The sequence below is a fragment of the Eptesicus fuscus genome, chromosome 20, assembly GCF_027574615.1.
Source record: "Eptesicus fuscus isolate TK198812 chromosome 20, DD_ASM_mEF_20220401, whole genome shotgun sequence".
In the NCBI taxonomy this organism is placed as follows: Eukaryota; Metazoa; Chordata; class Mammalia; order Chiroptera; family Vespertilionidae; genus Eptesicus; species Eptesicus fuscus.
Window position 1 is genome coordinate 44,032,830 of NC_072492.1, and position 136,684 is coordinate 44,169,513.

At 53.9% G+C, this 136,684-nt stretch overlaps 10 protein-coding genes across 10 annotated transcripts; all 10 read right to left on the minus strand.

Annotated features, from left to right (window-relative positions):
* Nucleotides 1-6,613: 6,613 nt before the first annotated feature.
* Nucleotides 6,614-10,924, minus strand: LOC103291059 (keratin, type I cuticular Ha7-like). The gene is made up of 7 exons (XM_028153422.2): nt 10,496-10,924; nt 9,407-9,489; nt 8,251-8,407; nt 7,790-7,951; nt 7,557-7,682; nt 6,960-7,180; nt 6,614-6,749 (listed from the first exon to the last, which is right to left on the minus strand). The coding sequence occupies exons 1-7, from the start codon at nt 10,922-10,924 to the stop codon at nt 6,614-6,616; spliced, it is 1,314 nt and encodes a 437-aa protein (XP_028009223.2).
* A 6,091-nt stretch (nt 10,925-17,015) lies between these two features.
* Nucleotides 17,016-20,663, minus strand: LOC129147346 (keratin, type I cuticular Ha7-like). The gene is made up of 7 exons (XM_054709142.1): nt 20,172-20,663; nt 19,911-19,993; nt 18,950-19,106; nt 18,407-18,568; nt 18,193-18,318; nt 17,486-17,706; nt 17,016-17,097 (listed from the first exon to the last, which is right to left on the minus strand). Exons 1-7 carry the CDS (start codon nt 20,661-20,663, stop codon nt 17,016-17,018), a joined length of 1,323 nt encoding a protein of 440 aa, XP_054565117.1.
* A 9,493-nt stretch (nt 20,664-30,156) lies between these two features.
* LOC103289300 (keratin, type I cuticular Ha8-like) lies at nt 30,157-33,959 on the minus strand. Its single transcript, XM_008145152.3, has 7 exons — nt 33,468-33,959; nt 33,198-33,280; nt 32,265-32,421; nt 31,723-31,884; nt 31,509-31,634; nt 30,812-31,032; nt 30,157-30,289 (listed from the first exon to the last, which is right to left on the minus strand). Exons 1-7 carry the CDS (start codon nt 33,957-33,959, stop codon nt 30,157-30,159), a joined length of 1,374 nt encoding a protein of 457 aa, XP_008143374.2.
* Nucleotides 33,960-43,653: 9,694 nt separating this feature from the next.
* KRT32 (keratin 32) lies at nt 43,654-50,894 on the minus strand. The gene is made up of 8 exons (XM_028153412.2): nt 50,874-50,894; nt 49,363-49,860; nt 48,630-48,712; nt 48,318-48,474; nt 46,897-47,058; nt 46,690-46,815; nt 45,733-45,953; nt 43,654-43,801 (listed from the first exon to the last, which is right to left on the minus strand). Exons 1-8 carry the CDS (start codon nt 50,892-50,894, stop codon nt 43,654-43,656), a joined length of 1,416 nt encoding a protein of 471 aa, XP_028009213.2.
* A 3,645-nt stretch (nt 50,895-54,539) lies between these two features.
* Nucleotides 54,540-58,685, minus strand: KRT35 (keratin 35). Its single transcript, XM_028153402.2, has 7 exons — nt 58,236-58,685; nt 57,273-57,355; nt 56,922-57,078; nt 56,350-56,511; nt 55,945-56,070; nt 54,962-55,182; nt 54,540-54,687 (listed from the first exon to the last, which is right to left on the minus strand). Exons 1-7 carry the CDS (start codon nt 58,683-58,685, stop codon nt 54,540-54,542), a joined length of 1,347 nt encoding a protein of 448 aa, XP_028009203.2.
* A 5,044-nt stretch (nt 58,686-63,729) lies between these two features.
* KRT36 (keratin 36) lies at nt 63,730-67,349 on the minus strand. The gene is made up of 7 exons (XM_028153407.2): nt 66,897-67,349; nt 66,120-66,202; nt 65,717-65,873; nt 65,048-65,209; nt 64,821-64,946; nt 64,431-64,651; nt 63,730-64,067 (listed from the first exon to the last, which is right to left on the minus strand). Exons 1-7 carry the CDS (start codon nt 67,347-67,349, stop codon nt 63,968-63,970), a joined length of 1,302 nt encoding a protein of 433 aa, XP_028009208.2. The 3' UTR covers nt 63,730-63,967.
* Nucleotides 67,350-75,312: 7,963 nt separating this feature from the next.
* KRT13 (keratin 13) lies at nt 75,313-79,183 on the minus strand. Its single transcript, XM_028153413.2, has 8 exons — nt 78,692-79,183; nt 77,584-77,666; nt 77,250-77,406; nt 76,906-77,067; nt 76,692-76,817; nt 76,382-76,602; nt 75,711-75,737; nt 75,313-75,391 (listed from the first exon to the last, which is right to left on the minus strand). The coding sequence occupies exons 1-8, from the start codon at nt 79,181-79,183 to the stop codon at nt 75,313-75,315; spliced, it is 1,347 nt and encodes a 448-aa protein (XP_028009214.2).
* A 6,183-nt stretch (nt 79,184-85,366) lies between these two features.
* Nucleotides 85,367-89,755, minus strand: KRT15 (keratin 15). Its single transcript, XM_008145176.3, has 8 exons — nt 89,148-89,755; nt 88,143-88,225; nt 87,865-88,021; nt 87,259-87,420; nt 87,049-87,174; nt 86,655-86,875; nt 86,245-86,270; nt 85,367-85,727 (listed from the first exon to the last, which is right to left on the minus strand). Exons 1-8 carry the CDS (start codon nt 89,634-89,636, stop codon nt 85,624-85,626), a joined length of 1,368 nt encoding a protein of 455 aa, XP_008143398.2. The 5' UTR covers nt 89,637-89,755; the 3' UTR covers nt 85,367-85,623.
* Nucleotides 89,756-96,897: 7,142 nt separating this feature from the next.
* KRT19 (keratin 19) lies at nt 96,898-100,977 on the minus strand. Its single transcript, XM_008145187.3, has 6 exons — nt 100,486-100,977; nt 98,428-98,510; nt 98,057-98,213; nt 97,611-97,772; nt 97,362-97,487; nt 96,898-97,253 (listed from the first exon to the last, which is right to left on the minus strand). Exons 1-6 carry the CDS (start codon nt 100,903-100,905, stop codon nt 96,999-97,001), a joined length of 1,203 nt encoding a protein of 400 aa, XP_008143409.2. The 5' UTR covers nt 100,906-100,977; the 3' UTR covers nt 96,898-96,998.
* Nucleotides 100,978-130,384: 29,407 nt separating this feature from the next.
* Nucleotides 130,385-134,818, minus strand: LOC103289339 (keratin, type I cytoskeletal 14). Its single transcript, XM_008145198.3, has 8 exons — nt 134,189-134,818; nt 132,967-133,049; nt 132,245-132,401; nt 131,919-132,080; nt 131,711-131,836; nt 131,395-131,615; nt 131,252-131,298; nt 130,385-130,696 (listed from the first exon to the last, which is right to left on the minus strand). Exons 1-8 carry the CDS (start codon nt 134,729-134,731, stop codon nt 130,599-130,601), a joined length of 1,437 nt encoding a protein of 478 aa, XP_008143420.2. The 5' UTR covers nt 134,732-134,818; the 3' UTR covers nt 130,385-130,598.
* Nucleotides 134,819-136,684: the final 1,866 nt, after the last annotated feature.

Genomic DNA, 136,684 nt, shown 5'->3' on the forward strand with positions numbered 1-136,684 from the left:
TCCACTGTGGCTTTGGCTGCCAGCCAGAGTGGCAGCTTTATTGACAACTTATTGGAGTCCTCTTCCCCATCAAGCTTTCATGCTGTATTCTTATGGCTCTCTGCTTGAGTTTCAGATAAAAGGTCCTTCATCTACCTTCTCCAAGGTCATTATCGCCACTTACTATAATGCCATTAAGATGCCCCACTGCACTACAAAGAAGCCCCAGGCTTATAATAAAATCAAATTTTCTTTGTTTTCCTCCAAGGCAATTAAAGGAGAAGAAATAGATGGGTGCTGGGGCAGGCATCACCGAGACTCTCCAGAGCAGAGGCACACGGCTGGGCAGCTCAGTCAGTAGGAAGCTCCTGTCTCACTTCATCTGGGCTCGGGACGAATGGAAAGGCCTGTGAATCAGCCTCGTGAGCATTTGCTTGTAGAGAACAGCACGGAGCCTCCTGCTTCCCACCTTGTCAGCCTGCAAGGAGCTGTTTCCTCAATCCCGCCTTCCTCGCCACCCAGGGAGGGCTCCCCTGAGCACAGACTCAATGCCAGCAGCATCCTTCAAGCTCTTTGGCCTGATCTACTGACTGGCCAGTGTAGCATTGTGGAGGCCTTAGTCAAAGGAGAATGTGCCGGTTGTAAATACGAAAAGATTGGAGGATTGGATTGACAAGTGATGGCACCGAATTTGTGCACAACGCAGAGACCGGAGAAACGGAGGGAGATGGAACAGGGAGAGGTGTGTTTAATAAGAGAGGTAAGAATGCGAAGAAGAGGGAAGGAGGAGACCTAGAAGGAATCCCCAGAATCACATGGGGCCACGCATATCAGACAGAGATACCCTGTCTTCACAAGAGTGAACCTGGAGGATGCAACACTGAGAAGTAACCAAGACAACCTGCGTTGGTGGATGGAAGAGTGGCACACCTGCTGAGTGTCCTGTGAGATGTCAGTGGCGATGACTCAGGAAAGATCTATAGACACGAGACCACAGCTTCTGAGGCCTCTGAAAGAAGCGGCAGTCTTCCAAGGCGTCCATCACCTCCCTGATCCACACCGAGATGTGTCTGTGGCTGAGAAGGACACCACTGTCTGCATGCAGGCAGCGCAAGTCAAAAGGGGGACAAGGCTACCTGTTCCTGAACGAATAAGGAGTGTGCAGAGGAGTATGGAGCAGAGGGAGTCAGACCTGCATGGGCTTCAGTTCACGGCTAACCAACAGCCACGTAGAGGATGGAGAAGGAACAGGCTACCCGTGTTACCTGGAGATTCCTTTTTCCCTGCAGAAGGAGAAATGGCACAAGAATTCTGGATGGAGCAGCAGATGGGCTGGCTGGTGAGTGAACATAATGCTGCCATCCCTTGTAAATCTAGCCTCTTTCTTGTGGTGTTTCCAAAATATCGATAGGCTTGTGGGAATGTGTTGCTCGGATTCATAGGGGAAGTGGGACTCCGGTGCTGTGAGGTCTCCACGACCTCCCACAGGTGAGGCTCAGACTTCATGTACGCTCTCATTTCCTAATTAGAATAGCTGCAGATTTTATTCATTCAGAGAGAAACTGAGCAGTCAATGGACTATCAGAGCCACTTTCTTCATTTAGTTCAATTTTACTCCAAATGCATTTATTGAGCAGCTCTGCGGTGCTGGGCATGGGACCGCAGTGAGTCAGAAGACTCCTAGTTCTGGTAGGGGCTTATCTTTTCATGAGCAATTCAGGCTACTATGGGTCCCAAAATATTTGACAAATAACAAAAATGTAAGGAGGTGAGAAATTTTAAAGGTGTGAGATGGACATTTGGAGATAGATCTGTGTTCAATGTAATTAGAAGGCTGTATGTGCGACATTAAGGAAAGCAGGCATTTGTTGAATGTCTACATAGCACGTGGCATAGTCCCAGGGCTGGGGAATGGGAGGACAGGGGGACAGGAGGGAGATGGCATGCCCTTGCCCTCTGTGAGCTCTCAGTCCTGTTGGGCAGACAGACAGGTCCACAACTAACTCTAATATGAGGTAATATAATTGGGCCCTTCACCCCAGCCCCCTCAAAAAAGAGTTTCTTCCTTCCCACTTCTTCTCACACCTATTCCTGCCCCAAACCTCAGTCAGGGCTTTTCACCCAGTTCATGGTTCTCAGCCCGGGGCTGAGGGATGAGGCCATTTCAGATGATGCACCTATATTCCGAAGGTGTATTGGTGACCCACTCTCTAGGTGGCATCAGGTAGAATTCAAACAACTGATCTCATTAGAATCCATATCTTTTTAAGAGTCTTTGTTTCAACCAGGCCTGGTAATTTGTGTTTTGTTTTTTTAAGTATATTTTTATTGATTTCAGAGAGGAAGGAAGAAGGAGAGAGAGAAACATCAATGATGAGCGAGAATCATTGATTGGCTGCCTCATGCATGCCCTACCCTGGGGATCGAGCCCACAACTTGGGCATGTACCCTGACCAGGAATGGAACCATGACCTCCTGGTTCATAGGTTGCTGCTCAATCACTGAGCCATGTTGGCCGGGCATAATTTATTATTTTGATATTTGGTTCTTGTTGTTTTGGAGACCACAAATGGTTCAGCCCTGCAGCATCCCCCTAGGCACTGAGATAAGTTTCAAAGCAGGTGAAGGAGGCAGGTACAGGGCAGAAGAAAGAAAAAGTGCTAAACCAAACAAGTGAATCAGGAAATAGAAAGGGGAATTCAATCAGTGGAGAGAAATGGAGGTGACACTTACTAGTGAGCAGACACAGCTGTGCCACCCTCAGGACCAGAGCCCTCCCGCGGGTGCAGACGTGTGGTGGAGGGCCGGGGAGCCCAGCGTGAATGGCTGGACACATGCGGAGGTTGTCTGACAACCAGGGAGGAAGAAGGGAGAAGGGAGCCGGAGGAGATTTGGGTACAAAAACCAGGTAAAGGGGGATCCTCCGCTAAGAGAGGCCAGGAGATGACTGAAGGCCAGGAGCTCAGTCTGAATGTGGCTGGGTGAGGAGGACCGTGCAGTGTAGGAGAAAGCACAGGAAGACTATCCTTGGGGAGAACCCCAGGCCCTGCAATACCCTTGCTGTGCAAATCCATCTCAGCCACCCCTCCCAGCACTGAGAGTGGGTCTGAATGTGAAGTGTTGTCCAGACGTGCTTCCAGCAAAGCCCTTAGAGGTTCAGTGCAGGGAAAGGGCGATGGCCTGGGAATGAGAAGGCCTGGGCTTGAGTGAGACCAGCCGTGAGAACTTAGGCCCTAAGTTCTTAGGGGGTCACTTCCCCTCCCTGACCCTGAACTTGTCCCACTGCAAATGGGCATGGTGACGCCTGTTCTGTCTCTCTCGGGGTTCGGCAAACTGAATAACACATATGAAAGTGCTTTGTAAATGGTAAAATGATGGACATATATATGGGAATCTGTTTTTCTTCTTCTCCTCTTCCTCAATAGGCAGAGTGGTTTTAGTAGCGGCAAGGGGTGGGATGACCTTCTTTGGTGATTCCCAGGCATTAAAATGGCCAAGGTCCTCAAGCTATTTTGAGATGCTATAGGAATTTCATTCCTTGTATCCCCTTTTGTGACATAAAGCCTCAGAAATGGTTCCTCTGGCATAAACACGCTCTCATTTCCTTCAAGGAAAAGCATTGTGGGTAGTTAAGGTTCTGCTGACACAATCTGAGACTTAGGCCGAAACCGGTTTGGCTCAGTGGATAGAGCGTCAGCCTGCGGACTCAAGGGTCCCAGGTTCGATTCCGGTTAAGGGCATGTACCTTGGTTGCGGGCACATACCCAGTAGGGGGTGTGCAAGAGGCAGCTCATCGATGTTTCTCTCTCATCGATGTTTCTAACTCTCTATCCCTCTCTCTTCCTCTCTGTAAAAAATCAATAATATATATATATATATATATATATATATATATATATATATATATATAAAATCTGAGACTTAGCCTCTGTAAAGCACAGAGGTTAAGAGCAGTTGCTGGAGGCAGACTTCCTGAATCTAAATTCTGGCTTCACTACCTAGTAGCTGTGTGATCTTGGGTGTGTTACTTAACCTCTCTGTGCCTCAATTCCTCATCTGTAAAATGAGGATAGCAAAAGCGTTGGCTTCATAGAATTGCTGTAAGGGCTTCATAGAATTGTTGGCTTCATAGAATTGCTGTAAATGAGTTTATATATATAAACTTATCTGTAATTTACTGCCTGGCTTATAGTAAGAGCTCAATGAATGTGATCTTTGAATACAATGTGATGATGATGATGAAGAAGATGATGATGAAGAAGAAGAAAATGAATACTGGGGTGGTGGTGATGACAGTGATGATGGTAATGATGGGCTGCTTGGTTTCCAGGGAAGCTCTGTACACCTCCCCAAGTATAATAGACCCATCTACCCAGCAATTCTTCCCAGGAACCCAAACCATTTCACACGCGCACACATACACAAACAATGTCTCATCAAAACTAACCTTATAATTATAAATGACAGGGCATTGGATGTGAACTTAAGAAATACAGGTCAATCACCCTGGGGCCCCATTGACTCATTTCATGTCACCAGAAGAATCCCTCAACCACTAAATGACTCACCTTCTCTCCCTCCCCTTAAATGGGAAGAATAATGCTTGCCTACTCTGTCATGTGCACGAATAAGTGGGTTTATTTTGTTAGGCAGCTTTGAACTTGTTGGATGAAAGGAGCTATTTAAGTACAAAGGAGGAGGTGAAGGTGTTTGAGCCAGGTGCTAAAATAAGACTAATCAAAATTGCTCTTCCTTATTGGGACCCACTCTTGGGTAGTGCCTCAGGGGTGTGTCACCTGTGCCCAAACACCTCCACCACTTGGGAAAAAGCAGAGACACAGTGGGGTGGGAGAGGAGGGCGTGACAGCCTCTGACCCTCCCAAAGCTTCCTAGGATCGGAGTCCTGACGCCTCCCAAGCAAATCAGTCTACACAGACAGTGGCCGACAGATAAGAGTCTGGACTTAAGAGCGGTTGAAGGCAGAGCCCCAGAGCTCTCTCTGCCTCTGGATCTGGAGACTGTGGCCACTCCTGCACAGAACGGGCTGGATTCAACAGCCACCCGCTGGGCTTTGTACATGTCTCAGCAAGTGACTTCGATTCAGAGGGATCACAGAGCAGAGAGGGCTCCACTTTAGCACTTAAGTCAAATAAGACCTCGAAGGCAGAGTCATAGAATCCTGGGGACTAGAAGACCCTCTGCATTCATCTCCTCTAGCCCCATCAGATACCCGAGTCCCCGCCTCAGCATCCCCACCAGGTGGCTGCAAAGGCCCTGCTTGAATATCTCCTGTGATGGGGACGCCCTGCCTCCCGCCTTTGGCCAGGTGCAATGCTGCTTTCTGGAGATGTGCTGTTCTCAGCCTAAATATGGAGCCTCCGGTCATGTGTCTATTTCCTGCAAGTTTCAAGCCCAGCAGCTGCTGGAAGGACTTGCCAGTGGAGTCTGATGAGGAGCGTGGGTGGGTCAGTTTGATGGATAGACTGATAGTCTGACAGGCTCAGCAGTCACCAGGGTTAAATATGTTCAGACTTTCGTAATGTGCAGGGGAAATGCTCTAGCTCAGCGGTCTGAGGGATTCCTCCCCCATGGGACTGGCCAGGAGAGCAAGGCCAACCCCTTCTGCAGTCTGGCCAGGCCGGGGCTCACTCCCCAAATAAAGCCCCTAACCCACTGGTTCTCGAACATGAGAGTGCATAGAATCATCCGGAAGTCTTGGTAAACCAGACTTCTGATTCAGAAAGTCTCGGGTGGGGCTCAAGAATGTGAATTTTCCACAAGTTTCCAGGTAGTGCCGGTGCTACCGGTTGGAGGACCACACTTCACCACCACCCTGAACCTTCTCATGTTGGATTGTTTTCCCCTTCAAAGCTCCCAGAGGATGGGCTTTGGATCTAGTTCAAAGGGACTGCGGGTCAAGCCTTGACTCAGCCACCAGCTGAGAATCATGACAGCCGCTCCCCGCTTGCGGGTTTCGGTGGGACCCTGGTCACAATGTCTGTAACGCCCAGCATGGGGCCTTGCTGGTCAGGAGCATGAGGTCCCGAAAGCTGACTTTATACAGAGACCCGACAGGACCTCTGGATGGAGCTTTTCCTCCGCATAAAAACCGCGATGCTTCAGCCAGATAAAGGGGCAGCGTTTTTGTTTTTTTTAGTGTCTGTATCTTAAAAGCTCTGTGAGTCCGGGTCTAAATAGGCTTGGTCAGGTCCAGAGCCAGGCATCTCTCGTCTGTGCCGTTTTGCTGCAGTCCCAGTTCAATCCCAGTCGTCTGCCATCTCCCAGAGCCACAAGCCCTGCTTCTGCGGGAACGGCTGGTTCAAGAAGCTCCCAGCATCGCTCTCGCCATGGGATGGAGACACTGAGACCAGCGGGCTCTGGCCTCCTTATGCTGCAGAAGGTGAAGCTTATTAGTAAAATAAAAACAAGGTTGCCTGCCACATCTCAGAGAAACCAGGAGGCAATGGAAGAGAGAAAAGGAAGCACAAGTCCAGGGCCCGGTGCTGAGCTGCAGGACTGGAATCCCCCCAAGGAGAAGCACCGACCGCCTGGCTCCAGTCTCCGGGGCTGGCTGAGGCTCGATGGAGCCGAAGGATCGTGTTCTGTTTTCTGGCTCCTCGGGCTGAGGAATATGTCAGCACTGAGGCGACGAGCAGGGTCCACGGGAGGCCTGAAGAGGCCTGGAAGGGCAGGGAGGGCAGCGGGTGCAGGCTGCAGGGCCTGGACAGGGGGTGCTGGAGGCTGGGGTTGTGCATGGGTTGCAGGGAAGCCTGCAAAGAGAAAAATGCTATTTGTAACATTGGCACCGGAAGCATGAAAGACAAAAGTATACCGCTCTTTAGAATCGGAGGAGCAAACAGGGTTTTAGACCATGAGTAACAAGTTTGTCTTCAAAGATTGCGTCTGCAATGCCACCTCTAGGGCATTGCCAATAAGAGGACTCTTACACGTGACATTGACACAGACATCAGAGGACCTACGTGCAGTCCTCGCTCTCCAGAAGGTTCCGGTATGTGGCGATCTCGCCTTCCAGCCGGGCTTTGACGTCCAGCAGCACCTGGTACTCCTGGTTCTGCCGCTCCAGGTCAGCCCGGATCTCGGCCAGCTGCTCTTCCACGGTGCTGATCAGGCACTGCACCTGGGCCAGCTCGGTGCCGAAGCGGGCCTCGGCCTCACACAGGGAGTTCTGCAGACAGTCCTTCTGTGATGCCAAAGAAAATGAGAAGCAGGTTAAAAAGCATGGATTCCTGCCCGAGGGCTCTGCAGCCAGACGATGACATCCCCAAGAGGTTGCCAGAGACCAGCCCGGCTCCTGTTATCAGTCTCCAGCTGGAGGAACGGACAAGGTGCTATGGCTCTTCATCGTAGACCTTAGGATGGGTTTGCAGGACCTCCCTCATCTGGGTTAATGTTCATTCCCTCAGCATTCACATCACGAGAATGTTCAGTGCTAAGGAGAGGAGGCCAAGGTTCAGGCTGTGCCCTGGGCTCTATATAAGGGAGGCATGCACTGAACCGGGAACTGCTCCTGGGAGTGGGAGCCAAGCCCAGTCATCCATGCACGCACAGGAGCTCACCAGGTTGTGCTGAGCCTGAAGCTCCACCTCCAGGGCGTTCACTGTGCGTCTCAGCTCCAGGATCTCCGACTGGCAGCTCTGCAGCTCCTCGGAGCAGGACGTGGCCTGCAGGCTGATGCCTTCAGACTGGAGTACAGTGGATCCAACAACAGAGGTCAGCTCGCTGGCCCACATGGAAGCCGGGCTGCCCCTGCCCCCTGCCCCCTGCCCCCTGCTCCACAGCACCGCCTCACCTGAGCTTGGAACCACTGCTCCACATCCCGGCGGTTGGTCTCCACCATGGTCTCGTACTGGCCCCGCATCTCCTCCAGCACCCTGCTCAGGTCCACGGTGGGCTCCGTGTCCAGCTCAATCCGGAGCCTGTCTCCCAGCTGGCACGTCAGAGTGTGGACTTCCTGTGGGCACAGGAGGAGGACGTCCTATTCACTGAGCCCCCACTGCCCTCCACCCAAAGCCTCAATGATCTCCCACTGCCCATCATCCCAATGATGTTCCTTCACCCTCTGCGGAGGAAGAACATGCTCCCACTGAATACCAGAGCTCCTCTTCATGGCTTCTGAGGCTTAACCACAGGCAGGGCCTGCAGAGCTTCCATCCTGAGCCAGAGGAAGAACCTCATTTCTTCAACTGAGCCTGAATTCACTCCCCTCCCCCACACCCCAGACGTCTACACGGATCACCCAAAGGACCCCACCTGTTCATGGTTCTTCTTGAGGCAGAGCAGCTCCTCCTTCAGGGATTCCACCTGGGCCTCCAGGTCGCACTTGGCAAGTGTGAGGTCATCCAGCGCCCTGCGCAGGCCGCAAATGTCGGCCTCCACCAGCTGGTGGAGTGAGTGCTCCATCTGGTACCTTTACCAGGTCAGGTATAGGAGTTGGGGTTCAAGGGTAGAAGGGACCCCAATACCCAATTTACAGCCATAACATCACTGGCTTCTCTCTGCAGTCTCATAGTGAGTTGGCATTTGCTGTGTAGTGTGCTCATAGAAAGCCATAGGGTGTTCCCCACTCATTCACCACTAAGCACCTAAGATGAACCAGCAAAGTGGCCAGTACTAAGGATACCGGGATGGACAGGTGGCTGACAGCCAGAGGGGAGGCAGCAGAGTAATGAGGTAATTACAATGCAGTGTGATCACTGCAGAACCCCCTCTTCCATTTTCCCCGCTGAGATGGACCCTGGAATCTCTCTCAGATTAAAAGGCAACAGTGAGAATGGAAGGAAGGAAATGGCTTTTTTTTTTAGCTCTAGAGGAGTGAGGCTTCCATGTGCCCTGAAGAAAGACGACAAAACTTAAGGCCCCTTCCTGCTCCCAGGCGGGACCTTCTCAGGTGGTATGAACCCTTTGACCTCCACATGCCTCCACGGCATCATGACTTACTAGTGCTCACAAAGTAGTCAGGCTGCAGTGTGGAATCATGTCCTCACGGAGGCAGCAAAGTTCATAGGAAATGGCCTCAGGGTAGGAAATCAGGGGCCAAGTTCCAGTTCTACCTCTCAGTAGCCACGTGACTTCTGGCAAGTCACATGAGCACTCAGCCTCCGCATCCTCATGAAGGAGAGACCATCACTGCCCTGCATGCTTCACAAGGTTCTTCTTACGATGGAATCAAGTGGCCAGTGGTTCTAAACTGTCATGTTGTAAACTCTAAAGGCTAAACAATTATGGGGGGAGAGGGGGCGGCGGTTGTTCTTCCAAGATCTTGGGCTTAATTGCCCTTTGTTTTCTCTTGCTGGAACTGTTGGTTTGGTCCTGGTCGATTACATCTCTGATGCCAACTGCATCACAGGAGAGAAGAAGCCAGGAGATGCATCTGGCTCTGCCCCCTCCCCATCTGACCCCAACTCACTTGGTCCTGAAGTCATCTGCAGCCAGCTTGGCATTGTCAACTTGGATGACCAGCCTGTTGTTCTCAGATTTGATGCTCAGGATCTGAGGAAGGAAAGTAGGCTCAGTGATTCACTGGTCTCAGACCAGCTGTGGCCTCGGGTCAGAAGAAGTCCTGTTGGCTGGGTTCAAACTGCAGCATCCCCTTGGACAAACACAAACTCCCAAACATGTAAGGGATGCTTGTGTGGTGCAGGGCCAGAGGTAGGGGTGCAAACTGAACATATAAAAAAGATCATTTTATTTTGCCAGATGCGATGCTTAGCCAGATCTAAGCAAAAAGATCTGGAGTCTAAACCAGAGAACAATGACTGGTTATGAAAGTTTTAAGGTGGGATCCATTCCTAATAAGAAGTCCTTTGTGCTGGTTGGTCAACCTCCCCAAAGATCTTCTCTGAATCTAGCCAGACTTCTGTGAGGGGCCATTCTGACATTCCTTGTCTTCCTGTCTTCAGAACTAAGATGTAGGCTCTTAAGCAGCGTTGACTTGATCATCAGAGGGGACAGCTGATGTGCATAAGAGGCGAGTGCTACTGAATGGATATACTCTGGCTCATGCAGGACATTGGAGCATACTCCTCTGACCCCTTTTACTGCACCCGAAGTTAGTTGCAGTTTTGCAACTATAGTATAGGAATTGTAAGTACTGAACCTAAGGAAGCATAAACTCAGAATCCTGGAGAGTCAAATCCTACGTCTCATCCTTTATACGTCCCCATTCACCTCCACTCAAGAGTTTATCTTCCCACATCTAAAAAACACTTCAGCTATTGCTGCTTCCACTTCCAGTCCAGGCCCTGGACATTAAGTGCAAGGGTCAGTAATCTTTGTAAAGGGCCAGATAGTAAATATTTTAGGCTTTGCAGACCATGAGTCTCAGTCATGACTACTCAACTCTGTTACTGTAGCACAAAGACAGCCAAAGACCATTCCTCAATGAAATGGCACAGCTGTACCAATAAAACTTTATTTACAAAATCAGACAGCAGGCCAGATTTGGCCCACGGGCCACAGTTTGCCAACCCATGACCTGAAGAACCTTAAAGCTCACCTTCTGCTGGAGCTCCTCAAGGGTCCGGAAGTAGCCCTGGTAGTTGGGGCACATGGTGGTCTCATGGCATTTGCTCCACTCTCGGATCTTGGTCTCCAGCTCCGCGTTCTCCTGCTCCAGCTGCCGCACCTTCTGCAAGTAGTTGGCCAGGCGGTCATTCAGGAACTGCATGGTCTCCTTCTCATGGCCGTTCAGGATGCCTTCACCATAGGCCCCACAGCTTCCGATGTTGCCGGGAATGTTGCGGGTTCCTGGCAAAGGGCAAGCATTGTGGCAGCTGTTGGGCAGACAGAGATTGGGTCGGCCCAGAGGGGTGGTCCCCACTTGAACTCGATTGGCATGTGCCCGGCTGTCCAGGAGGCCCTGGCAGGCAGCCTTGGCCTCTGAAACCTGCCCCCTGAGGGGAGAACTCCGGTGGTCAGAAGTCATGGCGCTCGAAGGCTGGCCTCCGGCTTTGTCCACAGTTGCATTTGCTGGAGCCTAAAACCTTCCTTCTCTAGATCTTATATAAGCCTGTAGTGGGAGTTGGTGCAAGAAAACTGGCATTTTGCTCATTAATATGTATATCGAATGTTATACGATCACTCGGTTACTCAGTGATTTTGTCTCCTGTAAAGAGTTAATGAGTTCATGAAAGAGGCCTACCCCACACAGGATGCTGCTCATCCGTGCGGAGACCTCGCACATGGGGGAAGAGCCGCCCACACTCTGGGGCTATGAATTCTTTCCCCGCTGTCAGCTTGTGTCTGTGAGACAATCAAGACCCTGGGACTCCTAAAATGTCCTCAAAAGCTCTGTCCCTCCTGTAGTCTTTTCCTACCTTAGAATGTTGTCATGTTGTCATCATGGCAAAGTCTAAGATGCTAGTCCATCAGGCACATTGAGGAAAGAGAAAAATCACCATTTCCCCGCCCCCCCCCCCAGCAGATATGGATGGAGTGCTGGGGGAGCGGGGGGGGGGCACTGCTTGGCCTGCTTGGAGGGAGCGGTGTTCGATTTTAATAAGAGAGAGAAGAAAGGTAATGGCCTTGATATTATAAAGGCAGTAGGAGGAGTGTTAAACCTATTTTTAAATAAAAGAGCTGTGAAGATTTTAAGAAGAGAGCATCTGGAGAGACCAGAAAAAGACTTCACAGAATAGGGAGTGTCTAAAACGTGTTTTGAATGATGGTTTCCATGAGGGATTGGGGAAGAAAGTAGCTCTCATAGAGAACAGAATGAACAGAATCAAACATGCTTGGGAAGTGGGAAAGAATCTAACTGTGTGGGCACTTACTATGAAGACATACATGCCCCTCCTGGAAAGTCGTGTTTAGTCCAGATTGTGGGAGCCTCGAATGCCAGGACCATTCCCATGTATAGTCTTCAGGTAGAGGCAAATCAAAGATAAGATCTGCCCCTGGTAGCTGACTTTCCTCAGCTCTGAGGAAAAATAGCCAACATCCTTGTGAAGGAAAGTAACAGAAAGGAGAAGGAAGTTTCCTTCTGTGGACCAGTGAAAGAAGAACCTAAATTCTAAGTTGATTTTGGTGTTTGAAAACTATATAACACACTTTAATAACCCGAGGGACATAGGCAAAACCAAATGAGAAAAGAAAGTATTTTGAGCTGAATTAAAATGAAAATACAACATATCAAACTGATTTTGGCAATTAAGACTTTCCGTGTGCAAGTGTGAAGCCGATGAGCAGTTTTGGAAGTGGGGAGAACACTTGGGAATGAAACTGAGTAATTTGTGATTCCCAGGGAATAAAATTATGCTCCTGTGTTTTAGAGTCTGCCGTCTAATTAAGGCAGGCAATGATTTCTACTTTAGGGTGTCTGTTCTCAGGCACCTCCCTATACTTTCTGGGCATTTTTCCTCATCAGACACTCTCACCCACTGCCTCCCTCCTCGCCTTATTTTAAAAGATACCCACTCAAGAACTTTGATGTTTCACCTTTTGAAACTTCTTGCATTTCTTTGAAACGCACCTACCTTGATTGCCCATTACTTAGGAGACTCTAGAACAAAATTTAAATTTCCTTAATCTTCAGACACATTCAGTGCATCAGAAGTTTGTGGCCAGTCGTTTAATAAGCCCTGGAAAAGGGCAGCCAGCCAGCTTCAAGAATATGCTAACGAAGACGCTACTTTGACCCTATTCTTAAGATGAATGAATGCACCTGCCCTGGGAGTGCCCTTGAGGCAGCAGTACACGTCATAGCTGGCTCAAAAACATCGAATATCCAGCCAAAAGGGATCTCAAAGTCCACTAGTCTTGGACCCTTTGGCATTGAATCCCTTCTGATAACCCCCCTCTAACTAGTTGCCCAGACCACCATTTTCCAAGATGACTCATCCCTGGACCACCATTTTCCAAGATGACTCATTCCTGGCCAACTTGGCCCCTGTGGCTCCCAGTATCCCAGGCTTTGTACAAGACACTGGAATCAAGAGATATATAACAGCTAGCTTTGCCTTAGAAAATTTTCCACATCAGGATTATTAGAAAGTTCTTTATGCAGAGACAGAGCTACCTCCCTGCTAGTTCTACCTAGTGTTTCCATTTGTTCTTTTATTCATGCATTCAACAAATACTTATTGAGTTCCTACCTGTGCAAGCAGGCACAGACGTTGGGTGCGGGTGATACATTAGCAAGTAAGCCAGAGTTTGCTCTTTAGTTCATTTCCATTCTCATTCTACCCATGGGGTCCCAGAGAGGAATAATCCAGTCATTCTGCCCTATAGCAGACCTTCAGCTCTTTAAGGCTGCTATGTGATTTCTCATTCTTGGTCCTTTATTTAGCATGGTTCTAAGTCCCCTTGCCTGCCATCCTGAGTATATTCCTCTGAATACATTCCCCATAGTTCCTATCACCCTGAAGTGGGGACCTTAGAAGTGAATTTCTGATGAGTTTGGATTAAGAGGCTGCCGGTAGATGTGGGCAATATTACCAAGGCAGGGTTTACCACCATCAGTGACCTTGTCCCAGTGACCCACTCCAATATTCATGAGCTCCTGCCATAGCAATGCCCTCTCAAAGCACTATGGGGCCTACAGAGATGAATCAGAGAAACCCCATTTCTCAAAAAACTGAGAGCAGTAGAGCTAGACCATGTAACTCAAAGGAAGGAGAGGCCACAGAGCCTTAGAGATGTAGAATTATCAAAGAGACTATCTGGGGCTTAAAAGATGGGCAGGAGGAGGCTCTTATCAGAGTCCAGGTAGCGCATGATGGAAACCCACTCCAGCCACTAGCAGTGCCAATAGTAAGGGAGGGATGGAGGACAGAGATGTCCCAAAAGGACTCTCTAAGGCTGAGCGATTGGCTGTATATGTGGGGATGGGGAGACACCAAAATGTTCTTGAGGTCACCCTGGAAGTATAATGCGATGGGAAGGGAAGCTGGGAAGTCAAGGCAAAGAGCTGGCTAAAGGGAGAGAAGTGGAATTAAGTGTGGAGAGTGTGACATGTAGTGAGTGGGACTGGCCACCAGGGGGTCAGAGATAAGTGTCTGGAGCCTGGGTTGTTTGGACCTATTGAGAAGCCCTCCTGAGCTGCTAAGGTTTCTTACGCCTGAAGGCAGTTAGGGAGATTGAGGCAGCCCAGGGCTCAGACCTGACCGGGAGCCCTGCTTCTCAATGGGAGAATGATCCTAGAGGGGAGTGGCATTTGGAATCTCTAAAACAGTGGCGAGGGAAAATATTTTGGATAGAGGGAGTGTTGTCTGAAAGCAAGCAAAACCTGGATTCTAAATGAGCTGTCTTTCGGTCATAAAATGACTTTGGTATTTATATTTTTGAAAGTTAAAACAACATTAAATGAGAAGGTGAGGTTTTATTTAAAAACATATTCATTCAATGAAAAGCCATGGATGAGGAAAAGGTCGGGGAACACTGAATTGATGAAAAAAGACAAAAATGATTCAACAAGATGCGCTCGTGAAGGTGAGTGTAAGTGGTCATGAGAAGGGACACATTGATTCCGTTCTTGGGAAGAGCAAAGGAAGATGGGGAGAGGACGAGGCAGGGCCTTGGGTCACACAGGGTGGACCACAGAAAACCTAGCATCTACATTTCAAATGCTCTTGTTCTGGCGAGCCCAGAATTCCACCTTGATTTCCTTGGCTTCCCAGTGTGGGTAGTGGGCGCAGAAGTGTGGGTCCCTTCCCAAAGTTCCTTGATCCACAGCCAGCCACCACCTCCTTCCCACTCTGCTGGGACTTGAGGAAAATAGCATTTGGAGTTGGAAAAAAGATGGTGGGTGCAAGGGCGTGAAAAGACCCGACCGGAAAGAAATATTACCAACCAGCACATCAGGAGTGCAGGGCTGGTTGACTGAAGACTAATGGGGTTAGTGATAGGTGGCTCCAAACTGGCTCTGGTCTCAAGCCAAGGCAGCCAGAGTCTCAGGGGAGACGAAAATAGTTAATCGGGCTGAAATTATTGTGACCAAAGCAAAAGCAGATACCATATCCAGGGCCAATCAGTGAGGGGATCATGATGCAGTCAGGCCACGGAGGGGAAGATGACATGCAGACGGGAGAATCACCCTGAGGAAGAGGAGTGCTTGGGTTTGGTACCAGAGGGAGCCCCGAGCCCTCAGACTGCAGTAATGACTGAGCAAGACCTTTGTCCAAGTGCCCAGAGCCAGCCACCTGCCGGCCTCCCTAACCTGCAGTCCCTTCCAGGTCTGAGTAGCCTTTCCTGCAGGCCTAGTAGCCATGGGGGTCCCACAATTAGAGTGCATTCAGGGTGTGACCTGGCCAGGGAATGGGGGACAGACCAGATGCCCATGGCCCTGGCACAGGAAGCGGTCCTGGCCACTGTTTAAAACATATGACTCTTGGGGGTCACTTAATAGAAGGAAGCCCAAAAGAGCCCAATGGAATTCTTGTCCTCTGACAGCCCAAAGAATGCTTTTTAAAAACTTTTGGTTAGGCCACTTGGAGTGGGAAATTGAGCTCCAATAACAACAGTCAATGGTTTTTGTGATTGTTTATAAGTGGATGGGAGTATGGACAAACCTTTGGGAAACCAGCATGGGAAGACGTGGTTCCTGGTGCCGCTGACAGGTTCTGCTACCACCTCATTACCTCCTCTTTCTCTCAATGAAGAAAAGACTGTCCCTGCTGGTTCCCAGGAAGCCCCATAAGCCAGTATTCATTGAGTGCCTTCTCCTAGTATATGCTGGAAACATTACCTGGATTATCCCTTAACAGTGGTGAGAGGGAAGTACATTATTCTAATTTTATGAATAGGTCTCAAGAGAGTGTAGTGACCTGGCCAACTTCACTCAGCTGGTGTTGCGGAGGTGGGATTTGAGCCCAGGTCTGCCCGAATCTGGAACATGTGCTCTAGCCACCATACTATGCTGCCATGAAGAAGGACCAACTTTGCACTGGTCTATGGACTAGGGTACAGGGGTGAGCTGAGATCTGCGCACACTCGGCGCCTGCCGAAAGCGAAATTGACTCCTCAGCATGAAAGGGGCACAGCCTCTCCACTGCTGGTGCCCAAATGCTCTTCCACCAGGTCTGGCTGGGGACCACCTGGGCCAATATCAGAGTCCCAGCTAGGAGGCCGGCAGGCATTTGGAGCATCTGTGGCAACCATAGTCCCCACACCAGCACTTGGAAGGTGGCAGCAGAGGAGACAAGCACATGGGTGGCAGCGTCTCTCTAGAGAAAACCATGTCCCAGAAGTGGGCCAGGACCGAGACAACTGTCCCCAGGGGCCAAGCTGGGCCTCCATCTCTAACAGCAGGAGGAAATGCCATGCCTCCAGGAAGAGGCCAGTTTGTATGAGAGAAAAACTTGGCAACTTGGCCAGGGCAGTTCTCAACATGACCTCCCTTTGACTGGGTTGGAACTCGAATTTGTGTGATTTTGCTCTGGAACAAAATACCAAGAGGCCGAAGATGCCAAAAAGCACAGTAGGGACATGTTAGTTCTGAGCTGTTCTGAAGGAATTCAAACTTGGCAACCAATACTGCTTCCTTTCACCAATCTGTAGGGATCTGCGGGCAAGGTAAAGACATGTCCAGTGTCAGCCGAGGACCTTCATCCCGAGGCTCAGACCCCAGTGCCCCAGAGAGGTCCGGGAAGCGACATGTCAGGGCCAGTGACCACCCAAGGGCTTGAGGGCCCGGGCTTTCTAGCACACCACATATACTGCCAAACCCAGGAAGGAGACCACGTGATACAGGAAGGATGTTTATTGACCATTTAATAAAGGAGCCCAATTACATTTTAGAAGATTCTGAACCACTGGAGTAGAATGAAAATCCCAGAAGAGAGAATGGGGGGGAAAACAATAGTTTCAGTGGAAGGCAATGCAATATTTTTAAAAATCAGCCTAAGGCACAAATAGGAAGCCACTACTTAGAAGTTGTCTGCTGCCCTTTGATTCAGTGAAAATGCCTCCAGTGGGTTTGGTATTTCTAGAGGAAGACTAAGCAAGGTGAGGGCGATCCTAGCCCCAGGACGGGCGGCCGTGACCTCCAGCATTGGAACTCAGGCCTTCAGAGTCGGCTCTCATGAAGACCCACAGGCCGGCGGGGCACAGCTTGGACGAAGGGTACAGGAGGCAGGTGTAGAGCAGGGATTGCAGGGGAGTCTGCAGGGAGAGAGAGAAGGGAGAGTTAGACATGGGAAATAAAAACATATCTCAGTGCTGGAGACAGAAAAGATCAGACCAAAATGGTGTAGGGAGGGTTTGCCACACACAAATCACACAACCCAACAGAACCTCTTCCATCAGACCCACGTCCACACTCAGCTGTGTCTTTTCGTATCCAGGTATCCCTGGGGCTCGGCTTAGGGACCCGGCTACCATTTGTGATCCATTCTATCAACAGCACAATCTGTACACACTAGCAATGGTAAACGAGTCACTAAGTGAGGCGGGTTCTTTAGGATGAGATCTCCTTCACCAGTACGTGAGTTATCTCAGCAGAATCTGACAGGTATGTGGCCTGGCCAGGAATTGCCTAGATGACACGTACTTGCAGTCCTCGCTCTCCAGAAGGTTCCGGTACGTGGCGATCTCACACTCCAGCCGGGCCTTGACGTCCAGCAGCACCTGGTACTCCTGGTTCTGCCGCTCCAGGTCAGCCCGGATCTCGGCCAGCTGCTCCTCCACGGTGCTGATCAGGCACTGCATCTGGGCCAGCTCGGTGCCGAAGCGGGCCTCAGCCTCACACAGGGAGTTCTGCAGACAGTCTTTCTATAACGGGAAACAATGGGGGGAAAGTCCCAGAGGATGAAAAATTCAACAGTGAATTATCTGAATTCACCAGGCAGGTGGCAAATTCCAAGAAGTCATAGGGCATTTCTAGAGCTCTGAAGAAATTACCATCAATGTGACCATGACTTTTTACACACACACACAAAAATCTAACTTGAACTGTGTCATGTTCCCCCTAATGCCTCCAGTACATGACATGAAGGAGACACCCCACAAAATCTTGTGAAATGAGTGCCTGAACCTCCACACCTCATTCTGAAGGAAGTGGAGTTAACTTGTAATAGGAATCATTTTTCTGGGTCAAACTAGCCTTAAAAGCAAGCCTTCTCCACCCAGGAGAGAGGAACCCAGCTCAGGCTCAAACTTAATGTGTATAGAACTGAGTAGGGAGACTTCTCAGATAGGCTGCGACCAGGCCGTGGCAGTGGCATTCGCAGGGCCGTGAGGGTGAGGGAGGACCCGTACCAGGTGGTGCTGGGCTTGGCGCTCCACCTCCAGGGCGTTCACCGTGCATCTCAGCTCCAGGATCTCCGACTGGCAGCACTGCAGCTCCTCGGAGCAGGACGAGGCCTGCAGGCTGATGCCTTCAGACTGAAGCACAGTGCACAGAGACGTGATCAGCGCCTGCCCAGATGGCAGCCAGGCTCCCCCTGCCCCCTGCTGCGCAGCATCGCCTCACCTGAGCTTCGAACCACTGCTCCACATCACGCCGGTTGGTCTCCACCATGGTCTCGTACTGGCACCGCATCTCCTCCAGCACCCTGCTCAGGTCCACGGTGGGCTCCGTGTCCAGCTCAATCCGGAGCCTGTCTCCCAGCTGGCACTTCAGAATGTTCACTTCCTGCAGGGACAGAAGAACCAACGGAAGAACCCCAAGTGAGAAAAGGGCTTTTGACAGCGCAGACAGCACCTGAACCCCACTCCTGACAAGCAGTATGAGAGGTGACTCCACATACACACTGATGTGAAAGGTCTTGTTGCCAGGGCCAATGGGAAGAACCCATCTGGAGACCTTCCTAATCTCATGAGGCAAATCTTTAGAAAAGAAACTCCCATCTGCCACATCCCACAGGGTCAGTTGGACTCAGACCCTGATCAGCCCATTATCTTGATGCCACTGAACCCAGGTTCCAATCCTTGAGCCACAGGGTGGGAGTGCTCCCTTTCCAGCCCCAACACCCACTACCACCACCACCATGAGTCTGCAGCCACAGGGCCAGACCTTCTCGTGGTTGCTCTTGAGGCAGAGCTGCTCCTCCTTCAGGGACTCCTGCTGGGCCTCCAGGTCGGCCTTGGCCAGGCTCAGGTCATCCAGGAGCTTGTGCATCCCACACATGTCCGCCTCCACCAGCAGGCGCAGGGAGTGCTCACTCTCATGCCTTCCATCACAGGAGATGCAAGGTCAACAAGATGTCAAGGAGAGCCCCTCTCACCTGACCCCTGTTCCCACCTTGGATTCCCATTTGCTCACCTGATCAACTATCACTGTGTTAGACTCTGTAGCTATAGAGCCCATGGTCACTGACTAGATGGAACCTGAGTCTCAGAAAGAATAGTAGATGTCTATGATTATATACCTTGAATAATAGTAAATAATGGGCTCAATCTAAGTATTCAACCTTCAAATGCAGTATTCATTCTGCCATAGGAAAAAGAATGGATTAAATATAAGCCTTCTGGACCTACAGTTTGCTACTTCACCCATTGGATTAATTATTTCTCATTGTTTTTCTCGTTCATTCAATTGCAACTCTTAATAAAAGGAGCTACAATGACAGTTATTCCCACTAATGGATTAGGCCAAGGGTCAGTGAGTCTGTCGATGATCTATGCACTCAAAGTTTATTCTTGGAATGGCTTGATTTTGCTTCAGGTTGTAACACAAAACCCTCTTTTCTTCTAGATATGAAGAGAATATGACATAGGATCTAACTAATCTAGACCCTACCTCCTTTCTTGTTTTAATGTTTTTGTTCTCTTTCATCCCACATAATGACCATTTCTAGTAACAGATCAAATTATGGTTTGGAGAGGAAGAGAGAGGACACTTATTCATTGATTCATTCATTATTCTCATCAACAACTATTTCTGAACACCTACTCTGGACCAAGTACTCTGGTGGCCACTTAGAAATAAAACAGAAGAGAGGAGTCACTCTTAGCCTGCTTCTGGCCTTACTTACTTGATCCTAAAGTCATCGGCAGCCAGTTTGGCATTGTCAATTTGGCTAACCAGCCTGGCATTCTCGGCTTTGCTGCACAGGATCTAAGAAAAAAACAGGAAGACCATTCACACACTAACATCACATTGGGCTCCAGCCCTTTGTGTGGTGTCTACACTCCTATTCAAAGAAACCTAAGTTCTTTCAGCCTTCAGTGGTTTTGCCTGCCATGCCCTCTGCCTCCCTCACACCCAGCACACCCCAGGCTACTCCAGACCCCACCTTCTGCTGGAGCTCCTCGATGGTCTGGAAGTAGCCCTGGTAGTTGGGGCACATGGTCATCTCATGGCATTTGCTCCACTCTCGGATCTTGGTCTCCAGCTCCGCGTTCTCCTGCTCCAGCTGCCGCACCTTCTGCAAGTAGTTGGCCAGGCGGTCATTCAGGAACTGCATGGTCACCTTCTCATGGCCGTTCAGGGTGCCTTCACCATAGGCCCCACAGCTTCCGATGTTGGCGGGAATGTTGCGGGTTCCTGGCAAAGGGCAAGCATTGTGGCAGGTGTTGGGCAGACAGAGATTGGGTCGGCCCAGAGGAGTGGTCCCCACACGAACTCTGTTGACATGTGCCAGGCTGGCCAGGAGGCCTTGGCAGGCAGCCTTTTCCTCTAAGCCAGGGTGGTACCCAACATCAATGGAGGAGGGGCAGACAGTTCTTTCTCCAGGATTCTGGGTGCTGCCCAGAGGCTGGCTTGAGGTCATGTAGAAGGAAGTCATGGTGAGAGCTGATGCTACACAGGAGGTTCAGAGCAGCTGGAAAGGCCAAGACGCGAGTCTGAGAACCCCCTTCCTTCCTGGGCCTTTTATACTGTATCCCAGGTGGGTGTTGGCTCAGTGCTTTGACCTCACTGCCTTGATTCTCGACCTGTTGTTGTACCGCCATCCTGTTACTCAGCTGTTGAGTTTACCACCACGAGTTCCTCAACTCATTAAAGGAATGCTGATGATCCGAGGTGCCTCTTGCCTCTTTGATATCAGATTGTCGTTCATGGGAGATCAGAGTTTTATATTCCTACTCAACCACCACCAACAGTTAATGCAGCCTCAGATGTCCTCACTCTGGGCTGGACGGTCTCCCTGTGGATGCGGTCACACTGAAGGATCAAATCTTTCAGTCAATGATTTTTGTAGCAGGAGAGACAGCAAATCTATAAGATCCAGTGTCTCTCCCACCTGTGGTTGGACTCAACTGAGCTTTTCTTTCAAGAGAAATGCCAGTTTATAAAACTAGCAAGTCTACTGATACTTGAACATTGAGTGGTTCCCATTTCTTCTTTTTTTCTTTTCTCTTTTAAATTGCATACTCCTCTAGAGGAGCAACAAAGCATCAATGCACTTCAAAACATTGCTGCTCTTTCAGTTTGGGTTGACTAGTCCACATCAGCATTCATTCATTCACTTGTTCAGCATGTTTCCTGAACACCCCCATAACTCAGGTGGTGTGCTGGGACCAGGACACACAGTGGTCCCTGTTCTTCAGGAGAAAACAGTGTCACTAAAATCATAGGTTCTTAAACTTGAATAAGAACCATAAATCAGTGAGAATTAGTGAAAGACAGAAAATTCATCATCCTGACCACAGGTGTATCTAGAGAGAAACTATTAACAAAAAAAACAACAACCTTATTTAATCCAGAAAATGGAAATTGGGCCACAGAGCTCAAAGGATGTTGTGACAAAAGTTCCAGAACTAACATTTATAGAGGATACAGGTAAGCTAGCTATGCTACTGTGTTCTTTCCTATTGAGTCCTTCCCACCTGTGAGGCAGCTGTTCTTAGCCTCCATGTACAGATGAGGAAACTAGAATAAAGTTCATTTTCTGATTCACAGAGCTGATAAGCTGGCAAGGGCTAGATTCCGTCTCATATCTGTAGAGACCACTCTCTCTCCACCTCACCACAACCTCTAGGGGGAACAATCTATACTGCTTCCCAGGTCATTGCTCGGGAAAGTGTACAAGGATTAGTTATTGGACAGGAAGTTGGAGTGAAAAAGAATATTATTGAGGGTCCTTGTATTCCGGCACAGAGATACTGAGGCAGGGAGGACAATAAAATGCACATAGAAAAGGTTATGCTTAAATATGAGAATCAGTAGCATATCTCGGATCCCAGTTTCATTAGAGTTTCATCAGGGCCATTGCGACCAACTTCTGTGGGGCCAGGCATTGCCCCTCCAAAGTGGCCGAGGCAAAGTAGAGGGACCTAATGACTGAGGAAGATCCAATGGGATAAGACCCTAAAAGAGTATAAATAGGTCTCTTCTCTGAGCAAAGTTCAGGAACAAGGATCCCCATGGGACCCAAATGGGAGGCAGTGGGTGTGAGGATGGGTGAGACCTAGGTTCTTGGAATTCTCTCAAGAAGAAATAAAATAAAGAGAACTGGAATTCTTCCCCAGAGGAAAACTGCTCTGTGTCAGCTGTGCCTCTCCCAGCTACCCTGAGGTCATCGATGAATAATTCTTTGCTGAGGCAATCCTTAGAAGACCTCTCCCAGCCAGGTTGTCCTTCAGAGGCCTCTGAGCACAATCTGCATATGTTCATCTTCAAACACCTTTTTGTTTCTCTCTTCCGTCTCATCATAGCATCACTGTAATCCAGAGAATTGGACCATTAAAATGGTTTCCTTTGATTTGCTAAATAGGCTCCATCTTTTGACCCTGTCCCCAGGCAGGATTTGTCCCATTGATGAACATCATGGTTCCTTCCATCTCGAAACACACTTCTAGGCATCAGAGCTGAAGTTTGCATCCCTGGCTGACACCCCTCTCTAAAGCTGGACTTTGTGTCCACCTTCCCCCCCGTGTGGGCTCTGTGAGGTCTGTGTTACTTGGTGGCATTGATGCTGCCTGCTCCTCTGTAGAGCAGTGGATTCTGCTGCTTCTCTTTTGTCTCAAAGGAACTGGCAGTAAGTGGACAGCATGAGGCAGGTGTTTGAGATACACTCGGCTGTGTAGGTGAGGAGGATCCCGCCCTGGACACCGTAGACTGCCCCCTTTCACTCCCCTGTGAAAACGGGCCCCGGTCCCTGAGAACAACATATGAGCCGGGTAACATGAAGGGAGGTGCTGGCAATGAAGAGCCAAGAGAAAGGTAATCCTGAGGCCCTCCTTCATCCACAGGGGCCACCTCTGTCTTCTCTCTTCAGGGGTAAAGTTTTTTGAGCTACCATCTATCTTCACGGGGCGGTGGGCCACTGGGTACAGAATAGCATCATTCAATGGCGTGGCAAATGTTGGGGCAATTCTGATGCATCTCTGAGTGAGAGCAAAAGCAGTGGAGTTGGAGCAGCCCACGGGGCTTGGGTCTAACCTGCAGCCACCTTGTCTATTGCAGGGGGAGATTCTGAAGATACCTAAGCAAACGCAGGCAGCACCCACTGTGTGTTACACCAGAAAGAAGTTTGCTTCTGGTAAAGATCAGAGTTTGAGGGAGGACACCTGAGGGATCTCTGACTTCAAAACTCTATCTTGAGAGGCTTTGAAACAGAGGAAAAGTCACCATTTTCTTTTCTCTTCCATGGGATTTTTTTTTAATGGACATGCCTGTGTTTTTATTGCAGCTAGTGTCATAGTTCGTGACTTTGTTTTCTTTATTTTTTCTTTATTGATTAAGGTATTGCATATGTGTCCTTATACCCCATTATCTCCTCCCCCCAGCTCGTGCCCTCATCCCCCTAGTGTCTGTGTCTATTGGTTATGCTTATATGCATGCATACAAGTCCTTTGGTTGATCTCTCCCCCTTCCCTCCACCCTCCCCTTCTTTCTCTCTGAGGTTTGATGGTCTGATCGATGCTTCTCTGTCTCTGGATGGGATTTCATACCCGTGTTACTTGGGCATCCTTAATTTGATTTTAAGGGGTTTTAACATTAGTATTCTGCTTTATTCTTGTCCCAGGTCTTCAGTTCATTAGAGACCGATCAGTATGAAAATAATTCACTTCCCCTTTCCGCCCCCCCCTGTTCCTTTATCTACATTCTAGCACAGGACACTTGCTTTAATATTTATCTGCTACTAGAACCCATTACACAGAATTTTAAGGCAGCAGAGCAGAGTGGTTAAAGCCAGGAACTCTGGAGCCAGCCTGCTTGGATTCAAATTCTGGTTCTTCCATGTACTAGCTGTATGAACGTGGCCTGGTGACTTGACCTCTCTATGCCATGGTTTCTGCATGTGAAAAATGGAAGTGGCAATAGCACCCAGGTCATCGATCTGTTTAAGTATTAAAGAAGTTGATATCTATAAATCATTTAAAATAATGTCTGCAGGAAGCACTAAACAAGTGTTAGCTGTTGCTTTTTTCAGATGGCCTTTAATCATGGTTTAGGTGTTCACATCATTTATAATTCAAAAATGCTTATTAAATTTCCATTTTGTACCTATTTAAGTTAGCAAAGATCAAAAAAGGGGGAAATAGGGGACATCTATAATAGTGTCAACCATAAATTTTTAAAAAGGTTAATGTCACAATGTTGGCACCGTCACACACTATGGCGTCATACAACCTCTTTGCAAGGCAGGTCAGAAATGTCTATTAAAAGTACAGCTGCACATACCCTCTGACCCAGTTATTCCACTTCCGGGAATTTATGCTGCAGACACACTTACCTGGACACATGTGCAAGGGGAACAAGGATATTCATCGCAACAGCTTGGGAGTCACAGCAGACCAGGAAGAAACAAAATGCCAACCAACAGGAGCCAGGTTAATGACTTGTTCATCCATATAGGAAAAGGCTTACAGCTATTGCACACAATGAGGTAGATCTATAGATGCTGACATAGAAATGACACCTACAATATAAGAGTAAGTGAAAAAAAAATCCAAGTGCACAACAAAATACCTAGCATGCTACGTTTTATAATTACCAAAAGGGACGTCTATGTAGACATAAATTTATAGCAAGACTGAATCTCAGACCGTAAAGTCAGGTGTGAAAAACATATAGTTTTTCTGATACTTAAACTAAATTGCACTATTAATCTTCATCTCTCACTATGCCAAAGGGCAGAACCTTAATCTCAGTTATCTTAAGTACCCCTTCCCAAGGGGTGGCCCCAAGTTCCAGAGGCCTCTTTTCCATGGTGTTGGGGCCGAGGGGGAAGGCAGCGGTGTGTCCTCGGCATTTTCATTCATCCACCCTGCAGCCCAGGTGGCCCACCGGGTCCTCCTGCCTAGAGCTTGGTTGTCAGAACCCCCAGGTGTTGCCAGGTCATCCTTATCCTCATCCACAGTCCCCGGGAGCTCTCGGGATGAGGTCCCTGGGGTGCTGGACCAGGAACCACCTCTGCTGTCTTGTGTCCCCATAAGCCTCTGGATGTTATTCGCCCATTCCTCTGGGTTTCTCAGGGACCCTTTCCTGTGGGTGTTAAGCTAATAAAACTCTCACTGGCCTGGCTGGAGATAGTCCTGGGGAAAAGGTGCATTAAATGGAAAGGAGAAAAATAAACTGTGGGAACTTGGAGGGTGAATGATTTAGGATGTTGGGGAAATAGGAGCTGAATAAGTCATTATAGAAGTATTTATTTGGCCCACCTCACAAATTTTGTGCAGGAAAAATAGGGGAAAATGGACTAGTTGGCTTCATTTTGCACATGAAAAATCTATTATTAAATACTCTGATTTCTGAAGGTCAGGTCTAAGCCCTAAGAGTTCGTATTTCTCAGTTAAAGAGTAGCCTTGAATATTCCTCCAGCTTTACTTGGTATTTGGTCAGTTCTTCTTCTCCACTCACACTGGGTCCCTAGTTTACCTTGAATATAGCCCCGCTCATAGTGTACTCTGCTGTCGGTTTACTTGGAAGACCCTTGGAAGCAGGGATTTTCATCTTATTCCTTTTGTCTTGTTCATCTCTGTAATTCTCAGCATAGCACCTGACACACAGTAAATGCTCAGTCAGTGAAAAGATGAAAGAAATAACCAAATGAGCTCAGCTATGGAGAAAATCATACTCAGCATTAACCTCCACAGTGCTTGGTACATGGTGATGCTCAGTAAATGTGGAATGAATGAATTAATTAAGAGACATAGTATAAAGCCAGACAATAGCATGTTATGCCAAGGAAAGAAAATACTGGACTTCTACACCCTGTGGTCCTAAATCAAATCAGGATAAGATTTGTTTTCATAGGATCATCTATATATATAAAAGCTTAAGTGACTATTCTACCAGTAGCTATGATGCACACTGACCACCAGGGGGCAGATGCTCAATGCATAGGCATGGGAACATGGAATAGACTGGTGAATCTCAGAGGGAAGCGGGAGTGGGGAGGGTGGGAAGAGATTAACCAAAGATCATACAGGCATAATAGAGGCCCAGTGCACGGATCATGCACTGGTGGGGTCCCTTGGTCTGGCCTGTGGGTATCGGGCTGAAACTGACAGTCTGACTTACCCTGAGGGGTCCCAGATTGCGAGAGGTCACAAGCCAGGCCAGGGGACCACACTGGTGCACAAATCTGTGCACTGGGCCTCTAGTATGTATATAAAAAGTCCTACAGAGCATTTACACTAGATCATATTGATTCATTTAACCCATGTTCTTTTGTGAAGAGAATAGAATTATTTAATGGCAGACAACTGGTTTGGTTTTACATCACTGGGACTAGCCCTCCTCTGCCAATGACATACTCTCCCCTCAAGAGTCCCCTGTACCCCTTCTCAGATATTGATATTGACCCTTGAAATGTTAAACATAGGCAAGGCATTTAAAAGGAGGTAGACAGCCCAGCCAAGCTTGGCTCAGTGGTTGAGCGTCAACCTATGGGCCAGGAGGTCAAGGTTCAATTCCTGGTCAGGGCATATGCCTGGGTTGCTGGCTCAATCCCCAGTGTGGGATGTGCAGGAGGCAGCCAATCAATGATTGTCTCTCATTGTTGATGTTTCTATCTCTCTCTCCCTCTCCCTTCCTCTCTGAAATCAATAAGAATATATACACTGAGTGGCCAGATTATTATGATCTCTGAATGTGTAATAATCTGGCCACTCAGTGTATATCCTATATAATAAAAGGCTAATATGCAAATTGTCCCCTTGACCAGGAGTTTGACCAGCAGGCAGGCTGGCCAATCGCCCATGTCCCCTCCCCCTGGCCAGGCTGGCTGGACTCCACCCATGCACGAATTCATGCATCAGGCCTCTAATATATATATACTGAGTGGCCAGATTATTATGCGTTCAGAGATCATAATAATCTGGCCACTCAGTGTGTGTGTGTGTGTGTGTGTGTGTGTGTGTGTGTGTGTGTGTGTGTTTAAGGATGTAGACAGCAGTGAGCTGGGGTGCAGACCAGCTGGTTCAGGGAACTGATAATCCACTGTCCTGTGAGATTTGTGCTCAGTAAATCCAGGTCTAGCCACTTTCCAAATTGCACTGTCGGTGACCCTGCATGTGAGAAACAGGGGCATCCAAGGCTTACATTGCAGGGCGTCCCTTTAAAAGGCAGAGTCACCAAAAGAACAGACAATAAAGACTCGAGCACTAGGACGCAAGTGCTTTGCAGCCAGAGAAGTCTAGATCCGAGTCCTGGCTCAGCCTTAGTCAAGTTATTTAGCTCCTGTGAGCCCCACTGCTTCATAATCTTAAGGGGTTTGTAATGTGCGCCTTTCTGAGTGTGAGAGAATGACATTCAGTTCTTGGAGAGAAGTGATGGCACTTAACACCAGCAGGAGGAAACCGCTGCTACATAAAGCCCCAGTTAAAAGTGTGTGGTTAGGGTTCAATGTTTATTTTAACCATCACAGGAAGAGAGCATGTATGATGTCACTGCTGCTGTCCATGGCGAGGACGGAAGGCCACCAGGCGTAGGTGGGAGACTGGAGCTGGGCTGAAGCAGGAGACAGGAGCTTTCCCGACAGGCAGCGCCCTCAAGGTGGGTACACACACAACAGTCTCTTCTCAGGAAGATGTCAACCCTGCAGAGGGAGTTTTTCAAAGCTCAGATCATTGGGGGAAGAAGGGAGACAAGCCAGTTCCTGCCCCTTAACACAGCCCCGTCCATCAACTTCAGACAAAATGACTTGATAACACGAGAGATTCTTCCAGAAGGGCACCCTCAGCACCGGCCACATTCAGCGCTGGACGCTGTGGGCCCAAATGCAAACGGGCAGTTCCTTCCCATGAAGACAAGGTTGCCTTGAACCAGGCCGGCCTTGACTCTGACTTTGGTGGCAGTGTCACTCCTCGGTCTCTCCACGTCGCCTTTTCTCTTAAAGAGCCACAAGGTAGGACGTGCCATGAGGCTGAGAGGAGCTATTTTTCCAACCATCTGGTAACCACATTTAGAAATCAGGACCGCAAGCATATAATCCACATCCCCCCAAAAGGAAGTTCTGCAGGAGTCATCAGTGCCTCGTGGGACTAAGGTGAGTTCCCCTATCACTTTAACCCTGGTGGGTCCAATAGGGGGAAAGAAAAGACCACCCCTAAAACTGGGTCCCCTCCCCTTGGATGAACTCAGTATAAGGGGGTTGCTAAGAAGGCTCTGTCCCTCAAAGCAAAGTTTCCTCATTCTTTGGACAAATGCAAATACACTTTGCTCTGGAAAGCAAGTTATTCAGTGTATCCTTTTGTTTCTGGTTGAAGTTAGCTGCTAAAGGAACTTTCTTCTAACTGCCTCAAGGAAAAGGCCGGAGGCCCTGGGTGAGCTTTGAACCTGACCCATCTGCCTCAGGACCCACACTCCTAGTCATGGTATGATATTGGCTCTGGAGGAGGTTTTTATGGTGCTTTCTCCCTTTCAGAGTGTTTTAATTCTTCCATCTCACTTTGAGTCCATGACAGATCTAAGACGTAAGTGGGAAAAGTCACATTAGCCCCATTTTATAGCAGGAACAAAACACTGAGGCTCGGGTGATTCTCGAGCCCCATCGCAAGTCAATGATAAAATCAGGTCCAGACACATTCATTCTTTCAACAGATGTTTATTGAGCATCCAGTCTGTGCCAGGTGGTGGCCAGGCCCTGGGGGAGCAGCAGTAGACAAATGCTAATCTCAAGGAAACATTTTAATGAGAAAATAATAGGCAAGTAAGTGAATTCAGCTGTTGAGAGATACTCTGATGAAAATAAACAGGACAGAGTGAGGAGGCTGTGAGGCCTGAAGACTGAGGATGAAGCAGGATCTTTCAGAGGAGTGATGTTTCAGCTGACACCTGAATAACCAGGAAGAGGGAGGACAGCATGCCAGGGAGGAGGAAGAGCAGGGACAGGTCTCCTAGCATGTCCCGCGCAGAAAGGCTGCCGTGGCTGGATTGTGCTGAGGACGGAGAACAGTGGGAGACAAGAGCCGAAGCATAGAAAGTAAGCAAACATAAACGTATTGAAGGTACTGCCGTGATATAGTTTCCATTACCCTTAAGCCCTGTGGTCAGCAGCCCTCTCCTGGTTGAGTCAATAGGTTTTAATACTTCAGGGGGACGTGCTAGACAAAATTAAGTCACTGTTGAAATTTTACTGTAAAATTAGATGGAGAGGGGGAGTCTAGCCAGACAATAGTTGCGAGAGGCAGTGTTTATAGAGAAGAGAGATTTCTTAAAGTGAAAGGTCCCTTAACATAGCAAGAGGCGAGCCTGGCCCTTTGTCAAAGACAGGGATCCTGAGCAGAGAGAACTCAGATTTGATGAAGGAGGTTCCCCCCTGACCTAGAGAGGAAGTGGAACCAGCTTTCTAGGCAGGGAGGCAGGAGAAAGTGGGAGAGGAAGTGATCAAATACGCAGTTTCTAGTCCCATATTTCCCTCCGGGACCATTGTCTGGGGCTGGAGATGTTAGAAACAGTCAATTTGGGGGAATCCTAAACAGTGAAGTTTCTTCCTCACTTCCCTGGTCACAAACGAAGTAAATTTAGTGGATAAATTTTCAAGTTAACATTGGTGTCCTTAAAACACAAACTCAACTTCAAGTCATGCCCTAGACTCACCCTGAATGATTCTTCCACCGGATCCCATCCCTGAGTGACTCCAGGTAGATACTCTGAGCCACCACCGGTCATGGGGATCCAGCCAGTGAGGTGTGGAGCCCATCTGGGGAAATCGGAAGCTGGGAGGGAAGGCTCCCCACCTAGACTCCACTTTTCCTGGTAGGTTTGGACAGGCCTATGCATGCGGAAAGTCAGTGATAGTTAGAAGCCAGATCTCCTAAATGTCTAATGAGCATCCCTACGTGGGTACCCCCTTGCTTTAACCGCCTCTGCTGGTCGACAGACATTCAGAACCGGCTCCCAGTGCTGGCTGCACGGGCTGAGCCGGGCCCACACGGGGTGCAGGGGGCACAGCTCGGGTGCGGAGCACAGGCGGGAGGCACACAGGCGGCAGACGTGGAGCAGGGATTGCAGGGGAGTCTGCAGAGAGATGGAAAAGGTGGGCAAGGTTAGGGGTGGAAGTTAATAGAAGGCTCACTGCTACATGTGTGTGTGGAGCATGAGGAAGGGATCCTCACTCCCAAACCACAGACATGATGCAACTGAAGCCCTCTGCCCGCTGACACCTGGTTTGCGCCTCTAGAGTTCGACTGGGCGACCTCTCCAAGGCCTGCCAGAATCAAGGTTTTGTACGTGAGAGTCCGGTTCTATCCCACGGGGTATAAAATACTAGGAAAGATTTTAAAAAGGAAAGGCAAGTCCAAAAAACCCGCTGGATCAAATCTCTGCCAAGAGACCTGGTAGATGACAGCCTCCTCTGAATGGACAGTCAGTCCCTGCACACTCGCTCCACCTATGACTCAGAGTGTGCACAGGACAGGCAGTGGTCGCTCACAGGTGCATGGAGAGCCTTGTGCTGTGAAGACAGCCCTTCTGTTACCCGGAGGAGCTCATGAGAAATGGCTAAATGATTTGGCCAGGAATTGCCTAGATGACACGTACTTGCAGTCCTCGCTCTCCAGAAGGTTCCGGTACGTGGCGATCTCGCACTCCAGCCGGGCCTTGACGTCCAGCAGCACCTGGTACTCCTGGTTCTGCCGCTCCAGGTCAGCCCGGATCTCGGCCAGCTGCTCCTCCACGGTGCTGATCAGGCACTGCATCTGGGCCAGCTCGGTGCCGAAGCGGGCCTCGGCCTCACACAGGGAGTTCTGCAGACAGTCTTTCTATAACGGGAAACAATGGGGTAAGGCGCCAGGGAGTCTGTCCATGCACCAAATCGTAGCCGTGGTCACTATGGCCACAACTGCCACTATGTGGACACCCACGGGGCACAAGAAAAATTGTAGAAACTCACACTCCAGAGCAGAGCTCTCAATAAATCAATCGTGAGCAAGACTTTTGCCAAAGTAGCATTGACTCAGAGCTTGAGTGGTGGTATATCATTCATCCCTAAATCTCCAGTAACTGATGAAAAAGTTAGAAGTCAATAAATTTTGTGCAATGAATGCATAAGCTTCATTTTTTTAAAGGGAGAGATTGACTTTGAGGTATGTTTCTGAGCTAGAGCAATAAATATTAAAAAAGAAGGAATTGACAATAATGGATGAAAGGACCTGAGTAGTGAGACCTCCATCACAGAATGCTACCAGCTCATGGCTGTGGCATTCGCAGGGCCGTGCGGGTGAGGGAGGACCCGTACCAGGTGGTGCTGGGCTTGGCGCTCCACCTCCAGGGCGTTCACCGTGCATCTCAGCTCCAGGATCTCCGACTGGCAGCACTGCAGCTCCTCGGAGCAGGATGAGGCCTGCAGGCTGATGCCTTCAGACTGAAGCACAGTGCACAGAGACGTGATCAGCGCCTGCCCAGATGGCAGCCAGGCTCCCCCTGCCCCCTGCTGCGCAGCATCGCCTCACCTGAGCTTCGAACCACTGCTCCACATCACGCCGGTTGGTCTCCACCATGGTCTCGTACTGGCACCGCATCTCCTCCAGCACCCTGCTCAGGTCCACGGTGGGCTCCGTGTCCAGCTCAATCCGGAGCCTGTCTCCCAGCTGGCACTTCAGAATGTTCACTTCCTGTAGGGACAGAAGAACCAACAGAAGAACCCCAAGTGAGAAAAGGGCTTTTGACAGAGAAGACAGCATCTGAACCCCTCTCCTGACAAGCAGTATGAGAGGTGACTCCACATACACACTGATGTGAAAGGTCTTGTTTCCGGGTCCAATGGGAAGAACCCATCTGGAGACCTTCCTAAACTCATGAGGCAAATCTTTGGAAAAGAAACTCCCATCTGCCACATCCCACAGGGTCAGTTTGATTCAGACCCTGATCAGCCCATTATCTTGATGCCACTGAACCCAGGTTCCAATCCTTGAGCCACAGGGGGGAGGTGCTCCCTTTCCAGCCCACCACCCACTACCACCACCACCATGAGTCTGCAGCCACAGGGCCAGACCTTCTCGTGGTTGCTCTTGAGGCAGAGCTGCTCCTCCTTCAGGGACTCCTGCTGGGCCTCCAGGTCGGCCTTGGCCAGGCTCAGGTCATCCAGGAGCTTGTGCATCCCACACATGTCCGCCTCCACCAGCAGGCGCAGGGAGTGCTCACTCTCATGCCTTCCACAGGAGATGCAAGGTCAACAAGATGTCAAGGAGAGCCCCTCTCACCTGACCCCCGTTCCCACCCCCTGATCACCGTGGCTCCTCATTTGCTCACTGTGCTCAGTCTCTGCCCTCAGAGATGAATTAGACACATGCCCTCCTCTCACAGGATTCGTGGTCTAGGGAAGCAGTTATATTTTTGCCATTGTGCTTTGAAGCAACTCTGGTTCAGAAAGATGAACTGACTTACCTAAGAATATGTGTCTTAGGACTCAGTACAGGGCTCGGGCCATTGCGTGGGCTATTGTTAAGAAGGAGAAGCAACAGCAGGAGCCTGGACCTCGATTTGCTCCCTTATTCTTTGTGTTGTGCTACTTGTTCATCTCTCTCCTTTATTTAGTGGAAATGCCTGGTACCTGAGGGCTTCATAGCTAAATCTGGACACTGACCCCTCTGTAAGTGGCTCTTCCAACTGATATATGAAATTCAGTAGCTTTCCATACTCAGTTTATTCTTGAAATCACCATATTTTGCTCTTAAGCAATGAGCTCAGTCATCCTTATCTTACATTTTAGGGAAATAAATGACATAGGACTAACATGAGGCTATGCCATACATGCTTGACTTAATGGTGATTTTTCTTCTCTACCTTCTTTCTATTAGTTGTTTTTAATTTGGGAATTTAGGAAGAAAGAAACAGAACAGTAATTCCATCATTCAACAAATACTTGGACATTTGGGATTTAGATGGAGGAAGGAGTCACTCTGGGCCTTCTTAGACCCTTACTTACTTGATCCTAAAGTCATCCGCAGCCAGTTTGGCATTGTCAATTTGGCTAACCAGCCTGGCATTCTCAGCTTTGCTGCACAGGATCTAAGAAAAAAACAGGAAGACCGTTCACACACTAACATCACACTGGGCTCCAGCCCTTTGTGTGGTGTCTACCATCCTGCTCAAGAACACACAAGAACCCTAAGCTCTTTGAGCCTTCAGTGGTTTTGCCTGCCAAGCCCTCTACCTCCCTCAGACCCAGCACACCCCAGGCTACTCCAGACCCCACCTTCTGCTGGAGCTCCTCGATGGTCTGGAAGTAGCCCTGGTAGTTGGGGCACATGGTCATCTCATGGCATTTGCTCCATTCTTGGATCTTGGTCTCCAGCTCCGCGTTCTCCTGCTCCAGCTGCCGCACCTTCTGTAGGTAGTTGGCCAGGCGGTCGTTCAGGTACTGCATGGTCACCTTCTCATGGCCGTTCAGGGTGCCTTCACCATAGGCCCCACAGCTTCCGATGTTGGCGGGAATGTTGCGGGTTCCTGGCAAAGGGCAAGCACTGTGGCAGCTGTTGGGCAGACAGAGATTGGGTCGGCCCAGAGGAGTGGTCCCCACACGAACTCTGTTGACATGTGCCAGGCTGGCCAGGAGGCCTTGGCAGGCAGCCTTTTCCTCTAAGCCAGGGTGGTACCCAATATCCATGGAGGAGGGGCAGACACTTCTTTCTCCAGGATTCTGGGTGCTGCCCAGAGGCTGGCTTGAGGTCATGTAGAAGGAAGTCATGGTGAGAGCTGATGCTACACAGGAGGTTCAGAGCAGCTGGAAAGGCCAAGACACAAGTCTGAGAACCCCCTTCCCTCCTGGGCCTTTTATACCGTATCCCAGGTGGGTGTTGGCTCAGTGCTTTGACCTCACTGCCTTGATTCTCGACCTGTTGTTGTACCGCCATCCTGTTACTCAGCTGTTGAGTTTACCACCATGAGTTCCTCGCCTCGTTAAAGGAATGCTGATGATCCGAGGTGCCTCTTGGCTCTGATATCAGGTTGTCTGTTGGTGAGAGGGCAGGGAAGCTTTTATTATTTTTCAAAGAACAAAAGTGCTCTTAGCCATTGGATGTTTATACCTTGACGGGGGTTGGCCTCCTTGCTGATTTGCCCACTCTAAGGCATGACTGTTACTGTGGGTCATTGGAGTAGCAGGAGAGACAAACCCCTGTGACTGCAGTAGCATTCTCTGGGTTTACAATCAACCAGCCTTCCCAATACTGGTTCTTAGTAGACGTTATGATTTGGGTTACTAATAAGTTCTACATTTCTTTTTTTCTTCAGTTGTTTGCCTTTCAGACTCACTCAAGGGGCAAAATACTTCAGTAAGTCTATTCATTCAGCATACATCTCCCATCCCATCCTACATGCAGGGCACCGTGCCACACACCTGATGTGAAGTCTATCGGGAAACAATCACAACGCAGACAGCCATAGGTGTCTGAGAAGTTCATCAGTATAAGTGTGACCCTGAAAACCATGTCAATCTGAACCAAGAAAAGTGAGCTCAAGAAGCCAGAAACAAACAAAAATGAGCATGATCTTTGTAATCCCAAGTAAGAATTGGCCATGAAACTCAAAGGACATTGAATTATCAGAGTCATGATGGGTCCTCTTCCTGGCTTTCTTCCTTGATTCTAAAGTGTGTTACCACGCACCTACTGTGTATGTTAGGGGATTGATCAATGGTATTGTTTAATCCTTCTTACCATCCTGCGAGGTGTGTGTTATTATTTTAATTTTATAAAAGAAAGAAATAGGCACTGAGGACCAGGGATGTGAAGTCATTTTTCTAAGATCAACTCCATTATGAAATAACAAAGCCTGATCTCAATATCAGTTTCTTTTGACTCAAGAGCCTATCCTTGTTCTCTTTAACTTGACCACCGGACCATCTCCCACACTCCCACCACCACCCCAACAGAACAACTGTGTCATTGCCAAAACCAAGAAGGATTAAAAGGCCTACAAACTGGGCAAGAAGTTAAAATTAGGAGATAAAACAAGAATCTGACATTCTATGTTATTCCTCTTTGTGTCCCAGAAAATACAGATGTTGGGGTACCAAAGCAATATGGCAGGGTTTCTCCAAGCACCATGCTGGAAGATGCCCAGGAGAAAGTTCTAGCGCACCCTACTGACTCTTGGTACTGGGGAACCAAGACAGCTGACTGCTGAGGTCCAGAAAGTCTCCTCTCAAAATTTGTGGCAGGAGGTAGACAGGACCCTAAGAGTGAACAACACCTAATGTGGAGTAAGACCCGCCCACAAAGTGGTTATAACAAGATCTTTGAAAAAAATGAATATTTGCCAGTGCTTTGAGCATTGAGCAAAACTGAACAGACATCTCTGTATGGACGAGCTATGTATATGTGAAACATAGGCTATTGGAGTTCTATCAAGAAGAAATACAGAATTTGAGAATTCTGTTCAAGTTGGTTTTCAAGGAAAGGCCTAGGGTTACTTGGAGCTCATCAATGAATAGCCCTTTGCAGACACCATAATTAGAAGTCATTGCCAGGCTAGGCCATCCCCTCCTTCAGAGGCTTCTGCGTGCAATCTGCATAGGTTACATCTTCAGACACCCCTTTGCTGCTCTCCTCCACCTCATCACATAGCAACAATCTTCTCTGTGAGCTAGAGAACTTTCTTTTAAAGTAATTTCTTTTGACTTGCTGAACAGAATTCATCTTTTGCCCTTATTCTCTGGCAGGATTCATTCATTGGCTAAAGTCCACGATTTCTTCCATCTCAGTAAATACTTTACAACATCACTGTTGAAGCTTTATGTGTTTGGATGATGCTTCTTTCCATTTAAGCTCATTATGGTCCTGGCTTGGGCTTCTACTGAGTATGCTGTTTTGCATAATGACACTGGTGTTGCATGTCCCTTTGTAAAATTGCTTGTTTCTACTGATTTGCATTTTTCTGAAAGGAGGTGAATGCGGGGTGAGGATCCTTGCCTTCATACCTAAAACTGCCTTCCTTCCTAACTCTTGGCCCTTGGTGAACATATATGAACCAGGTTCTGTGACAAGGAGTGGTGAGGCAGAGGGAGAGATGGAGGGGACCCTTTAGCCCTCCTTTATTCACTTGTGTGCACAAAGTTCTTTGGGCTGATTCTGACTTTAGAAATACTGGTCTCCAGAGGCAGGAAGTCTACTGCAAATAGAAGTAGAGAACGGTGGTCTTGAGATGCTATTTTCAAACATGGTGTTTTACCTATGGGTGTATCTCAACCAGTGGGAGAGGAAGGTGTGGAGTTGCAGGCTGGCAGCTGAAAATTGTGCCTGACCCACAGCCTCCCTGCAGGATGATGCGTGGGAGCACCCAGAGGTTTGCGCCCTGTGTGGGAACGTCACCCATCACACATTGCAGTGGGTGCAAAGATTGAAGACAACTGCTGTGTGTAGAGCCTCCTACTGCAATGTCTCCTAGGTGTTAGGAAATGGTGCCAAAGAAAATCAGAGGTCAAGAAAAACATACTCTTAAGAGGCTGAGCATATCATTTTATTATTCTAGTTATGCAACTCTTGAAGCTTTGATGAATGGAAAAGGCACATTTTCTTGCAAATTAGATGGGATTTACCATCTGATTTCTTAGTCCAGCCCCAGGATCCATAAAGTTCATTCACTATGAGTGTTATTTTTCCACCTACCATGACATATTCTAGACACTAGGGGTGCATCTAGGAAAGACACAGTCCCTGCCTTAGAGTGGGGGAGACACTTGTGACAAAGCTCCACACTGGGCCTGTGAGGGTGGTGCCACCCTCACGCTGAGGTCTTTAGACTTGTCACCATCTTCCTTCCCATTACCCTGTTGATGGCCCAAGAGCAGATCATAGTTTAAGCTAGTCTTCCTTTGCAACTATCTAGAAAAAGCACTCCTGTTTTTTTTCTTTCTTTCCCCTTAAACTCATGATACTCCTGACACTAGATGTATGGGCTGTCCACACACCAGGCAGTTCTCTGTGACACCATCTGAATGTCCTATAATTCTAGCATTATATGCCTGGAGCTAGTGTCAGATTCTGCAAGGTAAGGGCTCAGTCCCACAAAACTGTCCAGCTGGAGTAGCCATGAGCCACAGGCTCTGGGAAGATGGCTACTAGATTGGCAGCTCCCTTGTGGGTGGGCCCCAGTGTGGCTGGAGCCTGGGCAGCCCCTGGGCATGGAGTTCCTGGGGCAGCTGCTTGCCATAGCCTGCCTGGAGCTAGGAGCCTTCACACAGACTTCCCAAAGCTTGAAGAGCAGCAGTTTTTGCTGCAGCTAGAAGCTATAGTCCTAGAAAGCTGAGTCGCAGGCTTGTTGCCAGGGCCAAGCACCCAAGTGTGAGAGTGCTTCCCTGCCCAGATCTTTCATCTCCCTCCTGGGATGCAAGTGCACCCTGCAATTTTCCCCCAGGATGTCCTCATGTCCACTTGCATGAGAACAGCCATCAGTCAGCTATTCGGTCTCCATAAGTAGCTCCCCGCCTCATACAAGGGAGAGGTAACTGCCTTGGACTCCTTATCACTGCCCTCTGCTGCTAACAGGGATCTTTCACGTTATCTCTTTTAAGACACCCCATTGAGAAGTTCTGCTCACCTGGCATCTCTCTGGAGTGGTGCTCTCGAAGAGGTAGAGTTCACTGAGCGTGGGGTACTCTAGTCTCAGGGCAGGAGCCCCAGAGAGACTGGCATAGAATGGAAGGGTGCTAAGGTGTTAGAACTAAACTCCGAGAGCTAATTCCGCTGGAGAGGAGAGAGGGGCTGTGAGCTCCTCTGGGCACAGAGAAGTCAGCCACAAGGTCAGGACTGGGACTGGGACCTTGGGCTTCCAACCCCAGCACATCCTCTCTCCTCTGCATCGAACCTTGCCTACGAAAAGGCCAAGTGGTAAATACCTTAGGCTTTGCAGGCCAGACAGTCTCTTTGCTCTACAGCTGCTCAACTCCACCCTGTGGCCCCGAGCAGGCATAGACAATATGGAAGCAATGGGTGTGGCCGTGTTCCAGTAAAATATTATTTCCCAAGACAGGCAGCAGCTGGAGTGGGCCTGTGAGCAGTGGTTTACTAACCATCACTCTACACAACACAATGAGCGAGTCTTAAAATTTGGATCCTTCAGAGCACGTAGGGCCAGAGGGAGGGCAGCACCCAGGTGGACTCCAGGACTGGACTCTGGGTCTCAGATACTGGACCCTCCACTTTATTGAGGCATTTAGACCAAGACTGAGAGTCTATCCAGATGTACTATAATTTTGCTGCAAAGAAAAGCTGTCTGTGTGTCGTTGTTGTTGTTGTTGCTGCTGCTGTTATTTCTGAAACGTGAGCTTCAAATGGCTCAGAAAAGTGACTCAGCTTCCATAGACATTGGGGAAACTCAGAAGACAGGGGCACTTGTTGCAAAGCAGATCTTCCTCAACCAAGCTGGTATCGAGCGCTTTCAACATATTGGCATCGTGCTAGGCATTTCAGATGCATTCATCCCAACGCCTCTGGGAAGGAGGTAGAATTACCCCCATTTCCGAAGGAGAGAAGGAGACTGAGATACATAGAGGTTGGGGGATCTGCCCAAATCACACAGCATGTTCGCAGTAGCATTAGGACGCCAGCCCAGGATCCCTGAAGCCAGCAGCACTGATGGTTTCCATTATGGCAAGATGCTCATCAGTGTGCTTGGGAGAGGACTATGTAGAAGTAAACCTATCTCAACCATCAAAGATAAGCCATCAAATGATCTTTCAAAGGAACTTGCTGTTTATCAAAATTGAGATCATTGTATTCGTGTGCTAAAATGTATGAAACCCCCAAAGAGAATTTTTTATTGTTGATGATTTTCCCAGTTATCTCCTAGCATATCCTTTTTTGTAAATATGCTTTTATTAATTTCAGAGAGGAAGGGAGAGGGAGAGAGAGAAAAAAAACATCAATGATGAGAGAGAATCATTAATCGGTTGCTTCCTGCCTGCCCCCTACTGCTGATAGAGCTTGTGCCCCGGACATGTGCCCTGATCAGGAATCGAGCCATGACCTCCTAGTTCATAGGTTGATGCTCAACCACTGAGCCACACAGGCCGGGCCTGGCATATCCTTTTTGGATCATGCTGTGAAAGTGTCCCTAGTATGGTAGGGAGGAGATTGATTCAGTGCATTTCAGTCCACAATTCACCCATCCCCCAGTCACTGTGTCCAACTGCTGGACCTTTCTCTGTGGGAGCCATCGCCCTCTGGCCAGGCTTCCTGGAGGCAGCTCTGCCCGCGGGTCTTCACTCCTGCCTCAGAAGGGGCCCTCTCACCTGGGCAGTGAGGGGCAGGTCTGAGTCCCAGACTCTTTAATGGCCTCAGGGAGAGTTGCACCTTTGAAACCCAAGTTCTTTCTTTTTCTTTCCCACCTGGAAAGGATCCTGCTACCTGTGGGAGTTTCTCCCAAACATCAAATACGCCAGAGGTTTTATTACTTTACCATAGCCCTTCCTAAGTCTTCCTATAAACCAGAGTTAATTAAACCCAAACGCTTTGATATGAGGACACGGTTCCTTTGAGAATCCCCCATGTGGGTAGCACTGGGTCCAGGAGGTCCTGGTGCTGGTGGACATATTTCCCAAAGTCTATGCCCCAGACTTCCTCATCCATCAAATAAGAGAGATGGGCTAGGCAGGAGGATAGCTCAAGAGGTCTCTAACTTGGAAGTACCATCCAAACACTGAAGGTGGTGGCCATCTGTGCCCAGCAGGGGGCGGCACTCCTGGCCCTGGGCTGTGGGGCTTGGTTTCACATAAAAAACTTTAACGGGCATTTGGGTGGTCAGACAGGTCTTGGCAAGTCTGAGGACACACAGGTGTGGGAACAAGGGCCAGGTTGGACTGGACAGTATGTGCTGGGGGGAAAAGGAGCCTGCAGAAGTCTGCATGAGGTCCAGGGGCCTGGACGCCTGGGTCGCAACTCTGGTGTGATTGTTCCCATGGCAACTCTGGCCACAGCCTGAGGTCTGTGCTGTTACTGAGCTAGATGCTCAAAGGATGAGGGGATGCTGAGTTTGGAGGTTGCTGAGTTGTTATTTAAAGGGGAACTACATTCCCAGGAAAGAGTTTCAGCATCTCAGAGAAAGTGCCTCTGTCCTTAGGGGCATGAAAGAAGGGGAAAGGGGAAATATTTATTAGCCTGAAAGAATAACAAACCTTGGTGCTTGGAGGAAGCATAACAAGCTTGGAGAGACCCACTGGCTGGCGTCAGAACACTTGGCTCCGGTTCTCACCTGTTGGCTGTGTGTCTGTGAGCACATCTTTCCATCAACCTGGGCCTGTAGACTCCTCGTCTGTGAGTGAGAGGCTGGGCCAGGCCAACTGTAGGTCTGCTTTTGATTCTGATAGTTTAGGACAGCACCATGCAATAGGCTTTCTACAGTCATGGGAACAGTCCCTATCTGTATACACCAGTGTGGTACAACCAGCCACGCAAAGGTCTTGAGCACTTGAAATGTGGCTAGTGCGACTGAAGAACCTAAGGTGTTTTTTTTTTTTTTAATTTATCTTTATTGTTGAAAGTATTTAAAATGACCCCTCCCCGCATTGATACCCTGCACCCGCAGTCCCTGAAGCCTATTGCACCATTGTCTGTGCCCATGGGTTATGCATGTCTATATACATAAAAGCCTAAGCGACCATTATGATCAGTCAACTGGTGGCTATGATGCGCACTGATCACCAGGGGACAGACACTCAATGCAGGAGCTGCCCCCTGGTGGCCAGTGTGCTCCCACAGCCAACCTCCCACCATTGGCCAACCTCCCACGGTCCCTCCCCCCCAGCTGGCCTTGACCGGCCCTAATTACTGGCCAGGCTGAAGGACCCCACCCATGCACAAATTCGTGCACCGGGCCTCTAGTGTGCATATAAGCTCTTGGTTACTCTCTTCCTATCCTCCCCTTCCCTGAGATTCATCAGTCTGTTCCATGCTTCTGTGTCTCTGGATCTGTTTTATTTAATTAGAAATTAAACAGCCTGGTATAGGTAGTGGCTACCATATTGGACAGAATGGGCCTAGGATTCTAGAGCCAAAGAGTTGGTTCTGTTTAGACTGTCGTGTTAACCAAGCTGAGCACATTCTGGACAAATTTTGCACAGGGACTGAAAGTAAGGAATGCCGGTTTGTGCTCAGTTATTAGAAGCCCCCTGCCATGGCGTTCCAGCTCATTGAAATCTCTCTCTCTTTCACACACACACACACACACACACACACACACACACACACGACCAGGAACCACAGCGGGCTGAGCAGTGTGTTTGTGTGTCTCCAGTCATCATGGCCCTGTCTGCCAGGCATGTGGAATCATGTCTGAACAGCCTCAGGCAGCGTCAGGAGCCACTCCATCTCTCATAATTTCTTGGCAGGTCCAGAGGGCAGATCCTTAATAGAAACATCACCTCAGCTCATTAGGAAAAGCTACGTATTTGGAGAGTGAGATGCAAAAAGGTGTTCAAGATTCCTGCTCCCGGCTTTCTCCTCTTTATCTGCCATGGCCAAGTTGGGCCCTTCCCTGAGTCGCTCCAGTCGATCCCTTACTATTCCATTTCCCACTGTCATTGCCTTGGGTGAGACCCCTTCAGCTTCTGCCACACTGTTCCTCAGCCCTCTCCTTGCCTCTCAGCTGTCCTGGTTACACTCCTTAGTAAAACTTTTTACAATACCTCCCACGCCCGGTCATGTCATCCCTGGACTCAAGGGCTGCAGCAGCCCTCCCACTGCCTTCAGGATGGAGTCCAGGCTCCTTGTGGGGTAACCAAGGCCCCCCACAGTCTGACCTTCCTACCATTTCAGCTTTATTTCCACTAGTTTGTCACAGGAACCTGCTGCTCTCACCAGGAGGGCCACTCACGTGCCCCCCCTCCCCCCACACCGCTGACATGACTTCTGCTTTCCTGCAGAACCCACACCTATACCTCTCTTTTGCTCCGTAGACAACCTATTCAACCTTCCAGGTCAATCTCAGATGCCACCAGCTACATCAAGCATGTCAAACTCAAAGGCTAACACGGGCCAAATAAAGGAGGCATGTGGCCCGCAGGCCACGAGTTTGACATGCTTGAGCTACATGAAGCCTTCTCTGCTCTCCCCAAGCCAGGACTTTCTCCCAGTCTTTGTTGTGTGTATACTCTGGAATTTGGCAGTGAGGCAGAGTGGTTAGAATAATGCTACAGTGGAAGCAGCTAGACCAGGGTCCAAATCTTTGTCCTTGCATGTAGCTTTGGGCAACTGACTAAACCATTCTCTGCACCTCAGTTTCCCATCTCTAAGATGGGTGGTCATGAAAACTGCATAAGTTAATTTATGTAATGTGCGCAATACAATATAAGGTGCATCACAAGTGCTCAGTAAGTGGCAGAAATGGTTATTATTATTTTATTACTAGGCCCTTATTGAGGCATGAGTGAGGCCTTACACATACTGGTTCTAGTTCCTTCTCTAATTAGGAGTGTCTGGATGATGGGGATCACTTGCATTTTTGGTATTCCCTCGCCCCCAGCTGTCGTTTGCAAATAGTGAGGACTACTTGAGAATATGAATTGGTTGAGCATCTCTGGAGCCTGAAGGACTGTATTCGAGTCCTGGGCCCACCACGTACTAACTGTGTGGTCCTGAGCAAGATTCTTAACCTCTCTGGGCCTCAGTTTCCTAATTTGTAAAGTGGAGAAAATAACGGTGCCTTTTTCATAGATTGTTGCAAGGATTTAATGGGGCGTTAACAGGTGTCTGGGGGGCTACTGCCTGGGTTCACCAGCCCATGAGGTAGAACCTTCACCTCCCAAGCAATCAGTAAGGATATTATGAATGAATGACCCCATTGTACCAGCTGCCATGAGGTTTGGGGTGGGACCATCACAGGAATATTCTCATTTACAGTTGTTGGGCCTAAGTTTCCGGCATAATTATCTCCCTCCTCTTTTCATGTTTTTATTACTTGGCTCTGAACCAGTAGCCTGGTTTTAACTGGTTTCTGGCATGTGGGCCTTTTTGGAAGCCTCTGCGGAAGCAGAGGGGCATACAACAAATACAGAATGTGGCCGCATTCCTCTTGATGCCCACTGCGCAGCAGCACCGGCTGCTGGACACAGCGTCGTAAATGACCAATAGAGAAAGATGTTTGCAGGGCCACCGAGTGCGGCTTTATTTGCCCATTGACTAAGGACACAGGCTCTTGAGGCAGCAGAGAACTAGAAACATCAGCAGATTCGCCTATGGAGAGGCTGTTACTAAGCGATGGGGGCCAGGGCGCCCCCTGCAGTATCAGAGCGCCTTGCGGGCAGACGGCCCACCTGGCACTGCTCAGTCTTCCTTGCTGGCCCCGCTGTCTTGGTGGCCACTGAGCCCAGGTCAGGCTCGACCTGCAGGGGCACCGGCTTCCCAGCTCCGGTCCCTCCAGGATCCATCCACCAGCACCGAGGGGCTTCAGTAGCGGCCCGGGGGGCAGGGCACGCAAGGCACACAGACAGTGTGGGGTACACAGACAGTGTGGGGCACACAGACAGTGCGGGGCACACTGGGGGAGGGCGCACAGGGGGGACACGAGGGAGTGGAGCATGGGTTAGAGGGCAACCTGCGGAAGAAAGGCACATGAAGGGGTTAAACAAGCCCAATGCCTCCCAAATCACCCACTGCTCACCTTCTCTCCTCACTTCCCTGGTCCCACCCTTCATCGTCTTCATCTATGTGACCCCAATGGCCTCCTAACTGGTCTCCCGACCCCACTCTTGCCCCTTCTAACTACTATCAACTTGGTGGCCAGAGCAGTCTTCCACAAACACAAATCTAATCATCTCCCTCCCCTGCTTAGGACCTTCAGAGGCTCCCATGTGTACTCAGGACAAAGAGCAACTTCCTTCAACTCAATTGTCACCTCCTCCTTGAAGCCTCCCCACCCCCATCCCACCCCGGATCTCTCTGCATCAGATCCCCCTATGGTACCATGTACCTCCATCCAGAGCGATGTGTGATTATTCTAGTATGATCTCTCTCCCACTGGGCAGTGAGGTGAGCAGCCATGGATGCATGCCCACCTGCATACCTGGTCTAGAGCAGACTCTTAATAACTGATTAAATGAATTAATCAATTGATATAGAAGAAACATACGGCAAAGGGGAAAAGGATGGTCTCAGAGACTGACAGGTGTTGGCTCAAAACCAGAAACGACACACTGGATGTTGGATGGACACCGAGTAGCCCGGAGACTAGACAGGCAGCCCCAGGACCACATCCAGCTGGAAATGCCGGCACTGTGTTGTCTTTTAATTCGTTGGAATATTTAAAATTCAAGAGAATTTCACATTTAAAAGAAATCCAGACTCCCGGTTTCCCTTGTACAATCAGACGATCCAGCAATGCTGCCACTCTCCTGTGATGGAAATGGCCCTGAGGGGTGGTGCCACCCGCATTGGACAAGGCCTAGCTCCCCAGTGGTCCACAGTCCTACATGAGCCACGTCACTCAGGTCCGCTAACAGCCTGGTCCTAGGAAAACATTTGACTTTGCGACTCTTGTCTTGGAGGACAAGATTCTAAATGACAGAGAAGCAAGGCTGAACGTAGAATCAGAAGCTACCTAGAACAGTAATCAGCCCCCAGGGGTCCACAGCACCGTGGTGTCCTGCACACAGACCACCGCCCAGCCCTGTGATTCTGCCTGCACTGCGGCTGGGGGCTGATGCCTCACTGACCTGATTCAGACCCCCTCCCCCCACCTCTGTTGCTTATTACCTAGACCACGGCCAGGGCCTCCTGAACAGTGTCCCTGCCCGGTCTCTCCTCCCTCTACTCAGCCCTTCCTCTGTGGCCTCTTCCTGAGGAGCAGCTGTGAGCTCTCACTGACTTGGTCAAGAAATGTTTACTGAGCATCTACTATGTGCCAGGTGGAGGGGGTAAAAATATTTTATATTGTCTCTGAGGTCCAGGTATTTATTTACCCTCTAGTGAGGGAGATCCACAATTAAGCACATTCTATCATCTCCTCCTTAAAAAAAAAGCAAGGCCTCCCCATTGCCTATAAAATAAAACCCTCCCTCTCCAGCATGGTCTTTATGGCTCTCCATGAACAGTCCCCAACTGACCTTTCCTGTCTGCCTCCCACCCCAGATCATCACATGAAGCTACTTACTGCCCTCCCAGTGCTGAAACCATCCCTCCCCTCCCCAGTATGATCTCAGGTTGCCTGTCTGCCTGGCTCTCTAAACAGATGGGAACAACTTGAGAGAAGATGCCTTATCATCATCCATCTGGGTCTTCCCCTGGCGCCTGGCACACGCTGGGCCCTTGGAAGGAGTTTGTTGACTTGGGATGGAGCAGGATCTTCAATGGGCCAGGTTTAGGGAGAGCGGCATGAACGCCTGCCTGACTTTCTTCAGATTCTATCAGCTTCCTAATCCCTTCTTAATTACACCAGGGTTCTCCCTTATGAGAAGACCTAGTTGCTTCCTATGGCTTCCCCAACCCTCCCACGCATCTCCCGGTACAGCCTCGGCTGGGCCCACGTACTTGCAGTCCTCGCTCTCCAGCAGGCCCCGGTACGTGTTGATCTCACACTCCAGCCGGGCCCGGACGTCCAGCAGCACCTGGTACTCCTGGTTCTGCCGCTCCAGGTCGCAGCGGATCTCGGCCAGCTGGGCCTCCACGTTGGTGATCAGGCACTGTATCTGGGCCAGCTGGGAGCTGTAGCGGGCCTCCGTCTCCGTCAGCATGTTCTCCAGGGAGTCCCTCTGAGGAAAGGAGAAGAGGAAATAATTATGAGGAACAGATCTGTTTTCCATGGCCTGACTCAGGAAGAGCCAGGAAGAGCCAAGTCTCTCTTTGGGGTTGAGAATGACCCCTCTTTTCCTAAGTCACTGTGGAAACTAAAGCCCAGAAGGGTCAAGGGACTTGTTCAAGGTTAAGCAGCTGGTAAGTGAGAGACCAGGGTTTGAACACACGTCCGTGTGATCCTAAATCCCTATTCCTTCTCCAACCTTAGTCTGCCTTCAGGCTTTGGGGCTGAGGTCCACTGGGCTCCTTCCCTAAGGCATCACTGGGAACAGTGGTCGTTAACCCTGGCTGCATGTCAGAGTCCCCCAGGCCCAGGCCTCACCTCCAGGAACTCTGATTTCATTCTTCTGGGGAGGAACCTGGGCATTTGGTTCTTTAAACCTTCACGGGTGGGGTGGCAAAGCACGGGTTTGGAAGGGCAGGCTGAGCAGAGAACAGCATTCTTGAGGAGTCATTTCTGACCACCTCACTCATGTCAGATCTGGGACACCCGTTTTATCTCTGAGCTGGGTCCTGGGAGAAACCTCCCTCCAAGGAAGGTCATCTGGGCGAGCAGCCCTGGTAGCTGAATCTTGGCCTCCTCCTCCTCCTTCCGGGATGCTCGGTGCCACCCACACTCGATGCTACCTGGGAGCCAGAGCTGCGGAAGAGGTGCTCCCCGCCCCCTACCCCTCCACCCCCAGGGGCACTCACCAGGCTGTGCTGGGCCTGCAGCTCGATCTCCAGGGTGTTGACTGTTCGTCTCAGATCAATGATGTCCGACTGGTAGGTCTGAAGCTGCTCAGAGCTGGTGGCCACCTGCTGGTTAAGCTCCTCCATCTGCAAGGGGGGGAGACAGGAGAGGCTGGCAGTGCCTTCGTGGGGGACACTGGGGAGGCCGCCCACCGGCGAGAGGCCCACCTGCGTGTTGAACCATTCCTCCACGTCCCTGCGGTTGGTCTCCACCACCGTCTCGTACTGACACCGCATCTCTTCCAGCATCCTGTTCAGGTCCACAGGGGGCGCAGCGTCCACCTCAATGTTAAGGCGGTCCCCAAGCTGGCATCGGAGGGTGCCGACTTCCTGAAAAGGAGCAAGAGCCCCAGGCAAGTGTGAAGTTGTGGGATTCGGGGCTCACTGCCCCAGGCGATGTGAAAAGACAGAACAAGAGGTGCTAAAGGTCTCTACATTGAAGGGGCCCCGGTGGACTGCCATCTGCTCTCGAGTATCCTGAGGGTCTTCCGGCTCCAACCGGATGGGGGAAGCACTCCAGCTAAACACCTCCCTTCACACATGAGCATCAGGGTGCATTTCATGCATTTAAGCTAAGATGGGAGCCCGTGCGCCTGCATCCCCGGCCACCCTCCCCGCGTGTCCATCTGGGAAGCGGGGCAGCAAAAGCCTGGCTTCACTTGGTTCAAGGCCAAGTTAGAGCAGGCGCCCCCGCAGGCTTGGCTGCCAAGGAGAGAAAGTTGTCTCTGAGGCTCTGGGAGTGCGATAGCGCCTCATTAGTGGCTTCTCCGTTCAGGTCCCAGTTCCCTGATTAGGTGGGATGAGTCAGGTACCTTAGGGCACTTGGCAAAGGCATGGTGATGGGTTGTTACTTTACACTTAAGCCTAAGGGAACCCAGCCAGGATTCAGAGACACTTGTTCTTTCCAGTGCCAAGTCAAGAAGAGGTTGAGAGTCAACACAGGGAAGGAGGGAAAAACACCAGAGCTCAGTGGGCGTTCAGCACGCAGGCGCCCGGCGGGAGGGGATTCCCACCAGGACCTGCAGGAGAGGAGGGAGAGCCAGAAAGGGCTGACCTGAGGCTCATGGATTAAGTCTATTAGATGCAAACAGAAGAGAGGAAGGAAGAGGAGGATGGGGACAGAAGGAAGGAAACCACTGCAGTTCAACTCCCCCTGTAAAGACATGGGGGCACCCAGCAGTCCAGCCTCGCAGAGACGGGCAGGTGTGGGTTCCAGAACACAACCCCCATGGTTCCAGTGCACCACCACCACCCCACCACCCCGGAACTTGGCTTTCAGGAGAAAAACAAATGCAGTGGATAGGCACCTGGCAGTCACGCAAGTCCAGGGAATGCAGAGAAGATGGCTAGCGCTTCTGAGCACCGACCAAGGGACAGGTGTTTCAAGCCCCAGACCTCACTGAATTCTCAAAGCAACCCTGTCTGATCGTGTTGCTCCCGCGTATAGATAAGGAGACTCAGGAAGGTTAGACATTGGGCAAAGTCACAGAAACAATATGGGGCAGGCCTGGGACTTCCAACCCACGTCGGTCCGACCCAAAGCCCCACGTACTCCCCACGTTCTGCGTCTGCCTGACTTCCGGGCTCACCTCCTCGTGGTTCTTCTTGAGGCAGAGCAGCTCCTCCTTCAGGGACTCCACCTGGGCTTCCAGGTTGGCCTTGCACAGGGTCAGCTCGTCCAGGATCCTGCGCAGGCCGTTGGTGTCGGCCTCCACCAGCTGCCGCAGGGCCAGCTCCGTCTCGTACCTGCACCAGGACAGGGTCACCAGTGAGGGGTGGATACAGAAATCAGGGGAGTCCTTGAACGGCTGGCACTTTTCCGGCTCTCTATGAAGTTAATGGAAAGCTGCCCCCATGCGTGTGCAGCGGGGAGAGGGTGCCCATCCCCGGGCCAAACTCACTTGGTCCTGAAGTCGTCGGCAGCCAGCTTCGCATTATCGATGTGCACCACCATCCTGGCGTTGTCTGCCTTGGTGCACAGAACCTGGAGGCCAAAGCCCACAGAGGGGGTCAGTCCAGGATAAGAACCCAAGTGAGGAGAAGATGGTAGCTGGGGGGCTCAGCAGCCTAGCAGCCATCCCTACAGAAGCCCCTCCTCCCTGGAACTCTGGGGGGTACTTAGTGAACTGCTCGTCCGTAGAGACATGAGATTTATTTCTTAAGCACCTGGGTCTGCATAAATCCAAATGCCCCATTTTGGATACAATGAGCAATACGGAAGGAAAGGCTCTCATTAAGTCTGAAGTCATTCGTGTGACAGTTAGAAGGGTCCTTCATCAGCACTAATATTTACTAAACCCCCCCCCCTCTGTTCCAGGGGCTGTGCTAAGTACTTGACCTGCATCAACTCATGGAATCCTCTTGGCAGCTCCATTAGGTGAGGACCATTCTACAGATGGGGAAACTGAAGCCCAGGGAAGGGAAGGGACCTCCTAAAGTCATGCAATGAAGACTACATCCCAGGCCCCTTTCCACGTTAAGGGCTCTGGCCGAGTGCTCCAATTATGAGATAATCCTATGCCCCAGGGAAGCCTCTTTTCCCTGAACATAGCTCAGTAAGTGACGAGATTCACATCTAGAATGCCCGCCGTTCCGGCTGCCTTCCCAGTGAGACTGTTCACCGCTTGCCCTCACCTTCTGCTGCAGCTCCTCGATGGTCCTGAAATACGACTGGTAGTCAGGACACATGGTGGGCACTTGAGACTGGCAGGCCTCTTGGATCTTGCTCTCCAGGTTGGCGTTCTCCTGCTCCAGCTGCCGCACCTTCTCCAGGTAGTTGGCCAGCCGGTCGTTGAGGAACTGCATGGTCTCCTTCTCGCTGCCGTTGAAGGTCCCTTCACAGAACCAGCTGCACGTCCCCATGGTGCTGGAGATGCCAGCGGTTGGCCGGCCGCCGCTGGGTCGGCAGGAGCTGGATAGGTAGGTCTTGGAGAGGCAGCTGGCCGGCCGGTGGGTGGTGGGCATGCAGACGGAAGGCACGCAAGGCATGGGCTGGCAGACGTAGCCCAGGCACAGCTCGGGCCGGCAGCTCATGCTGCTGGAGCAGACAGAGGGCTGGGGGCAGCTCTTGGTGGAGACGGGTGGGCAGTTGGATGCCGTGTTGGGGAGGCCCCTTCTCTCAGCTGCAGCCACCTGGACCGCCAACACCTACCTCCCCCATCCCTCTGGGGCCTTTTATCCCCTTGGAGTGAGGGGGCTCGCCCTAGGAAGCGGTGCTGATGTGTACACTCGGCCTCAGAGGAAGCTGCTAATTAATTTGTAATTTGGTTTCCAATAAGCAGTTCCTTTCCTCATAAAAGAGGCCAAGCTTGTCATTTGGCTAAAGCAGGCCTCCTGTCATTGATCACCAGGGGAGAGTTTCCGGACACATCTTCAAAGGATCGACTCCATGCTGGGCCCTCATTACCAGGGCGGAGTTGCCAGGAGACCCATGGCCTGGCCCACCTCGCCCCCGCCTGCTCCAGCCCTGAGAAAGGCACCTTCTATGGGCCGGCGGGCGCTCCTTTTAATGAGAGCATTCCCTGTGGGAAGAGGCCTGGCCCCTGAAGGAGGAAGTGTGTGGGTGACAGAAGCTGCATCGATACTGGCAGCGGTAGAAATCCAGGGAGGTCGGGAAGAGAACCTCTGAGGCTTCGGAGCACGGCTCATCTTCCTCCCTGGGGGGGAGAAATAATATCTGGGGCAAGAGAACAAACTCAAGTCAGAAAGCTAAGAGCCAGGGACAGCCTTTCAGCTGGACACTGTTGAGAAAGATGAGGGAACGCCACTCTGGGAGAAAACCTTCAATGTCATGGACATCTCCGTGAGGCGGATGCTCTATTTTGACTGTCTCTGGATCCACCCTTTCATTGCTCACTGCCCCACGCACAGAGTTGTCCAGTTCGATTCTTGTTTGCTGAGACGGCGGTGGCCAGGCTGGCACCGGCTCAGCTTTCACTTTCTGCAGTGGTGGGCAGGGAGGGCTCCCGTCAGGGCCTCAGAGACGGAGGCGGTGGGCATCCGCTCCCTTGAGAAGTGACACTTGGCCGCCCTGGGATGAGCTACGCCAGGAGATGGGGAGCAGGCATCTCCAATCCTAGGAGCCTTGAACATTCCTTTCGAAAGCAACAGGGGAGACCCGTGGTTTCAGTCCTTGCCTGCAATACCCGCCAGCTCAAACACGTCATGTTTAATGTGTGTGTGTTATATATAGCCACGTCTTATTTCTTCATCTTCTCAACATAATATTGGAGTATAAGCACTTGTCTCGTTTTTCGCATATTTCTAGAAGTATTGGTGAAGAGGCAGGGAAGAGAAAACCCCACCTAGCTCTATTCCCAGAAATTCATTGCTCAAGAAAAGCCAAGATAGAGATTATTACCTTCTAATTTGCTGTGTGACCTTGGGAAAGTCACTTTACCTCTCTGGGCCTCTGTTTCCTCACGCAAATTGAAAAGGTTAGGTTAGCCCAGCCACGTGGCTCAGTGGTTGAGCGTCAACCTATGAACCAGAAGGTCACAGTTCGATTCCCGGTCGGGGCACTCGATTCCCAGTGTGGGGTGTGCAGGAGGCAGCCGAACAATGATTCTCTCTCATCATTGTTCTTATCTTTCTCTCCCTCTCCCTGTTCCTCTCTGAAGTCAATAAAAATGTTTCTTTAAAAAGTACACCATGGGGATCAGACAGTACTAAGGTCGACATCAGAGGCGCCCTGAGCCCCCTGAACTCCCAGGGGCCTTGCCAGCAGGGCTCTCAGTCCAGCTGCTCTCTGGAATCACGTGCAGAGCTTTTATAAACCCCAACACCAGGCCTGTTCCAGACCCACGAAGTCAGGATTTCAGGATTTCAGACCTGGCATCCGCGTGTTTTAAAGGCATCAAACCTTGGCCAAGGCCGAGGACCTCTGGCCAAGTGGAAACAACTTTACAATTGAAAATCACAAACTAATAAAGTAGATAGTAATGCTTTCTGCACGGGGCTGCACAGGATCTGGTGTGCTCCATCTTGGAGGGAGTTAGGGTAGGTTTGGAAGAGGCTTGTACCACAAAGAATGAAGTAAGAGTGTGGCTTGTGTGAAACAGTTAACCCCAGCTGTGTGCTCCAGGGAGGGTGGTGTACCGCTCGCTGGCTGTGGATTCTCCCGCTGACTTTGCTCCGAGTCAGAATTAGCTAGTAAGTCATCTCCCTACTTACCCACTTTGGCTCGTCTGGTTTGCCCTGGGCATTGCTGCTTGGAAGGAAACCTCAGAAATGAAACCATGGGCAGGAAAAAGGTGGGTGCCCACATTCAGAGCAACCCAGGCATCCAGCTAGAACAGTGGTCGGCAAACTGCGGCTCGCGAGCCACATGTGGCTCTTTGGCCCCTTGAGTGTGGCTCTTCCACAAAATACCACAGCCTGGGCGAGTCTATTTTGAAGAAGTGGCATTAGAAGAAGTTTAAGTTTAAAAAATTTGGCTCTCAAAAGAAATTTCAATCGTTGTACTGTTGATATTTGGCTCTGTTGACTAATGAGTTTGCCGACCACTGAGCTAGAATAGAGTCCATAATAATTACTGGCCAGTTTTCAAATGCTCAGCATAGCATTAGGGACCTTCCGGCACAGTCAATGTCCTGTTCTCTTTTACTGATGATGAAACTGAGACCTACACCTGCCCTACACCTGCAAAAGCTCCCACAGGCAGTAGGTGGGGCCGGGATTTGAACTCAGATTAGTCTGGCTTGTGTTTGGAGCCTACATTCATCATTCTTGCTGGGGGTCTTATCCAGCATCTAGAAGGGTTCAGGAATCTGGAGAAGGGCTGTGGTAAATTAATAAAGAGTCCAGAGACAAAACAATTTTGGAAGGCATTTTGGGGAGCCAGAGGAGACTTAGCTAAAGAAACCAAGTCCTCCCTGTCTCAGGACCCCTTGCTCTTTATCAACACAAATTGTCCTAAGGCAAGGTAGATATACACATCAAAGGCCAAGGTTTAGTATACAGAGGCATTGTTGGAATTGGGGGAAATGCCTACGGCTGTTCAGGTGTTTGGCCAGCAGGAGGCAGTAACATGTAGATTGAAATGCCCTCATCTGTCTGGCAGCAAGCAATCATTTATGCTTCCTTTTCAGGTTTGGGGAAATGCCCTCAGCCATTCCAGATGATTCAGCCCTGCTGACATGCTAGAATTAGCTTCCGGCAATTCTAACGCCATGGCCCCCTGTCGCTGGCCTCCTCCTACTGCTGAATTAGGAAGGAAAAGAGACAGAGAGTGGGATCCTTCCTGTCCTATCCCAAGGCTTCCCTCCAATGAGAGTCAATCCTGTCCCTGGCACCTAACACACCTCCTGGTCCAGGAAGGTGCTCAGCAAGGGTTTGTTGAATGATCTGAATGATCCTGAGACCATCATCCTCTTTGGGTGGCTGAGTCTCAGCTAAACCAGCCAAGGGGTTCCAAGAAGCCCAGAGCTGAGGGGGTGCAGAATGCCAGGCATGAGGGGGCTAGGAGAACCGAAGCCCCAGACACGCCTTTCCAGTGGATTGGAAAGGGGATGATTCTAAAATCGAATCAGGGTGACCTACACTCGGCACCCTTAAGAGGTGTGTGGGGAGGGGTCCTCAGCGTTACCTCAGTCAGCATCTTCCCCAATCTGTTTTCCATCTTGAGTGTTGCTCTAACTCTCTTACCATCACTGAAGCTCCTCAGCATGTGCTCTTGGCACCTTATAAAGAGCACGTGGCCATCTGGGGCCCACCCACCTTCCTTTCCATCTCAGAAAGCTTTGCCTTCATCCTTCTCCACTTCCCATTGGCATTGATGGAACTTGGAGCCTGCCTGGTCTGTTGGGAGAGGACATTCTAGGCCCAACTGAGAGCTTTTGGGTCAAAATGCTGGAAGCTTCCACTTTCCTGTCGAAATGCTCTGGTACCCACGGTGGGCCTTATCAGACGTCAAGGGCACACAAGAACGTGATGAGCCTCGTAAGGACTAGAATCTCTGAATTGTGGGTGGAAGTCACGGTGGCTGTCTCACTCTCGGATCTCGTGCTTTGGATGGAGGGTGGGTTTTCAGGGGGGTTGCTGAACGGGGGGCAGGGGGTGGGGGCACTGTGTGAAAAGGCTGCAATGGAAGAGGGGGTTGATTGAAGCATGCTCCTAGAAGCACCCTGGTGTGGAACTCCATACGGCTGCTCTTAGGAGGACCACAGACATGAGCTAAATGAAGTGGCCTGAGATGCTTCCCATTGCACTGGCCCAGATTTATTCTCCTCCTCTGGGCTCCCAGGGTGACTGTGTGTACTGAATAGTAGGGTCTGGTAACATCTGCCACCACACTGGACTCTTGGAGAAAGGTCTTCATCAGGAAAGCTGAACAATAAGCCCCACTGTAGACCTCTACCCACCCCAAAAAGGAGCACAGGGACCCTGCCATCCCCAGCATCATGGTCAAGCATCCCCCATTCATCTGCCCAAGAGTCACCCCTCTTCACACAGCAGAGACACAAACCAACAATCCAGACTGGTGCTACTCAGGCATCGAGAGCCAGAGCAAATGCACTTTATTGTTCTGAATCCCTCTGTTGCATTTCAGAACCCACTGGAACAGCACCCAGAAGGAAATGCTGACCCAAGAGGCAGCCTGAGAACAGAGACCCTGACACCCATTGAAATGACGAGGAGTTGCAGCCTTCGGGAGCGGCCAGCCTTAGTGACAGGCTCTGAGAAACGTTATGGCATGTATTTGTGGTGAGGCCCTGGGCTCTGCATGAGAAGGGATTGGGGCTTTAGGGTTAGGGTTAACTAGAGGCCAAGTCCTGGAGACAGTGGCCTTGGCTTTCTGGGCCTAGGCACTCTCAGAACCGGCCTCCTGGGCAGGGCACACAAATGGGGCGGGGGCTGCAGGTCGTGCGGGCTGCACCAGGACCACAGGAGGCCACGGGAAGACAGGGGAGGCATGACTTGGAGGGCGAGGGTTCCGGGGCACACGGGTTACAGGGCAGCCTAGGAGAAAGAAAAAGACCAGATTAGTATGATTTTCCAGTTGCTGTTTTCCATAACTCAGAGTAACCTAAAAGTCACCTAGACCTGCCCCATTGTTTTTATCAAAAGGGGAACAGAGGCCAGGGGAGGAAAGATTTGCCCGGGTCATGTGATGAATTTGTAACAAGACCAGAAGGAAACCCAGGGCTCCTGGCTGGGCTCTTCCCAGGCACCAGGCTGTCTCCCCAGAACTGTGTGGACTGCGTTCAGAAGATAAGAGCACAGTGGTACTCACTTGCAGTCCTCGCTCTCCAGCAGGCCCCGGTACGTGTTGATCTCACCCTCCAGCCGGGCCCGGACGTCCAGCAGCACCTGGTACTCCTGGTTCTGCCGCTCCAGGTCACCCCTGATCTCAGCCAGCTGGGCCTCCACGTTGCCGATCAGGCACTGCATCTGGGCCAGCTGCGAGCTGTAGCGGGCCTCTGTCTCCGCCAGGGTGGATTCCAAAGCATCTCTCTGTGAGGACAAGCGTTGTGTAGGGAGGAGGAAGGTTAGAGATCAGAGGAGGAGCAAGGAAGATGCACCTAATCCATCTGGGTCCCACGGAGGCCTCGGAATCCAAGAACAGAAGCTCAGAGAATCACTTGGAGCCAGAATGAACCACAACCAGACATTTCCCTTGAGATGAGCCAATTAGCCCCTCTAGCTATCTTGGTCTAAAATGACCTAAAAATGATATCTCTGGCCCTTGTCGGTTTGGCTCAGTGGATAGAGCGTCAGCCTGTGGACCAAAGGGTCCCGGGTTTGATTCCGGTCAAGGGCACGAACCTCCGTTGCAGGCTCCTCTCGGCCCGAGCCCTGGTCAGGGCTCATGCAGGAGGCAACCAATTGATGTGTTTCTCTCACATCGCGATGTTTCTCTCTGTCTTTCCCTCTCTCTTCCACTCTCCCTAAAAATTAATGGGAAAATATCCTCATGTGAGGATTAACAAGAAAAACAAACAAATAAAAATAATGATATCTCTGAGTAACTGATAATTGCTCAGAAAGAATCTGCTTCCACAAAGAGAGGAGCTGCTGCCTGGACATGTTGGTTGCCACAGCCTCCTCTTCTACCACTGGGGCATTTGTGAATGGGGGCTGGGCTCTCATTCCCTCTTCTCTGCACAGAAAATCTCTGATGCTTAAGAAGTTGACCACGAGCCTGTGTGGTCAGAACATGGAAATTGGGGGGCTCATGGGCAGCTAGGCTTGGTCCCCAGCAGCCTCAGGACTCACCATGCTCTGCTGGGCCTGCAGCTCGATCTCCAGGGCGTTGACCGTGCGTCTCAGCTCGATGATCTCCGCCTGGCAGGTCTGCAGCTGCTCCGAGCTGGACACCACCTGCTGGTTCAGCTCCTCGGTCTGAAACATACACACCTGGTCAGGATCACTGGGGACACAGCTCCTGAGGTCCACAGAGGCCACTGAGAATCGTGAGCTGAGAAGGACCTTCCAGATCGCCCAGCCCAAACTATTCATTTCAGAGGACGTGGTTGCTCAGACCACAGCCACCTGCCCAAGGTGCATGTGGAGGTCAAAGCAGAGCTGGGACTCAAACTCAGGGTTCTTGATGGGGAGCCCCCAGGTCACTCCTGTGTGACCCACAGTGTGTCTCCGTGGCAGGCTGTCTCCAGGACGTACCTGGGTGTTGAACCAGTCTTCAGCATCCCGGCGGTTATTCTCCACCAGGGTCTCGTACTGGCACCTCATCTCATCCAGAACGCGATTCAGGTCCACAGGTGGGGCAGCGTCCACCTCAACGTTGAGCCGGTCACCAAGCTGGCAGCGCAGTGAGTTTACTTCCTGTGGCATAGACCAAGGTCAGCACTAACTTTCCCACTGGCTGCCCCATCGCCTTCCCCACCACTGCACCTGCTCCCCATGCTCACCTACTCCCCATGTTCACCTACTCCCCATGTTCACCTACTCCCCCATGCTCACCTGCTCCCCATGCTCACCTGCTCCCCATGCTCACCTCCTCCCCATGCTCACCTCCTGCCCTTGCTCACCTACTCCCCTATGCTTATCTACTCCCCATGCTCACCTATTTCCCCATGCTCACCTCCTGTCCTTGCTCACCTCCTCCCCATGCTCACCTATTTCCCCATGCTCACCTCCTGTCCTTGCTCACCTGCTCCCCATGTTCACCTACTCCCCTTGCTCACTGCTCCCTATGCTCACCTGCTCCCCCAGGCTCACCTCCCCATACTTACCTCCTCATGGTTCTTCTTGAGGCAGAGCAGCTCCTCCTTCAGGGACTCCACCTGGGCCTCCAGGTCAGCCTTGCACAGGGTCAGATCATCCAGGATCCTGCGCAGCCCATTCATGTCCGACTCCACCAGCTGCCTCATGGACACCTCCATCTCATACCTGGCAGGCACGTAACAGGGCACCTGAAGCTGCATTTCCATTTTAAATCTAAGTCACATTTCACCCCAGACTGGCCTGGTGCTGTGTGTCCACCTTAATGCCTCGGTGACTTAGTGCCGCCAAAACCCTGAATTTGGGCATCCCCAATGTCCAGTATTACCCACCCCCAACCAAGGGGCAAGCAGGACACTCACTTGGTCCTGAAATCATCTGCGGCCAGCTTGGCATTGTCGATCTGCACCACCAACCGGGCGTTCTCTGCCTTGGTGCACAGGGTCTGGGGGTGGAGTGGGGGGAAGAGTTAGTTCAGTAAAAGAAAGGGCATTCTGCTGGCCGGAGCACCCCAAAGCTGGCATGAGTTGCCTGCCGTTGGAGAAAGGGCAGCACCCATCCCTGGACTCCTGGCAGCTGAGGTTCCATGAAGGCTTATGGGAATGCTGCACGGATCAAGGCAGGAAACCGCTAGGGCCCCTTCCGATGCAGTCATCTGCGACCTGTCGCCCGGAATAGAGGGGAGGTGTGGAGATGTTGCAGGAAGGACGGGCATGGTGGCTTCCTCTTCTCTTTCTATTGCCCAGGCTACAGGGCTCTCCGGGCAGGTTATTACCAACAGCCTTCTCTGTGATTCCTTGGTCCTAAATGTTCCTTCTCAGAAGCCAGCTGGTGTTCAGGGGATGTGGGCTGGGCGAGAAGGAAACTTCTGACTGGCTTTTCCTTTCCTGAATCAGTTATAGGAAACCTGCCCTGCACCAACACATCAAATTCAATCCCCTTACCTTAAGGGAGGAGGAGGAGAAAGAGGAGGAGGAGGAGGAACAGGAGGAGGAGGAGGGGAGTTGGGCTATGGTATCAAAGGTCATACAACCAATTAGTTCATAGAGTCATGTTCAAGCTCTGGCTCCACTAACTGCCAGCGGGACCACTTAGAAGAAGTCACTTAACCAGCCTGAGCCTCAGTGTTCTCATCTGTTAAATGGGCTGGTGATACCTCCCTCGTAAGACTACTGGGAGGAGCAAGTGAGGCCACAGTGTGGACACGCTCTGCGACCTCTGAAGTGCCCCAGGGGCGCTGGGCCGCCACCACAGATGTTCGGGCTTCCAGTCCAGTGCTGGTGGCACCAACCTCCGAGCTGCCGACGCCACTCTAAACCCCTCACCTTCTTCTGCAGCTCCTCGATGGTCCGGAAGTGGGCCTGGTAGTCGGGGCACAGGTAGGGCACCTGCTGCTCGCACCACTCGCGGATGCGGCTCTCCAGGCTGGCGTTCTCCTGCTCCAGCTGCCGCACCTTCTCCAGGTAGCTGGCCAGGCGGTCGTTCAGGAACTGCATGGTCTCCTTCTCGCTGCCCGTGAGGATGCCCTCCCCAAACCAGCCCCCGCCCACGCTGTAGCTGGTGGCAAAGCCTCCGGACGGGAGGCAGAGCGCAGGGAGGCAGCTGGCGGCCCTGCAGCTGCTCCTGCCCAGCCCGACTGAGCAGGTGGAGAAACTCCGGGCCCCGCGGGAGAGGCTCGGGAGCTTGCAGGAGCTGCTGGAGTACACGGCGGACACGCGGGGCGAGCCCTTGAGGGACCCCGAAGAGAAGCTGGGCTTGAGGCATTTGGAAGCCATGGCCTCCGCACCTGGACGCAAGGGACAGAGCTTCAAGGCTGGACACCCCCGATGCAGAGACGCAGCTCCTCGCCCCGGGTTTATATCTCGGCCCCCGTGGGCGTTGGTCTTTACCAAGTGACTTCTTCTCGTAAAGTTAATACCACTTTCTATCAGAACCCCTCATTAACCTGCTCTTTAGCTTTCTGTGAACATTGCTCGGCCTCGTAAAAAAGGAGCCCCGTTGGACTGGCGGCTACGTTGAGACTCATCTCCACCGCCCCATGCTGCTGGCAAGACCCAGTCTCCCTCAGTTCTTCAAAGGGGCCTGTCATCAGAGCCCAGACCTCAGCCTCCTGGGCAAGAGGTGTGGGAGTCCAGCCACGGCCTTGACTTTCTCCAGCATTGTCTTCTTTTATGGGCCAAGGGAGTCGGGGAGGCCTCTGGGGTGGCTCCTGGGCGTTGGAAAGGCAAGTCTGGTTGTTGCAAGAAGGCCTGGCCTCAAGCCCAAGCAGACACAGAAGGCTCTAGAACAGCTCAGGAAATAGGACTGCGGTAACCAACTATGGCTGTTTCCCCAGGATTGTTCTGGTTTTAGTGCTGAAAGTCTCCGATCCCTGGGAACCCCTCCGTCCTAGGGCAAAAGGGTTCAGTTGGTCACCCTGAACACAGCAGAGCCTCGATGAACACATCCCCACTCCCTCCCTTGCCAGGAAGTCCGTTCTGGCTGTGCAGCCTCAGCTCCAGCCAAGATGACTAGAGTGGCCAACTGGGCGCCTGCCCCACGCAAGGAAGGTGTCATCCAGGCCTTGGTTGAAAAAATGGAGAAGCCTACCCGTCTGGTTGCGGGGCCAGGCGGAGTGGTCCTGCCTCACAGGCCTCCTCCGAAGGCTCAAAGCGCCTGGCCTTCGGCATTTGATCTCTGCTACAGGAGTGGTCTGGATGGATGCCCAGAAAGCTGGACAAGGGTGGGTTATTTGCCCAGAAAATTCAGTCTGCCAAGCAAGTGGGACCGGGAAGAGGGCCTGGGAGCTGAGCAAGAGGGCAGGTGTTTCTGGGGAGGGGCCTCATCAGGGAGGCTGATGGGACTTGCCTTCTGTTCTGCCCTACGGTCTGGGTCCTGCTTACTCTTCTCGGGATCCCATCAGGAGAACGACCGTGGGCTGAGCACCAGCAGCCTTCCTGGCAGGGCGCTTGGTGCTTTCCGGTGCGGGGTCTCACCGAATCCTCATGGTGCCCTGTGAGCCGAGCTTGTTATCCCCCTCTCAAAGCTGAGGAAACCAAGACCCAGGGGCGATGAAAGCTTGCTAGTGGCACCCGCTCGTGACAGGCAGAACCCAGATGCCAACCCGAGTCTGGCCTGGCCCTCTCCACCACAGCTCCGAAATCCAGTCCTGGATTGCCCGCTGTGGCCGGGCTCTGTGGAGAAAGGAAAGGACAGAATAGGGTGGACTCCACAAGAGGATGGCCAACAGCCTCTGGTGTCCCAGGAGATGCAGCTCAGCATCGTGGTTCCCTGTGAACTCTGGGGGTTCAAAGCCCAGCCCTGCCACGTGCCAACTGTTTCCTCTCTATTTCCTCCTCTGTAAGCTGGGAGGAAGATAGACCTGCCTCCTAGGGCTGCTCTGAGGATAACATAAGTGTGAAGCTTCTAGAACAGCACCTGCTCATGGTTCATGCTCAGTAAGGCAGCCGCTGACTGCTCGTCCCCACGCTTGTGGAGTCTTGTTGAAGTCACACCTTAATGGCACACAGCTGTCACTAGGGAGTGTGGACGGTCTCTGAGCACACAGGCCACCATCCCACGGGCCAGGTGCATGTGTTTGGGGCCCTCAGATACAGAGCTTCCATGAGTCACCATGCCCTTCCCACACCTGGGGGCCTGGTGTGACCGGCACCCACCCAGCGCCAGCCCAGGCCCCCATTGGCTGCCTCAGCCTCTCCCTCCCTGGAAATCCATGCCCCGATGCAAGGACACACCTGAGCTGAGAACCTGGCTGCACCTGCTTGCGTGTTTGTGCTTCCCACCCAGGTGAGTACAGGGCTCCACCCAAGCCCTGCTAAGCCGCAGCCTCCTGGAGCCACCCAGGAGCCCAGAGAAGCTACAGCAGTGGAGGCCAGCAAGCCACATGCTGTTTATACAGCCCTGAGGGTCACATGGGTTCCCAGGCAGGGCTCCACACCTGTGCTCCCTGGAAGGGGTTTCTCTCTCCCACATAGTCCTCGTAATACAAGCTAGTGGTACCAGCCATCATTCACTGAGCACTGAGCACCTGCCGGGCTCTGGGCTGAGCTCTCTCCAGGCGTTCTCTCATTCACTCCTCACAACAACCCCATGAGATTGGCATCGCCAATATCCCCATTTAATAGATGTTTCAGGAGCCTTCCCCCTGCTCCAGCCCTGTGGTACTCTACCAGCTCCAAACACTCATGGCAGTGACTAGTGGTTGACCTGTTGGCCCTCCATTCGATGATATCCTCAAATTGTCTTGTGTTTCAGCCCTATCTTCTCAGGGAAACTGTACATTCTTGGGGGCAAGGAATGACCTGGTACTTCTTTTGAAACCTCTATAGTGTCAAGCACAGTGCTGGGCTTCTAGATGTCTCAACATACATGGATGGATGAATGAATGAATCAATCAATGAATGAATGCTTTGCCCATGGTGAATTGTGCTAAGTAAGGAAGCAAAGAAAGGATTTTGAGAGGAAGGGAGCATAGAAAAGGAGGGAATGAAGAAAGAAGGAGAGAAAAGTGGGTAGAGAACTGAGAGAGAAAGATACCGTACTTCCAAATTTAGTCTTATCATCCTTACTCTTACAGATGAGGAAACCGAGACTTAGCGATAAAAGATTAGGCATCTCCATGTAGGTGAGCAGCACCTGCTCAGATGAACCAGCCCCTTTGGCAGAGAACAAAGTGTTCTCTGGGCCAAACGCCATTCTGCCCAAAGGGAGGCAGGACCGTGAGCCAATTCACTGCCGCGCTCATGTCCAGTCCACAGTGTTGAGCTCTGGTGTGCACACTGCTTAGTGATTTAAAGTGGAACTCAGTTGAAGGTGTATGTGAGGGTGAGAGTAGGAAGGGGTTCCTTAACCAACACAGACTCTAAACAATTTAATAGAAAGCTAGACAAGGCTACCTAAATAAAGCGCCCATGACACCCAGGGCTGCCTGAGTGCATGGCATGAGGCTGTGAATTCCCTCTGCAGACTGTAGAGAGTGCATAAAAAGGGAACGCACTGCACACTAGGAGGAGTTGACAGTGTGATTGTCAGGTCACAAGCCTGTGTGCTCTGTCTGCCTGCTCCGACACAGTAGCCAGGCAGCTTGAGCTGTAGACGGAACAGAAGGTCCAGTCCAATCCTGGCTATTCCCCATGTACCAGCACACAGGGGTGGCGTGCTCTGAGTGTCCCCTGCCCACCGCTCATCTCCTGAGCCTCAGGCATGAGCCAGGAAGAGGAGCCCGCAGGCCCCGGAGCAGGAGTGGGAAGCCCAGAGAGCGCAGGACAGGAGAGTGAGACCACATGGAAGGACCCTCCTGGCCAAGGCCAAGCAGCGACTCTGAGGCCAAGGCCTTCGGACTCACTGTCCAGCTCTGAGGGTGCTGCTGACCAATAGTGAGGGCCCTACCAGCATCCTGCCGTGTAACCAAGCAAAGACCCCAGGCCCACCTCGGGGACCAGGGGGTTTCCACTCTCCATACTCAGCTCAGGGGCCCTTCATTTAACACTAATGCTCATTGCTACCACTTCCTGGGGGCTGCACACACTGAGCCTCCTGCGCCCCATTTCACAGATGAACCAGCCAACACTAGAGAGGTCACAGGACATGACTGGGCGCTCACTGCCAAACACAGAGCGAGGCTCAGTGCAGATGCTCCAACCTGCCCATGTCCCTCTTCCCTAAGATCTGAGAGGTGTTCGCTGCACCTCTGCTTGAGCAGCAAATTCCTGGTGACATCCGCCAAGGCCATGCCTTTCCCATGGAGGTCTTGGGCTCCAGTAAGAGCTCAGAGGCGGAAAAGAAGAGAGACAGACACAGAAACAGACACGGAGAGAGAGGTGAGAACCTGACCTGCGTGCTGGGAAGAGCAACGGAGCTAGAGTCTCAATAGCTAAGCCATGGCCTGTCCCTCTCACCACCGTGTGGCCTGGGACAAGTCACTGCTCTCTCTGGGCCCGTGTTCTCCACTGAAGAACGAGGCCGGAGACAAAGCAGGCGTGAGGGCTCAGACTTCTCCCAGGCCAGGCTCCTCAGTCAGAGGGGAGCAGGTCCTGGCATGGTTAGGCTCCCTGCTCAGATGGCACGGCTCAGCCAGCAGAATCCGGGGCACTTTGAATGCTGCCCCATTGTTGTTTCCAACCCTCTCCCCCCACCCCCCACCCCCATCCCCCCACACACACGCACGTCCCTGTCCCCATCACCTTTCACTTTGGCTCTGTAGCCAGTGTTGTGCACGTGAATTCACCTCCCACCTTCATACCCCAGGTCACTCCAACTCCCCTCCCTGGGGCGGTTGGCCCAGCCTGGCAGCCTGGAATGTGCCTCTCTCTGGTTGGTCCTGGAACCCCCTCTCCTAAACTGTCCCCGAGCCAGGTCTGAGGGTGGGTGAGCAGGGGAAAGGGCGCCAGGCCAGGGAGAAGCTAAAGGGAAGGGAGAGGTAACCCCCAGACAACCCCCCAGATCCAGGCAGGACTGCCGAGGAGGACTGGCCGGGGAGCCTTTGCCTCCTCTGTGGTCTCCCCAGGTGGGTACCCACAGGCAGGGCCCACAAGCCTGTGGGTTGTGGCCAACGCCTGTTCTGATTGGGTCAGTGTCTGGGCTCGTGGACCAGGGCCTGAGGTATCCCCGTTACTCAATATTTTTAATCACCCCGTCACTTCCTATCACCCAGCACCAGCGAAGACAGATCTGACACCAGAACCCACACCTTCAGTGCAACCCCTGACCAAACACCCCCAGAACTAACCACGTGAGAGTAGACAGAGCCGCGTTTGCTATGCCAAGAGAACACACTTTATTGGGTACATTTCCAGGGAAACCTAGTTTTGCATGCATGAAAGCAGTGAAACGGAGAAGCACAATGTAAGAAGTATTTCAGTAGAAAAAAACCTGCTGAGCGGGGAGCCCCTCTAGGGAAGGGGGGTTGTTGAGAGCCGGGAGCCACAGGGGTGGCCTCCCTCCTGTGGGCCAGGGCCCTGCCCTCTGGGCTGGACGGCTGGGCACAGCGGGCAGGCCTGCTTGTGCTCCTGGAGGAAACGACTCTCCCGTCTCGGATCTCCTCGGCGATGGTGCGAATCTAGGTGCTGCCCTGGGGAGCCGGAGCGCAGGACATGCCCGAGACGTAGGGAGCTCTACCAGCAGGCTTGCATTCCGTGGCACAAGGGTGGGGAGGCAGCCTGGGGAGATGAAATGGTATCAGGTCAGGCATCGGGACTTTGCACCGACGTCATGTTAACCAGATTTAGGGGATCAAGTGAAACATGTGGGTGACAGCAATGAATGGCCTCAGACAGTGCCGGGGGCTGCAGGGATGAAGACTAGGAACTCCCAGCCAAAACAATGCTTGGACGGCTTGTCCCCCTGTGAATGACCCAATTGGGGGGCTGGGAGGAATCGCTCTCGAGAGGCTTCGGCTCAGACCCCTTCATCTGTGCACTAGCCACTCCCAGGGCTGATGCTGCCAGCCAGGCCCTGGGGTGGGTCTAGGTGCACCCTCCCCGCCCCCGCAGGCCTGACTCCCCAGGACCCTGGCCACTCACTTGCAGTCCTCTCCCTCCAGCAGGCGGCGGTAGGTGGCGATCTCCGACTCCAGCCGGGCCTTGACGTCCAGCAGCACCTGGTACTCCTGGTTCTGCCGCTCCAGGTCGCAGCGGATCTCGGCCAGCTGGGCCTCCACGTTGCCGATCAGGCACTGCATCTGGGCCAGCTGCGAGCTGTAGCGGGCCTCGGTCTCCTCCAGCGTGCATTCCAGGGAGTTCCGCTGCAGCGGCAAAGAGGAGAGCTGTCAACGGGAGGGGATCCCACCCAGACACCCACGGCCCTGGGACTCTGCATGTCACTGTGATCACGCCCCACGGTCGTCTAAGCGCCGAGGCTGGCGGGTCGGGGAGCCGCAAGGGGCCGACAGCCACTCAGTCAGGGCCGCTCACCATGCTGTGCTGGGCCTGCAGCTCGATCTCCAGGGCGTTGACCGTGCGTCTCAGCTCGATGATCTCCGTCTGGCAGCACTGCAGCTGCTCCGAGCTGGACACCACCTGCTGGTTCAGCTCCTCGGTCTGGGAAACGAGAGGGCCCAGCGCGGTCAGACCAAGGGAAGCTACTGTCAAGGGTAACCTCAGCCCAGGAGCTGGCGATCCTGGGCTGCCCCCAGCCCCACCTGCGTGTTGAACCAGGCCTCCACGTCTCTGCGGTTATTCTCCACCAGGGCCTCATACTGGCATCTCATGTCATCCAGGATCTTGTTGAGATCCACTGGGGGCGCGGCGTCCACCTCCACATTCAGTCGGTCCCCGAGTTGGCTACGGAGTGCGTTGACTTCCTGCAGAGAGCCGGCAAGATGCCATAAGGTGATGAAAAGGATGCTGGATGCAGGGGGTGGGATTCAACTGAGCTGCATTCCAACCTTCCTCCCTCGGTGGCCAGCTGTGTGACATGAAACAGGATCCTGAACCTCTCTGAGCCCCCGTCTCCTCCTGGACTTGGAGCTACTTCCTCAGAGGGCTTGGGAGAGTAAGGTGAGATGGTGCAAGTACCAGGCAAATAGGCCTGTTAGCAGGCATTGCATTCCAAATGGAGCTTTAGTGTTATGGGCAGGAGTGTGGGATCTGGGTGACCTTAGGCAAGTGACTTAACCTCTTTGTGTCTCAGTGTTCTCATCTGTAGAATGGAGCTTATAATAGCATATCCCTCCTGGGATTACGGTGAGGATGAAGTGAAATGCAAAGTTCCTGGTACACAGTAAGCCATGAACAAATGCCAGCTGGAGTTCCTGTGGTGGTTGCCACAATTGTTATGCCTAAGACTCCCCGCTGGGCACCAGCCTCACCTCCTCGTGGTTCTTCTTGAGGCAGAGCAGCTCCTCCTTCAGGGACTCCACCTGGGCCTCCAGGTCGGCCTTGCACAGGGTCAGCTCATCCAGGATCCTGCGCAGGCCGTTCATGTCTGACTCCACCAGCTGCCGCAGGCCCAGCTCTGTCTCGTACCTGCACACACAGAACCCTGCCAAGTCTGCGGCGGAGGAGCCAGGCCCAGGGAGGGCCCCTGGCTGCTGTCTGGCTGCAGTGGCTGAGTTGGGGTCGGCAGCACAGGGATCCTTTCCCCTGACCCAGAAGGGATCCGGAGCCAATGCTGCGTTTTCCTCGTACAGTCTCATCTGGCCTCACCCCCACCTCCCCGGCTCCCCAGGGCAGGGGAGCAGCACAGAATCCTCCCGGGCCAGGCCCACTCACTTGGTCCGAAAGTCGTCAGCAGCCAGCTTGGCGTTGTCAATCTGCAGGAGCAGCCTGGTGTTCTCGGCCTTGGTCAGCAGGATCTGGGGAACAAGGGGCACCCCGTGAGCTGGAGAAGGCCAAGCAGGGTGGGTAGCTCGGCTCACAGAGGCCAGGCCTCTAAGTGCTACCAGCGCCTTCAGCATCTCCAGCTCTGAGCCCTGAGCCCTGAGCCCTGAGCCCTGAGCCCAGGTCTGAAGGGAGCGTCAGTCCTAGGAGGGATGTCAGTGGCCGTCAGTCCTGGCATCGGCAGCCCCCAGAGAGGCACAATGGGAAACACCAGGGGGCGTGGAGAGAGCCAGGCTGAGCTGGAGCCAGGCCGAGCACTGGCAGGCTGTGTGATCTTGAGCAAGGTGCTGACCGGGCACTCCACCCGTTCAACTTCAACTTCCTCATCTGTTCAATGGGCCCAGTAAAGCCCATCTCTCCCAGATGAGGAACCAGTAAGCCACAGAGAGGAATGTGCCAGGCACAGTGGCTGTGCCCAGTAGGGGCTTGGTGCATGGTGTTGCCCTTCCTATCGCTGAGACAGTGAGGGGCGGGGAGGAATGGCTGGCCACAGGTTATAAGCAACAGAGAGATCTGGGCCCTCCAGGAAACCAAGACCCCGAGGAGAAAAGCTTGCCTTGATGGGAGAATTCCCTAAGAGCTACAGTTCCACCCGTAGCCCCTTGGTGTGAGACAGACCCCCTCCAGGGACGGGGCTTCCGGGCTGGAGAGGGGCCAGGCCCCGGTTACCTTCTGCTGGAGCTCCTCGATGATCTTGAAGTAGGACTGGTAGTCGGGGCAGATGTACGGGATCTGACACTCGCACCACTCCCGGATCTTGGCCTCCAGCTCCGCGTTCTCCCGCTCCAGCTGCCGCACCTTCTCCAGGTAGCTGGCCAGGCGGTCGTTCAGGAACTGCATGGTCTCCTTCTCGCTGCCATTGAAGGCGCCCTCGCAGAGCCAGACCCCGCTGCCAGCAAAGCCAGAGGGGTAGCACCCGGAGGACAGACAGGAGCCCGGCAAGCAGCTCCCCAGGCCCGAGAGGCCCAGCCGGCAGGAGGAGGCCGAGCCCGCAGCACCGGCGAGGCTGGAGACCCTGCAGGAGCCCATGGAGCGGACGGGGGACACCCGAGAGAGCCCGCCCGCTGGGCCACAGAGGACCTTGACGGACCCAGAAGAGAAGATCGGGGAGCAGGTGGCCATGATGCTAGCAGAGGCAGGTGCAGCAGTGCAGGGAGCCGGGGTTCTGGGTTCTCCCGGCCTCTCTGGGGCGGTTATATACCCTCTTTGTGGGGTGTTGGCGTGTTACTCTTGGGAAAGCCTAGTCCTATTCCGGAAAGCTAATCGCATTAGAACGTGACTTTTTGCTACCCATCCAGAATTCCCTGCCTTGTAAAAAAAAATTGTTCAATTCGGTTGGCTAAGTCAGGACTCTCAGCTGTTGTCACTTCGGAGCAGAATATGCATTTTATTGCCTCTTCAAAGACTTTGCACCAGATCCCATTAACCGGGAGTGGCCTCGCGGGTGGCATTTGGTCGCTGCCCTGTCTGCGTGCCTTCCCCTGAGGAGCCCAGTCTGTCCATCTGTCACCATCACTCATGACCCCACGCCTCCTCGCCCCTGACCTGGGCCTGGGCCACCGGGATGGTGGAAAAGGAGCAAAGAAAACTAAAATTCATGGAGCGTCTATTATGTGCCTCACCGCCTCACCAGAGTCCTGGGAAGTGGCCAAAATTGTCTCCATTTTGCCAATGTGGAAACTGAGGCTCAGAATGGTTAGAAAATAAATAAATAAAAACCCGCTCAAGGTAAACAGGCTGTGAGGAAAGAGCCTGGATCTGACACCAGGGCTCTCAGACCCCAACTCCCACGCCCTCGTCCCCCACACAACCAAGGTCAAGTGCCACCACCTGGAATTTAGGGACAGGAGGCCCAGGTTCAAATCCTAGCTCTGCTGATCATCTGCTGAGCACGTCACCCCCTCTCTGGCCTCCTCAGTGCCTTCGTCACAGCAGGCGCGATCACCGGCCTCAATCAAAAGTCAGAAGGGAACGTGTTTTGAAAACCATCGGGCGCCGTAGAGATGTTGGTTAAGCTAGGAGAACTGTCTTTGGTGGCCGTTGATGGCTGTGGCCTGCAAAGGATCATGGGAGTGAGCCTGCAAACGGAGCTGCTTTGGAGGGTAGTTCCCTTTGTGGCCTCCAGGTCTCTACACTGAGGAGGGGAGACTCAAGACCCCAAGGTGGCCGGCGCTGCCCCCCAGTCCCTGAACTGGGTCCAGAGATGGCCGATGCTGACTCTCTGGACAGGGAAGGAATAAGAGGAGCAAAGTGCTGCCGGGTAGGTAAGCGAGCCGGGGGAGAGGCTGAGGATGAGGGAGCGACGGTAAACGCGGCCCCTGCCTCACCACGCGGGCTTTCCCACGCAGGCCTGCTGTGCAAGGCTGGCATTTATGGGAGCGTTTATGTGCTTCTGGGGCTGTAATTTACCAGCCTCTTAAAACGCTTTACAAGCTTCTCTCTGGAATTACTCAGGAGGGTTGGCTGTGGTGCACAGCACCTCGCCCAGTGCAGTGGGCATCCTGTCGAGGTGCCCCATTTTGCACCTGGGGGGCTCCTTCCAGGACTGAGAGCGGGCGGCTGGCCTCCAGAGCCCCGGCTGCCTCAGCCACGGTTCCTCCCAGCTGCCCATCTCCCCTGCTCTGCCCCAGGGCCTAGGACGGGGCGTCTCGGGCTTTCTCAGCCTCAGCCCTGTTGACATCTCGGGCTCCATAGTTCTCTGTCGTGGGGGGCTCCCTGTGCACTGTAAAATGTTAGCAGCATCCCTGGCATCCACGGACATGGCCCAGGAGCAGTCCCCTCCCCTCGCTGTGACAACCGAACATGTCACTAGACATGGCCAATGTCCCTGCGGGAGGCACAACCGCCCTCGGTTGAGACCCACTGGACTATCGGGACCGGAACTGGGCTCTGTCCAGACCTCCTATAAGCACTGCCTTTGTTTCCTAGGACGACTGGGGCGGAGTCCGGTGGGCTCTGGGGCCTCTCAGGCAAGTCCTCAGGGCATCCGTGCCTCGATGTCCCACATTTGCGACACGGGCTCATCCCGCGGGCAGCCCTTGCCAAGCCCCCGGCGCGGCTCTTCTCTGCTGGGGTCTCCGGCTGAAGCGGATGCTCTCATTTTTTTGTGAAATCCAGACCTGAAGCTGATTCTAGGTCTCTCTCGGGCAACTGAGGAAGCGGGGGTCTGCCACCCTGGCCGTCCCCCGCTCCGCAGTGCCGCAGGAGGGCCGTGGTGGGCCAGCGCCCCGCAGGGTCTCCAGGGCTGAGCAGAGCACGCACCCCTCCTGGAGCAGGTGACCAGCTGGCAGAGAAGGTCTCAGCCGCCCTCAGGCCCTGCCTTTCTCCAGGTTGGGGACTTCAAGGCCACCTCTCCGAGGCAAGTGCGGAGGGAGCCTCGTGGGAAGAATTCCTGTTTCCTGCGCCCAGAAGCCCGGATCCTCATGGGATGGCGGAGGCCCACGTGGAACAGATGCTGCACCTGTATCGGAGGAGAGAGCCCGCACTCACAGAGCCGCTCACCCCCAGGACCGCACCCGGGGACCGCCCGCCCTCCCTCTCCTGGCCAGCCAGCCCTGGGGAACACCCGCCTGCTCACTGTTTAGTAAACCAGGGCTGCCCGTGCATCGGGTTTTATATCCAAATCCGGGCCTGGGCTCAGCAAGAGCTCAGGCCAAGCTACTCAACCCGGCTGAGCCTCCACTTTCCCAAGAGGTGAATGGAGGTCCCAAAGCCACAGGATTGTGGGGACTGTATGGAAATGTGCTTGGTAAACAGGAACTCGTTTCACAGATTTATGAGATCAAAACTGTTCTTAGAGCCCATGCCGTCTGAGCCCCCAAATACGGTTTCCGGTACACAAACCGCTCCCCCCCCCACCCCCCGGTTTCATGAAACACTGACTCGGAGGCCTGACTCAGCTGTGCCAGGAAACACAACTGCTCAAAGAGGGCTATGTCCAGGGCTAAAGGGACCCCATCAGCCACGACTCTCTGACCTTTATTCTAGAAGCTCCCACCCGCACCTCCACCCCACCCTCACTTTGCAGGAGCAGTGCTGGTTTTAGGGCTACTGAGCTGACAGGGCGTTCTCTGCCCACATGGCCCCCGCTTCAGGGGCGGGGGGGAGGGGGGAGAAAACAGTCTGGCTTTTCCCAAGCCCATCGTGGAAAGCCACCAAGTTCAAAGCCAGCCACGGAGCTTGTGGCTCCTTCTTTGGTAAAAGGAAGTCTCCATCCATAAGTGAGTTTACATCGGAAGCCGAGGCTCTCCGTGGGCAAAGAGCCGAGAGATCAAGCCTCAGTCTCCTTCTGCCCAGCCCTGAACAGTCCCTCCAGTGCAGATGGCAGCAGGCACAGCCCGTCACGGTGTGCCCCGGAGGAAATGGGTTCTCTGAGCAGGGTCCCCTCCCTTTCCCTGCTGCTCTGGGCTGTGGTCAGAGCGTGCCAGCCACCACCACACCAGAGTGCCCCACCGGCATCAGAGGGACAGTGGGCCATGGAGCTGCCAAGTCCCCTGCAACGGGGCACCGAGGGGACCAAGATCATTCAGGAAGCCCGTGGCTGCCTCTCAGCGTCCTGCTGCCTGGGGTTTCATCCTCCTGGCTGTCACCTGCTGCCTGTTCCACCTTTGACGTCCACACACACAGATCCTGCAGAATTTCCCACCGTAACAGGCATCTAAGGAATGCTGGTCCCGTGTCTTAACCCCTTTATTTTTAATTTTTTTAATGCAAGAGAGAGAGAGAGGAGAGATGAGAGAGGATGGGGAGAGAGAGAGAGAGAGAGAGAGAGAGAGAGAGAGAGAGAGAGAGAAATGTTGACTGGTTGTTCCACTCATTCATGCATTCATTGGGTGATTCTTGTATGTGCCCTGATCCAGGATAGAACTCATGACCTAGGCATATCAGGAGGATGCGCCAATCAACCGAGCTACCTGGTCAGGGCCCATGTCTTTACCTCTTTAGACCCTACCCAGCAGTCACCCAGAAATGGGGAGACCCACACCGATCTCATTTACACACACACACACACACACACACACACACACACACACTCAACTGCTTCTTCCTTGTAACCAAGAATGTGTTCAAGTGACGAAGCACCCGCGACTCCGGCCCCTCCCAGGAAAGCAGGGTTACTCTCTGTTCTGTGCCAAATAACCACATCGAAAGCTTGGGCCAAAGCTCCTGCCAGCTGGTGGCAGGTCTAGTGCAGGCATGCAGTGGCAGGTACACAAAGCTGCAGGGAGCATTATGGGAGGAGAAATCTCCAATGAAGACATTTTAAGCCACCCCATTTAGCCATTTGTCCAGAGAACTGGAGAAAGGTCTCGCTTACTCAGTTTCGATGGCAGAAGACTCAGGGCAGTTCACAGACCAAGGATGGGGTCGTGGTATTTCGCAAATGTGCATGCAGGCGATGTTTGGGACATACTTGTACTAAACAATGTCTGTCATTCCGACTTAACTGGGCACCTGCATTTTTCCCAGCAGGCCTCGGTAAGGAAGCATCCCCGGCTGAGCGCCTGGGCCGATCAGGACACAGCTGTTCCTTCCCTCCTCCCCTGTGGCCTGTCCCGTGACTGGCTGGGCGTGGGGACAGGTGTATCTGACTTCCTTTGAAAAATCGTATCTTTCTGTTCTCTGTACCCTATTCGGAGTGGCTGCGTTTTTCCCTCACAGGCCCAGCGAGTACGACTCGGACCTACGGCGCTGTCCTCAGTGTCGTCCTGGCCCCCGCAGTGACAATCCACCCCATGGCAGCTGCCTTGAGCAGGGTGACTCAGACCTTCCTCGGCAAGATCTGGCAAGTCCCTCTCTGCTCCGTTTCTCACTCCCCCAGCCTGTGCCCCGAACCTCTGCCCACCCCTGCTGTCGCCAGGCCTCACCAAGCTCGGGACAGGGCAGACACACACTGGGTGAGCCAGGAGGGCTTTCCACACTCCCTCTACAGAGCCCGGAGCCCAGAGCCTGCTGAGCTGGCCAGGGCCCTGAGCAGGGGTTTCTCCCATGGCCCTAGGGTCTGCGGGGCTCCCGGGTACCACATGCGGCTCTGTGCATGGTCCTGAGTCCCCCCTGGGCCTTGGGGCCTCAAAACTCCCCCTTTGCCCGGCCAGAATTGCCCTGGAACTCTCATCTCCCCCAAAATACAAAGGTATCCCCCCGCCCCTGAATATGGTTTTGGCAATTGCCTGGGATTTCGGGGTTCTGCTCCAAACTGCTCTTGCCATGGGGGAGGCCTAGACAGCCGCCCTGACCCCAGTCTTAAGCCATACCTCCTGGTTTTCTCACGCCAGGCTCGGCCTTCTCGCCCGTAGGCCAGCTCTTCCTGCACGGCTCTGCTGGCTGACAGCTCCCATCTGGAAGTCCAGGGCCTCCTGCTCAGATCCACTCCGTCCCCACTCCCCCCACCCAGCTTTTATGGACAATCCCAGCGCTGCCACTGCTCTCCCTGTGTGCTTAGAGAACGTGTGGTTTGTGGGAGACCCACAGCCTGGGGAAAGAAGCTGGTACCTCGGTCTCCCGCGTCCCCTGGATGCAGGTACCACTTAACTGAACCACAAAGCAGGTTTCCCCGTTTGGTTGGGTTCCACCAGCTGCGTTTACAGGGGCTGGTGCGCAGTGGGTCTCAGGGTGTCTGCCAGTCGGACTGTGGGCTCTGGGTTGTAATTAACCACAGTTTATACTGTGGAGTCTACTTTCAACCTGGTCTGAGAGCCTGGGATGAAAGAAGCCGCGGGGTTATTACGGCTGTCTGTGAAAATGGGCCAGAAGAGTGAATGCCAGCCGTCGGCCAACTCCCCAAATCTCCACCCCCAAGAGCAGCACCCACCCAGCCATCACCCACCCACCTGATGCCCCCCAAACTCTGTAGCACCCTGAGGAGCTGCTTCAAGGGAAGCAATGCACACAGCCTGCCCACTCCAGGCCCCGAAAGCTCAGGAACATCGTCCACCAGGGGCCACGCCCCCAGGAGCCCCTGAGACGCACGGACCCAGGCAGGGCGGGCAGAGGCCCCCGCAGGGAGGCTGGCACAGTGCCATGGGCCACAGCCCTCCTGGGATGCCCCTTTCCTCTCTTCCCCAGGCTCCCCTCGGGTGTGTGTGAGTGCGGACACTCCTGTTGTATGTTCCTGCAAGGGATTCCAAACTAGAGGGGACAGTGACAGAGGGGAAAGGGATAATGTGCCCAGCACTCTGTACAGGGATCCTTTCATTATTTCATTTCGTCTTTACAACAATACATGAGTTGGCACCATTGTGCCCATTGTACAGATCTGAAGGCTGAGATTCCCCTTGCCAGGAAGACCTGGGCACCCTTATCTCCCACCCTAGGTCTTCTGTGGACCCTCAAGGCTGTCACCCAAAACAGAGGGATAAAAGGCACCCAGGGGGGGTCCCAAGGCTGCTGCTCTGTCCTCAGCCATGCCCTGCTCGCCCCCGTGCCCAGCTGCCCAACATGAGGCCATGTTGGAACCAGGCCAGGGGAGGACCAGGTCTAGAGCCCCGTCCCTCACTCTGTGTCCCAGCAGGTGGCCTCAGAGGCACTGACCTGCTTTCTGGAGTGAGCCTGCCCCCTGCAGGACCCAGGCAGGACACGCAACCCCAAGGGGAGTGCGCAGGCCTCATGCATCTGGGAGGAGCCTTGGGGAGAGGGAGGCGACTTTTGCTGAGAAGGAGGGTGACAGAGCAGCCAGGAGTCACAGGCAGCACAGCAACCAACCACTGTGTGCAGCACCTGCCCTATGGAGGCGCTCTGCTCTGGAGCTCCAGGACACTGGGAATGAGGCCATGAGGATGCTCTGTGGTTGATGTCTTTGTCCCCTGAGCACTCATTTCTCCCCCTAGCTTCCCAGAGCTGAACGCTTGGCACTGACAAAGGACCAGCCACGGTCTTGGAAAGCACGTTGGGACATGGACCCCGGCTCTTAGGCTGGGCAGGCCACTCAACCAGCCTGAGCCTCAGCCTTCAGATCTGTACAATGGGCACAACGGTGCCAACTCATGGATCGTTGTAGAGATGAAATAAAGAATGAAAGGAGCCCTGTGCAGAGTGCGTGCTGGGCACATTATCCCTTTCCCCTGTGTTATAGCCCCCTCTAGTCTGGAATCTCTTGCATGAACATACAACATGAGTGTTCTCACTCGCTAACAGTCATAGACCAGAGGAAAAAGAGAAGCGCGCCCACGCCGGGGTCCAGGAGACCAGTCCCCGTGAAAGGAGTGGGCTGAGCAAGAGGAGGCTGCGAGTCCGAGCTGGGACATCCAGAGAGGCAGTGAGGGGTGGGGGCAGGGGGCAGGGGGAAGCTGGGAAGAAAGGCAGCACATGGGTCACTCACTGAGGCCTGTGGCTGCTTCACTGAGTGGTTGGGAACGGCAGGACCGTGGGGCAGGCTGAGGGGGCACTGCAGGTCGGGATGCCCATCATGTCTGCAGGGAGCAGGGAGGCAGCAGGCTGGGGCTGGGGTAATGATCCTGGGCCTCCTTCTCCCCAAAGCAGCCCTGCAGTGGCCGCTCGCAGCCTGCCCAGCACCCTCCATACCTCTCATCCACTTCTCCCCGTTAACTGGCTCATCAGGACCCCGTTGCTGCCTTATTACTGGGCACCCTATAGGGTGTTGAGCTGACTCGCGTGCCCCCGCATGTCTCCGGTTTGCCCCATGTCCATGTTTGCAGGGTGCCATCACCCGTGAGCCCCCAGCGCCCCTGTGTTTGTCCTTGTTGCACCGGGTGCTGTTGGCGTGCCCACTGGGAGCTCCCTGGGCTGAGCTTGTCGGGGTGACCTGCTCACCCAGAGCCCCAAATTAGGTTCTTGGCAGGTGCCACCCACAAAAACCAGGCCAGAATCAAAAATACGTTTGCAAAAAGGCAGGAAACTTTATTGAATTCTTTTGAGCAGAGAAGCGGAGAAATCAGAGCAGCGAGGTCAGGAGGAAAAGGAAGCCGACCCAGAGGGAAGAGCAAGGAGCGCCCACCCAGGGAGAGGGGGGCCCGGGCTTGGGAGCGGGGTGACTGAGCTCCCGAGGTCCCTCCCTCTCTCCTGCAGGACCCTTCCGCTCTCTCCCCCTCTGGATGCTGAAGACAGAGGGAGGGGATGCCGGGCAGATTTAAGGCCGACGGGGGGTGACCTCAGACGGGCGGCGAGGGCCCGAAGTGGTGGGGCTGCCGGAGCTGGTGGTTCCGGAGCTGGTGGTTCCTGAGCTGCCGGACCTGGTGGTTCCTGGGAAACAAGGAGGCAAGAGATGCTCAGGCTGGAGAAGCCTCACCTCGGGCCAGGGCAGGACCCCAGGAGGCCCCAGCCCCGCATTCGTCAGTGAGGGGCTCGTTAACGGGGACTATGATTGGCCCCAAAGCCAGCTTTCTCCATGACAGCCAGTGGCTCTAGGGGGCAGAGCCGTCTATGATGAAAGGGAAACAGGTGAGCAGAGGCCCACGCTCCCCGCAGCCCCACCCCTTCCCATGGGGAAGTCCAGCGCTGCCCCCGCCGAGCCGCCCCAGCATGTGCTTACCTCCGGAGGGGAAGCCCGTCATCCTGGAAGAGAGGAGAGGCAGCGTGAGCACAAGGCAACCGGGGTCAGCACTCACCCTCCTCAGAGCTACTCAGCCATCGTTCGGAGCCCTGAGTGGGGCTTTGTCACCTAACTGTGCCCTCAGCCCAGGGGCGGCAGCAGCAGGTGCCTGCCAGGTCTGTCTGTCTGTCTGTCTGTCTGTCTGAGGCCTCAGGAGAAGGTACCATTGGCCCCCAAATGCAGGGCATTTGCCAGAAGTTTTGTCCTCCCTCTGGTTCCCTCAGCCCCACCCCCTCCCCGCCCTGAGCCCACAGGATGGCCTGGGCTCTGCAAATGGTCCGAAGGCGGTTACATCGCCTTTGTAAGCGCTTTGTTGGGCTGACCTGAATCCAAGCTCGTATTTTTCCCATAGGAGGTGTTCCCTCCACCGTCCCTAGTCCTGCTGGTCCCATTCGGAGGCCTGGATTAGAGTGTCACAGGCATGGGCTCTGCAGCCTGATTCCAGAGGACAGGGGAGCTCTGGTCCTGGGTCTTCGTCCAGGCTGCTTAGGCTCAGTCAGGCCCCCTCCTGCCTGGGACCCGAGGGCCTGATCCCTGAGACGCTGCCTGCTCTCACAGCCGACAGCCTGCCGGCCCTTTCCCAAGAGAGAGGCCGGCGAGGACCTACTTGGCATCCTGGCCCTCGAGCAGGCTGCGGTAGGTGGCGATCTCCTGCTCCAGCCGCGTCTTGATGTCCATGAGCTGCCTGTACTCCAGGTTCTGGCGCTCGGTGTCAGCGCGCACCTCGCTCAGCTGGGCCTCCATGCTGCTGATCAGGTCCTGGATCTGAACCAGCTGCGTGGCGTAGCGGCACTCCGTCTCGGCCACCGTGCTCTCCAGCCCGGCTTTCTGGTGAGGCAAGAGAGAGGTCGTGAGGGGAGCCCGACCCAGGGGAGGCCCGGAGGCGGTGGCCGCTGGGCAGGGGGCCGCAGGTGTACCATGCTGAGCTGGGACTGCAGCTCGATCTCCAGGCCCTGGAGGGTCCGCCTGAGCTCCGTGATCTCCGTCTTGCTGGTCTGAATCATCTCTGTGCTGGAAGACACCTCCTTGTTGAGCTCCGCGCTCTGAAAGGCAAACAGGGGGAAGGTGACGGAGAAGCCCAGATGGCAGGCTTGGCACCCCCTGGCCCCTCAGGGGAAGAGGGCCGGGCACCTTGCTGTGGAACCATTCCTCGGCGTCCCGGCGGTTCTTCTCAGCCATGGCCTCGTACTGCTCCCGCATCTCCGCCAGCACGCGGGTCAGGTCAATGCCCGGGGTGGCATCCATCTCCACGTTGACCTGGCCTACCATCTGGTTGCTGAACTCCTTCATCTCCTGTGGGGATGGGAAAGGAAGAGGTTTTGAGGATCCTTCTGGTTCCTCTCCTTGGTTCTGGATGCTACTGGAATGTTCTGGAAAGCCCTTCCAGGTCCCACAGTGGAGCGCAGAGTCTGGCCATGGGCTCCCCTTTCTCACGGGAGGTGATGCACCCTGGCAGGCCCATGCCCCCCTCTCACCTCCTCGTGGTTCTTCTTCATGTAGGCCAGCTCCTCGTTCAGGCTCTCGATCTGCATCTCCAGGTCGGTCTTGGCCAGGGTCAGCTCGTCCAGCACCCGGCGCAGGCCGTTGATGTCGGCCTCCACGCTCTGGCGCAGGGTCAGCTCGTTCTCATACCTGAAGGATTTTGTTTTAATTGAAAAAACAACACATGGGTGGTATTAGACACTCCCCCTGGACTCTGCTACTTCTCCAAGACATCCGCTCGTGGGAAGCTCCAATGTCATGGTTCGGATGAGCGTTTGTCTACGACAAGAGACTGCGAGGCACGGTGAATGGGAACAACAAACTCACTTGAGCCTGAAGTCGTCGGCAGCCAGCCGGGAGTTGTCAATCTCCAGGATGACCCGGTTGTTGTCGATGGTGGCCGCCAGGATCTGCAAAACACAGGAGGTCACCGCGGGGGGTCCCAGGAGCTGGGGGAGGAGGGCTGAGGGAGCATGGGAGCTGGACCTGGGCTGCTTCTCTGTAAAGTGAGGGGCCAGCCAGCCGGATCCCTTCAGTTCATTAGCATTCTACATCCTGCATTCTAGTCATGACAGGGAAGATAGCGGAGTGCGGTGCAGGGGAACGAGCCCTCCGAGAAGAGAACATCTTTGGACGGCCAGGTCTCCGAGGCCTCAGACTAGTAACCTCTCTAGGCCACTGAGAACCTCTCCCTTAGGTCAGGAGGCAGCCCACCTGGCTGCACACAGTTCCTAACTGCGCCAGAGCTGGTCTGCCGCTGAGCAGAGGGGAAACCCAACCAATAGATGCATGCATTTGGATTCCTTGGCTAAACTTTTCTATCCTGAAGCACTGGAAATCCACCCCCCACCCCCACCCCAGAGCTGGGACCCAGCCTGGGCAGGGGCAGGGGGGTGTCTGTCCCAACAAGCTGGCATCACCCAGGATGGATAGGCTTGGAGGGAACCTCGACTTAGCCCTGCCTAAGCCTCTGCCTCCATCTCCCCCACCCGGTCACAGCCAATTGAGAATAACCCTTGAAAGGGGCCCCTACAAAGGAAACTAGTATTTCCAGCCCCGTGAGTGAACTTGTCTCCGTTTCTCTGTTGACTTTAGTCATTCTTCGTGGCTTTTAAAACTGTCATGGTGTCCAAATAACTCAGTGGGTCAGGGCTCTGGAGGTTGAGTCACTAATAACATAACTGTTTGGAAAGCAATAAAAACGTGCACACGAGAACGAACAACAATAAAATGGAGAGTGGGAGAAAGTGCATTCGGGGTGCTACGGCGTGAGAAAGCCCATCAGGAGTGGAGGCACTTGGTAGTAAAAGACTAGAATTTTCCCCGGCGGGAAGGGTGAGAATTCCACCCGCCCTGCATCTTCTGGTACTGCGTGTCCTGGCCTTTTCAGCTCTGCCCTGCACACAGGGACCCTCCTCAGCACTCAAGGGCTCACCTTGTCCCGCAGCTCCTCGATGGTCTTGTAGTAGTGGCTGTAGTCGCGCTCCGGGCTGGCCGGGCTCTGCTTCAGGTGCCAGTCTCGGATCTTGACCTCCAGGTCGGCGTTGGCCTCCTCCAGGGCGCGCACCTTGTCCAGGTAGGAGGCCAGGCGGTCGTTGAGGTTCTGCATGGTGATCTTCTCGTTGCCGGAGAGGAGGCTGCCATCGCCACCACCAAAGTCACCAAAGCCACCGCCAAAACCCCCACCATAGCCACCTCCGAAGCCACCACCAGCCCCTCCACCGAAGCCACCCCCAAAGCCACCGCCGAAGCCACCGCCGAAGCCACTACCAGCCCCTCCACCGAAGCCACAGCTCATGCCGCCGCCATAGCCCCCCGAGGATCCCCCAGTGACAAATCGGCTGGAACAGGAAGACATGCCGCGGCCTCCCCCCAGCTGGCACGCGCCTCCGTAGCTGGCGGAGGAGTTCTGCAGGCGAAGGCTCATGATGAGAGAAGATGAAGAGCAGGTGTGGGCAGGAGCTTGACTTGGCCTGGGATGAGGATGTGGCTCTTCCCTGAGTGGGTGCCTTTTATACACCCTCCGCAGAGGTTGGACAATGGCCCCATCTCCTCTCCTCCCGTCCCCACCCTCTGATTGGTGCCAGCTGGGCGTCTCTGTTTCCCACAAGCCCAGTTGCCTCTGCTTTCCAGGGTGGGTAGTGCCTTGAGGGGAAGTGGGGGTGCTGGCTTTTTTTTTTTTTTTTAAACCCTTGACAAAAGGGATGATTCAGAGGGAACGGTGTTCTGCTTAGGACTGCCCTTTGACAGTGAATTCTGTTTCACCTCTCCACTTAAGGAACTCACTCCCAGAGGCCTCGGCCCCACCCAGTGTTGGAATGGGGACCCAGCTGCAAAGGGTTCTCGGGTGCCTCTGTGAAGGGAGAGGTGGCTGCAGAGTGGCCCGGTGCTTTGCGAGGTCACCGCAGCCCTTGGCCTCCCTTCTTTCTGTTTCTAAAACCTCTGACCAGAAAGCTCTGCCTCTTTCTTAGCATGTCACCTGCCCCCGCGCCCCCAGCGAAGCTGAGGGCGAACTTGGCTTGGTCCTGAAAGTGTTCCAGCTGAGAAGAAGATGACTCTGAGACCCTCAGATAAAGTCACAGCGGCACGGAACCTTAGGGACCCTCCAGCACAGCTGGGGAAACTGAGGCACGGGAAGAGGAAGCCACCCTGTACGTTACAATAGGTCATCCTCTCAGATCCCTCAGCCCATGCAGGCACTGGGCTAAGAACTTTGCACTAGTGACTATGGAGTTTAAGCCTGCAGCAGCGGGTGAGGTGGGTCCTGCTGTTATCCCCATTTTACACGTGAGGAAACTGAGCCTAAAGGGCAGAGTCAGGAGTGAGACCCACGTCTGGTTCGGTCTGACGCTAAGGCTCGTTTCTTAGGTATGATTTTCATAAAATAAAATGTATAAATCATGTGTCCAGCTTAATGCATTTTTAATGTATTTTTATTGATTTCAGAGAGGAAGGGAGAGGGAGAGAGCGAAAAAAAACATCAATCATAAGAGAGAATCATTGATCAGCTGACCCAGGGTTCAGAAGCCCTGGGTCAGCCCGGCCTGTGTGTTTCATGACTCCATTATACCAGCTTCCCTAGCTGCACAGACAGAAGGCCGGCCTTGCAGTACCTGAGCGGGGCCGTGTCTAGCCCCCTAACCATGTGACACCTGTCTCAGTTGGTGAGTGCTTGACCAAGAGGCCACATTGGAGGATGTGACCCAGGACCTGGGGCCAGGGTCTCTCTGACAAGTGGCTGAACCTCAGCTGTGCTTGTAACCCTGCCAGAGGGGCCCTCACCACCCAGGCTGGAAGGAAAGGGCCTTGAGGTGACCCCCCAGAGCCCAGATAGAAGGAGAAGGTTCCGGGTCTGAGAATGGCAGGCTCGGGACTCGCTCACAGCCCCACTCACCAAGGGGCCAGGGTTCTGGCCGCACCAGCCAGGGATCTGCAGGGGACCAGGCCAGGGCCGGGGTAGATGGCCCAGGTGTGGAAGATCCCGGCTGATTCAGCAAGACCAGGAGCGAGGGCTGTGAGTCAGGGCTCTCTCGCCTTTGTTTGCTGCAGGTGGGGAAGCGGCCTGTGCTTTACCCAGCGGGTGTCAGCACCAGGGAGAGAGCCAGGGAGTGCTGTGGGTGCTCAAAGCCCTGGTGAACCCCGAGATGCGCCGACCCCTGACCTGGCCCGGCCCTTCTACCCCAAACTGATGGCTCAGCTCTCCCTCTGGAAGGGTTTGATTCAGCCCAAACCAGGAGCTCTGGCTCACTCAATAGAGGATCAGAACTGACAAAAAGGTGATTAATGGAACCTGCCAGGCCCCGAGTGATGATCTCCTCGGGGCTGCTGAGCAGGTTCTGGCCAACGCCTCTCCCGAGGAACAATACCTCAGATCCCGCAAAGCCCAGCAGCACGCACATGGCCCCCTGCCGGACCAGGGCACCGCCCTCCCCACCCCTCCCCTCCCCAGCGGGGACTTTCGGGGCCTTGACACAGGAATGCGGGCCTCTGGCCCACAGGGAGCAGCTGAGCCCTCCTGGGGGAAGCCGGGCAGAGGTCCCGGTTCTAATAGCACAGGACGGAGCGCGGGCTGAGGCACTGCGCGCTGGTCTTGAGCTTTCGGCTGTGCTTTCTGGTGAAATCGCACCACATTCAGTCCCCTGCCCGGGGCGTTTCCAGGGAAGGAGAGAGAAAGCTGGTGCATGAGCACCCCCTGCACATGAGGCTGCACTTAACCCGCTGAGTCCGTACAACAACCAAAGAGGCTGCTTATTGGCCCATTTTACAGATGAGGCCACTGAGGTCCAGGGAGACCAAGCCACTTGGCCAAGGTCACCATGAAGTCAAGATTTAAACTTGGCCTCTGGCTCTCTCGACCCCACCTGATGTTGTCGTAGAGACTTCTGTGAACTCGGTGAATGATCTCTGGGTGTTCCATTCTATATGTGTTTAAGGATGATAAAATAACACTAGTTAACATTTCTTGAATGCTGTGTTAAACACTCTACATGCATGACTTCAAAACAACTTGACTATGGGGCGGCCAGGGAGAGGTCAATGGTGTAGCGGGGGGAGGGGAGGGAGAGACTTATGTAATACTTTAAATAATAAAGAATTTAAATTAAAATAAATAAATAAATACATGTAACACAGACCAAAAAAGAGCAACTTGACTGTTTTTATCATACCCTTTTTTCAGATGAGGAAACTGAGGCCCGTGGAGGTTAAATGCATTGTCCAAACTCAATTGTGTCAGAGCCAAGATTTAAACCTCTGGTTGCAGGGTCTGTGCCCTTAACCACTGCCTGGTAAACCCCTTTCAGGCCAGTGTTAGTGCCATCCTATCCAAACAGGGGTGTCCTCTGTTGACCTCTCCGTTCTCAGGACCCCGTCCCCCCAGGCCCAGCTGGCGAGCGGTCCTGCTCCCCACAGTGGCAAAGCCGGTGCAGCTGATGCCCGATGGCTCAGCCTGTCTAACGACCGTCTCCGGTGTGAGCGCCAAAGCTCGGGCTTGCGAGGGCACTTGCAACACTGTCTGCTGGGTTGGGGTGAGACGGATGGGAAGCAGGGGTGGTATCCAGTGGGGTCACCCCAGCTCTAAATCTCATGGGAAGTTGCCAGCTTCTTCTTTTTTTTTATTGTATAGCTTTTTTGTTTTATTTTAATATTTTTCATTGATATTTAGAGAGAGGAAGGGAGAGAGATGGACAGAAACATGGATGAGAGAGAAACATTGATGAGAGAGAAACATTATCGATTGGCTGCCTCCTGCACACCCCCCACTGGGGATTGAACCCGCAACTTGGGCATGTGCCCTGCCGGGAATGGAACCGATGGCCTCCTGGTTCCTGGGTCGATGCTCTGCTGCTGAGCCACACCGGCCGGGCACCTACTGCCAGCTTCTCATGTCCCCTGTGCCGCCAGCTGCCCACGGAGGGCCAGGTGAGCTCCAGGTGGGCACACGCCAAAGCCACTCTCAAACACCCAGAGCCGCGTCTGAGGCAGGACAGCAAAGGAGAAGCGAGGGCGTGCGTGAGGTCAGGATCTCTTTAGCGCCCCCTCTGAGGACACAGCCGTGCCCAGAGTAGACAGGGCCCCGCTGTCCCAGGTCCCACAGTCCGCTTCCCCTGAGTCCCAGCTCACAGAGACCTCCCAAACCATCGTGTCCAGCCTGACTCCTCAATTTAAAGACGGGGACACTGAGGCCCGGAGAGGGACAAGGACCGGCCCAAGTCCTCAGGGGGAGAGTGGCAGGCACATCACACGCTTGCTCTAGGAAGCCCAGCCCGAGCAAAGGACACGCCCAGGGCCCTAATCCCTAGTCCCAAAGCCGCCCTCTCTCCTCTCTCGGTGGGGAAAAGGGAGGCCCAGTGCCTGCTGCTCGGATTGGCTGGGGGCCAAGCCCGACCTCAGCCCAGGGGCAGGCAGGAGGCGGGCCATCTCTGCTGAGACTATTTAAGGGCTGGGCCTGGCAGGAGCTACCCCTGGGTGTGGGCAGCTCACTCCAGGGTCAGGCAGGGGCCAGGGCTTGGCAAGTCCGAGGGCCTCCCTGACGGCCCTCCTGGGGGAGCCCCAGCAGAGCAGGACCCGGTGCTGCAGGGAGAGAGAGACAGCCTCCCTCCCCCTCCCGCAGCTCGGGGCCCAGCCCCCAAAGAAGGCTCCACCTGCCTCTCTGCAGCTTGCAGAGGTCATTACTCTTACAGACTAAAGGCTGGGAACACCTTGGCTGACTGCTTAGGGCCCAAGACTTCTCGACAGAGGCTGGAGGCGGTGAGGCAGGAACAGCCAGGCCGTTGGGTCTGCGAGTCTCAGACCAGGAAGGCGCCTGGCTGTCCCCAGGAGGCCGGGGACCTGGCCCCCGGTGCCTTGGGCCTCAGCATAAGCTTAACCACAACGTGAGAGACCGAGCTTAGATGCGGGGACCATCTTTCTGACCATAGCGGCTGTAGGAGGCTGGAGCCGGCTGCCCAGTGAGATTAAGAAGTGGGTTTCCGATGGGTACATCCTGGTAAGAAAGGTGTGTCCTTCGTCTGTCACCCTTGTGTCGTCAGGGGAAAGCCAGGGTCTGGAATCAGAGGTAATTCCAGACTCAGTTTCCCTATCTCCCAGCCCGTGACTTTGCTCCCGTTACTAACTTCCCTGGGCCTCGGGTTCCGTTCCTGGAAACTGACGCTGCAGGCGGACCCCGCTTTTGCAAAGCTGTTGGGAGAGTAATGAGATGCCATTCGTTGAATGCCTGGCACAGTGTAGGCGCTTCATAAATTGTGTGTCCTTCCTCCAGCCCCAGGGGAAGTGTGTACTCAGGAGACACATTCTAGATTAAATCTCCCCCAGAAAGCACAGGAGCCAGCTTCTCTCCACCCAGAGCTGCCGGGCAAGGGGTTTTATGCAGCGAGACCCAGAGGGGCCCCCTCTCAGAGGGCTTGGCTCTCCCCCAAAATGATTTGATTCTTAGGATTACAGAGTCACACACACACACACACACACACACACACACACACACACACACCAATCTGCTCTTCCCAGAAGGCTAAGAAACCAGTTCTCCCTCTCCCCACTGACCCAGCCCAGACACAGCATCCAGAGGTCTCCACTTCCTCATTCCCTGCCCTCTCTCCAGGGCTAAGAACCCCAGGGGAACCAGCCCCAGACCGGAGGCAATAAATCAGGTGTGCGTGCTTGCCGCGGCTCTAATGGGCCGGAGAGTGGAGACGCTGGGGTCAGGGGAGCAAGAATGGGGTTTGGACAGAGGAGGGCAATGGGGGTTGGTGTTGCTTTGGAGGTAAGCTTGGGGAAATCAGGGAGGCCCTCCTGGAGCTGGTGTTTTTCTCTCTGGGCACTTGAAGTGTTTTGTGCAGAGGAGTTGGCTTTCGGGGGCAGAGATGGGAATGGCTCTGCCACCTGGAGGTCAGGTGTGCCTGGCTGGGAAGGAGGGAGGTTCGAACAGCACCTGTGGTGGAGGAGGGTCCTGGTAGTGAACTGGGAAGGGCTGGGGCCTGAGGCTCAGGGGAAGCCCTGGTCTTGGAGTCATACAAACTTGGGGCTCAGCCCCAACCCTGCTGCTTACTTTAAATTCAACCATGAGGCCCCTGGGCAAGTCCTGCCTCTCCCTAGCTCCCTCATCTCTACGTTTCCCCATCTCTAAGAGGAGAGGAGTCCATCCTGACCGCCCACCGTTGCATTCCAGGAGCCCCGTGGGTGGGTGTGCCCAGCGCAGTGCCGACCGCACAGCAGGGACCCAATACACTCCATGCACCAGTCACACGGTAAGTAATTAGTCGACAGTTTTACATAAATCACATGTATTCCTTTTGTAGGCGACAAAAATAAAAAATAGTGTATATAAAAATACTAACTAGTTTTTACGCCAAGTTCTGTGCTAAGTTCGCAAAACCGCTTTGGGGAAGCCCCTCCTCAGGCACCCACCCACCCCGTGTCCTGCTCCCATGACCACCGAATGGAGTCAGTCAGAACAGCAAGTCACCCGGGCGGCGTGGGTTTGTCCCGGGGCCCTGGGCACCCCAAAGAATGAATTACCACCATGCAGGGAAGAGGCCAAAGTGGGGGGGGGGGGAGACCCTGGGCTTCCTCAGAGGCCCCGCCAAGAAAAACTGGACGCACTACCAAGAGATATTTGGAAAAGGAAAAGCGGTTTTTATTGCGTGGACAGACACCGCCCCGTAGGGATGGCCTTTTACACAAATGAGGCGGGGGAGCTGGAGGTTGGGGGCGGGGAGGGGGAGAGCAAGCGAAGCTCCCAACTAGGAGACCAGGACCCTCTTGCGCCGGCGCCTCAGAAGGCAGGAGTGAATGCTTGTCCCGCCCCTGGCCCGTCCTCCGTGAGCCGGGGAGGTGGGCGTGTGAGGCCCTGGCTCCTGCCCTGGGCGCTCAGATTTCCCTCTTGCGGGAAGAAACCACCTTCCCGTCCACTGACTCCTCCACGTTGATGTGGAGTTTGCTGCTGCCTCCGCCGCCGCCGCCTCCCAGGGAGGCTAGAAAGAAGGAGCAAGCTTTAGAGTGGGGGCCCGCCCTGTCCCCCTCCACTCCCTGGGGCCCCGGACCTTGGCGGAGTTCCGGGAGAACTGGGCAGCACCCCTGAGAGTGGCCACGGGCCCCTCCTTGGGCTGGTGGTGAATTACTCATCGCAGAGAAGGGCCGTGGCAGCGGCAGGTGCCCGGCAGCGAGCACGGATGTCGGGGTTTTAACTGCACGTGACCAGGGAGTCATCCTGGGCCTCTCAGCCTCAGTGACGTGGGGCCGGGGGGAGCGAGGCGCTAGACAGAGCCTGCTCAGCCTGGGAGGGTCTCGATAAACCTTCAACCCCAGCTCTCCCGGGGCTGCTAGAGGGTATCCCCTCCCTCTCCCCCCCCCCCCCAAGAGGTATCAACTGGAATGGGCGTGTCCCCACCCGACTGGAATGCTTGGCCTCTCTCTCCTTCCTCCCATTCCAACGGGAATGGGGGGCTTAACCACGCCCCTCCAGACTTAGGAAGAGCTAAGCCTTCTTACCTTCTCTGGTGCCAATGCCAGCCATCCTGAGAGAGGAGGAAGCAGATGTAAGCAAAGGCTCAGGAGTCCTCCCCAGCCCCCTGCATCCACCCCCCCACACCTGACTCCTCTAGAGGCTGAGAGCTGGTCCCGACATGCCACCCCGGTGCAGACAGATGCTGGTCTACAATAGCACCCCATCTGCTTCGTGGATGGGATGGAAGCCAGCAGCTGCCGTGTACAGAAGACACACAGGTCCAGGGAAGGGACGTGGCCTGCCCAAGGTCACAGCCAAAGACCGGCGTGCAGAACCCCGAGCCCTGCCTCTCGCCCCGTCCTCGCTCACTGCAGCGCTCTCCACCCCCAGGATGGCGCTCCGCCCCGACCACAACTGGCCCCTTCCTCCTCCCTCCCTCTGCACCCCGCCCTGCCTGGCATCCTGGCCCTCCAGCAGGTTCCGGTAGGTGGTGATCTCCTGCTCCAGCCGCGTCTTGATGTCCAGCAGGAGCTTGTACTCCTGGTTCTGAGCCTCCATCTCTCCGCGGAGCTCACCCAGCTGGGTCTCCAGGCTGCTGACGAGCCCCTGGATCTGCTGCAGCTGCATGGCGTAGCGGCACTCCGTCTCCGCCAGCGAGGTCTCCAGCCCGGCTTTCTGGGGGGGCAGCAGACCAATAGGTGCCACGTCAGGCCAGAAGGAAGCACCAGGGGCACAGGGAGGGGTGCTGAGTGAACGCAGGGAACCCCCTCTGTGGGAGTTGGGAACACCAAGGCTTTATCCGCCAGGAAGGGTGGAATAGACTGGGGGGAGGAGAGGGTTGGCCATACCATGCTGAGCTGGGACTGCAGCTCGATCTCCAGCCCCTGCATGGTGCGTCTCAGGTCTGTGATCTCTGTCTTGCTGGTCTGGATCATCTCTGTGTTGGAGGCCACCTCCTTGTTCAGCTCCTCGGTCTGTAGGTCACACACAGAGAAGTGAGCCCCATGGACTTCCTGGGAGACCTGGGGAGCTGGGGCAGGCCGGGAGGTCCGGCGCACCTTGCTGAAGAACCAGGCCTCGGCGTCTCGGCGGTTCTTCTCAGCCATGGCCTCGTACTGCTCCCTCATCTCGGCCAGCACGCGGGTCAGGTCCACGCCCGGGGCCGCGTCCATCTCCACGTTGACCTGGCCGGCCACCTGGCTGCCGAACTCCTTCATCTCCTGCAGCGTGGTGACAGAGGGCAGGAGAGCAGAGAGTCGGGGGCCCCACATGGCCAATCCTGCTCGCTCCCTAACTCACTGCGTGGCCGTGGCTCTCCCCGTACCCACCCAACCTGCTTGCCACTGCGCAGGAAGAGGTCTGATGGCACGGGCCCCTCGGCTCTCGGGGTCTCTCTTCCTCTCTAGTGCTCCCAAGGGAGCACCTCAACACAGCAGGGCCCTTGCATGAGCCCATGAAGCAGATCCGGACAGCAGTTCCCACTGGCCACCCGGTCTGGCTATGGATGTGCGAGGAAAGGGGTCTGGCTCACCAGAGAACGGTGCTCCTTCCTCTCCATGGGAACCCCTGTTTTGGAGTTTATGGGGTGCATTTCTGAACCACTAAGCCCTTCAGACAACTATGAGGAGGCACCAGCGGCCCCACTCTGGTCTCACCGCCCTCACCTCCTCGTGGTTCTTCTTCAGATAGGCCAGCTCCTCGTTCAGGCTCTCGATCTGCATCTCCAGGTCGGCCTTGGCCAGGGTCAGCTCGTCCAGCACCCGGCGCAGGCCGTTGATGTCGGCCTCCACGCTCTGGCGCAGGGCCAGCTCGTTCTCATACCTGGGGAAAGAGAGGGAGCCCAAGCTGAGGCAGGGCGAGGGGTCCGGGCTGCTTGAGTTGGGAAGGAGCGAGGCCAAGAAAAGGGGGGAATGCAGAAGGGGGGAAAGGGGCAGGAACACACTTGAGTCTGAAGTCGTCGGCAGCCAGCCTGGCGTTGTCAATCTCCAGGATGACCCGGGAGTTGTCTATGGTGGCCGCCAGGATCTGTAGGAGACAGCCAGTTGGTGCCAAGAGAATCCCTCTCTTCCCTGCTGCTCTCCCCATCCTGTGCCCCAGGTCATCCCCTCCCCCCCCCCCCGCCACCGCCCCCCACCTCAGGGGATGATCTCCCCCGCCACCACCAACAGAAACCTGTAGGGCCCCTGGTTTAAGTTCGAGTCCACCCTTATCCCGGGTGCCCACTACTTGATCTGCCCCTGTCTCAGGGGCATGGGAGACCAAGGAACAAGGATTGCCTGGCACCCCCTGTGGGAATAGCCTGGCCGGGAGGAGAGGGGGTAGGGTGGGGGGTGCGGCTCTGACAACAGCCCTCTCAGGGATCGTCCACCTGCCTCCCCTTGGACAGCTCAGAGTCGCTGGCCCCTGCACACCTTGACCCAGCCAAGGATCTGCAGGACCTCCCGGCCAGTAGGAGGCACCCGGAGGGCAGCTGAGGAGGGCATCTCACAGCTGAGAAAACCGGCCCCGGTGAGCAACAGGGTGAGTGAGTGGGCAGCAGAGCCCGTAGAGAGTTCCAGGACTTCTAAGTCCCCATAGTGCTTTGGGCACCGAAGCCATCCTCGGAGGGAGTGGCTCCTGCAGCTACATCCATCGTTCTCGGAGAAGCAGCGCAGGACACCTGCTCTCCAGGGTGTGTGGTTCAGGGAGAGCGCTTGCCTTCTGTCACTGCGCCCACCTTGGCCCCCCCGTGGTCCTGACCAGATCCCAGGACCGGCCCCGCACTGCCAAGGGGAGCAGATGGGTGCCGGCGTCCATGCCTGGAAAGCATTCCCTGGGCTCCAAGGTCACCCCCTGGCAGTCATTGCCCGGGCAGGAGAGGATTTCCTCCAGGCAGCAGGAGCACGGATACTAGAGGTGTGGGCAGGGCCCAGCCACCCGCCCCCTCCCTCTGACCCCTAGGGCTCACCTTGTCCCGCAGCTCCTCGATGGTCTTGAAGTAGTGGCTGTAGTCGCGCTCCGGGCTGGCCGGGCTCTGCCTCTGGTACCAGTCCCGGATCTTGACCTCCAGGTCGGCGTTGGCCTCCTCCAGGGCGCGCACCTTGTCCAGGTAGGAGGCCAGGCGGTCGTTGAGGTTCTGCATGGTGATCTTCTCGTTGCCGGAGAGGAGGCCGCCATCGCCACCACCAAAGTCACCAAAGCCACCGCCAAAACCCCCACCATAGCCACCTCCGAAGCCACCACCAGCCCCTCCGCTGAAGCCAGAACTCATGCCGCCCCCATAGCCCCCTCCTGACCCCGAGGAGACGAACCTTGCAGAAGAAGCCGAGATAGTTCGGCTTCCACCGCCCCCGTAAAGACTCCCCCCACCAAAGCCACTTCCCCCACCCCGGAGGGCACCCCCCCGGGAGGAGCCACCTCCAAAGGTGGAGGAAGTCTGTAGAAACGCGGTGCTCATGGCCAGGCGGCTGCCCGGGAGATCAGCAAGCGCAGGAGATGCCGGCGGGAGGGACAGGCTGCCCTGAGACCAGAGTGCCGCGCCTGTCACCCCCCGGACCTGGGGCTCCTTATATATGCCCCTGGGAGGGTGTTGTGGGTTTACGTCTCCACCCCCAAAGGAAAGCCAACTCCTTCTGCATTCCTGACAAACACAGCTGCCCGCACACCTCCATGTGGCTGGTGTGGAGGTGTTTTTTTTTTGTGTGTTTTTTTTTAATGCAACAAAAGAGATGATTCAGAGGGAATGGTGTTGTTGCCCCAGGCCATGGTTTTTTAACACTTGGAGTTCAGGTTCATTTCTGCACTCCAGGTTGAGTACGTGGAGTAGCAGGGAGCAAAGTCAAATCACACACAGTTCGAGCAGCTCAGGCCAGCTCTGCCCTCAGCTGGGCTTCTCGGCTGCCCCCAGCCCAGGACCCTCGCCCCTCGGTGGCCAGCTACCTGCTCTCGGGTACCCGTCCCTGCTCTGTGCTGTCCAGCTCCCAGACCCCAGGTGAGTGCCTGCAGGGCTGCGGGAGAGCCATGGCCTCCGGGGGTCGGTGGGCAGAGGCACAGGGAGGGATGCGGGGCCATAGGGACCGGGACTGGCTGAGGACAGGGGGTGGGGTCTTGAGTCAAGTTCCAGTTGAGGTGATCAGCAAGGACAGCATCTGTCCCTACCCTGATGGTGCAAAAGGACCCTCCTGCACCCTCCCCGAGCCCCGGCCCACGGCACTGGCACCCTCTCAAAAGCCAGCAGGCGCAGGGCTGACAAGGGGCTGATGGATACTCCCGCCACCTGCCAACCACACATGCCACCGAAATGTTGCTTACTCCTGGGACACGTTGGGGCAAACCTCGGCAGATAAGACCGGGGCGAGTTTCAGGAAGCCCCTACCTTCGGGCAGAGGCATGTCACTGCACAGCAGGGCCAGATTAACGCCACAGCCTCCGTGCACCCCGCGAAGCTGCACAGGTGAGGAGGGACCGTACCCAGAGGGCTCTGCATGCCTGAGCTGTGGGGAGGGAGACGACAGGGAGGCCTGGCAGGCAGCCTGAGACCCTGGAGGCAGAGGCACTGCCTCCCAGAGCAGGATGCTGAGGCCAGAGAAGGGGACCCCTCTTCTCTGCCACCAGCTCCGGGCCTGGCTTTCCATGGATACCTGATCTCTGAGGGCAGTTCCTCTGGGAGGCGTGGCCTTGGCTCCGGGACTGAGAAAGAACAGAGGCTGGGGAGGTAAGCAAGCCTGAACTGGAGAGCCGGGGAGCGGAGGGGCGGAGGCATGGGGGGTGGGGGCAGCCAGGGCTGCACCTCAGTGCAGTGGACAGGACTCGAAGGCCCCGTGGGGGCCAAGGTTCAAATCCTGCCTCTAGCAGTGACTGCGTGTGAAACCTTTACTCAGTGTCCTTGTGGCAAAGGGGCCCGTTCAGTTCCCACTTTTGGGGAAGCTCAGATCCAGGAGGCCCCACCTGTCCCCTCCTAGCACCCCATTTTCTGAGGGGCCACACAGTGGGGGAATGTCCATCGCCTGGGACTAGCCTCGCCAGGAGGGAGTTTTGTCTCCGGCATCAGATGGTGCCCTGTGAGCCGCAACGCTCTTCCACATCCTCCATAGCCAGTGCCTGTTGGGCAATGCAGGCCTTTCATTGTTGCCATCATCACAGTCATCCCTTCCTTCCACCGCACACTTCACCGTTTACACGCGCCTTTGCATCCAACACCTCCCCTAACCCAACACCTCCCCTAACCCAACACCTCCCCTGATCCAACACCTCCCCTAACCCAACACCTCCCCTAACCCAACACCTCCCCTGATCCATCACCTCCCCTAACCCAACACCTCCCCTAACCCATCACCTCCCCTACCCCAACACCTCCCCTAACCCAACACCTCCCCTAACCCAACACCTCCCCTAACCCAACACCTCCCCTGATCCAACACCTTCCCTAACACAACACCTCCCCTGATCCAACACCTTCCCTGATCCAACACCTCCCCTAGCCCAACACCTCCCCTGATCCAACACCTCCCCTAACCCAACACCTCCCCTGATCCAACACCTTCCCTAACCCAACACCTCCCCTGATCCAACACCTTCCCTAACACAACACCTCCCCTAACCCAACACCTCCCCTAACCCAACACCTCCCCTAACCCAACACCTCCCCTAACCCAACACCTCCCCTGATCCATCACCTCCCCTAACCCAACACCTCCCCTAACCCAACACCTCCCCTAACCAACACCTCCCCTAATCCATCACCTCCCCTAACCCAATACCTTCCCTAACCCAACACCTCCCCTGGTCCATCACCTCCCCTAACCCAACACCTCCCCTAACCAACACCTCCCCTAATCCATCACCTCCCCTAACCCAATACCTTCCCTAACCCAACACCTCCCCTGGTCCATCACCTCCCCTAACCCAACACCTCCCCTAACCAACACCTCCCCTAATCCATCACCTCCCCTAACCCAACACCTCCCCTAACCCAACACCTCCCCTGATCCATCACCTCCCCTAACCCAACACCTCCCCTAACCCAACACCTCCCCTAACCAACACCTCCCCTAATCCATCACCTCCCCTAACCCAACACCTCCCCTGACCCAACACCTTCCCTAACCAAACACCTCCCCTAACCCAACACCTCCCCTAACACAACACCTCCCCTGATCCAACACCTCCCCTAACCCAACACCTCCCCTGATCCAACACCTTCCCTAACCCAACACCTCCCCTAACCCAACACCTCCCCTGATCCAACACCTTCCCTAACACAACACCTCCCCTGATCCAACACCTCCCCTAACCCAACACCTCCCCTAACCCAACACCTCCCCTGATCCAACACCTCCCCTGACCCAACACCTCCCCTGATCCAACACCTCCCCTGATCCAACACCTCCCCTAATCCAACACCTCCCCTGATCCAACACCTCCCCTGATCCAACACCTTCCCTAACACAACACCTCCCCTGATCCAACACCTCCCCTGATCCAACACCTTCCCTAACACAACACCTCCCCTAACCCAACACCTCCCCTAACCCACTACCTCCCCTAACCCACCACCTCCCCTGATCCAACACCTCCCCTAACCCAATACCTTCCCTGATCCAACACCTTTCCTAACCCAACACCTCCCCTGATCCAACACCTTCCCTGACCCAACACCTCCCCTAACCCAACACCTCCCCTGATCCAACACCTTCCCTAACCCAACACCTCCCCTAACCCAACACCTCCCCTGATCCAACAGCTCCCCTAGCCCAACACCTCCCCTGACCCAACACCTCCCCTGACCCAACACCTCCCCTGATCCAACACCTTCCCTGACCCAACACCTCCCCTGATCCAACACCTCCCCTGACCCAACACCTCCCCTGATCCAACACCTTCCCTAACACAACACCTCCCCTGATCCAACACCTTCCCTAACACAACACCTCCCCTGATCCAACACCTCTCCTAACCCATCACCTTCCCTAATACAACACCTCCCCTGATCCAACACCTCCCCTAATCCTCAGCTCACAGAAGGTGATCCCTTGTCCTATTTCAGAAGGAATGAAATTGAAGCTCAGAGAGGGAAAGTGATTTGGGCAAGGTGGCACAGCTAGTAAGGGACATCGCCAGGACTCAAATGGTCCTCTGACACTCTGAGGACAGAAAAAGAGGGTCGGTCCCTCTCACTGACCCCAGATTCCTGCATCTGAGTTGGGATGGTGAGAGGGTTACCACAGGCCTGGGTGGGTGGGCTCCTCCTCACCCAGCCTCACAGTGAGCCGGCCTCTGAGCGCAGGGCCCAGACAGTACGGTATTGTCTCGTGGGTGGAGGAATATTGTCTTCCTCCGAAAGAAAAATAATCCAAGTCAGACCAGCCATCACTCATTAAGGCCTCTGCAGACATTACGGCCCCAGCAATTAACACGGGAACAATTACTCGCCATCACCCCGGGGCGAGGGAGGGCTGGACCTTAGCCAGCCCCTCTTCTGCACCCCGACTCCCCTTCAGCACCCCCTCAGGGCAGCCATCCCTCCACTCTCAGGCCCATGCAAATCCCCGGTTCAGTCCCAATAGCTCCTGTGAGCCCAAGGTCCGGGAGGGGCCTTGGGGCCTGCAAATTAGCACGAGGTGGGGATGGCTGGCCAGGGCGGGGATCCGGCTGTTTGGCGCAGTCCAGGGTGTAGCCTGCCCAGGAGGCTGTGCCAGTGTTAGAACTTTGTTCACCGCAGACAGGCTGTCCCTAGAGCTGGACTCCTCCTCTGGGTGTGATTAAACCTCTCTGATGTCTGGCCAGTGTGGCTTAGTGGTTGCACATGGACCTGGCCTATGAAAACAGGAGATCACTGTTCGATTCCCGGTTGGGGCACATGCCCAGGTGGCGGGCTCAATCCCCAGTGTGGGACGTGCAGAAGGCAGCTAATCAATGATTCTCTCTCATCATTGATGTTTCTATCTCTCCCTCTCCCTTCCTCTCTAAAATAAAAATTATATATATATATTTTAAAAACCTCTGACTCAAAATTGGGCCATTTTTCCACTTCTATGAGGTACTTACAAAATCATGAAGGCAGAAAGTGGAATTGTGGTTGGCAGGGTGGGGAGGAGGAGGGAATGGGGAGTTATTGTTTAATAGGTAGAGCGTTTCCGTTTTACAAGAGTTAGGAGGGAAGAGTTATGAGGATGGGTGGTGGTGATGGTGACACAACAATTTGAATGTATTTAATACCACTGAACTGTACAGTTAAAAATGGTTAAGATGGTAAGATGTATGTTACTTATTTTACCACAATAAAATAAAAAATAAAAGCTAGGCCTTGACACGGACACCAGCTACAGGGCCACAGTCAGTATTTGGTGGCCGCTACCCACCCCCACCCACTCCCAAGGGTAGATGCTACGGACAGAACACATGACCTGGGGCCTAGGGACCTCCCTTCGAATTCTTCCTTTCTCATTTATTAGGTGTGTGGCCGTGGGTAATCATGCCTCCTCTCTCTGAGCCTCAGTCTACCAATCCGGAAAACAGAAATAACTCATGCCCAGTCTGACTCACAGGGATGGAGCAATATGCTTGACAGGAAGTGCTTTGCAAACTGCAGTTGCCAGGTGACCAGCAGGGATGGAAAGGCCTTGCCCCCCAAATCCCCTCCCCCTTTCTCTCTCTCCCTCTCTCCCATTTCCCTATGGCAGCCACTTATGTCAACCCCTAGTTTCAGCTCTCAGACCAGGCCGAGGCACAAGTGTCCCCGCCCCTGCCCTCTCTCCACCACTCACATACACAAAGGACTGCTTCATTCCCAGCCACCCAGACCTGTGACCCAGTCACCTACCCCACCTGTGTGGACCCAGACCCCGCCCCGCAGCCACATACCAGGGGCCTCTGGGGCATGGGGGAGGGTTTCAGCTGTGACAACAGAGGCTTTCATGAACTGGGGACAAGTACCTCTGGGAAGTCCCAGCCTGAGGGTGCAGCCAGGTCTCAGGTCTGTAGTTACAAAGCCTCCTGAAGAGGAGGGAGAGGGGGGCTGTGGGTGCTGCAAGCACAGCTAGGGAGGCTGCTGAAAGGGCTCCTGGCCCAGGGCTCGGCAGGGAAGAGCGGGGCTCTGGAGTCACCAGCCATGTGGTTTGCAGCAAACTAACAAACCTCCAAGGCCCACAGGACAATGGCGGGAAGAGCGCCTCCTTCAGGGTTGGCATGGGAATGACAGGGTCACGGGCCTCCCTAGCACAGTGCTGGGCTCCCAGCAACAAGCATTCCATTTCCCTACAGACTTTGGGGGAAGGAGGGCGGACAGTATGGAGGAGAGTGTTCCTCGATCACCCCTTTCCCTCCCAGGGTAGCCAGCTGTCAGAGCCATGGGAACGGAGCAGATCCACTCAGCCTGAACCTCTCGACCAGGGCCAAGTGGGACTTATTTACCTTTAATTGGCCTCCGTTCTTGGCAACCGAGCTATAAACCACAGGGGCAGGACCATACCCACCCAAGGGCAGAGTTGTACCAGGAAGTTGGGACTTGCGTTCCGGCTGGCCCGGCCCCAGGCAAGCCGGGTTGGGGGGTCTGTGTAGGAGGTCTGGGTCACATCTGGGTCCCATTCCAGGCTCTGGGCCCAGGTATGGGATGGTGGGCGAAAGGGGCGTCTGTGGGACTGCCCAGGAACGGCTGAATGTGTTAGTGCCTGCACACAGACACAACCAGCAGGCACGCTCCAGCCCTGCTGAGTGGGATGCCTGCCCCCCGTTACTCGGGCTCTCACCCCAAAGCCCCAGTTTCTCCCCTGTCAGGTGGAAAAATGGGTCAGCAGGAACGGCCCCAGGGGATCCTTGTCCTAGGCTACACCTGGAGCCAGACCGAAATGTCCTGAGGACCTGGCACAGCGGTGTGGATCCTAGGAGACCTGGTGCAGGCGTAGCCCTGTGCCTTAAGAATCAGGACACCTAGATCCTAGCCTTGACTCCATCCCGTAAAATTGCTGTGTGGCCTTGGACCAGGTACTTTACCTCTGAGCCCGTTTCCTGCTCTGTCGATGCAACTCCTGCTTACTACCTTTCAGGGTTGTTGGATGAAATGGCCCGTGGTAGGTGTTCAGTAAACACTAATTTCATACCCACAAACACCAACCCTTGAAGGAATATAGTTGAAAGAAAACTAATCTGGAAGCAAAAAAAAAAAAAAAAAAAAAAAATCCCACTTCTGCCATGTGTTAGAGCAGTTACATATACAACAAACCATCTCACCTCTCCGAGCCTTAGTTTACCCTTCTGTGAAATGGGAGCAATGCTTATTTCATAAGCTTGTTTTAAGAAACAGGTAAATGAAGACTTCTGCCAACAAGAATTACCCTAACAGCCCTGACCGGTTTGGCTCAGCGGACTGAAGGGTCCCGGGTTTGATTCCGGTCAAGGGCATGTACCTTGGTTGCGGGCACATCCCCAGTAGGGGGTGTGCAGGAGGCAGCTGATCGATGTTTCTCTCTCATTGATGTTTCTAACTCTCTATCCCTCTCCCTTCCTCTCTATAAAAAATCAATAAAATATATTTTAAAAAAGGAATTACCCTAACCGTCAGAGTTTGTGAGTGAGCACCCTCCCTTCCCTTTCCTGGGAAGGGTGGACTCTGGTCCAAATAAAACCTAATTAAGGGCCCAGGCCTGGCCCGTCTCCAGGGGCTGAAGAAACAAACCCAATGCCCTTCCTCCCTTGGGCCATAACGTTTTATTGGCAGCTCAGAGGAAGAGCCAGGGGTAAGGATCCCTCCCCTCCCATCCCCCTACCCCGGCGCATGCATCCCTCAGCTGGGAGCAGGAAGCCCAGGCGGCTGCTATGGGGCTCAGGCGGTCTTGGTGGTGAGCAGGTTGTTGTAGTGGGCGTCCTGGCCCTCGAGCAGGCTGCGGTAGGTGGCGATCTCCTGCTCCAGCCGCGTCTTGAGGTCCATGAGCTGCCTGTACTCCAGGTTCTGGCGCTCGGTGTCAGCGCGCACGTCGCCCAGCTGGGCTTCGATGCTGCTGATCAGCGCCTGGATCTGGGCCAGCTGGGCCCCGTAGCGAGCCTCGGTGTCCGCCAGCGTGCCTTCCAGGGCGGCTTTCTGAGGGCAGGGAGAGAAGAGGTGGCTCAGCGGGGCCTGTGCCCCTGGCCAGGCTGCCCGAGTCCGCAAGGACGTGCGTGGGCGTCCCACAGAGAAGAGGGCACATACCATGCTGAGCTGAGACTGCAGCTCGATCTCCAGGCCCTGGAGGGTCCGGCGCAGGTCGGTGACCTCCGTCTTGCTAATCTGCAGCTGCTCCGTGTGGCCAGCGACCTCCCGGTTCAGCTCCTCCGTCTGCAATGAGAGGTGGCGGAGGGCATCAGCACGGAGGCAGACCTTCGCCTCGGAGCATCAAGCCCTCTCTCCTTGCCGCCCCCTCCCCCTCCCCCCTAAGGGCTCCTGCTTTCCCCTTCATACCTGGGTGGTGAACCAGGCCTCAGCATCCTTCCGGTTCTTCTCTGCCATGACTTCGTATTGGCTTCGCATGTCACTCAGGATCTTGGCTAGGTCAATGCCAGGAGCGGAATCCACCTCCACGCTGACCTGGCCACCCACCTGGCCCCTCAGAGCACTGAGCTCCTGCAAACACAGAGCAGAGATGGGCATGTCAGGGCCCAGAGCCTGCTGGGCCTGGGCCTGGGCCAGGTCATTCCCCAACGCCGCAGGCCGAAGGGGCTGGTTTTCGGGTGCAGACCTAGGAGCTGGCACTGGGGGAGAGAGCGGGGTTGCCACCATCCGCTGCTGGCACCCTGGAAGCCATGCTCCGCGCCCAGGGCCATGCTGAGCGTGCGGCCAAGGTGGCCGTGGACAGAACATACGGGACAGAACATACGGGATACACGTGTCCTCAGCATGGAACCCACCTCCTCGTGGTTCTTCCTCAGGTAGGCCAGCTCCTCCTTCAGGCCTTCGATCTGCATCTCCAGGTCGGCTCTGGCCAGGGTCAGCTCGTCCAGCACCTTGCGCAGGCCGTTGATGTCCGCCTCCACGCTCATGCGCAGGGCCTGCTCCGTCTCGTACCTTTCAGAGGAAGTACTTGCAGTCAGACCAGCCTTTCCCCTGTGCCTCTGAAGACTTCCCCACCTCCCCAGGGTCCGGGGCCCGTGAGGGGTGTTCTTCAACCAGTGCCCCCACTGCTCTGAGCCCCAAAAGGGCCTGGGATGGTACGGCCGCCTCCCCCCCCCCCCCCCCCCGCCCCCGAGCTTCTGCAGCCCAGAAGGGCAGAGATGCTCACTTGGTTCGGAAGTCATCCGCAGCCAGACGGGCATTGTCGATCTGCAGGACAACCTTGGAGTTCTCGATGGTGGCACCAAGAATCTGGAAGGCAGAAGGCTGTCAGGTCAGCACACTGGCACTGCCCGCCACTTTCTTTTCAGAGAAAGGGGAGCAGAGCAAACGAGGGTGCCCCTGCCACCTGGTGACAAGCCCCTCACCTGCCCACAGGCCTGCTCTCTGGGAGGCCTGGGCACCAGTCCTGCCCGGGAGGCTGAGCCGGGGGAGGTGATGAGCAGGGGGGGGGGGGGGGCAGGCAGGACAGCCTGGGGAGAGTCACTCTGAGACCTGTGCCAGGGCAACTTCACATGGTGTCAGGGAAGACAGCCTCTATGATATGCAAACCAGATGCAGGGAAGTGGGGGATGGGGGGGTTACCCCTGTCTGTACCCCCCACTCACGGCATTCGGCCGCAAGGAAGGGAAGTCTGTTGAGCATCCATTAGGAGCTGGGCACCTTACACCTCTTTTATGTCAGGTCAGTGGGTGCCTAGCTCATGGGGGTGGGAAGGGAGGTTCAGGATTCCTTGTCACCCCCAATCTCAGGTCCCATGACCTGAGGGGCATGGTCACACCATTAAGCTACGTGCATCCAGGTCATGACGCATTAGTCATTGTGCTGTGCGGTGATTTGCATCGTTTTTAAATGAAACAGAACAGGATGAACCTATCAGAAGTGACTGCTCACAGTAGGGTAAGGATGGCTTCAAGAAACTTCTCTCTCCATTGTGCATGTGTATGAGAACATGTGAGGACGCATCTTAAAACGTATTTCCTAGCCCTAGCTGGTTTGGCTCAGTGGATAGAGCATCGGGCCCAGGTTCGATTCAGGTCCAGGGTTTGATTCCAGTCAAGGGCATGTACCTCGGCTGAAGCTTGATCACCAATCAATGTGTCTCTCTCACATCAATGTTTCTCTCTGTGTGTCTATCCCCCTCCCTTCCACTCTCTCTAAAAAAAAAATCAATAGAAAAAATAAATGGAAAAACATCTTCCGGTGAGGGTTAACAAACAATCAAAATGTATTTCCCATCATAGGTCACAACTTAAAAAGTGCACTGTGTATCCCTAGCCCTCCCTCCGTGTCTGTGGCCTGATCTATGTCCCAGCACCCAGCGCCATGCCCATGGCAGTGCTGTGGGGAGACCAGAATGGGGCCCCCCACTGGCTTCTCATACGTGTGTTCAGGACAGAACTCCAAGCTCCTCCCTGTGGGAGGAGCCCAAGCCCCAACCTGCAGGCTCCCAGGGCCCTTGTAAGAGCCCAGGACACAGCGAACTGCTGCCCACCCGGTCCTCGGACAGAGGTCTCCACAGCAAAGAACCCCAAGGCCTCTGCATCTGCCCCTCCTTTCCCCTGTCCAGGGGCCCCGCTGGCCTCGCCCATTTCTCCTAGAGCTTCTCTCAAGCCCCAGGTGGTCCCCTAGGCCCGGGGGGAGGGGCCTGAGCGTGATGGAAACCAGACCTGGCCCTGCCCTCCAGAGACAAGGAAAGCAGAGGCCCCACGAGGGGGGCAGGGGTGCAGGGGGGGGCGTGGAACAGCTCGGGGCAGGGCTGGCCCGGGGTGGGACCAGATCCCTCCCAGGCCAAACTCTCATTTTCCTGCTGCTGCGAGGGCAAAGGGGGCTCCTGGTCTGGACCTCAGGGCTGCCCACAGCGGTGTCCTATGTCCCCCCAATTCCTCCAGACCCCTTTTCCCTGGCCTCCCCACCCCTACCCGCCTCTCCTGCAACATGCCCCACCCACTTACCCCCCCTTCCAGTTCCACACCCTGGTCCCTCTATCTGGCTTCTCCACTTCCTGCCACATGGTCTGGCCCTCCCTCACCTGCCCCCTTCTCTCCCGCCCACCCTGCGGCCCTCCCAGGTCCTAACGGGCTCATTCCCGCCCCGCCCCGCCCCGAAGTGGCCTGGCGCCCGCAGCCCCGGCCACCGCCTCTCGCCCCGGGGCCCGCGGGGCTGGGCTGCGCGCAGGCAGGTGCACTCCCCGCACTTCCCGGGGGAAGGGGGGGGGGGCGCCCACCTTGTCCCGCAGCTCCTCGATGGCCTTGAAGTAGTGGCTGTAGTCCCGCGCCGGCCCGGGCCCCTGCTTCAGGTACCAGTCCCGGATCTTCACCTCCAGGTCGCCGTTGGCCGCCTCCAGGGCGCGCACCTTGTCCAGGTAGGAGGCCAGGCGGTCGTTGAGGTTCTGCATGGTCACCTTCTCGTTGCCCATCAGAAGCCCGTCGGACCCGGCCACGGCGCCCAGGTAGCCGCCTCCGTAGCCCCCGGAGGAGGACGAGGACACGAAGCGGGCGGAGGACACGGACACGCCGCGGCCTCCGGAGCCGCCGTGGATGCTGGGCGCGCGGTAGGCGCCCCCAACCCCGAAGCGCATCACGCCGCCGCCCAGGCCCCCGAAGGACGAGGCGGCAGAGGACTGGCGGTAGCTGTAGGAAGTCATAGCGGGAGAGAGGACTGGCAGCGACCCTGGTCCGAGGAGCTGTGGTCCGAGGGAGGAGTGGCCAGGCTCTCACCTGGAGCTTTTTATGCCCGAGAGGGGGGAGGGGGGGGGCCGGGCGGATATCTGAGGCCCAGGAATTTGCTGGCTCCTGGGTGCACACACGGGCACTCTCCCCATTGGCCAGCTCCTGGTGGCTCTGCCTCCCACTCTCTCCTCCCAGGGGCCAGAGGCTCCAGCCCTGAGGGAGCCGCCCCGCCCACTGGGCCCCCAGACCACGCTCTCCCTCTGGCGCCCACTCGTTCCCATCTGCACCCCCGTGGCAACATGCTTAGACACCCCTTTCCATTTCACACTCCGACCCTCCTTCATCAGATCACCCCAGGAATTAGGTCCCCCCCCCCCCCCCCCCCCCAGCATATACGCTACTCCCTTCCTCCCCCCAGGGATCACTCACTCAGAGTCCCCCTCCAGAATGCGGAACTGAGCCCCTTCCTGGTGATCATAATGAACCCCCCAAATACATGAACCACATTCTGAGCACCCCGCTCAGAATGACAGCCTCTCAGAGCCCGCCTCTTGGGGACCACCCACACCTTGACTCCCCCCCACCCCCCAGCCCCTCAGAGGAGAGTGCTCGCAGGGGAACGCTTGCCTGCCTGCCTGCCTCCTGAGACAAAGCTGCCCCACCCTCTGTGTCCATACCCAGCCAGGAAGTGACAATGGGCTCCTGGGAACAGCTGCTGGGAGCAGCTCTGCAGCTGGACAGGGAAGGGCACCTTCACACCTGGGGCTGGTCCCTGGCTCCAGGACTCTCACCAGCCCACCCTACCCCACCCCACCCCACCCCCCACCAGGACAACCCCCTGCCCTCCAACCCCCATGGGAATGATCCATGATGGGAATCTGAGCCTGAGGGAGACAAGTAACTTGCCCATGAAATATTGAGCAACTGCCACCCAGAAGAGAAAAAGTAGGCTGGAATCCCTCTCCCCTGTGAGCATCTGCAGGGGGGTCAGGGGCTGAACCCTTGCACCTAACAACCCCATCCTCGTGGGTGGGTGGGTGGGTGGGTGGGTGGACGAGAAGGCTCTGCAAGGATGCCCACAAAGTGACGTTTTGCCGATAGAGGATGGAGCCCCTCCTAACTACTGCCAGCCCTAACCCAGCTCCACGTCCAGCCCAGTCATTCCATCTCCTCTGCCATCACCATGTAGGGTCAGGCCCCCTGCCAGCCACTGCCGGGCACTGCCAGCACCTCAGCCACTTCCTGTCCCCAGGGACCTCACCCTGCACAGAACTGTGCCCATGGCTCCTTCTGTCCTTCGGTCAGAGCAGTGACCCAGGCTCAGGACTGAGGCCCTATGACCTACTGACAGAGCGATAGGGAGTTGGGCCAGTCACGCCCTATCGCTAGGCCTCAGTTTCCCCCATGACATATCTGCCCTCCTCTCTGCATGTTATCATCTGGGTCACCTGTGGCTAAAGGAAGACTTGTCCCCAGACACTGAGACCAGTCCCCAATAAACTGTCTTCTGTCCACCAACGTATCCAGGAACAGGGACAGGAAACCCCACACACACACCTATTCACCCCACCCCTGCCCCCGGGAGCAGCCCTAGCCACTGGGAAGACCAGTCTCAGGCTGTTTAAACTAGTGAAGCAGGCCTGCGTGTGGGTAGGTCCCCAATGGGGAAAAAGGCGAACACAGTCATGAAAGCAGGGTGTGGCCGGACCTTCACAAAGGTTGTAGCCTGTAGCCACCGGGACTGGTCTGACATGAGTCACTCTCTTTATTTGGCCTTGAGGAAGAGGCCCGCTCCTGGTGGGGGAAGCAGAGATGGGCCAGATAGTTGCTATGGACACTAAGCCCCAGCCAGAAGGTCTGTTTTTCTGGCCTGATAGGGGCGTCTGGGAAGTAACTTTGTATTAGGAAACAGACTGGAACCCGTGGTTCTCCCCTAAAGATTAAGGGATTGTGAGCTCCCTAAACTTCAGAGGAGCTTAGAGTCCCAGCTCCCTACCCAAGACCATAACCATCGGAACAGCTGACTGTAGTATAGCACCTTTTACAGAGACTTTTCAAATCCCATTGGGTCCTCACAGCAGCCCAGTGGAAAGGGTATCCTTATCCCCATTTTACAGATGAGGAAACAGAGGCTCCGAGGGGGGCAGTGACTTGCCAGAGGTCCACAGCCCCCAAAGCCAGGAGTGTCAGCTTTGGGCTTCCACTCTCTGCAGATGGGTGTGGCCACTGCAAGGGCGGGGGGCGGGGGCGGGGGGGAGGGGGAAATTTGGGTTATTTAATCCCCTAACAGGAGTTCCTGCTCCTGTCTCTCTTGGTCCCCCTGCATTTACCCAGGTGACCCACAGCCATGTGGGCCCCACACACAATGGACAACGGGCTGCAACTAGCGATGCTGAACTGGACCCGGCTGCAACAAGGAATGGAAACGCTGGGCATTGGCTTTGCTTCTAGCTCTCCTGAGCCCCCAGCTGCACTTCTATAACTGGACTACGGGACATGGGACTTTGGAAACCCAGGGAGGTAATTCCACGCAAATAAAAAAAAAGAAAGAAAAAAAAGAAAGGAAGGAAGGAAGGAAGAGAGAGAGAGAGGAGAAGAAGAGAAGGAGGAAGAGAGAGAGAGAGAGAGAGAGAGAGATCACTCGTTCTCCAGTTCGAGTCCCAGAAAACTCTCTTTTTTGAGATATCGTAAGAACTCCACACCCAGGACTCAGTGGGGAAAAGAATATCCCCAAGTTCCCAGGTAACAAAACTGCCATTTTGCAGAGCATTTTCTCAATCCATTGAGATTTTGCTTCCCAGCGATTGTTGTCAGTTTGGCTCAGATAAACTCATTAAAAAATTCTCACAGGTTTGGCCCTAGCCGGTTTGGCTCAGTGGATTGAGCGTTGGCCTGTGGACCAAAGGGTCCTGGGTTCGATTCCAGTCAAGGGCACGTACCTTGGTTGCAGGCTCCTCCCCAGCCTGGGCCCTGGTTGGGGCTTGTGCAGGAGGCAACCAATCAATGTGTTTCTCTCACATGGATGTTTCTCTCTCTTTCTTCCACTCTCTCTAAAAATCTGTGGGAAAATGTCCTCCGGTGAGGATTAACAATCAAATAAAAAAAAAATTAACAAACAAAATTCTTATAGGTTTGGATGGTTCTTATGTTGACAGAGCAAATAGGGGGAGCTCTCACTTTTGCCCAGGAGCACTGAGAGATGTTTTATAGAGGGCAGGACACTTGAGTAAGAGGTTGAAAGATAAATAAGTGTGTATGGGGGCGGATGGGGGGGAGTGGGCAAAGAGAACATGGGCCTGGAGGAGTGAGTGGATTGCTGATACCAGTTTGGGGGAACATCCAGTGACTCAGTTTGGGGCATGTGGGAAGGGAAAGGGCCAAGGAAGAGGTGGAGGCAGGGGGTAGGGGGTTGAGGGCTGTACTTCAGCCAAGGAGTTGTTGGACTTGATGCTGAAGACAATGGAAAGTCATGTCAATCATTTGTATCTCAGAAATTGCCAGGGTTCCAAGTGGAGAGTGGGTTGGTGGTGGGGAAGGGGCCATGGCCAGGGGTAGGGAGGCCAGTTAAGGGTCTGCTGAAATAGGCCCTGTTAGAGGGAGGGGCCTGAACTCCTCCCAGTAATGCGGATGGAGAGTTGAGGATGGAGACCAGAGATGCCGGCCACGCTATGGGCAGCTCGGGCCTTGCTCAGGCCAGGTGGGTGATATAAGGACAACCCAGGGCCAGCATCCCAGGTCTATGGCCGCTCCTCTCCATCACTTCCCACAAGTGGAAACCCAGGAAAGGTGAGGCAGGGCGGGCTGGGTCAGGATGGCCCATGGCGTTCCCCTTGGAGTCCCCAGAGGAGGAAAAACCAGCCTGACGGGAACCTGGGCCAGTCATGGGCGAGGGGGGGGGGGGAGGGGAAGCACTGAGTCCTAGGGTGGCCCCTTGTCCAGGCCAGTGGCAAAGGGAGATGGTCAGCTACCCCCCAAGTGTCACATTCCACACGTTGGAAGACCAGGACTGCTCACCCCTCCTGGGACTGAGTGTTTACTGGATCAGGCTCAGGGGGAGGGGCCTGGCGGGCCACTTGGTGGGGGAGGGAGAGCTCTTTCTGCCTCTGCCCAGACCCTGGGCTATTTGGGCCGCATTTGGAGCTCTGTGCCAAGCCTCAGCTCATGCCACCTGGGCTTGGGGAGGGCCAGATGCGGGACAGAGAGAAAGGAAAATGTCCCAGTGCCTGCCCTGATTTCCGGGTTCTCTGCTCCCTTTTCAGCCAGCTAACTTCCCTCCCACCAGGACCCTCAAGGGAAACAGCCCCCCTCAGGGACAAAGACTCTAAGACTTGGCACTTTTTCAGTTTTAAAACTCATCTCTCTGATCCGTGAATCCCCAGTGAGCTCTACAGAGCGCTTACTGACCTCACTCTAGCGAGGTTCCTATCTTGGACCTGACATTGTCTTCCTGGGAATCAGGTGTGGCTCTGGGGTCCCAGCTCTCTCAGCAGTGTCACTGAACACCTACTATGCACCAAAGGCTGGCACATGGCCATGAGGTGACATTCCTGCCCTCCTTCCTCACCTGCCTCCTCCCTCTATGGATGCCAGGAACTCCAGTTCCTCTTTGGGCACCTCCTCCGGGAGGTCCACTCAGGCTGGGTCCATTTCACCCCAACATACACACAGGCCCCTGGGTCACCCCATCACATGCCACAGCTCTGTCTCCCCCGACTTGGAGCTTCAGCTCTGCATGGCTGATCTCGAGCTAGTAAATGTTTATTGATTATTCGCTGGAAAAGAGGAAGAAACGGGAAACGCCCTTTTTATCATTCAACCAATAATGATGAATTGCTCTCTACGTACCAGGCACCTTCTATTATCAAACAGAAAGAGTTCGTCCACCCAGCACTAACAGAACCAAACACTAAATACTGAGAATTGCAGCTGAGAAATAGTCTTATGAATGGTACCAGCCAGGAGAACAGGAAGCTAATGCTCAAAACCCCAAACTCACCCAGCTGGCGTGGCTCAGTTGTTGAGTGTTGACCCATGAACCAGAAGGTCGCGGTTCGATTCCCAGTCAGGGCACATGCCCAAGTTGCGGGCTCCATCCCCAGTAGGGGGCGTGCAGGAGGCAGCCCATCAATGATTCTCTCTCATCATTGATGTTTCTCTCTCCTTCTCCCTTCTTCTCTCTGAAATAAATAAAAATATATTTTAAAATAAACACATAAAAATCTTTTGTTTTCCAGATATAAGGGAGATTGTTTTTTCTTAGAGCAATTAGGTAAATTATACCGTTGTAAGCAGTAGTGAGACAGTTTTATTTTTCTCCTTCCTGAATGTGGAAATGAATACTATTGTTTTCCTGGCACTATGTTTGTTTACATAAATTCAATAAGAATCTGTTCTTTTTATAACAGGACACAACTGATAACTAATTTCATTAACCAAGACTTGGACTGGAATGCCACGCTTGACAGAGATGCGTGGACTCAGATGTCACCAGAAGCTGTAAAGAAGATTAACCCTTTGCACTCACTTGCTTTTTTCTCGATTCCTTTATTCTACTTGGGATTTAATTTTTTTAAATACCCCAGATTTTACAAAGCGTGGCAGTAGAATAAAAAACTGGAGATTCTTTTCATACAAACTTATTTATTTGGATTTTTTTATATTTCAAATTATTGATACATTCAAAGGGTAATTTGCACTCGACATCCGAGTGCAAAAGGTTAAGATTAACGTTGGAAGCCAATAAAAGCCTCTTGGAAAACAGCCCGCTACCTTGCTTTCATGGTTCACAGCAGTCTTTCCAGGTGAGTAGCAAAGGTTGCTTTCCTGGGAGAAGGCAGAGAAAGGACCTCAAAACATTTGGGGGGACATTGCACCTGGGTAATTTACCCAAATATATAGGTGTCGCAGGCAAAGATTGGTGGCCACTATGTGGCTTGGCTTCTTAGCTTTGAGAGGCTAAAGTTCAATCTGGAGATCCTGTATGAAATTCCAGAAAAGCAGGTTTAAAAAGAGCCTATATGATCAATTGTGGGGGTTTTTCTTGTTGTGTTTATGCAAATCATCAGGCCAAATTTATTGAAACTAGGCCTATGCAATAAATTAGTCTGAATTTGTTTATCTTTGATAAAAATTGAGGCTGATTTTAAGGGGGAGAAATTGTGTTTCAATAGAAACCATAATTCACAGTTGTGGGTGTTAGATTCTAGTTCAGTCAACTGTCACTAGAGTTTTATTTTTTCACCTGTAAACTGGATCCTGAATTTTTCTAGTTTTCTTAAATATTTAGCTACAACCCTCTGAACCAGGTGTCCTCAAACTATGGCCCACGGGCCACATGCGGCCCACCGAGGACATTTATCCGGCCCGCCGGGTGTTTTTGCCGTTTTGTTTTTTTACTTCAAAATAAGATATGTGCAGTGTGCATAGGAATTTGTTCATAGTTGTTTTTTTTTTTTAACTATAGTCCGGCCCTCCAACGGTCTGAGGGACAGTGAACTGGCCCCCTGTTTAAAAAGTTTGAGGACCCCTGCTCTGAACAAATGTTTTTGGTTTTTTTTCCCTCCCCGTCTTTGACTTGGAATTAGTGAGAGCTAAAACTGTTTGGGTTTTTTCTGAGAAGACATGACGTCAGCTTCCGAGACATCACCACCACAGCTCATGCTTCAACCATCCCAGTGACTAACTCCGCAAAGCCGCACAGAATCTACCTGCGACCCCGTGAGATCCTTAGCAACATTCCAACCGCGGGGCAGGACGAGCTATCAAACTGTCGCTGCTGCCTTCCTTCCAGAAAAAGAAGCTCTGAGCCCGAGGTTTAGAGAGCTTCTCCACTGACAGTCTGACAGGCTCAGAAACTGGGTTTCAGGTGATGGATCTGTGTGCGTTTCTTCCTTTTGTTTGTATAGACACGCCCCCTACTCAATACCTCACTGCTTGCTGACACCATGCAGACCTCACTTCGGGAGACCACCGCCTCCTGGATTCACACTCGGCAAGTGAACTGAACTGACTTATCCTAAGGACTGAATTACTGGATCGATGAAATATGGAGCCACCTGCCAACTTAGCTCCTGAAAGGTGAAACGCATTTAAAGTTTCAAAGGCGGAACTGGAGGGACCCCAAGTGTTGCTACCCTGAAGCGCATTTTGGGGATATTGATGTTAAGCTGTTTATTAATAAACAAAAGATGGACCCTCCGGCTTTCCTGCCTGAGATTCAGACATAGGTGGGAGGCAAAGTATTATTATTATTTTTTTTTTTTTAGCCCCCACAGTAGCCCAAGAGTCATTCTACCTTAGGGCTCAGGAGCTGAAATGTAACTTAGGCCAAGATGTTCTCTTTAGCCTGCCAGAGGTCCCAACCTTTCGACCATTAGTCAGATCCCAGCTCCTGTCTTCTGCTGCCTCCAAGGTTGCCGAAGAGAGAGAGAGAGAGAGAGAGAGAGAGAGAGAAGAGAGAGAGAGAGAGAGAACACTTTCTAGAGCTATGATTTTAAAGCTAAGTTGAATCAAAGTCAGAAGGACCCTTGTTTTCACGTCTAGAACAAAGTGGTCAAAACATCCTGCTCTCCGGAGCCTTCATCCCGGGTGGGGAGGCTGATGTAGTGCTGGTAGCGTAAGTAGCTAGACATTAAGAACAGAAGGGAGCCCAATATTCTGGGGATCGGAAGCGGACAGTAAGCCTGCTTCATTAGGAAGCTGCAGCTTCACACACTCCCCAGGGACCTCTGCCCCCTCTGCCCTGTTCCCTCATTCGCCAGGATTACTGGGGGAAGGAAAAACGCAGGGGAAAATCCTCCGCTAGGGGCATGCCCTGGAGAGGCCGAGTCTGCCCAGGTGGAGGTCCCCCCACTTTGGGGCGTGTGCAGCAGGAACTAAGAGAGTGACAAGGGGCGCAGCCTAGCCTGGGGAAAGGATCTATTGGATAAAGCACACAGACCCCCTGGAAGATCTAGGAAATTGATTGGTTAAGAGGAGGACCCATCAGAAGCCCAGGAAAGCCTGGCCGGTGTGGTTCAGTGGTTGAAGGTCAACCTATGAACCAGGAGGTCACGGTCCGACCAGATTAGAATTTGTCAGGGCACATGCTTGAGTTTCAGGCTGGATCCCCAGTGTGGGGCGTGCAGGAGGCCGCCGATCAATGGTTCTCTCTCATCATTGATGTTTTTCTTTCTCTCCCTTCCTCTCTGAAATCAATACAAATATGTGTGTGTTTTTAAAAAAAAATAAAAAAGAAGAAGAAGAAGAAGTCCAGGAAAAGTTGGGAGATTGGGAAATTGATTGGTTAGTTTGCAAGGGCCCTGGTCCTTCCCAAGCCCGAGATAACATTATCCAAGCTTAGCAAAGCGCTCTCTCTCGAGGTAACACTCCGCTTTCTCTCTCCCCGGAAAGCTTTGTGCATTGTGAGCCAGGCGGCCGCTGGGGGCCAGGCTGCCAGCCAGAGGCTGAGCACAGCCACACAGCGCCAACCAGAGCGCAGCCGGGCACAGACTGTGCCAGCCGGATGGGGACAGGCACGGACTACACCGATGCCACAGAATGGTGGGCCACTGGCCCTCCTCTGGGCCTGGTGAAGACGAAGCTGGACTTCTCCGCAGCGGGACGGACAGATGAGACATGGGAAACCTAGGGGCAGCCTCCTAGTTCCACTTCAACCTCCCATGCGTGGTCCCCGGAAATGCGTTTCCATCGGCAACAATTCTGGGAATAAGGGGTACATGGGGAGGAGCAAAGTAGGGAAGGGGTGAAGGGCGATCAGCAGGGAGAGGCCAATGACAGGGGCCCCTGAGGAGGAGGCGCATGGACAGAGACCTGAATGAGCCAAGGAACTCTCAGATTCCGGGGGACCGCGGAGGCAGACTCCCCGGGGACTGGTCTGGGACACGTTGGCTTCTCTGCTTCGCCTCGAGAAGGACAGTGGTCAGCCCCGTTTCCAGAAAAGCTTCTTCTTCCCCGGAAAGGCAGCCCGAGGAGTGGGCTGGGGAGGGGACATTCTTGGGAGCAGCTGAAACTCACGGAAAGGCAGCTGCCACTCTGGTGACAGACGCCTCTGGCCTGCCCGGCCCCAGCCGGCTGCAAGCTAAACATTCATTAGGCAGAAACTGCAAAGAATAACCAGGTGGGCTGCCAGAAGCTGGGAACACCAGGAACGCCCAGGTCTGGGGTCTGATGGGGGAGATGCCCTTTGCTCGGAGAAAGAGCCGCGGAGGCCCCACCCTCTGCCAGGGCGGGGCATGCAAGGGGCCTTTGGATCAATGACAGTGGATTGGGAGACACCACCGCCGCTCCCCCAAACTCCCCCCCCCCACACACACACACAGAGAGCACTGTGGGAGGACAAACCCTCACTGGGCACCTCACTGCCTTCCAGGCAGGACGTGTGGAATGCCAGCCCCCGCCCTCTCCCTGAGACCAGCCCCCTCCAGTGGAATGTGCTGGGGTTGGGGTACTTCCTCCCAGGGCCTTGTCTGGGATTAGGGCTGGGCCTGTGGAACTAGAACATCCACCAAAGACCTCAGTAAACACACCGCCGCTGGGGCCTCCACACAGAAACCAAACAAACACCTCAGACAGGGAGCTCTGTGTCTGGGGCTGAGCTCAGGGGGGAGGGGAGGGGAGGCTTCAGGCAGCCACACGGCCCACCCCTGCCAGGTTCTTAGCCTCATCCTGACCAGCATCTGCTGGAAGTCTGCGATGACCTGGACAAAACTCCTACCTCCCACCCCTTCTAGGCCACAGGGTTCAAGCCTGGCCTGCACAGCCCTCAGCAGAGAGGCCTGCTGCTGACCTCCCACACTCACACACCCACTCACACACTCACACACCCAGACACTCACACACCCACTCACACACCCACACACTCACACACCCACTCACACACTCACACACCCACACTCACACACACACTCACACACCCACACTCACACACCCACACACACACTCACATTCACACACCCACATTCACACACCCACTCACTCACTCACACACTCACACACCCACACACTCACACACTCACCCACCCACACACCCACACTCACACACACACACCCACTCACACACTCACACACCCACACACACACACACACTCACACACCCACACACACACTCACACTCACACACCCACTCACACACACACACACACACACACACACACACACACTCACACACCCACACACTCACACACACACACACACACTCACATACCCACACATTCACACACCCACACACTCACTCACCCACTCACACACCCACACACTCACTCACACACACACACACATACCCACACATTCACACACCCACACACACACACACCCACCCATCACACACCCACACACTCACACACACACTTACTCACTCACATACCCACACATTCACACACCCACTCACACACTCACATACCCACACATTCACACACCTACCCATACACACTCACATACCCACACATTCACACACCCACTCACACACTCACATACCCACACATTCACACACCTACCCACACACACTCACATACCCACACATTCACACACCCACTCACACACCCACACACACACTCACACACACACTCACACACTCACATACACACACACACACACTCACACACCCACACACACATACACCTACACACTCACACACCCACACACCCACAACCACACCCACACACACACCCACACACTCACACACCCACACACTCACACATCCACACACTCACAACCGTCACTCATTCCCACTCACACATACACCCTCACACACATGCTCATATACTCTCCACACTCATACCATCACTCACACATATTCACACACACTCATATACATCCACCCTCACACAGACTCATACAACCCTCACTCATTCCCACTCACATGCTCACACGCACACTCACACACACTCCCTCACCCAAAGCAGCTCTGCCCTCACTGGCTTTCCATCCTCAGCTTCTGTAAGGTTTTACTTAGGCGGGGCTTCTCCCTCCTTTAAAACTCAGTAACGGGTGCGTTAGCCCAACTCCGGCAGCTGGTAGATCAGAGCGCTGCGCTAGGAGCAGGGCTCAGCCGGCCTGGGATCACGCAGCTGGGCAGGCGCCATGGATCCCGGCTATCTGCCCCCAGGGGAGGATCTGAGCTCAGAGAAGAGAAGAGGTAAACACGGCAGGCGCCTGGCAAGAGCAGGTGGCAGGCCAGGGTCAGGGGAGGGATCCAACCGAGGGCTGCTGGAGCTCAGGGAAGGAGACCACCCTGAGAGAGGCCTGGGGTGAGCAGGGAGGGCCTCCTGGAGGAGGAGGACTTTGGACAGAGCCCAGGATGAGCAGCTACAAGGGAGTGAGGACAAGGAGGTGGCAGATGGGTGGAAAGTTCCAGTCACAAAGGATCCTGAGTGTGTTCAAGTGTGCGGCATCCGCTAACCTGTTTAAATCGTCAGCTCCCCTGTGCTGTAGATACCGTTGTAGGCAGCAATATCCCCACATTACTGACTAGGAAACTGAGCGGAGCTTACGTAAGCCTAAAGTCCAGTAAGTGGCAGAGCGGGGATTTCACCCCGGGGGGCCTGGCCCCGCGCCTCAGGCCTAACCCCTCAGCCAAAGGAGAACCCGGGCAGTGGCGGCTGCAGAGCTGACTGCACTCAGACAAGGAAGGACCTTTGCAGGTCAGCTCGCCGGATTTGAGTTTTTCTTTCTGAGTCAGAAGGTGACACATGCAAAGTGTCAGATGAGTCAGAGAGCCAGGAGCAGGGTGCCCTGAAGCTGTTGTCCCAGCTGGGTGTCCCAGCGCCCCCTTCATTCCTTCCCTCTGCCGCCCCCATACTCCTAGCCTTTATCGCTGCAACACCAAACAATGGTGGCACCTCCCTCAGAGCTGGTCTCCGGGGCTCTGCCCGCTTTGATGGAGTCGCTGCTCACAAGCCTCGGTGGCAGCAGAGACTTGCAGGGTGGGACTCAGAGCCTCCGGGACAGCCTCTCCTGGGAAGTTTGTTTAAAACACCGAGTCCATGCCGAAACCGGTTTGGCTCAGTGGATAGAGCGTCGGCCTGAGGACTGGAGGGTCCCAGGTTCGATTCCGGTCAAGGGCATGTACCTTGGTTGCGGGCACATCCCCAGTAGAGGGTGTGCAAGAGGAAGCTGATCGATGTTTCTAACTCACCGATATTTCTAACTCTATCCCTCTCCCTTCCTCTCTGTAAAAAATCAATAAAAATATATATTTAAAAAAAAATTATTAAAAAAATAAATAAATAAAACACCGAGTCCTGGGTTCCTCCCCAGGGCCACCGAATCAAACCCCTGTGGGTGAGACAATATATTTATACGTCTGATTCTGGGGCTCACCCAAGTTTGAGAACCAGCAGCCCAAGAATGAGATCGTGAAGCGTGAAGGTGTGGGAGAGACACAAAGATACATCAGCCATGCCCCGCCTGTGTGGCTCAGTGGTTGAGCGTTGACCTATGAACCAGGAGGTCACAGTTTGATTCCCAGTCAGGGCACGTGTCCAGGTTACCAGCTCAATCCCCAGTAGGGGGCGTGCAGGAGGCAGCAGATCAATGCTTCTTTCTCATCATTGATGTTTCTCTCTCTCCCTCTCCCTTCTCTGAAATCAATAAAAATATATATTTTTTTAAAAAGATAAATCAGCCGTGAGAAGCCTAGCCACAGGCAGCTTATGGCTAGCAGGGAAAGGATCTGCTGGCGTTGCCAAAACTTGGGGTGTGAGGTAAGAGACCCAGTTCCAGGCCTGGTGTGCTGCTTTCTCTCTCACTCTGCCCGGCTGCTAAATTCTCAGAAAAAAACTAGAAGGGTCTGAGGTTTCTTCTTTTTGCACGCTAACCAGTGAGCCTGCCGAAGACGCGAGAGGCCTAGGACAGAGCCAGAAGACTTCCTTACTCGCAGCGCAGCAAGCAGTTGGCGCTTCATGTTTGCACTGATTCCTCTTGCCCTGCACCCCAAGTACCGCGGGGACAACGCAAAGCTGGACCCCGCTGGGGGCTACGTTATGCAATGCCGAGAAACCCCAAGCTCTGGAAAACCAAATCTTTTCCAATGGGTCTGCAAGCAAAACCCGTCTGATGGGTCTTTGCTCCGGGAGGAAACATCCTTGTTATTATACAGAACAGGAGGAAGAAACTGGCCTCTGCTCCTTGGGAGAGGCCGTCTCTCTCCTCCAAGACAACTCACTACGAAAACACCCTTGAAAAGACAGATCAGAACAAAAGCTGCCCATGTCGCTGGTTGCAAGATGGGCAGAAATGCCAGAGGTCCGTGGAGAGTTCTCTGCCAACACAAATGAGATTATCTTTAAATGAGATGGAGATGTAAAGCTTTCCATCAGATCACATGGATGGAAATTCCTGAGAATAGGAGGGATAATTACAGAGGAGATAAGATAAGTAGGCAAGTGATACGCAGGAAGCCTTTCCTAAGGTATGGGAACAACAAAGGGGGAAATATTGGCAACCTATATCATGGGCCAAAGGATATAGAGTTCCTACTTATAAAGCATATAAAGAGTTCCTACAAATAACTAAGAGACCAACAACCCAGGAAGAGGAGCAAGAATATGAACAAACAGCCCTGGCCGGCGTGGCTCCCTGTTCAGAGCACCGGCCTGCGCACCCCAGTGTCTCTGGGTCTATTCCCAGTCAAAGGCATGCACTTGGGTTGCAGGTTCAATCCCCGGCCCCGCCTGGTCGGGCATGTGTGGGAGGCAACCAATCCATGTGTCTCTTTCACATCTCTCCCTCTCTCTCCCCATTCCCTTCCCCATCCGCTGTCTAAAAAAATCAATGGAAAATATATCCTCTGGCGAGGATTAATAAAAACAAACAAACAAACAAAAAGAATACGTGCACACAGTTCCCAGAAAGGGATATATATACAAATTGCATTTGGACATAGGAAAACGCTCAACCTCACTCACAATGGGAGAAATGCAAATTTAGACTATTATGCAATCTCGCTTCGTTCCTGTCAGATTGGTAGAGATGGAAAGGGTTGGTAACTTGTTGTTTGTTGGGAACACGGGGACCTGGAAGACCCACACATTCTTGGTAGCAGTAAAATCAGCACACACTCTGTGAACAGGGATTTCCAACATCTATCAAAATTTTAAATCTAATTTTTGACTTAACTTCTCTCACAGGTATTTTTCTTTTAGGTATACTTTTGCACACGTGCAACATGACATGATGTCCTAGGATGTTGATTGCAGCTTTATTTATAACAGCAAAATACCAGAAGCACCTAAATATCCATTACATGACACTCTATGCAGCAGAATACAGTGTCACCATCTGAAAAGAATGAGGCAGCCCTATATAGGGTGGCTCAGTTCATTGGAATGTCGTCTCAGGCACCGCAAGGTTTTGGGTTCAATTCCCGGTCAGGACACATACCTAGGTTTCGGGTTCAATCCCTGGTCAGGGCACATGTGGGAGGCAACCCAATTGATGTTTTTCTCTCACATCAATGTTTCTCTCTTCCTTCCTCTCTCTCTAAAAATCAATGGCAACGTATCCTTGGTGAAGATTTAAAAAAATTTTTTTTCTCAAAATATTGTATTAAATGAAAAAAGATTGCAAAGCAATGTATATAGATGGCTACCATTGGCGTGTGTGCTCCAGGCAAGAGCGTAGACACACTTATGTTTGCAAATGCATAGGCTCTCTTTAGAAAGGTACACAAGAAAGTGGTAGCATGGCATGCTTCCTGCGAGAGGAGCCGGGAGATCGGATTCAAAGGATGCAGAAAGACTAGCGTTTTGTTATCTGTTCTTTAAATTTTTGTACTGTGTTAGGCATACATAGCCTTCCAAAAACTATATAAAGTCTTCCAAAACTGTATCTAAAATATATAGTCTTCCAAAAACTAAGTATAACATACATGTGTTAAATGAACAAACGAACTTGGGCATTCTGATCTGCCAAGAAATTTGAATGGACTGAGACCCCCAAGTCTGGGCCCAGCAGGCCTCAAGCCAGCAGCAGCCTCTCTGGATCTCCGTGGCTGCAGGTGAGCTCCCTATGCAATGCCCAGCTGTGCCCAGAGCCACACCCAGGAAGCCTCATTCATGCCCTCATGTGCTCTGGGCCAGGCCCAGTGCCAGGTGCAGAATTCAGAGATGAAAGAGACGCAGGCCCGGCCCCTGCCAGCTCCCTGTCTAGTGGGCGGGGTGGTGGTGGGGCAGGGAAAGAGCCCTGCAAATCACTACGAAACGGATGCTCAGCAGTGCAGCCTGGCAGCCTGGTAGCCGCAGTGACGAGTTAGAGTGACGGTGTTGGGCGTTTGAGGCAGTGACAAGCCTGGCCTATGAAACCCGAGCCGCGCCTTGGTTTGAGAGCCCAATTATTTAACCTCCCCGAGCTTCCGTTTCCTCCCCTATAAAACGTGGCCTGGCTTTAAGTCATGATCCACTATTGATTTTACTAGGAAAGCCCTGTCACCCGAGGCCAGTTCCGTAACCTCTCAGCGCCTCGGTTTCCTCATCTCTGAAATGGGGCTAATAACACCACTTCAGGGTTCGTGGGGGATAAATAAAAATTGTCTGTGAATAACACTGCCTGGCATGGGGTCACGAGGGGAAGGGGGGGCAGGGCTAAATGGAGAACACCACCGAGGGGACAATGTCAGGGTCAGACTGGCCAGGACCATGCCTGAATAAAGAGGTGGCGGGAACACTCAGCAGTGATGCTAACCTGGCCCCCAGCAGGGCTCGCTGGACCTCAGGGGGCAGTATTCGGCCCCTCCACTCAGAGGCCAGCTGCTTTGACTTGGAAATGGAGCAGGCACTGGCCTTTCAGCTTTTCCAGGCCTGTCCCCCCAAACCACACCTTCCTGCAACCACACACCCGGTGCGCAGGAGCTGCTCCTGTTCTCTCACCCGTGCCTCTGCCCCGGCTGTCCCCTGCACCTGCAGGCTCCTTTCCTGGGCCTTCACACGTCTACACCCTGCCCCATCTCCAGCGCCCCCTGCGGTAGGCAGACAGTGGCCCTCCAGAGATGTACCTGTCCTAACCCCCCAACCTGTGACTGTGCACCTTACATGGCAGGAAGGGACTTTGCAGGTGGAGAGATGGTCCTGGCTTATCTGAGTGGGTCCAGGGAACCACAAGGGTCCTTATAAGAGGGAGGCGGGACGGTCCAAGTCGGAGAGAGGAGATGTGACCAGGGACATGGAAGTTGGAGGGGTGCACTTTGGAGGAAGGGGCCGCAAGCCAAGGAATGCAGGCGGCCTCTGGAAGCTGGGAGAGGCGAGGAAACAGATTCTTCCCTGGAGCCTCCAGAAGTTAACACCGTTCAGCTGACACCTTGATTGTAGCCCTTGAGACCCATTTCGGATTTCTGTTGTAAGACACTAACTCTGTGGTAACGTGTGACAGCAGCCATGGGGAGCCAATACACCACTTTTCCTTAAAGCCTCTACGATCCCTGGCACTCTCCGCACCCCAGCTCCTTCCCTCCTCTGAGCCCATCTGGTGCTTTCTCGGAATCTCTCCGGGGCTGTCCTCTCCCCACCCGGTGAGAGTTAGTTGGATCTTACCTCCTCTACTAGAGGATGAACATCTTGCGGGCAGGGTCTGCTATTCATTTGTGTGCCCCCCATGGCCCTAAGAGTTCTCCCAGGTCCTCTGGATCCATTCCTGCCTCTCTCTCTGCTGGGAAGGCTGGTCTCTGGCCACCTGGTGGATCAGCCAATGGGAGTCAGCTGCAGGAGGTGGATGGGAAGAGAGACTGAATAACTGTTCCTCCCCCAGGCCAGCTGTGGCCACTGGTCCTGTGGGGCAGCCCTCTGCAGCTCCCATCACACTGCTCCCTCCTCCCCTGTCCCTCAAGGCACAGGCCCATCCTTGCTCCTCCCAGGCCCATCCCGACTTCTGTTCACACTTCCAAAATCCTTCTCTAAAAATCATTCCGTTTCCCCTGAGAGCCCATCACATCCTGTGGGCAGCCTGACCCATGCCAAGTGTGGCTAACTGCGAGTGGGTGGCCAGCTGCAATTGGGCCTAGTATACATGCGGATACTGCCTCCGTCTGTCTTAGATGGTGACCTCACAGGGGCTAAGAGAGGCCCACAGAGCCTTCTCCTCCACCCCTCAGCTGTACAGGTGGAAAGAAGGGCCTTAACAAGGGGAAGAAGAGGAGATGGGGGCGGGGGGCAGCCTGATGCCTTCTCTGAACCTCCCTGCCCACACACTGAGAGGTCCCAGGCCATATTTCTCCTTCGGCCCCACCCCAGCTCCTGGGGCGGCTGGCCCAGCGCCAGGCCCTCCCCTCCTTCCACAGGGCTGCCTCCCTGCCTGTTAGCCTGGTGCCTGGTGCCTCCAGGCCCAGCCACCCCCACACTCCTTCCCTTTCTCCACATTATCTGAGCTGGTGAGTGAGTGACTCACCCCACAGCCCTCACACCCTGCCCTGCCACTGACCCCATCAGACCCAGCTCCGCTCAGTTCTAGCTCTGTGCTGGCTCCAACAGCCTGAGCAATGCCCGCCCACCCCACACTCTGCACCCCCACAGTCCAGGGCAGCTCCCCCCACCCCAGGGGAGCAGAGCAGGGCTCTGATGCTCCCATATTTACACCAGCTAGTATAGTGCAGGCGCCGGGACAGAAATCCACTCTCTCCATTTCTTACAACCACCTTCAGGGCAGATGGCTGCCATCCATGCTGCAGATGAGGAGACTGAGGCACAGAGAGGCACAGTGCCCGGCTGAAGGCCCTGTGGGCAGGTAGCAGTGGAGCGGACCCCAAAGCCCCCCCTGCCTTCCACTAGCTCACAACGCAGGGGCATGCCCCTTGTTTAAGGGCTCGAGCTGTAGAATCGGAAGCCCGGGATCCAGTCTTGGCTCTGTCCTAGCAGCTGGCTGGCCTTGGAGGATCCCTCAGCCTCTATGAAACCCTTTTCCAGACTAGTGACAGGGACAATGATCCCGCTGACCCCCTTCCCGGGCCATTCGGAGGCTCCGAGAGAAGAGGGGTTTGCGAGGTGGATCAGAGGCCGGCATCTGAGCCACGGGGAAAAGGTGGTGGTGTCCACTTCAGAGCCGGCCCAGCTTCCTTCCCAGCAGGCTGCCAGCCACGCCCTGCCTTTGCGAGCTCCTCCTGCGCCTGCCGCCTGCAGCAACCTTGCCCTCAGCAAGCCCAGCTAGCCCTGCCTGTGCAGGAGGCACCCAGAGCCTCGCCAACTTGGTGCCACAGCGCCCCCTGGAGGCCACGCGGGACTAGCTGCCCTGACGCCAGGTGGACTCCCTGCTACCTCCCCTGCCTCTTGCTGCACCCCTGACTCTGCTCAATTCTGACCAGAGAGGAGGGTCACAGGGGGGGGGCCTGTCTGGGCAAAGGCAGGCCTGCCATCCAGGCTACTTTCTTTTTAAGGAATTTTTTTAAATTGATTTTTAGAAGGAGAGGAAGGAAGGGAGAGGGAGAGAGAAACATCCATCGGCCGCCTCCTGCACACCTCCTACTGGAGATCTAGCCTGTAACCCAGCCATGTGCCCTGATCAGGAATTGAACCTGCAACGTTTCGGTGCACCGGACGATGCCCAACCCACTGAGCAACACGGGCCAGGGCTCCCTGGCCCTTCGGCAGACAGCAAACCTGCATTGAGCTGAGAGTGGTTTAAGGACCCAGGAGGGCTAGGCGTCCAAAGACCTGGATTCTAGCTGTGTGGCCTGTGCATGTCCCTCTCTGGCAACAAGGAGTGAAGGAGGCCTCTCTCCAAGGAAAGGTTCCTCCCCTCCCAGCTGGAAGTTGTAGTTTATCTGAGTTTCCGTGTGTGTGTGTGTGTGTGTGTGTGTGTGTGTGTGTGTGTAAAATGGCCACCAGGGGCCGCTGCTGCCACGGCTGTGGAGGAAGCTGGAGCTGATACAAACTGCCCACACCTTCCAAGCTGACCTCCCTGCCCCATCCCGCCCCTGAAGCTGGTCAGCCCAGCCTCCCTCCTCCTTGTACCAGAGATGCTGGAATCACACCGTAACCCACACGTCTAAAAACTTCCCGGAACAGACCAGCCCCCTCAATTCAGTTCCATTGGAAGAAGAGTTTAGTGGGACCCCTGAGGATCCTGATATGAAAAGCTGCATAGACTCAGAGCATATATCAAGGAGGACCGAGAAACATCCCTAAATTCCTTGCAAGGGGTTGGGGCAAGATGCCGGAAGGAAATCCCACCAGCCACGGAACCCCATGCACATGGGCTCAAATCCAGGAGGGTAGGGAGCCCCCCACTACCTGTTGGTCCTTAGACCAGACACTAACCTCTCTGGACTTCAGTTTCCTCCCAGATCCGCCAGATGGGAGGGTACACTTTGGGAGAGAGGTCAGTGTTTGGACTGAGGACCACAGCTCCCATCTCTCCCGGCTGTTGCCCTGCACAAACAGGAAATCTGGGCAAGAGGCTCAGAGCAGCCTCCCAGAAAGTGGGCATTCGAAGGCTGCACAGCCTGGGCACTCTCTCCCTTCCACCGTTCCAAACTTCTCCCGGTGTCTTGAAAGTGCCAGGCTGGCTCTTACCTCCACGCCTCTGCCCTCCCCACCACCCATTCCACCACCGCCTCCATACCGACACTTGTTTCCATTCCACCTGCGTCTCCTAATCCTAAACCTGATCCTCATCCACGTCCAGATTGGGCGTCCCCGCACTGAGCTCCTTAACCTGAACTCGCCTATCACAGCCCTCAGCTGGACGTGGTTTCTGTTCACACGTGTGTCCCTGGTGGGTGGTGAGGTCCGCCTTTGGCTCATTTATTTCCACCTTTCCCACTGGATTTGGTCACAGCAGTTTTGGTTGAGGGGGGGGGGGGCTATTTTTATATTTACTAACACCCGGGGAACATACATTGGAAACTTCAGAGGCCCAGAGAATACCAGAAGAGGATCCTGTTAGAAACTCTAATGAAGAGGATGCTTTGAGCAAACCTCCTCTCCAGCCACACACACACACACACACACACACACACACAGAGTTTTGCTCCTCATACATGACTATTGGCTGTGGGGTTTGAATTTTCTTTTGTTTCCTTTGTATTTATTCCAGGTATCCATCAGGGTTGACTGAAGCTCCCTTGGGAAATCTCAGAATGTTCTAGTCATGTCGAAGGGAATGGAGGGAAGGGATGTGGTTGGTTCATCTTTGGCCCTGAGAGAAAGGAGGACTGTCTGGCCCTGTGGCTGAGGACATGGTGACAGCAGGAATGGATGTGAGACCCCAGGGATTCCCATGGCTCAGAAAGTCTGTGGACACCATCTACACAAGTGTCCTCATTCCTTCATGCCCCTCCATTTGTTCCACACACTGGGGACCTCCAGCGAGAACACGGAGGCTCAGAGAAAAGAAATAACTGGGAAATGGACACACTGTTCTGTGTCTTCTCGCTTCCTGAGAAGAGGATTTCCAAAGCTTGCCTGCTCTTGGGAGATGTTCATCTCTGCCCTCAGCCGGTGCTCTGTGATTACTTCAGTGGGCATGTGACGGTCAGTGTGGGCTTGAGAGTCAGACCCATCCAGTCCCTTTGTCAGCTGAGTTCTGGCATCTGTCTGAGCCTCAGTTTCCCATCTGTGAAGCTGAGTGGTTGTGGGATTTCAAGTAGATGGCTTATGTCAAGGCCTGCCAGGTCCTGTTGCAATAATGATGAGGCTGGGGTGAAGTAGAGCATGATGATGACAATGAGAACTATAATTGCTATCAATGGAGCACGCCCTTGGAGAGAAGAGGGGACCCATTCTTATCTGGGGGGTAGGGAAGCTCACCAGTGACTGTGTGATGGACACACATGGGGAGCTGTTGAAGCAGTGACACAACCTGGCCCTTGTGGTTACTTGGAGAAAGCAGGTGCAGGGAGTTTGAAGGGTGACATTCCCCAACACCAATGCAACTTTCCACCAGAATGGAGACCACTTGTCTTCTCGCCAGACTCATCCTCTCCCAGGAGGGGTTTATCTGGAATGAAGATGGCGGGCAGTTCTTGGCCAGTAGAGCCCTGTTCCCCACCACAGGTGAAAGTGGGGGTGGCGGGTACGGGCTTATCTGCAGCTCTTCCATCTCCTCACTTTCACTGAGCAAATCCTTCACGACGTGCTCGCCACCAACCCTCACCAGCCCCTCCTCACACTCTGCACTATAATATGTTCCAGGTCCTTCATCGGTGCCACATTCAGTGTCACCTCCAGGCCTTAACAGATACAGTTCCCTGTGCCCAGAATACTCACCATCCCCAACACACACACACACACACACACACACATACACACACACACACACACACACACAACCTCCATCAACTATCACCTGCATGAAGCCAACCCATCATCAGGTCTTGTCCCAGGACTTCCTCCGTGGAATGTTCCATGAACCCCAAGACTGGGTGACACACTCCTGCTGTGTGCCCCAAAACCCCTGGAGTGGAAGTCAGCACCCTGTGTTGTGGTTGCTGTCACGGGTGGCCTCCACCGTGAGACCCTTAACGACAGAGCCTGTGTCTATCTGTCACTGTTGTAGCCCCAGCAACTAGCTGTATTCGTTGATGGCCTGCAGGCACAGAGCCGGCCTCAGTGAGTATGCGTTGAACAAAGGAGTCAATGGCTTGGTAAAGGTAGACAAGGGCTGCACTTGGGACCCCTGATGAGTGGGGAGCTCAGAGGAGCTAACCTTCCTCTCCATCCCCACCCCACCTGTGGACCTCAAACGTGACTCTTTTTCATGGGTTTTGTGTTTTCTTGATTCCCTTCACTTCCCTGAGGTTTCCCTCTGTCTTGGTGAAATTTTTTGCTGACAATTCCCAGCACGCCCTAGCCATGCTGAGAGGAACAGATGAAGGGATTGTGGTTTGCTGGGTTTGGCCTGAGTTAAGGTGAAAATGGCATGTCCCTAAGGGTCAGGGTGCTGGGGGTGGCAAAGATGGATTGAGAGATTTCTGGACAAGATTCCTGGAAGCCAGGAAGATCGGAGCCATCTGAAGACGTCTGTCAGAACCAGATAGTGTTGGGGCAGAGAGATCTTAGTGGCCATCCTGTCCAACACCCACATTCCTACCTTAGTTAGTCAGCCACGCATTCCCAACAAGCTCAGACCAAGTGACTTCACAGGGGACACCGAGGCCAGAGAGAGCCGAGCTCACGAGTTGGTTGCAAGGTTGTTTGAAAACAGCTCTTTCTTGCTCTTTAGGAGCCCATCTCTGACCTTGGAAAGAGCTAAAATTGGTAGAGGTCAGATAGAAGGTGCTAGGAGGGCAAGATTTGGAGCCAGGCCAACTTTGGGCCAGTTACTCCCCTTCTCTGAGCCTCAGTTTCCACATCTGTAAATTAACGCAACAGCATCTACTTCTCATAGTTGTGAGAAATAAACAAGATGACGCCGTACGGAATCTGTCCCTTCCAACCACCATGGCAGTGTCAGGAGGCCCCGTCAGCTTTCCCAGCCCTCCCTCCTCCCCCGTCCCCCCGGCCCCTGTCTCCTCCAGTCCCAGACTGCACTCACCACACCATTCAGCAATTACCAATCTGCTTAACTGCCTCCAGCACTAGATTGTGTGCCCCGGGGAGAAAGAGACCTTGTCTGTTTTGTTCACAATTTTATTTATTTTTTTTTTCTTTTTCAATATATTTTTATTGATTTCAGGGAGGAAGGAAGAAGGAGAGAGAAAGATAGAAACATCAATGATGAGAGAGAATCCACTGATCAGCTGCCTCCTGCACACCCCCAACCTGGGCATGTGCCCTGACCGGGAATCAAACCGTGACCTCCTGGTTCCTAGGTCGATGCTCAACCACTGAGCCACACTGGCCTGGCTTATTTATTTTCAACCCCTGACAGATAAAAGGAACTAATAAATATTAGTTGAATGGATAAACAGATAAAATTAATGATCCGAAGAAGGGATTAAAAGAGATGGAAACCCCAGGTAGATATGTTCATAACCAGGCGAAGTTGAGACGCCCACCCTCACCTTATGTCTCCTCACTGCATCTTTGACGTCACGCTGTACTGCATCTCCTGGGTTTTACTTGTTGTTGCTGGTGGTGGTTTGTTTCCTTGAACTTTCCTGTCAGTATCACGAGAATCCCCTTGGGTAGTCCAAGTAGTTCCAAGTCTAGTGAGAGGAGCAGAGCAGGGAACCGACTTTGTTCCTGTTTGGGCCTGAGATAGGGAGAGAGCGGCAGGGCCCCGGGGCCAAGAGGGCCAGCAGCAGCCTTGACAAGTAGGAGAGACGCCATGGAGAGGGAACTCGGGGAGATCAAAGTGTGAGATTTATGAGTGTTGGAATAATAGATGTTGGAGCCAAAAGGATGTTCAGAGACAGTCCCGCTGTCACTCTCATTCCTCCACACTCCGCGCATTTACCCTTTCTCCCTTTGGCAAACACAGACCCAGGCCTTCTAGGGTGGGAAACCGAGGTCCCAGGAAAGAAGCCACACATGTGAAGTTACCGGTCTTTTTCTCCCTTCTTTGTATATCATTACTTCCCACAAAAGGCATTTCTGACCAGCCTCTGCTGATAGGATTTGCTCATCTCTGGATTCAGTGGGGACTTACTACTCACTGGAGGCCAGAGAGGGCAGGAAGAACTGCAGCTTCGGAGCCAGGCCAACCTGGAGCTGAGTCTTTGCTTGGTCACTGCTGAGCTATGTCACCTCAGACAAGCTACTTACCCTCTCTGCGCTAGAGTTTCTTCATCTCTAAAATGGGCATGATAACCCCTGCTTCATTGGATCAGACTTCCCAGATTGAAATCCTGCTTCTACCCCTTAGAAGCCATGGGATCTTTTTGGCAAGTCATTTTTTTTTTTAAGAATCGTTTATTATTATTGATTTTTAGAGAGAGAGGGGGAGAGGAAAAGGGAAAGAGAGAGGGGAAAAGGGAGAGAGAGAGGTGAGAACGTAACATCAATAGGCTGCCTCTTGCAGGTCCCCTACTGGGATCGAGGCCACAGCCCTGGCATGTGCCCTGACAGGGAATCAAACTGGCAACCTTTCCGTGCATAGGACGATGCCCAACCAACTGAGCCACACTGGCCAGGACTGGCAAGTCATTTAATCCCACTAATCAAGTTTCCTCTTGTAGGAAATAAAAAAGGAACAGCATCAGGAGGTTGCTGTGAGGACCATATAAGGTAACACATGTATAAAGTGCTTAACACAGTGCCTGGCACAGGGGAAGTCCTCAGTAAGGGACTGTCCCCTCCTCCTGTGGACAATTGTTCTTATTCTTGGGCACCCAGGCCTTTGGGAGGGAATTTTCCATCCGATGGCTGTGCCTCCCCAATTTACAAGCCAGGCATGAGCCTCCCAGCTGCCCCTGCAGCTGGAGCACAGACACGTGGCCGGGCTCGCCCAACCATTCTTATACAACCATTATGCATTGCCCAAGCCTGCAAGCTGGCAGCTAACATCCCGAAGGAGGTGCCCCACGGGATCCATTCTGGCAGGAGTGGCCCCAGAGTCACCCGGCTTCTAGAAGCAGCAATGCCAGAGGCTGAGCAGCGGCATCCGGTGGAACGTGCCGCCAAGTCTGTGCCCGCAGATGGTGGCAGGAGTGGGGCTTCCTCTGGCTGCACAGCCTTCAAGCCTCGTTCTCTGGGAGTTCCTCCTGGAGATTCTATGACTTCCCCGACATCCCTGGACAAGCTGGCGTCAGAGAGTGGGCTCTGGTCTTTGCAGGCTAAAACCCCGATTGATACAGGATTTCGTAAAAGAAGGGATTGCAGGCGAGAAGAGACCTAAGAAGTCTCTGCTTGGGTGTCTGTCTTCGTCTTGTAGGGGTATCATAACAAAATACCGCAGACTGGGTGACTAAAACAACATAAATGTCTTGTCTCACGGTTCTGGAGGCTAGAACTCCAAAATCGAGGTGTTGGCAGGTCTGGTTTCTTCTGAGGCCTCTCTCCTTAGCTTGCAGATGGCCACCTTCTTGCTGTGTCCTCCCGTGGTCTTTCTCTCTGGTGTCTCTGTGTGTCCAATTTCCTCTTCTTATAAGGACACCAATCAGATTGAATTAGGGCATTTTGATTTAATCGCCTCTTTAAAAGCTCTTTCTCAAAAAAAAAAGTCACATTCTGAGATACTATGGGTTAAGGCCTCCACATATGGATTTCGGGGGACATGACTCAGCCCATAGCAGCGCCTTAAAGACACTGTAAATTCAGCATGTCCAAAACGGATTCATCTTCCACCCCAACAGCCTCTACTCACAGCCTCGCCATCTTATTGGGTAACAACTTTTCTCATCCAGTTGCTCAGACAAAAGACACGGAGTGCCTGCTGGCATGGGTCAGTGGTTGAGCATCAACCTATGAACCAGGAGATCATGATTCAATTCCCAGTCAGGGCACATGCCCGGGTTGCAGGCTCAGTCCGCAGTGTGGGGTGTGCAGGAGGCAGCTGATCAATGATTCTCTCTCATCATTGATGTTTCTATCTCTCCTTCACTCTTCCTCTAAAAAAAAAAAAAAAAAAGACACAGAGACATCTTGACTCCTCTCTTTCCTTTACACCAACAAGAATCCTGATGGTGCCACCGTTAAGTTATGTCCGGGATCAACCGCCTCAGACCCTCCCCACTCTGAGTGCCGTCATCTGTTGCCTGGATTACCTCCCGCCAGACTGGTCTCTCTGCTTCTACCCTTGCTCCCCAGGCCTCTAACCAAACAGCAGACAGAGAGATCCTTTTAACACATAGCTTAGATGGTGCTGCTTCTCTGCTTGAAGTCCTGTGTGTTAGTTATGTTCGCCAAGGCTAGCTGCTGTAGGCACCTCAAAAACCTCACTGGCTTCCGGGGATAAACGCTTGCACTTGCTCCAGTAGGAACCGGTGTGGTGGTTCCTGGGTGGGCAGGTGTCCTGAAGCCTCCTCTCCAGGCAGTGAACTTGGCATCCAGCTCCTCTCGCCTTTGCCTTCCTGGGGCCCTGAGCTTGCCATGGTGCTTTCAGTGGTTCCCATTTCACTGAGCGTAAAAGCCAAGCTCCTTAGAGGGACCATGAAGCCCAGTGGGATGCAGCCATCCCTTGCCTCTCTGGCCTCTTCTCCCACTACTCATTCCCTCACTCGCTCACTCTGCTCCAGCAACACTGGCCTCCTCACTTGTCTTTGAATATATCAACTATGTTCCCACCTTAGGGCCTTTCCTCACTCAAGCCTTGTGCCTGAGTCATCGCCCATCACATACCTGCCTACCTCCCACACTCTGGCAAGTCGTTGCTGAAATTTCACCTTCTGGATGACCCTGACCTTTGCAACCCTATTAAGGTTGCAATTCTCTCCCCTCCCTCCAAGCCCCATCACAGCACTCCAATCCCCCTCACCCTTCCCTTCTTCTCTTTGCACTTATCACCTTCAAATATATTATGATAATTTATTTGCTCATTACATTTCTTGATTTCCCCTCCCCCTACCTAGAATGTAACCTCCATATAGGCAAGAATCTTTGTCTCTTTTGTTCATTAAATAGCGTTTGGCACAGAAGGAACTTAATACATATTTACCCAATAAAAATTGTTGCATGAATGACATGAGCATCAGAATGGTTATCTGGCCTACATGGGCCTGAAATGAAGGTAGTAAAACTATAACTACTATTAAGATATGAGATTCTGGAAGCCCATGGCACAGCACACAGTGATAAAATGGGGATTGAATAGGTGTTTTTGGTTGTTTTGTTTTGGGTGTTTTTTTTTTCTAGTTTCTTTTAACTGTAGTGGAAGCTTAAAGAAAGAGTAGTATAATCAATAGGTAGGCAGAGCACCAGCAAGATTCTGATTCAGTCAGGATTCAGTTTTAAGTAACAGAAAAAAATCTCCCTTTCTTAACAGAAGGGAATTTGAGACAGACCATTAGCTGCTTATAAAATTACTAGAGGCCCAGTGCACAAAAGTCATGCACGGGTAGGGTCCCTAGGCCTGGCCGGCGATCAGGGCTGATCTGTGGGGTGATCAGCAGGGTGATCAGAAGGTTGCGACCCACAGGTTGAGAACTGCTAGCAGGGTCACCTAAGACCATCGGAAAACACAGATATTTACATTATGATTCATAACAGTAGCAAAATTATAGTTATGAAGTAGCAACGAAAATAATTTTATGGTTGGGGGTCACCACAACATGAGGAACTGTATTAAAGGGTCGCGGCATTAGAAAGGTTGAGAACCACTGCTCCAGACAGTGATGGCAGTCATTCAGAGGAGGAAAAGCTCACCCACCACACCGAAGTCTAAGAAATCTCACGTTACTATATTCCCCTAAACCGGATCTTCCTTGGGGGTGGAAACTTTAATCTGGCACCACCTCCGAGGCAGAGTGATGTCCAGGGATGGTTATGCAGTGTAGAGCATCCTAGGCTCATCCTCAACTATGATCGCTGACATTTTGCTCTCTGTCCAGGCCCATGAGGCCTCCCAATGTGGACTACTCCCCAGATGCCATGCTACACTTGAGCCTGATGCCCAGCTGGGAAAGCTGGTCCCCATGGTCCAGCATCCCTGGGGAGTCACTCAGCCCCTCCTCCAGGGTCTTGTCACTTCCAGGTTCACAAAACCATCCCTTGCCAATCTCTGAGGGAGCTCCTTCAAGCCTCCCTCCTCCTTGATTATCCCTCCATACATCCAAAACTCTAGTCATGCACTATGGAGCGGCCCACCCTCACCCAGATCAACGCTTCTTGGTGCCAAAACTCAGGTGAAAGGATATCCAGGAGTTAAAGGACACGAAGCAGACCTCTCTTTCCTGGAGTGAAGATGAGGGGTCACCAATCTCACTTCATTCCTTTTCCTAATAACGCGCCCTCTTGGGTGACCATTTAGAGAGCACTGACTATGTGCCAACCACAATGCTAAAATCGTTGCCTGCATGAGATCATCTCATCCTTCATCAGCCTTATATACTGAGGGTTTTATTCCCCATTTTTCAAAAGAGGATTTTGCCCAAACTCCTCTAGGCTAGTCAGTGTAGGAGCCAGGACTCCAACCCAGGATGTCTGATTCCAACACTCGGGCTTTTAGCCACTTTGCCCTCAAAGACTACATCTTTCTTTCTTTTTTCAAAGTTAATCCTCACCTGAGGATATTTTTCCATTAATTTTTAGAAAGATTGGTCGGAAGGGAAGGTGGGAGGAGAGAAAGAGAGAGGGGAAGAGAGAGGAAGTGGTGGGGGGAGAGAAACATCAATGTGAGAGAGATACATCAATTGGTTGCCTCTCATATAATCCCTGACTGGGGATAGAATTTGCAACCCAGGGAGAACTTGGAATCGAACCTGTGACCCTTCAGTGAACTGGCCAGTGTTCTAACCACTGAGACCCACCGGCCAGGGCTACATCTTTATCTTTCTTTAGCCCCTGTCCCACCCTTGGCTCTCCCTAGAAGCCTCCCTCATGCAACTCTTTCCTAGCTCAGGGCAGTGAGCCCTACCCACCTCTGGAATCTCCGCTATGCACTCAGGTCTTCCCCTCCCGCCCGCCCTCTCCCCCCCCCCCCGCCCCCATCCTTCTCCAGCATCCCCAAAAGAGGAGAAGACACTGCCACCAGGGGAGGCCTCCATAACCCTGGCTCTTAATGTGTATTTACTCCTTGGATTCCCATATCAACACCAAGAAGCAGAGTGCATGCTGCCTGGATAAGTGGGGAAACTGAGGCTCTCCAAGATCACAGAGCTCATGCAGAACAGAGCCAGGGTTAGAAACCAGTGAGTCTGTTCCCAACGCCTCTAAAAAGGGCCTTATCATGGACAGAGAGTCACCAAGCCCAAGAGGGAGCTGACCTGGAACTGCTCACACAGCGGTGCCCTGAGCTTGCACTGAGCCAGGCACTGTGTTAGTGGCCTCACAGGCCTTCTTCCCGAAAATCCTCACCACAAGCCCACATGGAAGGCACTGCCATTATGCTCACTTTTCATACGTAGAAACTGACGCTTGATGATAACCAACTTGCTCTATGTCAACTAAGAACAGTCAGGATTCAGGCCCAGCTCTGGAGGCAAGAGCAGGTGGATGGAGAGAAACAAAGTTCTCGGGAAGGCATATGGTTCTTATTAAATTTACAGACTTATATTGAAGAGCTTTAGGGACACAAGAAACCTCATGAATTGTATGCAAATGTGTGTATGCTTATTGGGGGGGGGGGGCGAGCATGAAAAGAGATTTATAGCTTCAATATATTCTCAAAGAAATCCCTAATGGCAATCCCTAGCACAGTGCCTGATACACCAAAGATACTCAATAGTATTTGGAGAATGAATGGACAAACGAATGAATGAATGAGTGACTGAACGAATGCATGTGCCCTAGGAGACACCACACATGACCTGGTACACACTTCCATCTGTATCTTTGGAGATGATGAAAGCCATGCCGGGACCTGAGCCCAATCCTCTCCCAGGCCCTTTCTCCCAGTCCCAGAGGCTTCAGCCAGGTGCTAGGATGAGCTCCAAAGAGATGCTTCCCCCGCTTTCTCCCACCTCCACTACTGACAATGACCAGGCAGAGGCGGGAGTTGTGCAACTCAGATAACAAAGCTTTATTGAATGCCAGGAGGGGGCAAGGGTGAGGCAGGGCTCAGGTGTGAAGTGCTTGTGTGTGTGTGAGGGGGGGGCAGGGGGGAGGGTGGGGGCGGTGTTGCTGGAGAGGGGAATCCCTCAATGAGATCTGTGTCCACACAGTAGGGGGTGGGGGGCATGCTTCCTAGGCCTGAGCAATGCTGAGCAGCCTTAGTTCTTGGTGCGAAGGACCTGCTCGTGGGTGGACACCACCTTGCCATCGTGCACGTCCACGACCTTGGTGCGGATCTGGCGACTGGAAGAGGACACTGGGGAATGGGGTAGAGAAGGCGTTAGCAGCGGTGAATAGGCAATGAAGCAATCAGAAGTGGGGAGGCCAAGTTGTTGAGAGGAATCAAATGAGCTGCCTCCCTGCTGTCCTGTCTCCTGATTCTCTCTTCCTTCACTGCTCCTGAACTAGCACTGATACGATCAGCGCATTTTATTTTTCAGATTAGGGCTTCCAAAGGTTAGGAGTAAAGTCTGTGTCCTCAGACCAGAGCCTCCTAAGAACTCAGACAGGACTGGTTCAGTCCAGATTGACCCAAATAGACACCTATTGGCCCAGGACAGACAGAGCCCTGTAGGGCCCTGTCCATGGTGCTGACCCCTAGGACCATGTGGTCTGCCATAGACGCTGGGTCACAAAAGTAAAACGTGGAAGCCACCAGCTCTTAGCCCTAAGGAGGCTTTAGATTATGGTTTATAAGGGATACTTGGTGAGAAAACTCTAGCTCAACCCCCCAAGAAGCCCATATCCAACACCCTAGGCCTTCTAGGAGACTAGGGCTGGTCCTGAGGCTTGATGAGGAGGAAAGTCTTACCATCTCTGGATGAATGAGAGCCAGAGGAGAACTGGGAGGAGGAGAGGCTGTGAAGACAGAAAGGGGCAAGATCATTAAACACATTGGGGGTGCAGTGAATGAATCATGAAGGGGTGGACCAGGAGGGAGGACAGGGTACTCACTGGGCATCCTCGCCCTCCAGCAGGCGGCGGTAGGTGGCGATCTCCTGCTCCAGCCGGGTCTTCACGTCCAGCAGGATCTTGTACTCCTGGTTCTGTTGCTCCATGTCGCAGCGCAGCTGGGCCAGCTGCTCCTCCACACTGCCGATCATCTCCTGGATCTGGGCCAGCTGCATGCAGTAGCGGCCTTTGGTCTCCTCCAGGCTGTTCTCCAGGGATGCTTTCTGTAAGGGAGGGAAAGAGGATCAAGGATCATTGAGTCGGTCCATCTCTCTTCCTCCTAGATCTGGGCCCGCCCCAGGCCTGGCCGCGCCCCTACCATGCTGAGCTGGGACTGCAGCTCGATCTCCAGGTTCTGCACGGTGCGCCGGAGCTCGGAGATCTCGCTCTTGCTGCTCTGCACCAGCTCGCTGTTGGTGGCCACCTCGCGGTTCAGCTCCTCGGTCTGCAGAAAAGAAAACGTTATTCACCCTGGAAGTTCCTGGGAGGCAGGTATCCTGGGTCCCCTGCACTCGAATGGCACCCACCTTGCTGAAGAACCAGTCCTCGGCGTCCTTGCGGTTCTTCTCCGCTATCTTCTCGTACTGGTCGCGCATCTCGTTCAGGATGCGGCTCAGGTCCACGCCGGGGGCGGCGTCCATCTCCACGTTGACGTCTCCACCCACCTGGCCTCGCATGGAGTTCATCTCCTGCACAACCAAAGAACAGTCCACAGTGGGAGCCTCCCTCTGGCAGCCGATTGGGGTTCCCCAGTCAGAGGCGTTCCTGGCCTGAACATTGCCCTCCACCGACTCAATTCCCTCCCTTCCCTCCCTGCTAATCGTCTAAGCTGGCTTTTCCATTGAGCTCTCACCTCCTCGTGGTTCTTCCTCAGGTAGGCCAGCTCCTCCTTCAGGCTCTCGATCTGCATCTCCAGGTCGGCTCTGGCCAGGGTCAGCTCGTCCAGCACCCGGCGCAGGCCGTTGGTGTCGGCCTCCACGCTCATGCGCAGGTTCAGCTCCGTCTCGTACCTGGAATGACCCGAGAGAAAAGGAATGAGACAGCTATCCTGACCACACTGAAGGCTTTATTCTCTTCACCCCACAGCTTCTTCCCATAGTTGGCGCCCTGTGGGTGGTTTAGGGTGCCAATCTCGAAAAGGGCATGGTTGGACACAGTACCCATTGATTGCTCAGATGCTCATTCCTGGGGTGGGGTGACAGGGAATAGGGCAGTTTATCATGGTACAGGATTCAGGGAAGGGAGATACTTCTAGCTTCAGTCAACGATAGCACACACAAGAACTCCAAATATGACTGCCTCCTAAACGTCAGGGGCGCGTGGGGAAGTGGGGAGTGCCTCTCCATAAAACTGACTCTCAAACCTGGCTGTGGGTCAGAATCACTCAGGTAGCCTGTTAAAATAATTGAATCAGAACTCCAAGGGTGGGGCCCCCAAACCTTCTATTTTTATGAGCATCCTAACGGGTTTTCACATGGCCAGCCTGGCGCTCACCAGCTCTGTTCAGGCAACACTGCTCCAAAAATGCCCCACCCTAGGGAGACTGGCCATACTGGGCCACCACTGCCAACTCACTTGGTGCGGAAGTCATCCGCGGCCAGGCGGGCGTTGTCAATCTGCAGGAGGACATTAGCATTGTCCACGGTGGCCGTGAGGATCTGCAAGGGAAAGGGCACAGGTCATTGGTCAAATGGACATCACTAGCCAGGCTTCACTGCAGCCAGCAGCCGGCCTTTGCTTTCACGCACCTCCCCCCACCCCCTCCGCCGCCCCCAAGCCTTCGCGGCAGCAGCCTGAAGGGTAACCGCTGGGAGTCCAGCTTTGACCCAGGGCTTTGCTGACTCATGGTCAGCAGCGGGGGTGGAAAGTTCCCTGGCCTTGAGTTCTGATCCTGGTTTTACCACTGACTTGTTGCCAAACCTAAACCGGTTCTCAGGGCTTCCGGTTCCCATTCTACAGGTGAGACCCAGTTCTCAGTCTGAATTCTCTCTGCAAAGCCAGCCCTGCCAGACCCTGCGGGCACATGCATTCCTTTCCCAGCTCACAGAGCAAGGGCCACAGGGAGAGCACAGAGAATCAGAAAAGAGGAAGCAGAAGACAAAGATCAGTTGAACCCTGATTGGCTGGCGTTCCCTCCCTCGCCGTCTTATTTCCCTAATCCACGAAAGGCATCAGCAAGACACCAAGGGAAGCAGGGTCAGCAGGAAGGGCTCCTGGGGTGGGGTGGGAGCACGGAGCAGGGGCCCGGAGTCAGATGCCACAAGCCCCCCAAGCTCCTTCCTGCAAAGGGCACGTAAGGTCAGCTGCCACTGATGGTCCCTGCGGGTTTCCGAGCTCTCCTGGCTGTGGGGTGGGGCCGGCGGGTGCCAGGGCTCATGGGCGGCAGCCGCCACAGCCCAGACTAATGAGCTAATGAGCGGTTTGGGCGTCTAACCGGGTCCCGTTACAGTCTTGCTCCTCCCCTGTGCTAGAGAGCAGGTAGCTCTAGCCTCGGCTCTGCCGTTAACACGTGCTGTGCCCTTGGGCAGGTCACAGCACCAGTCAACTACAGCTTCCTCCTCGGTCTTATATAAGGGTAAGAATTCATGGTCTCGCATGATCTGAGGATCCGGGTTTCAGGAGGGCACGAGCCAGGCAGGGGAAGGGAAGCCGTTTTCCCACTGACCAGCTCTGTGGGGCATCCGGGGCCAGAGTGAGGCATCTGTCCCAGGAGCCTAAAGGTGCCCGTGGCCTGAGGCATCTATTGCTCTAGAGTCAGGGAGCTGCAATGGCACCTCCAGCTGCCTGGCCCACCCACCTTGTTCCTGAGGTCCTCGATGGTCTTGAAGTAGGGGCTGTAGTCCTTGACCTCACTGGGCCGCTGCCTCTGGTACCAGTCCCGGATCTTGACCTCCAGGTCGGCGTTGGCCTCCTCCAGGGCGCGCACCTTGTCCAGGTAGGAGGCCAGGCGGTCGTTGAGGTTCTGCATGGTCACCTTCTCACTACCCACCACGAGTCCATCACCACCGCCAATGCCAGCACCTATGCCACCACCGAGGCCACCACCGAAGCCACCACCGAAGCCACCACCGAAGCCACCAAAGCCACCACCGAAGCTACCAAGGCCTCCACCAAGGCCTCCACCAAAGCTGCTGCCGCTGCTGAAGCCACCGCCATAGCCGCCTCCCAGCCCGTAGCCCCCACCGGAGGAGAAGCGGGAGGAGGACATGCCCCCGAAGGCGCTGGAGGCCCGGCAGGACCCTCCGGCCAGGACGGAGGACATGCGGCTGGAGCCACCGCCAATGCCACAGGAGCCCTTCATGGAGCCGGAGGAGGAGAACTGGCGGCTGCAGGTGGTCATGGTGCCGAGGAGGGAGGTGAGTGAGTGAGCGAGCGAGTGAGTCGGCGGAGAGAAGAGAGAGGTGCTCAGGTACGTGGGAGAAGGAAGCAGGTGCTTTATAGTCCTGAGTAGGGGGCGGGCCTGGCATTTTCCATCCCCCTTGGCTTTCATCACCCACAGGCCAGGCAACTCCCAGCCAGCTCCCTCCTCTCCTCTGCCTTGTCATGTCTATCATTTTTTACTGGAAACTCATTGTTTGGGGTGCTTTGGGTTTCTTGTCCCGCCAGGCATGATTCACAGGAGAAGGTGTGGGCCTGCAGGCTACACTTTCCCATCGGGCCCTGGGAGCCGGGGCTCTCGGGACCCTGCATGCTGGGCTCAGTCCGGTGGCGGGAGCAGGGCCTCTGCACCATAAACCTGGTGACCTGTTCGTTCCCCACTAACTATGCGAGACTCAGATATTCCTCTTTGAGGAAGCCCACAACGCAAGGCGGCACCGGCCTCGAGGGACACCAGCACAGCAGGTCATATCACACCCAGAGGCGCCCTCAGCATTGCCATCTGTAGAAAGAGACGAGGAAGTCTGGGGCCCTCCCGGGTCTGACCTCAGGGCTGTGCCAAGGAGCCTGTCACATCCCTGAACCATGCCCAGACGGTCAGGTGGCTCAGGCTTCCACCCGGACACCCCCTTTAAAGGGAAATCCAGGCAGCTCTCCCCAGCCCTGAGCAAAGACCGTGAGACCCTCCACAGGCCTGCGGTGCGGGGGGGGGGGTGGGGGGGGGTGGAGGAGAGGGAAGGAGGAGAGGGGAGTCCAAGGTGCTAGCTGCTCAGTCTGGCCAGAGGCAGGGGCGTCACAGGCACAGCCAGACACATCAGGAAAGAGCACACAGCCGATGAGTCCTGGTCCTGCCATTTGCTCCTGTGCCACCCAGGATCTGACACTTCTTTGGGCCTCAGTTTGCTCATCTGTAAATTGGAAGCAAACACCATCCACCCCACCTACTGCAGAGTCAGCTCCCAGAATCCAATGCGATCCAGGAAAGGGTCTTGGCACAAAACTGGTGAGCACTGCTGTAGCCCAGTCTGGGCTCCAAGGGGGTGGTGCTCTCAGGCCCCCAGGACAGCCCTGGTGGGAGGGGCTGGCTCAGGTGCCCTTTGAAGCCCCTTGTGGATCTGGCCCAAGCGTTTATTTTGGGGGGAAAGGAGGGAGGGAGTGCAGGTTCCTGGGAGTGGACTCGAGGGTCCCTGGCTCCTGAGGCCCTGATGGTTAGGGGACATTTCAGGGCTCTGGCTTGTTCTGCCCTAAGGACACGCACAAGGGACCTCAGCTTTCCCACATCTCCCAGACAACGCCAAAGGCACCCCTCAGGCTGCACCCGCCTTCCCGCCAGCCCCTCAGCTCCACAGACCCCGGCAGGCATGTTGGGAGGAATGTGGTCGTGTCTGGGGCTGCCTGACACGTCCCATCTCCCCAGACAGGCCCCAACAGCCCCCGCTGGAGGCTCTTCTGAGGATCAACTGCTCCCGAAAGCGAAGCCAGAAGCGGAGCCTCCCTCTCCCCCCACCCTCCCTGCCATCAAAGCAGATGTAGGGAGCTGCCCCCTCCCACCCCCCTCGCCCCTCCACCCCCCGCCCCGCCACCTGGCTCAGGAGCTCAGGAGACAATGCTGAGACAAACACTGGAGGCTGTGGGCTCCCCAAATCTGCAGCGCAGAGCACTCACAAGGATGTGAGTAAGCCAGGGCCCCACCCCTGCCAGACACTCCTAATCTCCTTCCCCAGGAGGGCCCCGCCCCAGCCCAGCCCTGTAATTCCCCAGCCAGAGGCAGCGGGGACTTTGGCTGAGAAACAGGCTTTTAGGAGGGAGAGAGGGATGCTCTTAGGAGGCACGTTGCTGTTGGCTGTGGGTTGGGGGTGGCGGGTGCTCACCAGAGAAAAATGCAGCATCCAGAGGGACCCCTGGGTGCGGAGCC

Excerpts from the sequence above, each read along its gene's own strand:
- LOC103289339 (XM_008145198.3), bottom strand. The coding sequence starts at position 134,731 with ATGACCACCTGCAGCCGCCAGTTCTCCTCCTCCGGCTCCATGAAGGGC. Across the intron at positions 131,837-131,918 it reads AGGACTGGTTCTTCAGCAAG|ACCGAGGAGCTGAACCGCGA; the intron begins GTGGGTGCCATT and ends TCTTTTCTGCAG. Across the intron at positions 130,697-131,251 it reads CTCTCATTCATCCAGAGATG|TGTCCTCTTCCAGTCGCCAG; the intron begins GTAAGACTTTCC and ends CCCATTCCCCAG.
- LOC103291059 (XM_028153422.2), bottom strand. The coding sequence starts at position 10,924 with ATGACTTCTGACCACCGGAGTTCTCCCCTCAGGGGGCAGGTTTCAGAG. Across the intron at positions 7,952-8,250 it reads TCAAGAAGAACCATGAACAG|GAAGTCCACACTCTGACGTG; the intron begins GTGGGGTCCTTT and ends CTGTGCCCACAG. Across the intron at positions 7,683-7,789 it reads AGCAGTGGTTCCAAGCTCAG|TCTGAAGGCATCAGCCTGCA; the intron begins GTGAGGCGGTGC and ends ACTGTACTCCAG.
- LOC103289300 (XM_008145152.3), bottom strand. The coding sequence starts at position 33,959 with ATGACTTCCTTCTACATGACCTCAAGCCAGCCTCTGGGCAGCACCCAG. Across the intron at positions 31,033-31,508 it reads GCCAAGCCCAGCACCACCTG|AAAGACTGTCTGCAGAACTC; the intron begins GTACGGGTCCTC and ends TTCCCGTTATAG. Across the intron at positions 30,290-30,811 it reads CTGGAGAGCGAGGACTGCAA|ACTCCCCTGCAATCCCTGCT; the intron begins GTACGTGTCATC and ends ATCTCTCTGCAG.
- KRT15 (XM_008145176.3), bottom strand. The coding sequence starts at position 89,636 with ATGAGCACCGCGTTTCTACAGACTTCCTCCACCTTTGGAGGTGGCTCC. Across the intron at positions 88,226-89,147 it reads TCGAGGAGCTGCGGGACAAG|ATCCTGGCGGCCACCATAGA; the intron begins GTGAGCCCTAGG and ends TGTCTCCTACAG. Across the intron at positions 87,175-87,258 it reads AGGCCTGGTTCTTCAGCAAG|ACCGAGGAGCTGAACAAGGA; the intron begins GTGCGCCGGACC and ends TGTGACCTACAG.
- KRT19 (XM_008145187.3), bottom strand. The coding sequence starts at position 100,905 with ATGACTTCCTACAGCTACCGCCAGTCCTCTGCCGCCTCGTCCTTCGGG. Across the intron at positions 97,488-97,610 it reads AGGCCTGGTTCACCACCCAG|ACGGAGGAGCTGAACCGGGA; the intron begins GTATGAAGGGGA and ends CTCTCATTGCAG. Across the intron at positions 97,254-97,361 it reads TGCAGTCTCAGCTCAGCATG|AAAGCCGCCCTGGAAGGCAC; the intron begins GTATGTGCCCTC and ends CCCTGCCCTCAG.
- KRT32 (XM_028153412.2), bottom strand. The coding sequence starts at position 50,894 with ATGACGTGTTTGAGCTGGCGG. Across the intron at positions 49,861-50,873 it reads TGACGTGTTTGAGCTGGCGG|GTGGCTGCAGCTGAGAGAAG; the intron begins GTATTGCAGGCA and ends TTGGCGGTCCAG. Across the intron at positions 48,475-48,629 it reads GCCGACGACTTCAGGACCAA|GTACGAGACGGAGCTGGCCC; the intron begins GTGAGTTTGGCC and ends GTCCTGGTGCAG.
- LOC129147346 (XM_054709142.1), bottom strand. The coding sequence starts at position 20,663 with ATGACTTCCTTCTACATGACCTCAAGCCAGCCTCTGGGCAGCACCCAG. Across the intron at positions 18,569-18,949 it reads TCAAGAGCAACCACGAGAAG|GAAGTGAACATTCTGAAGTG; the intron begins GTCTGGCCCTGT and ends CTGTCCCTGCAG. Across the intron at positions 18,319-18,406 it reads AGCAGTGGTTCGAAGCTCAG|TCTGAAGGCATCAGCCTGCA; the intron begins GTGAGGCGATGC and ends ACTGTGCTTCAG.
- KRT35 (XM_028153402.2), bottom strand. The coding sequence starts at position 58,685 with ATGGCTTCCAAATGCCTCAAGCCCAGCTTCTCTTCGGGGTCCCTCAAG. Across the intron at positions 57,079-57,272 it reads GCAGATGATTTCAGGACCAA|GTATGAGATGGAGGTGTCCA; the intron begins GTGAGTGTCCTG and ends CGTGCCTGCCAG. Across the intron at positions 55,183-55,944 it reads TGCAGGCCCAGCAGAGCATG|AGAGATGCTTTGGAATCCAC; the intron begins GTGAGTCCTGAG and ends TTGTCCTCACAG.
- KRT36 (XM_028153407.2), bottom strand. The coding sequence starts at position 67,349 with ATGGCCACCTGCTCCCCGATCTTCTCTTCTGGGTCCGTCAAGGTCCTC. Across the intron at positions 64,652-64,820 it reads TGCAGGCCCAGCACAGCATG|CGGAACTCCCTGGAATGCAC; the intron begins GTGAGCGGCCCT and ends TTGCCGCTGCAG. Across the intron at positions 64,068-64,430 it reads CTGGAGGGAGAGGACTGCAA|GCTGCCTCCCCACCCTTGTG; the intron begins GTGAGTGGCCAG and ends TCATCTCCCCAG.
- KRT13 (XM_028153413.2), bottom strand. The coding sequence starts at position 79,183 with ATGAGCCTTCGCCTGCAGAACTCCTCCGCCAGCTACGGAGGCGCGTGC. Across the intron at positions 77,667-78,691 it reads TCGAGGAGCTGCGGGACAAG|ATCCTGGCGGCCACCATCGA; the intron begins GTGAGCCCTTGA and ends TGTGTTTTGCAG. Across the intron at positions 77,068-77,249 it reads TGAAGAAGAACCACGAGGAG|GAGATGAAGGAGTTCAGCAA; the intron begins GTGAGAGGGGGG and ends CCATCCCCACAG.